Raw genomic sequence first — 115,196 nt, forward strand, 5'->3', positions numbered from 1 at the left:
ATGCCTGTAATCCCAGCACTTTGGGAGGCCAAGATGGGCAGATCACTAGAGGTCAGGAGTTCAAGACCAGCCTGGCCAACATGGTGAAACCCCGTCTCTACTAAAAATAAAAAAAATTAGCTAGGTGTGGTGGCATGTGTCTTTAACCCTAGCTACTCGGGAGGCTGAGGCATGAGAATCACTTGAGCCTGGGAGGTGGAGGTTGCAGTGAGCCAAGATCATGCCACTGCACTCCATCCTGGGTGATAGAACAAGACTATCTCAAAAAAAAGAAAAGAAAAGAAGAACTTTTGCCTCCTGTTGCTCCCTGGAGCCTCTCTTCTAATGTGTGGAGGATAATACACTTGTCCTTCATTCATGCATCTCTGTAGCAGCTAAAGACGCCTGGGAATTCCTCCATAGATTGTCAGGTCTGAGAGTCTAAATAATATATGGAAACAATTTCACAACATCAGATGATAAACTGTTAATATTACTATGACTACATTTACTTTGGAAGATAAAAGGACATTCCTGCACCTACGCCAGAAATCCACCACTACTCTGCTTTTATCTCCATCTCCCCCAGACTTTTTTCTCCCCTTTTCTCTCTCTGGCCATTTTCTTTCTCTAGCAAGTATGTTCTCTTGCCCAGCTCAGATCTACTCCCCTCAAAAAGCTTTCTCTCTCTTCCCAGTTGGAAGACAATCCTCTTCAAAAATTTAGTTCCCTCTAGAAGTTTGTCTCTTCTAATAACTACTCCTTTGCGTTTATCTTGCCTGCAATAAGAGAGCTGAAAATATTTAGAGTCTGCCCCACATGACAGAATACAGGTTCTTAATGAAGCATGCCCAGTTACTGCCTTTCTCTATTCAGCATGCTTTCCCCAAACTACTACTTAAAAACTCCATTCTCTTCAAACCTCAGAACTTCCAATATACTCCTTTGCTCTAGGCAGATGACATTGTCCCATATTTTGGCAATTTTTCAAACCTCTAAATCTACAAACTAAGGTATATTTTCAGTCATCCTCGCTCTTGCTTATTTCAGTTGAGGCAGTTCCCTTCTATTTGAAGCCAACCCTTTTACTTGGTCTCTGGCTTCTTCCTTCTAAGGAAGCTTTCTATAAATCCAGGATTCCCTTCTCTTGCTCTTATATTTTTAACCTCTTTCTACTAGCCCATTCCCATCAATAATAAACATGCCATGGTATCTTGCCATCATAGCCATCACCCTTTCCTTTCACAGATGGATATTCAGAACATTGTTTACAGTTGTCTGAACTTGACATAATCTATAATTGTATACATCTTGGAAATATTATTTCTTTAGTGACATTCTCTCCCACTATATTATAAGCATATTAGCTTTCACACTGCTATAAAGATGCTACCTGAGACTGAGTAATTTCTAAATAAAAGAGGTTTAATTGACTTACAGTTCCACAGGGCTAGGGAGGCCTCAGGAAACTTACAATCATGGAAGAAGGTGAAAGGGAAGCAAGGCATATCTCACACGGCAGCAGGAGAGAATGAGAGCATGCACGCAGGGGAACCTGCCACTTTTAAACCATCAGATCTTGTGAGAGCTCCTCACTATCATGAGAACAGCATGGAGAAAACTACCCCCACGATCCAATCACCTCCCACCAAGCCCCTCCCTCAACGCGTGGGGATTATAATTTGAGATGAGATTTGAGTGGGGACACAAAGACAAACCACATCAGTAAATTTTGTTAAGAGACAGACAATTTATTCACCTTTCCATTCTCAGAAACTAGCATGATATTGGCTAATGTAGATGCTCAATAAATATATGCTGAATGAATGAATAATGAATGTTAAGTAATAAGAGCTTATTAGGTAACAGTTGTCCTTTGGTATTGGTAGGGGATTGGTTCTAGGGCCCCCAATAAATAACAAAATCTAAGGATGCTCCAGTCCCTGATATAAAATAGCATTGTATTTGCATATAACCTATACACATCCTGTCATACACTTTAAATCATCTCTCAATTACTTATAATATCTAATACAATGGAAATCCTATGTAAATAGTTGGTATACTGTATTGCTTTTACTTCCATTATTTTTTATTGTTGTTTTATTATCTTTGGGTTTTTTCCCTAATACTTTAAACCCGAGGTTGGTTGAATCCATAGTTTTGGAACCTGTGGATCCAGAGGGCCAGCTGTACATATTACGCTTGTAACAATACATATCAATGAATGATTACAATTTGTATATAACTCTGGAGGTACAGGAAAGTTCTGAAATGCACACTAAAATCGTGATAGATCATAGCTCTATAGGATGTATTCAGTAAATATTTGTTAGGTGAATTAATGAAATTATCTGTCGCATCATAGAACAGGCGATTTTCATCTTGTTTATATTTTTATGTACATCTGAATTTTTTACAATGATTTTACATTACTTTTATTTCTTTTTTATATGAGAAGTTCATAAAGGCATTCTTTTAAAAATATTCAAATAACACAGATATATTCATAACTCTGGTAACTTTTTGTAGTGCCTATCATTGCTTTTCTAGACTATACACACACATACACACATATGTATAGTTTATGTTATTATTATTTTTTTTTTTTATCTTGCTCCATTACTCAGGCTGGAGTGCAGCAGCACCATCATGGCTCACTGTAGCCTTGACGTGCTGGGCTCAGGTGATCCACATCAGCATTTTGAGTAGCTTAAACTACAGGTACGCGCCAACACATCCAGCTAATTTTGTGTGTGTATGTGTTTTCTAGGGCAGAGTTTTGCCATGTTGCCCATGCTGGTCTCGAACTGTTGAACTCAAACAGTTCACCCATCTTGGCCTCTCAAAGTGCTAGGAGTTACAGGTGTAAGCCACCATGACTTTTATGAGACTTTTATGAGACTTTTTAAACTCTATTTTTAGATAATTGTAGATTCTCCTGGGAATCTACAATTATCTAAACCTACAAATATTTAAAATCTACAATTATTTAAAAACGCGATTATTTAAAAATAATTATAAATATTTTATAATTATAAATGATCATTTATAATTATAAATATTTTATAATTATAAATGATCATTTATAATTATAAATACTTACATTACTTTATAATTATAATTTTTAATTATTATAAACTTCTGCAAAAAGAAAAGTCATTTGTACCCTTCACTCAGTTTTTCCCAGTGAATTACATCTTACATAACTATAGTACATCAAAACCAGGAAATTGACATTGATGCAATGAGTGTACATATAGCTCTATGCCATTTTATCACATGCAGATTCATGTAATTACCACTATGATCAACACAAAGAACTATTCCATCACCACAAACATAGCACTTGTGTTACCTCTTTGTACTCACATCCATCCACATTCCTCGGACCACTCCTAATCACTGGCCACTAATCTGTTTTCCACCTCTATAATTGTGTCATTTCCAGAATGTTATGTAAATGGAATCATACAGTGTAAGTGTTTTGAGATCAGCCTCTTCATTTATCATAAGACCCTTGAGATCCAGTCAAGCTATTTTGTGTATCAATAGTTCATTTCTTTTTATGGCTGAGTAGGATTCCCTGTGTGGATGTACGACAGTTTGTCTAGCCATTCACTTATTGGGCATTCTAGTTGTTTCTGAGTTTTGCCTTTTAGAAATAAAGTAGACTATTTGTTTATAAGGTAATTCGTAATCTGTTGAGACTTAAGTCTTCCAACCCATATTTTGTTTTCTGTTTGTTGCTTCTATTTTTAGTTTTTCTATTTTTTTCTTGTTTTTTTATTGATTTCTTGAATATTATTTTAGAATTCCATTTTGATTTGTCTGCAATGTTTTTGAGTGTATCTCTTTGTATAATTTTTTTTTAGTTTATCTCTGTGTAAATTTTGTAGTGGTTGCTCTAGGTATTACATTATATTTACATAACTTAAAACAGTCAATTAGCGATAACGTTACTAGTTCAAGTGAAGTGTAAGGCGATTTATTAGAAGGATTGGCTCACACAATTGTGGAGGCTGAGAAATCCCTCGACAGGTTGTCTGCAAACTGGAGGCTCTGGGGTCTAAGTGTGGTGGGGTCTAAGCTCCAAGGCTGCAGAACCAGGGAAGTCAGTGATGTAACTCCTAGTCCAAGGACAAGGTCTGAGAACCCAGTTGGTTGGGGAGGGAGGGTGACTCCGGTGTAAGTCCTAGAGTTCAAAGGCTGGGGAGCCTGGAGTTGTTTTCCTAGGACAAGAAAGGAAAAGGTGCATCCCAGTTCTGGCAGATAGAGCGACACATTCACCTTTTCTGTTTTTGTTCTTTCTGAACCCCTAGCAGATTGGATGGTGCCTGCCAACATTGCGGGTGGATCTCCCCCAGCTAGTCCACTCAGACCCACACACTAATCTTTGCTGGAAGCATCTTCACAGACACACCCAAAACTAATGCTTTACCAGGTTTCTAGGTATTCCTTAATCAAGTCAGATTGACATCTAAAATTAACCATCACAGTAGGTCTGCTAGCAACAAAAGCCTCAGTCTTCCTTCATTTGAGAATGTCTTGATTTCCGCTTTATTCCTGAAGCATATTTTCACTGCATACAGAATTCTGGGCTGGCTGTTCTTTTCTTTTGGCACTTGAAAAATGTGCTTCTTTCTTCTAGCCTCCAATGTCTTAGATGAGAAATCCTGTGACTTTCTAAGTGTTTTCTACTCTACTCATAAGCCATTGTTTCCCTTTTGCTGCTTTCAATATTTTTGGCTTTTGTCTTTAGTTTACAAAGGTTTTACTAATGATGTGTCATGGTGGGGATTTATTTGTGTTTATCTTGTTTGGGGTTCACTCAGCTTCTTTAACCTGTAAGCTTATGTCTTTAGCCAAATTTGGGCAATTTTCAAACATGAATTCTTTAAACACTTTTTGAGGTCTACCCTCTTTCTCCTCTCCTTCCAGGGCTCTGACAGTGCAAATGTTAGATATTTTGCTATAGTCTACAGGTCCCTGAACCTCAGTTCATTTTTTTCAGTCCATTTTTTTCTCCACTGTTCAGATTAGATAACGTCTCTTGTTCTATCTTCAGGCTCATTCTTTCTTCTGTCCCCTCCATTCTTCCATCCACTGATTTTTTTTTGATATTGTATTTTTCAGTTCTAAAATCTCCGTCTATTTTTCTTTATACCCGATGTTGTATTTTTCAGTTCTAAAATCTCCATCTATTTTTCTTTATACCTTCTATTCCTTTGCTAACACTTTTTATTCATTTTGAGCATATTCTTAGTTTTTCATTGAAGCATTTTTATGATGACTGCTTTAAAATCCTTATCATGTAGGCTAGGATAACATCATTCCAACATCTGTATTATCTTGGTGCTGAATCTTATTTAAATTTTCTGTTTCAGCAGGCCTCCTCTGACACTGAATTGTTAGGAGAAGGGAGATGCCACCTCCAACCTCTCTGACTGGGGAGAGAGTCAAAGCTCTCCATCAGGCCTCCTTTGACAACCTAGGTTGGTGGGGAAGGTATCTCATTACTGCTGGGCAGGGTTGGGAGTTCAGGCTCCCCACTAGGCCTCCACTGATACCAACCTGGTTGGGAGGGAGAGGGATGCGTCATTACTGCCCCATGTAACTGAACCTAGGTTCAGCTGCTCACTGCTTGAAAGCCAGACATGAAAAATGATGGTTGGTGGAAGGAAAAGCAGATTTATTCAGATAGCCAGCTAACTGAGAAGATGGTGGACCATCATTCTAAAGTACCATCTTAAGTCAAGACGAATTTTAGGCTCTTTTTGTGTTATGGGTAAGGGGACGAGGAGGGAGTTGAGATCAAGAGATGACCAATAACCACAGATATCTGGGCACCAGTGAGGGTCCAAAGTGGTTGGGAACTTCTTTGTCTTTGTCATGTGAAAATGTTCCTATAAATCTTTAACAAATTATAGTTAGCTGTTTACATACTTCTCCTTTAATCCTAGAGTTCATTTTTAAAACTACATGATTGCTGTTTTTGCATATTATCTCAGTGTTCTAAAATTATCCTAGCCTACATGCAGGAATGAGTAAAGGCCCCTAAAAAAATGGATTAGTTATGTTAGTTCTTTTGCTGTTTCACTGTTACATCCTCATGTGGCCTCCAATGACACTTCGGTGGCTGTGTGGGGGACTCATTACCACTGGAAGATGGTGAAAGTTGGGCTTCCCACCCAGCCTTCTCTGAAACCAGCCTGGTGGGGGTTTAGGGGACCCTATAGTCCATCAAGGGTGAAAGTCTAGGCTTCCCAGTCAGCTACTACTGATTGGTGGGGGTGGGAACACTCCTTTTTCTGTGATATTTGGTTGGAGTATGGCAGTACGTCAGAGGTCTCCAAGAACACTCCCAGGTTCAGCATTTCACTAGGAGGACTCACAGGACTCAGTGTATAGTTCCTGTCACAGATAAAATGAGCAAAAGGAATAGCCTCATGGAATGAAGTCTGGAGGAAACCAGGCACAAGATTCTAAGGATTCTCTCCCAGGGAAATTATACAGAGCAGACATAATTTTGTTAACGGGGAACTGTGACACCAGGCATGAATTGTGTCTACAAAGGAATATTATTAGAGAATCAGTGCCCTAGGTTTTGGGAACAGTTGATTATTGTATTAGTCCCTTTCACTGCTGCTATAAAGAACTGCCCAAGACTGGGTAGTTTATAAAGGAAAGAGGTGTAATTGACTCACAGTTCCACATGTCTGGTTTGGCCTCGGGAAACTTACAATCATGGCGGAAGGTGAAGGGCAAGCAAAGACTTTCTTTACATGGCAGCAGGAGAGTATGTGCAAGCAGGAGAAATTCAGACACTTAGAAAATCATCAGATCTCATGAGAACTCACTCACTATCACGAGAACAGCATGGGGGAAACCACTCCGATGATCCAATCACCTCCTACCAGGACCCTCCCTTGATATGTGGGAATTATGGGAATTACAGTTCAAGATAAGATTTGGATGGGGACACAGACAAACTATGTCAATCATGTAGATACCCACTGCCTTGCACCTATCAAAACTGCAGACTCTCAGAAGGAAAGCAGCTGTGCAGCAGAAGCTACATTGTTTGCCAACGGTCTAGTCTCAGTGAGCCATTCTTATCATTTGGGGAAAGTTTCATATCTGTGTAGGAACTGTAGGATATTCCCAGATGCCAGCCAAAGACCAATATTGCAAGCAAGAATTTCTAAGGATAGCAGGCTCAGGCCTCCCATGGTAACTTTTCTGCACATGTGGTTATTAACTAAATGTTTTCTGCCTTACCAGGCTGTTCCTTTCCTGGTCCTTTGTCTAGAGACAGCAGGCTTGGGGTAGGGATGGGGGGGGCATTACATGAACCCCCTGGCATTTCTAGGTTGCCTGTATTGCCAGTACGTAGTCTGGGATATATGAAACAAAAAGAAATCCCAAGGAATTTGCTAGCATGTCTTTTAAGGTAAATAGCCAATCTGCCTTATTTCTACCTTCCAGAGTCCCCTTATATTTATTTTACATATACCATCCAGGGTTTTTAGCTATACTTAGCAGAAGAATAGGGAGATGTGCAACTGCAACTGTCTTGGAACTGGAAATCTCTGTATTACTTTTACAATGAGAAAAAAAGGCATTTTTTTGTTTTCGTTTTGAAAACAAAACATATCTATATATGATACAGCAAACAAAACAAAACAAAATAAAATAAATAAATAAATATGATATAGCAAGCTTAACCTAAATATAGGGTTGAAAAGTTACCAATAGGAGTGAAAAACATTATCATGACTTGATTCCACTTATTCTAACAGTAAAATACATTTTCTCTCATTTATAAAAATAACATGTACTCGGCTGGGTGCGGTGGCTCACACCTGTAATCCCAGCACTTTGGGAGTCTGAGGTGGGTGGATCACCTGAGGTCAGGAATTTGAGACCAGCCTGGCCAACGTGGTGAACCCCGTCTCTACTAAAAATACAAAAAATTAGCTGGGCGTGGTGGCAGGCACCTGTAATCCCAGCTACTCGGGAGGCTGAGGCAGGAGAATAGCTTGAACCCAGGAGGGAGAGGTTGCAGTGAGCCAAGATTGCGCCATTGCACTACAGCCTGGGCAACAAAAGCGAAACTCCGTCTCAAAAATACAAAATAATAATAATAATAATATGTACTCATTATAAAAAACTGATTCTACTTTTCTTTGACACAGGTTAATATATTAGTTTTCTTTATTTAGTAAACAAAATGAAAATTTCAAAGTTAGTAAAGATTGCAGGGTGGCAGAATATCTACATTCATTTAATTTCATTATCATTTATAGAGAAGAATACAGAGTAGAAATTTTCCCACAGTCGAAAGGTGGAACAGACCTTCCATAGATGTCCCATGCACAGTTTTAAGAGGAACAATAAAATGTATGCTTCTCTTTTATATCCAAAATCATGTGCATTAGAGATAGTATCTTCTTACTTATGGAATAATAATTACAATGTCCCAACCCACAAATTCTAGACTAATGAAACTATTTCTGAAATGAAAATTTTAGCATACTATATTGCTGCCTAATCAACATTCACTTTGAAATCTTAAAAAAGAACATCAAATTGTTATGTTGTAGTATTTAACATTATGAGGTAATTTCATTTATTCATTTTTTTACATCCACAGTGACTCATAAGTGAATAAATTAATATCTCCTATGCTTCAAAAAATATTAATGAAATGTTTAGACAGTTACAATCTAAACATTTACAACCCAACAAGGCAAGCTTTGATTACCAATAAGCTATCTGTAATGACTAGGCTACCTTGTTTTATTCATTATGCTTCCAATCTTCAGGAGACATTTCTTTAGCAATGTGTTTATTTCCAAAGAGCATTAGACAGTGTTCTAGAAGCAGCCTTGCCTAAAATTACCCTCCTGACCTTGAGGCAATCAATTTCCCCTGACCTCAATTCTCATTTGTAAAAATGAGTTTATTGAATAGCCAAAAGACGAAAAGATAAATATGTTCTGTATTTCAGAGCCTCTATGGTTTAATAGTTCTCAAACAACAGCCTATAGGCCCGGGCTAGATTTTGGCAGTTTCCATCAATCTTCCGTTTGCAAAATGAGAAACATAAGAATCACGTAATCCATAAAACCAAATGGAAAAATCATGTTCTTCCCCTTTATTGATAGCTATTATTACTTCCCTGATATCTGCATATATCTCTCCTGGAATTTTCAGAGCTTCATCATTCATACTTAAATAAATTTTATAGAAAATTTACATTTAGTATGTAGAATTTTATTGAAAACATCAAAGCAGTAATTTTTTTCTTGATACTGTACAAATATTACCTCAAGTGACTTGTTTTGAAATATTATTTATGGTTTTAAATAACAGAAACTTAAACATGCTAGCTTGAGCCTAAAGGGAGTTGGGGAGAGGAAGCAGGAGAGCAGTATTAGAAAGAGCACAGTACCAGACACAGTTATGCCTGTTGTTGAACCAGGAGTCAAGGTGAGTTCAAGATCCTCAACAATAAATTCTAGATCCATAGACCGTCTCTCAAGAACACTGCCATTCATATGACTCTGACTCCTAGTTTCTGTATTGCTCAGCTCTAAATTCCAAAATCCTGAGATAGAATCTTATTGGCCTCACTTAGGCCACATGTCCTTCTCTGAACCAATCAGTTCTGCCTAAGGGATCAGGTTCTGCCTGAGCTTGCCCCTGTGTACTGGGGAGGGTTCTCAGGGATGAGACCCTTTCTGTAGGCCTATTAGCCACTCCTGAAGTGAAGTTATTCTACACTGACAGTTAACAGTGTTATTTTCCTAACAAGTCTCAACATTACTTTTCCTTATCTCAATATTCTAGTTAATTTATTATTCATTCACCCACTCTATTTTTTTAATGATAGTCACATTTTATCCATAAGAAAATCACTCATTTTCTTCCTCTCCATTCATATCTTAGCTCTTTGGATTTACATTAATTTTAAATTCTACCACCTGGAAACGTATTTTCTGCTGTCACTGCTACTAGCAAATGTAAAAAGTATTAAATAGTTCCAAATTAGTTTATGACTCTCCAATCTTGAAATGCTCCATATTTTAAATCAACAGTGATTTCTACATTAATTTTTTTCTTAAAATTACTCTTTCTGAGGTTGGGTGTGGTGGCTTACTCCTGGAATTCCAGCACTTTGGGAGGCTAAGACAGAAGGATCACTTCAGGCCAGGAGTTCAAGACCAGCCTGGCCAACAAAGTGAGACCCTGTCTCTATTAAAAATGGAAAAACTTAGGAGTGATGGCACATGTCTGTAGTCCCAGCTACTCAGGAGACTGAGATGTGAGAATCACTTGAGCCCAGGAGTTCAAGGCTGCAGTGAGCCATAAGCATGCCACTGCACTCCAGCCTGGGTGACAGAATGGGACCCTGACTCTAAGAAAAAATTAATCTCTCTGAATCTGATTATATTTTAATAATTCCAATTTTGATGTAATTCACAATTATTATTATTTTTATTTTAAGACGGAGTCTCACTCTGTTGCCAGGCTGGAGTACAGTGGCGAGATCTTGGGTCACTGCAACTTTCGCCTCCTAGGTTCAAGAGATTCTCCTGTCTCAGCTTCCCAAGTGGCTGGGACTACAGGTGCGCGCCACCATGCCCAGCTAATTTTTTGTATTTTTAGTACAGACGGAGTTTCATCTTTTTTGGCCAGGCTGGTCTCAATCTCCTGACCTCGTGATCCACCCACGTGGGCCTTCCCAAATACGCCCAGCCGTATTATTATTATTTTAAACATGGTGAATCTAAACTATAACTTTTTATCCTCATGACTTTCCCATAATAATATTCCCAATTAACATTTTAATAATAAAAGCTACTATTAATGCATGTAAATATAATAGACGTGATATTTTATTTAATTCTCACAACCTTATGGGTATAAAATTAAAATTTTTTGCCTCAAAACAAAAAATGGGCAAACTATAGATTCTGTGTTTTACTTATGGTTTGAGAAAATCACTGGCAGCAATCTGTTTAAAATCAGATTTTGTTGCTCGGTGCTCTGCCTCTGATGTTGGCTTAACTCAGTTTCTGCATCCTCAACAAGGCTGGGGGATGAAAGCCTAAGACTCCAGTTAACAGCTACAGATGTATCATTGTCCCTGCTTTGTAGATGTATTTATTTTTATTTTCAGTCAATGGTCAGCATACCTGAAATCTGGTACTATTTCCTCCAGATTTCCTCTGTAACAACTGATATAGGAATGATGCTTTTATGACCCTGGAAAATGTAACTTTAAACATTAACTAGCTACCTGCTTGCTTTGTATTGTTTTTGTTTGTGTTTGTTTTAATAAACCACTCTAGTGATTCTTCCATTTTTCAACCGTATCCCACTTCCAGTTATGTTCTGTCTCTGTATAGGCTCACTCTTTGATCATTTTGCTGGTATCCTTGCTATTATTACTGAACACTGGCACTTGCCAACATCGGTATGTCTAAGAAATGCTCTTAACCCTTTAAAGCAGAGGTCCCCAACCACTGGGCCACAGAAGGGAAGTGGGCCACACAGCAGGAGGTGAGCATGGCGCAGGAGCATTACCAACTGAGCTCTGCCCCATCTCAGATCAGTGGTGGCATTAGATTCTCATAGGAGCGGGAACAGGAACCCTATTGTGAACTGCGCATGTGAGGGATCTAGATTGGGTACTCCTTATGAGAATCTGAGATGGAACAATTTCATCCCGAAACCATCCCCCTACCCCCACTCCCATTCTGAGGAAAAATTGTCTTCCAAGAAACGTGATCCCTGGTGCCAAAAAGGTTGGAGACCGCTGCTTTAAAGTATTGTCTTTAAGCCCATTGTGCAGATAAGGAAACTGAGACATGGCGATGTTAACTGTTAAAGGTCACACCTCAGGTTTGTGGAGGATTTAACACCCAGGCAGGTTGATTCTAGAGCAACATTGTCTGAGAGAAAGATAATACCAGCCACATATGTGTAATTTTAAATTTTCTAATAACCACAAAAAAAGTAAGAAAAGGAGAGATTGTTTAATAATATTTGGGTGATAATGATATGTCAGTATAAGTTCATTGCTTGTAACAAACGTACCACTCTAATGGGGGATGTTGGTAGTAGGGGAGGCTGTTCCTGAATGGGGTAGTGGGTATATGGGAAATCTCTGTATCTTCTTTTTTTCTGGAGAGGGAGTTTCACTGTGTCACCCAGGCTGGGGTGCAGTGGTGCAATCTCGGCTCACTGTAACCTCCCCCTCCCTGGGTTTAAGCAATTCTCCTGCCTCAGCCTCCCAAGTAGCTGGGATTACAAGCACATGCCACTATCGCCCACCTAATTTTTGTATTTTTAGTAGAGAGGGAGTTTTGCCATGTTGGCCAAGCCGGTCTCGAACTCCTGGACTCAAGTGATGTGCCTGCCTCCGCCTCCCAAAGTGCTGGGATTACAGGTGTGAGCCACTGCACCCAGCCATCTATGTACCTTTCAGTTTTGCTGTGAACCTAAAACTGCTCTAAAAAAATAATAGTCTGTAACAAGTGCTATCTCAGTCTCTGTTTCTAGAATTCCTAAAAACACCTAGTGCTTAAGAATATTTTTTCATAATATTCTGTGGGTTTTTGTGCTTGCCTGGGGCTAACAGTTGAACAGATGATTTATCTTAACAGCTGATTCATTCTCCACTCTGCCCACCCTCCCACAATCAGCAGTTTGCCTATATTTGCAAGTGTTTGACCTGATGGCATATATACATAGAATTGTGATGGGGAGAACGAGAACTGAATCCTCACCATCACCATGCAGGAATTATTTTTTGTGATCTAGAGTACTCTACAGTTCCTTCAGTCATCATAGTCTTTTTTAGATATCAACAAATCACTCTTTGATTCTGTCTTCTAATTGTTGACTAGATTGAGTGAAGGGAGAGAGGGAGAAAAGTTTGAAGGATGACGTCAATTGGCCAACCAGTCCGTCTGAGTTTTAATATGATGTACACAAGATAAAATCAGGACATATGCTTACATTTGAAATTATCTTCCCTAGCTGAAAGAGAATTAATGAAGAACCATTTATGGGTACAAATCAGCTCCCCCACTTCTTGGCATATTTCTTTGGACGAGTTACTTCACCTCTTTTTGATTCATTTCTCATATTAGTAAAATAGGCATAATGGTATTTCTCTCACAAGGTCATTGCCCAGAACGTGGTAATTGCTCAATAAATGACTTTTAGAGTCTGTATTTTACACTTGTGATTTACAAAACAACCCATGGGCCTACTACTAATTGAATCTAATACATAGATTATTATGTTTCTGAAAAACAAATGCCTGGCAAGGTAATTAAGTTTGCTCAAATCGAACTTAACCTATTCTCGAAAAATTCTTGAAAAAAGGGAATAATTTCCAATAATCACATGACATTGCACTGATCCAGCAAAACCCCTCCAGGCAGTCATAATCTGGAGTCATTCAAAACATAGTGTTTGATACATTGTGCCCAGTACCTTCTGTTTCTTCCATTCTTTTTTCCTGGAAAAGAAAAGATTACTGCTCTTGTTGATCATGTTGATTTTTAGATCTTGCTTAACATCCTCTCTTGTAGTGCTTGGGTTCAGTTCTTACCTACGTGACTGCTCTTAATGTGCCAGTATTCAAAGGATGAGGCATCCCCTGCCTGTCTGAATGCAAAAGTAGAGTTCTGATGAGGGAAAACAGAAAGAGAGAGATTTTACAGACTTTTCTTTATACTAAATCATGTTAAATTCATTGTGTACTTTATACTCACAATGCATCTCAGTCCATGCTAGGCATATTTCAAATGCTCAATAGCCACATGTGGCTAGTGGCTGCTGTACTGGACAGCTCTGGAATCTGTACTTTTAACCCTTTATTCTGTCTCCCTTTTATTCTTCTATGTTGTATATTTCTTCATTATAATTTTTATAAAATTTCTTTTCAATTTCTCCAAATTTTGTATCACATTGGATTGAAATAATCCAAAACGTGGCCACGGGAAATTTTAAAAATCAAGCCACCCCCTGAAATATAGTTTTAAGCACCCACTCCAAACTTTCTGAAAACTATTTTATTCATTGTTTGTAGAGAAATATATAGTCATTGGTCCTTTTTCATCTTTAAAACATCACTTAAAATAAGTTTAATTAGTATCTCTGGGTTCAAAATGAAATTTAATTCACTCAACATTTCTTGGGCACCTGCAGGGACACAAACTGTAGTAGTTGCTAACATTAAGACAAAGATGCCTTAAAAGAAGGCACGTATATGTGAGAAGCAGACCGTGAATGTGAAAAAAAATTGTTACCTGCTTTTTTCTATTGCCCTCCATAGTGAAATCTCAATCTTAGCTATCAGTGTGCAATACTACCTCAAAGAAGACTTAAAGTAGATTGGCCGGGCGCGGTGGCTCACGCTTGTAATCCCAGCACTTTGGGAGGCCGAGGCGGGCGGATCACGAGGTCAGGAGATCGAGACCACGGTGAAACCCCGTCTCTACTAAAAATACAAAAAATTAGCTGGGCGTGGTGGCGGGCGCCTGTAGTCCCAGCTACTCGGAGAGGCTGAGGCAGGAGAATGGCGTGAACCTGGGAGGCGGAGCTTGCAGTGAGCCGAGATTGCGCCACTGCACTCCAGCCTGGGCGACAGAGCGAGACTCTGTCTCGGGAAAAAAAAAAAAAAAAAGAAGACTTAAAGTAGATTATAGGCAGATTTTCCCCCCTTTATTTTAAAGGTATGTTTTGCCTTTTTTTTTTTTTTTTTAATTTGATACAGGGTCTTGCTCTGTTACCCACAGGCTGGAGTGCGGTGGCAAAATTATAGCTCATTGTAGCCTCGACATTCAGGGCTCAAGCAATACTCCTTCCTCAGCCTCCTGAGTAGATGGGATCACAGGCACGCATCACTACACTCAGCTAATATTTTGGATTTTTTGTAGAGACAGGGTCTCACTTTGTTGCCCAGGGTGGTCTTGAACTCCTGAGCTCAAACAATCTTTCCGCCTTGGCCTCCCAAAGTGCTGAGATTACAGGCATGAGCCACCATGCCCAGCCATGTTTTGCCTTTAATAGGTGTAAGATTTTGATCCCTAAAAGAAAACCCAGGTCCCGAAGGATCCATAGCGTGGCTGACAGAAGAAAAGAATGTAGTTTTCTCCTAGATTGCCTCTTTTAAGTCACCCAGGAAAGGAAATTATTTTAAGACAGCTCTTTTTAAACTGACATTTGTTTAGATAAGTATATTAATTATTTAGAGTAAATTCAGCCCCTGTTATACAGAAATAAACTGAATTTCAAATGTCTCCATGTGTTCACACAACTGCTCTTACTACAACTACAGTTTGAGTTACTGGGGACTTGTTAAACATCTGCAACTGAAAAGCTGTCTTCGTACTATCTAGAGATTGAAGAAAATAAAATTCACTTGAAAATAAACTCATAAATACTATCTTAAAAATGATAGTTCTATTGAGCTTCCGTTTGAGCAATTGTGTAATCACATAACCACTACAGAGAAACTAAAGAAGAGAAATTGAAAAATACTTTAGAAGATAAAACTATTGCTGTTTTTCTGGACTAACAGAAGAGACTTGTTAAATAACAACGTTGAAAAGAATGTACTTTATGCAGAAATCAAATAAAATGGAGGCAATTTACTAACAAAACTTCCATTTAAATGATGTGTGTTTGTAAAACACTCTCCTGAGAATTATAATTCTATCATGTTTCCATTTGAGTACTTATATAATCACTTAAGAGCAATAAAACTAAAAGAGAAAATATTCAAAAATATCTTAGAAGACAAAGTTTTTGCTGTGCTTCTGAATTATTTTAGTGGACTTAACAACAAAAATAGTATAATTACATACAAATAGAATAAAATGGAAACAATTTGCTTAAAAATTCACATATGGGTAATCTACAGTTATAAAACAGTATCATAAGAATTGTAATTCTCTCTAGCTTTCATTTGAAGCAAGGAATGATCACTTAATAGCAATGAAACTGACAAAATATCAAAATTGCTTATGAAGGCAGCAAAAATGCATTTTATGATTCTGATCTTTAGAAGTAGGCTTCTTGGGAGGCAGGATCAATTCTGAAGGTGCATTGCTTCTGTTTTGAAGTTGTGTGAACAGAAGACAAAATCCAGCACTTGTGAAGACATGTTTCTTGTGGCCAGAGAAGGATGTGCTAGGCCATGGCCATCCCCAAGGATTCTTTCCATGATGGCTTTCCAGAGAAGAGAGCATGGCAGAAGATTTGCTTCTCAGGAACATTCCCCTGGGACACATCTGTGCCCTCTGACAGGATGATGAGGTAGAAGAACAGAGCCTGGGCAGCTGCTTCTTGTCCAGGTGGAAGGGTTGAATCTGGTGTAATTAAATGACCAAGATCATGTGCATTGTCTTTCCTATTGGTCTCCACTTCTGAAGGTGCATGTCTCTCAACATCATCAAAAGAAGGTCTTGAGCATTGAATATCATTGAAAGAAGGCAGCAACGGAGCACCAGGAGAAACTCTCCCTGTTGTTGTGGAGGAATTTATGTGTCCTGATGGAGTTGGCCTGATGGAGGAATCTGGTCCACAGTAGGCACAGATCCTGGATCCCTGAGCCATTCCAACCTAATGCTCCGCTGTCTTGGTATCAGGGGATCCTAGTATCTCCCATGCATCTGCCAAATTTTCCTTTTGGAATATCAGGGACATAGAGATACTTTATAAAAAGCTGAAACTTATGTTGTTCATAAATCATTATTTCCCTGAGGTATGGATTTTATTTTCTTGAGTTATCAAAGTTTTTCTCAGCCAACAGAGCTCTCAACCAACTATAAAGAGCTTTTTTTCCTCGTGATAATTGACAGGATCCAATGGCTTTTTCTAATTTTTCTAGAAGAATTTTAATTTGGGTTGGGTGTGGTAGCTCACACCTATAATCCCAACACTTTGGGAGGCCAAGACAGGAGGATCTCTTGAGGCCAGGAGTTTGAGACCAGCCTGGGCAACACAAGGAGACCCTGTCTCCACAAAAAATAATTTTAAAAAATATTAGCTATGTATAGTGGTGCATGCTTGTGGTCCCAGCTACTTGGAAGGCTGAGGTGGGAGGATCATTTGAGCCCAGGAGGTTGAGGCTGCATTGAGCTGTGATCATGCCACTGCACTCCAGCCTGAGCAACAGAGAGAGAGAGGCCCTGCTCAAAAAGAGAGAGAGACAGAGAGAGAGAGAGAATTTTGGCTAGGATTCTGAAGATGTCTAGCACTTCAGATGCATGACTGATTTTTTCATCTGCTTTGGAAAGATTCTTCTCTTTCCATAGTAAATCACTTTAAATTGAATCTTGCATAATCATTTTATTTTATTGATGCAGTTTAGTAATGACTAAGTTTCTGCTGAAGCTCTGAAATCTCACTTTCAAACTGGATTTTTCAGACTGCAATGAAGCTAATACATTTTCAAGACTTTTAACATTATCCATAAGTGCATTTGTTATTTTGACTTCTTCAATAATTTAGTGTAGATTTTATTGCTTTTTCCTTCAAGAGTTTTTAAAGATACATTTGCCATAGCCATATAAATCCAGCTTCTTCAGAACTTCATTGTAATAACATAGATGTTAATCTTCATGACCTTGGATTAGGCAGTGGTTTCTTAAATACTACACTAGAGGCACAAGAAAAGAAAAAGAAAAACTTGGACTTCTTCAAATGTAAAAACTTTTGTGCATCAAAGGACACAATCAAGAAAGTGAAAAGACAACCCACAGAATGGGAGAACATATCTGCAAATCAGAAATCTAATAAAGGTTTATTTAGTACCCAGAATATATAAAGAACTCTTACAACAACATAAAGACAACCCAATTAAAAATGAATAAAGGAGATGAATGCACATTTATCCAAAGAAAATATAAAAATAGCCAATAAGCACATAAAAAGATGCTCAACATCATCAGTTGTTAGGGAAATGCAAATCCAACCACAGTGAGATACCACCTCACATCCTCTATGATGGCTGTAACAATAATTTTGTTTTTAATGCGAAATAAGTATTGGCAAGGAAACCTCAAACTTAAACCCTCAAAACCTGCTGATGGGAATGTAAAATAGTCTAGTTGTAAAAAAAAACAACAACATTTCCTAAAAAAGTTTCAGAGTTACTACAGTATATGACCCAGAAATTACCCACCCGGGAATATATCAAGAGAATCGAACCATATGTTCAAATAAAATCTTATACACGAATGTTCGTAGTAGGCATAGTTTATAATGGGCAAAAAGTGGAAACAAGCTACATGTCCATGAGTGGATAAATGGTATGAACAAAATATGGTAGACCCATACATTGGAATGTCATTCAGCCATAAAATGGAATGAAGTGCTGATACTTGCTACAATATGGATGAAACTTGAAAACACTATGCTAAGTTAAAGAACCCACACAAAAGGCCACATAATGTTTCAATTTATATAAAATGTCTACAGTAGGCAAATGTATAGAGGCAAAACATAGATTAGTGGTTATCAGGTGGAAGTGGGGGCAGGAATTGGGAGTGACTGCTTAATGTGTATGGAGTTTCTTTTTGGGGTGACAAAAATCTTCTGAAGTTAGTAGTGATGGTTGCAGAACATTGTGAATGTACTAAAAGCCACTGGTTTGTATACTTCAAAGTGTTTTTAAATGTATTTTATCTCAATAAAAAACTTTATTAATCCTCAACACAATCTCCATTATCTGAGGCATTAATTATTAATATCTCCAATTCCCAGATCTCATTGTCCTATATAAGAACAGCAGCTCAATCTCTCATCTTCTGTAAGTTTTTTTCAGTTTATTCACTTTACTCACTCTTTTTTATCTTAGCTTCTTGTGAAAGCAGATTTATGCTTTTATGAAAATATGCTTTCATCCAGGCCATCTTTTATTGCCACCTTAAGTTTTTTTTTTAATTTATCTGATATATTTTAAAGGATGCTTTCGTTGCAGCTACTTGAACTTGGATGTTCAATGCATTTTCTAAAGACCAGGTCTCTCTCATAATCTCTTTTAACCCAGAGTAAAGATGGATATTTCCAGATTTTTTGCTTATAGCCACCAGTTTTTGTATATATTATCATTTGTTCTCAAGTCTGGCTTCCATTAAAGTAGATTGAAATCTTTCAAATTCTATTCGAATGAGGCTAAGCTTGAAAAAAAAATTATGTTTTTCCTCCAGGAAGGCAGAAAATCCAATAGTCCTTTATGTTTACTTGCATAAAGTTCTATTTTAATAATTAAAAATCTGACTATGACTGAAAATACCTTTATATCCCATAGCAATTGGTGGGGGTCTGTGCTAAGGTTTGAGAAGCACTGCTCTGAACTGTTTCTCATGCTTCAGGTATCAGCTGACGTGCACTTTCTCAGGAAGGCTTTTGTAATCCACAGTCTTGAGTCAGGCCCTTAATTATGAACTTCAGATAAGCTCCATCCTTTCCTTCAAATATTTATCATAGTTTATCATCACATGCTCACTTCCACCCAGAGGTAGCTATTATCCTAAATTTTGTGTTAAGCCTATGTTTTCCTTAGACCTTACCACACATGTAGGTAGCTCTAAACAAACTATTATTTGATTTTGTCTGTTTTTTAAACTATGTCTATTAAGTCACATCATATGTGACTTTCTGTGACTTACTACTTGGCTTTCACTCTGTGTTGTGAAATTCATCCATTTATTATGTGTAGTTGTAGTGTATTCATTTTCACTGCTGTATAAAATTCCATGATATGGATAGATGACAATTTTGTAATCCATTTTAATGTCAATAGAAATTTCAATTGTGTCGATGTTTTTTGCTATTAGGAACAATTATGGGCTATTGTGCAATGGAGTTTCTTATTGTGTCTCTTGCTTCACACGTACAAAGAATTTTTTTTTAGTTTAACCTTAGGGGTAGAATTGCTTGGTATATGACACATGCTTACTTGACTTTACTAGGTGATGATAAATTGCTTTTCAAAGTTGTTGTAGCAAATCACACCCCCACCAGGAGTATGTGAGTTTACAATGCTCTACATTCTTGTCAGAACTTGATATTGTCTTATTTTTATGTTTATGCCAGGCTGGTGGATTTAAACAGTTTCTCATTGTGGTTTTAATTTGCATTTATCTGATTACTAATGAGATTGAATCTTGTTTCCTGTGTTTCTCAGCATTTGGATTTCCTCTTCTGCGAAGAGCCTTTTGCTCATTTTCTACCGAGTCATTTGTCTTTTTCCTTATTGATTTGTAGGAATCATTCATAGACTCTAGATACTGATTTTTGTGCACTATATATAACTATCTTCTCCCAGTTATGGCTTCTCTTTTCATTCTTTTTACCATGTCTTTTATTGAAAAGAAGTTGTTAATTCTTATGATTTATTACGTTTTGCTTTACAGATGGTTCTTCTTGTACCCTGTATAAGAAAACCTTTCCTAACCTAAGGTCATAAAGATATTCCAGCCGGGCATGGTGGCTCACACCTGTAATCCCAACACTTTGAGAGGCTGAGGCGGGCAGATCACCTGAGGTGAGGAGTTCGAGACCAGCCTGGCCAACATGGTGAAACCCCGTCTCTACTAAAAATACAAAAAAATTAGCTCACGTTGTGGCAGACACCTGTAATCCCAGCTACTTGGGAGGCTGAGGCAGGAGAATCGCTTGAACCCAGGAGGCGGAGGTTGCAGTGAGCCGAGATTGTGCTGTTGCACTGCAGCCTGGGCAACAAGAGTGAAACTCCATCTCAAAATAAATAAAAAAATTTTTTTCATATTTTCTCCTGAAAATCTTAAGGTTTACATTTGGAACTTCAGTGTTTGATCCATACGAAATTGAATTTTGAATATGGTGTGAGGCAGGAATTCATTTTCATATGAGTCTTTTCTGGTGTGTAAGCGATTCAACCATTCTACTCTGTGGTATATTTTCTAGAAAGACACTCTTGGGCAGATGAAGCAGGAGAAATGTATGAACAAGTTCATGGAAACATTACTCATAATAGCAAAACACTGGAAATGCCCCCAAATGTCCATGAATAATACAGCTGACAAATATTGGGTTGGTGCAAAAGTAATTATGGTATTTGCCATTACTTTCAATAATAATAATAATAATAATAAATTGGTATATGTGCCTACAATGCAATACCATACAGCACTAAAAATGAAAGATCTATAGCCACACATAGCAAAATAAATCCTTCCAAAACACCTAATTTTGAGTAAATAACCAGATTGTAGAAGAACTCATAAAGCAAGATTCCATGTATGTAACATTTAAAAATAGAAAAAATTGAACAACACAGTAGAGATATGTATGTGCATAAACTATAAAGAAAAGCAAGAGATTGGTTAATAAAAACTTAAGAGCAGTGATTGCCAATGGCTGGGAGGGAGGTGCCTGAAGTCAGGAATGGACACACAGGGTGCTTCAGAGCTAGGAGATGGGACATGTCTCCTCTTTCTTTCTAATTCCAACTATTCCATAATATCGCTCCCAGTGCTGACTTCCTGAAGCCCAGGTCTAATTATGCCACATTAGTGACCTTCTTACCCTCCAATCATCCTGTAAGTATCGGAGTTCCTAGAATTCTTTCCTTGGCTCTCTTTTTATCTCATGTTACAGGGTGATCTTAGTGGGTGATTTCATCCATCCCCATGACTGTCAACTGCCACTGAAGTGGCAATGACTCACACATTTGTCTTTCCTAAACTCCAGACCTATATATATAGCTACTGAGTAGATATTTCCATTTGCATGTTCCATAGTGTCTCAGATTCAGTATGCCTGGTGTTCTTACAAAAAGGGGAAATTTGGACACAGAGATGCACACATAGGGAGAAGACCATGTGGAGATGTAGGCGGAGATTAGGTGATGCAGCAGAAGCCAAGGAGCACCTAGAGAGCCAGCAAACCACCAGAGCTTGCGGACAGGCCTTCAGAAGGAACCAATCCTGCTGACACCTTGATCTTGAACTTTTAGCCTCCAGAGCTGTGAGGCCATACATTCCTGTTGTTTAAGCTCCCCAGTTTGTGGTACTGTGTTCCAGCAGCCCTAGAAAGTGAATGCTATATGCACGCTTGCCATCCCAATTTTCACACCCAGTAATTGATCCTATAAAAATAATTGCACAAGTGAGCAAAGGAGTTATCATAAGGATATTGACAACAGTAGTGTTTATCATTTACAACAGAGAAAACAACCTAAATGTCTTACAGTGAAAGAAAAGTTCATAAATTATAGTACATTCACACAATGGAAACTCATGTAGCTTTTCGAAATGATGTTGTCAGTATAAAGCTTGAGAGGGAAAGACATTTGCAATAAGTTGCTTAAAGAGGACTACAAAAGAGTATGTATATATATACTATTGGCCATTTTTTGCAACTTATATATATATATATGCGTGTGTGTGTGTGTGTGTGTGTGTTATAAATGCATAGGAAAAAGTCTGAAAGTGTGTCAACATATTTACAGTGGTAGAATTTCAGGTAATTTACATTTTCCTCTCTTTGCTTCTCCATATTTGCTTAAGAGATGTGGTTTAAAAATTAGCCTGTGAGGGTTCCTTGTTTTCCCTCTCCCCATTGCCCCTTTTAAGATTGACTGAGTAGATCACAATCCTTCCATACCTTGGGAAGGAGGAAGGAAGAATAGGAAAAAAGGGGAAAGGACAGGAGAAAAGGAAACATAAATTATCTATTAAAGAACTAGGGGATAAAAAAAATTATTTGTTTGTTTGCTTATAAGAGATGGGGTCTTGCTCTATCACCCACGCAGTGGCACCTTCTTAGCTCACTGCAGCTTTGAACTCCTGTGCTCAAATGATCCTCTCACCTCAGCCTTCCAAATAGCTAGGACTGTAGTGGTGCCCCATCATGCCTGGCTAATTTTTTTTTGTAGTGGTGGGGTCTTGCTATGTTGGCCAAGCTAGTCTGGAACTCCTGGCCTCAAGGGATCCTCTTGCCTCAACTTCCGAAAGTATTGGGAATACAGGCCAGGGTTCCCAGCCAGATTCATGAATTTAGGAAGCAAAATATAGTGTGAACTGTAGGAGAAAAAGGTTTGGGGAGGTAGAGTTGTGAATGAGATGCTCTAAAGCAATATAGGGTGTGAGAGAATTGTGGAAGAGAGAAGAGAGCACAGGAAGAGTATTCTCAGGGGTTACAAATGGGATCCTTTTAAACAATTTCCAAGCAATGCTCATGAAAGCTCAGAATTTCATGTTTTATCATTTTTAGCTGTTGGGATTATACTTCTTCGAATGCAGCATCAACATCATACAGAGAAAGGATTCAATGAGTCCAGGATTTATAGTCACTTTTCTACAATTAGCATATGGGTTCCAGTTTGCAAACTGAAGTACACAAGAAATATTACTTTATTTTTCTCTATCTTCATTTTTATTTATTGTTATTGTTCCTCCCAGTGGCAGAAACTTGGCCTCAGGCAACTAAGTTTTCTGCTTGAGATAATATTCAAGTGGAGGTTGGGGTGGGCAGAAGCTTAGGTAATGAGGTTCATGTGGAATGCATCCGGGCCAGAGGTCTTAGGACAATGGTGTCTTTTAAGATGGCTGTCATCCTAGCTGACCTTAAGATCTGCATGATCCCATCTGTCAACCCAAGTCCCTGTCTTTTCTGGTCTGGTGAGTCTCTTTGCTGGGCCAATTCTGTTTTTGAGGCAAGGGAAACAGTCACTAAGCCCCTCAGCCATGCTGGGCCATGACTACCATATTCCTCACCACACTGTGCTGTGGGAAAACTCTGGGGTCTTGTCACCTGCAGGGCTGAATATGTGACTTAGGTAGGGGCCCATGGATCCACTTACACCATCAGATGGTTAACATTGTCAAATTGATTGGATTGAAGGTTGCAAAGTATTCTTTTTGGGTGTCTGTGAGTGTATTGCCAAAGGAGATTAACATTTGACTCAATGGACTGGGAGAGGCAGACCCATCCTCAATGTGGGTGGGCACCATCTAATCAACTGCCAACTTGGCTAGAATAAAGCAGGCAGAAGAAGGTGGGAGAAGCTGACTTGCCTTCATCTTTCTCCAGTGCTGGATGCTTCCTGACCTTGAACAACAGACTCTAAGTTCTTTGGCTTTTGGACTCTTGGATTTACACTAGCAGTTTGCCAAGGGGATCTCTGGCCTTTGGCCACAGACTGAAGGCTGCACTGTTGGCTTCCCTACTTTTGAGGTTTTGGGTCTCGGGCTGATCCACTACTGGCTTCCTTGCTCCTCAACTTGCAGACAGCCTATTGTGGGACTTTACCTTGTGATCGTGTGAGTCAATTCTTCTTAATAAACTGCCTTTCATATATACATATATCCTATTAGTTCTGTCCTTCTAGAGAACACTGACTAATACAGATTTTGTTCCTGGAGTGGTTCAAGAATTTTAAGGATAGAGTTCTTTAGTTGGTTTCAGGGTTTCTGGAATTGGCTGCTTAATCTGATTAGACCCAAAAATGCTAAGGCCTCTACTTTGAATAGTATGGAAAACACTGATAGTCCTCGGTGTGAACTGTTTAGAGTTATGCAAAATAAATGCATTTGATACTCCTGATTCACTGCTCTGCAGAGGCAAGGAGTTTAGCGACTCTATACATAATACCTTTGACCATATGTGGAGAATCAAGAAATGTCATAAAGTTGTTTGGTTGCTCCTAAGTTTGCTGGACAAAGTGATGAAAGAAAACGATAAACTCAGGGATTCTAACTCCTGGCTCCAGAAGGAGATACTGAGCCCCAAATCTTCTAAGACTGCCCTAACAGAGAGTTTTGTCTCCTGTACAGAAAGAGCTGAAATTGTGGAAAAACAGACACAAGCTCTTATCATGTGAGTGGCTGACTTGCAATAAAAGGTGAATGCACATCCTTGCCAGGTGTCTACTGTTAAAAGTGAGGGCATTGACTGGAAAAGAATGGGACCCTGCAATTAGGAATGGGGATGTAGGAGGTCCCTGATGAGGCTTGGGACACTGAGCTTCTAAATTCTGATGAGCCTTTTTTGCCAGAGGAAACAGCCTTCCCATCTGCAGTGGTAGCAACATCTCCCCCCACCACCCATGCTGCCATTAGCCTTTCCACCTTTGTCTGAGGAGATTAAGCCTGCACTGCCTGAGGCAACAGTGATGGCCTCCCCTGAGGCAGTTGCCAGGTAAGAGAATGCTGCTTTTCCTCAGGACCCACCCCCAACACCCCTGTTTGCTTCCAGACCTATAACTAGACTCAAGTCCCAGCAGGCTCTAGAGGTAAGGTTCAGAGTGTGACCAATGAGGAGGTGCGCTACACTCCAAAAGAACTGAGTTTTCTAATTTATAAAGCAGAAATCTGGAGAACAGTTATGGGGATGGACTCTAAGGGCATGGGATAATGGTGGAAAGAACATAAAGTTGGATCAGGCTGAATTTACTGATATGGGCCCACTAAGCAGGGATTCTGCATTTAATGTTGCAGATCAGGGAGTTAAAAAAGGTTCTAATAATTTATTTGCTTGGTTAGCTGAAATATGGATCAAAAGATGGCCTACTTGGCTAGGCGTGGTGGCTCATGCCTGTAATCCCAGCACTTTGGGAGGCCAAGGTGGGCAGATCACTTGAGGTCAGGAGTTTGAGACCAGCCTGGTCAACATGGCAAAACCCAGTCTCTACTAAAAATACAAAAATTAGCCCGCTTGGCGGCACATTCCTGTAATTCCAGCTACTCAGGAGGCTGAGGCAGGAGAATTGCTTAGATCCAGGAGGTGGAGGGTGCAGTGAGCTGAGATCATGCCACTGCATTCCAGCCTGGGTGACACAGTGAGACTCTGTCTCTAAAATAAATAAAATAAAATAAAATAAAATATAAAATAAAATAAAATAAAATAAAGCCTACTATGAGCAGGCTGGAAATGCCTGATCTCCCCTGGTTTAATGTAGAGGAAGGGATCCAAAAGCTTAGGGAGATTGGAATGTTGGAGTGGATTAGTCACTTTAGACCTACTCATCCCAGCTGGGAGGGTCCAGAAGATATACCCTTCACCAATAGTTTGCGAAATAGATTTGTGAGGGGAGCATTTACATCCTGGAAGAGCTCTGTGATTGCTCCTCTTTGTATGCCAGATCTTACATTGGGAACTGCAGTCACTCAATTAGAAATGTTAAATGCAATGGAAATAATTGGATCCCAAAGTGGCAGGGGCCAAGTTGAGGCACTCAACCATCAAAGGCAAGGTGGATGTAGTTACTATAATGGACAGCAGAGGCAAAGCAGCAATCAGAATAGTCTGATTTATGTAGAGCTCTGGCTTTGGCTAATTAATCACAGTGTTCCTAGAAGTGAAATGATACGAAGCCTACTGCATGCTTACTTAATTTATATAAGCAGAAAACTTTCAGGCTGCATGGACAAAAGACTAATTTGAATTATAAAAATAGAGAATCATGGCCTGTCAATCAATTTCCAGACTGGAACCAGTTTACAGACCCAGAAACCCTTGAATGAAAGGGAGGCCAGTTCTCCTTGAGGAAGAACCTCACTATACTACCAACAATTTATGCAGTTAATCTTTATCCCATCCTTCCCTAAGGAGACCTCTGGCCTTTTACCAGGGTAGCTGTGCACTGGGGAAAGGGGAATGATCAGACCTTTCGGGGACTACTGGACATTGGCTCTGAGCTGACATTGATTTCAGAGGACCCAAAACATCATTGTGGTCCTCCAGTTAAAGCTTGGTTAGCTGAAATATGGATCTTATAGGGCTTATGGAGATAAGGTAATTAATGACGTTTTAGCTCTGGTCTGACTTATGGCAGGTCCAGTGGGTCCCCAGACTCATCGTGTGGTCATTTCCCCAGTGCCAGAATGCATAATTGGCATAGACATACTTAGCAGCTGGCAGAATCCCTTTTTGGCTCCGTGACTGGTAGGGTGAGGGCTATCACGGTGGAAAAGGCCAAATGGAAGCCATTAGAGCTGCCTCTACCTAGAAAAATAGTAAGTCAAAAACAATATCACATCCCTGGAGGGATTGCAGAGATTAGTGCCACCATCAAGGACTTGAAAGATGCAGGGGTGGTGATTCCCACCACATCCCCATTAAACTTTCCTATTTGGCCTGTGCAAAAGACAGATGGATCTTGGAGAATGATAGTGGATTACTGTAAGCTTAACCAAGTGGTGACCCCAACTGCAGCTGCTGTACCAGATGTGGTTTCATTGCTTGAGCAAATTAACACATATCCTTGTACCTGGTATACAGCCATTGATTCAACAAATGCCTTTTTCTCCATTCCTGTCCATAAGGCCCACCAAAAGCAATTTGCCTTCAGCTTGCAAAGTCAGCAATATACCTTCACTGTCCTGCCTCAGGGGTATATCAAGTCTCCAGCTTTGTGTCATAATTTTGTTCACAGAGATCTTGATCACTTTTCTCTTCCACAAGATATCACACTGGCCTATTTTACTGATGACATTATGCGGATTGGACCCAGTGAGTGAGAAGTAGCAAACACAGTGGACTTATTAGTGAGACATTTGCATGCCAGGGGATGGGAAATAAATTCGGCTAAAATTCAGAGAACTTCTACTTCAGTGAAATTTATAGGAGTCCAGTGGTGTGGGCCTATTGAGATATTTCTTCTAAGGTGAAGGATAAATTACCTCATTTGGCCCCTCCTACAACCAAGAAAGAGGCACAACACCTAGTTGGCCTATTTAGATTTTGGAGGCAACACATTCCTTATTTGGGTGTGTTACTCCAGCCCATTTATCAAACGACTCAAAAGGTTGTCAGTTTTGAGTGGGGTCCAGAACAGGAAAATGCTCTGCAACAGGTCCAGGCTGCTGTGCAAGCTACTCTGTCACTTGGGCCATATGACCCAGCAGATCCAATAGTGCTGGAGGTGTCAGTAGCAGATGGGATGCTGTTCGAAGCCTTCGGCCAGCCCCCATAGGTGAATCACAGCAGAGGCCTCTAGGATTTTGGAGCAAGGCCCTGCCATCTTCTGCAGATACCTACTCTCCTTTTGAGAGACAAGTTTTGGCTTGATACTGGGCTTCGGTAGAAACTGAAGGTTTGATTATGGGTCATCAAGTCACCATGCGACCTGAGCTGCTTAGAAGGCACAAGTAAGTTACATAAGGAAATGGCTCAAATGCCCATGGTCTCCACTCCTGCCACCATGTCTTCTCTCCCCAAGCCTGCACCGATGGCCTCATGGGGAATTCCCTACGATCAGTCTACACAGGAAGAGAAGACTAGGGCCTGGTTTACAGGTGGTTCTGCATGATATGCAGGTACCACCCAAAAGTGGACAGGTGCAGCACTATAGTCCCTTTCTAGGATATCCCTGAAGGACAGTGGCAAAGGGAAATCTTCCCAGTGGGCAGACCTACCCTCAATGTGGGTGAGCACCATCCAATCATCTGCCAACTTGGCTAGAATAAAGCAGGCAGAAGGTGGTGGGAGAAGCCGACTTGCTGAGTCTTCCAGCTTTCATCTTTCTCCAGTGCTGGATGCTTCCTGCCCTTGAACATCAGACTCCAAGTTCTTCGGCTCTTGGACTTACAATAGTGGTTTGCCAAGGGTCTCTCGAGCCTTTGGTCACGGCTTCCCTACTTTTGAGGTTTGGGGACTCGGACTGATCCACTACTGACTTCCTTGCTCCTCAACTTGCAGAATGCCTATCGTGGGACTTTACCTGTGACTGTGTGAGTCAATTCTTCTTAATAAACTCCCTTTCACATAGACATATTTCCTATTAGTTTTGTCCCTCTGGAGAATCCTAGATGGGATTCTGTCATTCCCAGATTTTTCCAGGGTTTCCACCATTGCTTCCCCATTTTCTCACCAACTTCCTTTCAACACACATGACATGGGTTTGACTTCTTTCTCATAGACACTTACTGATATTTTAGTTTTCTGCATTATCTCCAGTTCTTTCTCTTCTTTTGGTCCTGGAAAATCTTGCCACAACTCTGTGTTGTCCAGATTCTTCTTAGGCCTCTGAGCATTTCTTCATTGTCTGTTTTTTTGGATATTTGTTCCATCATCTGTCCACCAAATATTCAGCTTCTAGCATTCCACTTTTGGCCCACTGTCTTTCTCAGTTTTTCCCAGGTTACCTCATCCACTCCCAAGGATTTAACTGCCACTTCTATGCTAATGACTTTTGAACCTACAGCTTTAGTCCAAAATCCATGTCTTGTTGCTGTATATCTGTCCTTGATCTCCCACAAGCCAATAAAACTCAACTTGTCCCAAATTCTATATATCTTCTGAAAACCTGTATTTTTCTCTTGCATTCTTTCTCTTCAGTGGTGGATATAATTACAAACTGCTTGGTTATTAAGGAAAAATGCTCAGTGCTTTGAGGATGTTTAGTAGAGGCACTCTCTATCTGTCTAGGATGGGGAGGGGGATGCAAGAAAAAGTTCTCTCACTTAGATATTATTGAGGCTGACATCTCCAGATCTGCACAGCTCAGGAGTCTGACTGCATCACTTCCTTGCCCCAGACCTTCAAGAAAAACATGCAGTGGTGTACCCAGGGGGTAGCCACCTTGATAGAGAGGAGCGTGTTATCATTGTTTAGCATCGTTGGCAATGTGGTCAGTTTTATTATTGTTTTCTGATACTCAACAGACAGTCTACCCACTTTTTGCCTGCACCCAGCATGATCCACTCAAATTGCCCTACTCCTTGGTACTCCACTGAAAACTTGGAGGCCTCCACCCTCCTCTCCTTATCCCCATCTGCCCTTCAGCCAAGGCTCTAAGGCCAAATCACTCTGTTGTTCCTCATTTCTGTGTCTTCTCTCATGCTCTTCCCTCTGCCTGGAATTCCCTCTACTCCATACACACACTGTAACTGGTTTACCCCTACACTTTAAGATTCAACTTAAATATCGCTTGCCCCAGGAAGCTGTCCCTGCTCACCCAAGGCTGAGTCACATGCCCTTCGTTGGGCTTCCGTGGTATCTTCTAAATACTAAATTTCTGCATTGGCCACATTGTACTCTAATTAATCTGTTCATGATTTTGTCTCTCCCAATTACTGTGTGCCAAATGAAGTAGCCGTATTCACTTTTTTATTCACTGAGATCCGAGGAAACACTACATTATTCATTTTCATATCTCCGGGATCTAGGAAAATACTTGTCACAATATTGATGAGAAAGGTGTTTACATCGTGTTTGTGACATAAGGTTTAAATTCTGCCGAACACTTATTTTCATGGGAAAAATAATATTTGGAGTATGCCCTTAGGGTCTCCCTCCACTTCCTTTCCTGGTACCCTTTAGAAACCCTTATGTGAACCTTTCACATATATATGGAAGGCTCAGGTTGGTCTTCAACACCACTGCCTTGATACTACAAATTTACAAAGTGGAAGACATTTTTCAGTTTTAAAGCATGCTCTTCTCCAGCTCTCTGCAGAGCTTCTGTTTCTGCAAGACAGTGACTGAGAGTCTGGTATTCAATTATTATTTTATTCATTTAACTGCACCAGTAAATAGTGATAGAATTCAGAACTCAGAGCTACCACAATATGGAATTTTTAAAAGGCACTTGAAATCCTTGACAGCAGAAGCAGGGACATTTAAAATACAGAGGACAGGCAACCAAATTGTGAAATGTTCTCTCTGTAATCTTCATCAAAGATATATGCTTTGAAATGATTCCTATTCCAGGGAAGAAAATACAGTCTGCTCCTCTCTTCCCATTACCACTATTTACAAAGCACCACCAAGTCTTACAGATATTTTCTTCCCAGTGTCTCTCATAACCATTCCTTTCTTAAGGTTTCATAAGACCCATATGAATGTTCTTTGACATCATATCATATTATATGCAGTGATTCTTTAAATAGTATTCCAGTGTTGAGATAGTGAAAAGCACTGGAAGCACTGGTGTGCTGGTAAATGTTTCACAATCAGCTCTCTGGGGAAAGAGGCTCTATTGGTAGTGTTTGCCAATCTCCATGGTGTAAATACTCCCACCAAGGCAGATTTCAAGCTATCAACTTGATGTCACTGAATGAGGAGCTGGGGAAAGGTGGAACCCATTGTCTCTACTGAACCAATACAAGCTGCTGTATATCAGCTCTAGCACATTTCTGGATGGACGATTAATTTTTCTCAAGCACCATTTAAGACAGGTTATTCTCAGATTCAGAAATCTACCCAGACTTCTACTGTCTGCCATGGAAATAGAAAAAAAAACCAGTCTGTCCACTTTTCCCTATCACCACAAATACTGTGTTGGGCTACTTGATTGGTGTCTGCATTAGCTAGTTAAATGATCTCCTTGGTTCCACTATTACCTCTACAGTTCTTCTCCCTACAGCAACCAGAGTAATTGGTTAACACTAATTTGATTGTGTTACCTGCCCGGAGGCAATATTGCATCACACCAGGAACTATGCCACTGGTGCAACATGGAGTTGTGCAATACCCAGGCTATTCAACCATACTCAGCACCCTGACCTCTGCTTAAAATCCTCAGAGGTTTTCCATTACATTTAGGGATTTGTATAATATTTGTATTTATATAACATATGGTTTAACCTGGTCTCCAAAGGCCTGCATGATCTGACTGCAGCTTCCTCTTCTGTCCCATCCATGCCACTCTCCCTCTGACTTACTTGGTTCCAGCTTCTCTGAACTTCCCAAATTCCTTCAATTCCTCTGCCATACTAAGCTCTCTCTAGGATCCCACCTGGACCGCTCTTCTTTTTGATTTTCCTCTGGTTAAACTTTCTTTCTGAAGTCTCTGCTCACAAGGCACTTTCCAGAGAGATCTTCTTTGAATCTAAATTAAGCCCCTTCAATTAGTCTCTTTCAAGGCACGTTATTTTTTCACTTCTAAGCATTATAGTGGGTACTGTCATTATGAGTGTTTTGGTGTCAATGATGGCAGGCTTTTTTTTTTTTTTTTAAATTTTCACCAGGGATGTAGAACCTCCAAATTTACTGTGAGGGGCACAGCCACAGCCCTGCAAAGGTGACAAGATGTGCTTGCTGTTTGCATCTGTTTAAATCATCACTATAAGAAAGTGATTCTTGGGTTTAGGTATGAGTGATAGCAGTTTTTATGACCAGAAAAGATTATTTATGATGAGTTTGGTTTTTAGAAATTAATATTCCATTTAAGGTTATAAGATCAAAAGACTATTTGTCCTTAAGCTTTAAAATTCAAAATAAAAATCACATTGTTCTATTAATGAATAAATAAGACTTTAACAGTCACTTTTAAGGGGGCCTTTGATTAATGTGTGACCCCTTTTACAAACTTTATTTTAATTCTGTTTTTTTTTTCTTCTTTTGAGACGGAGTCTCGCTCTTTTGCCCAGGGTGGAGTGCAGTGGCACAATCTCGGCTCACTGTGACTGCAACCTCCGCCTCTCGGGTTCAAATGATTCCTCTGCCTCAGCTGCCCAAGTAGCTGGGACTACAGGCACGCAGCACCACCCAGCTAATTTTTGTATTTGTAGTAGAGATGGGGTTTCACCATATTGGCCAGGCTGGTCTCAAACTCCTGACTTTGTGATCCGCCCGCCTTGGCCTTCCAAAGTACTGGGATTACAGTGAGCCACCATGCTGGCCAATTTTAATTCTTAAACATTAAAAAATTACATTCATACATTTAATGTACTTGTTTTCATTTTAAGTCATTCAACTGTGTAACAAAAATAATTTAAGTAACTCTAACATAAGAAACATAAATATGGTGAATATTAGGTTCTTCTGAATGTTCCAATAGTATCTTTAAATTTAGTAAAGTTTTCTTATACATTGAACTTAAAGTCAGAAGTTAATCAATTATTTAATTAAATATTATATATTAAATTATAAAGCAATTCTGTTTGATTCGCTCATCTGCTATTAATAAATTCTCCAAATAATTACACATATTCCAAATAGCAAGTGCACAAGGTGTTCCTCAACTTAGCATGAATATATGAATACAATGGGTTTGGCTTAATCAGTTTTCATAATTCACTCTTTTATTTTCAATTACAGATCCTCCTAGAATTAAAATGGGCAGATGAAGCAAACAGTTATACCCCACCAAACATTTGGTGTAGTTTTCAGGAGGAGGTCACTGAGGATACAAATTGACCCTGGATTTGGCTGGGACTCAGGGTTTTGTGTTCTCCCAACATACTGAGGCCCAGTTATGAGGCCTAGTTATAGGAATTTCATAGCCAGAAAGGGTCCCATGTTCACGTCCCTAATTCTAGTGAAATCTGGGTCTGCAACCCTTCTCCTAGGTTCTTACACTTTGAGATTGGATTGATTTACTCTTTGAATGGCTTTATTCTATTCTAAATTATCTTCTTATTCTTCCGAGCAGGCCAGGCTCAGCTCTTATTGATATATAAATAGAATCCAGTTGAAATTCCGTAAATCTCTTTGTAGTTTTGTATAGCTCTATTTACAATGGTAAGATTAGTCTTAATGACAGGAATGGATCTCAATCTACAAACACAGTTCTGCAAAAACTCTTATTTTCTAAATATGTGACTCACCATTAATTTAATTAATTTTTCTAGGTGAACACAAGGCATGGGATTGTTACTTGCTACAAGGCAAGACATACAGGAAAGGGCTGGCAGTGACTCATGGTGTTAAGGTACCAGGGCCAAGTTACCCATCCTACTGGAATTTTTTGTTCTGGGGGCTCACTTTCTGGGATCTAGGGGAGTTGCAGCAGTAGCTGCAGCAACAGTGGATGATAATGAGCAACAGCAAGAACAACACGGTGCTGACGAAGGTGAGGAAGATAATGTAGGCAGCAGTGTCCCACTTGGACTGAAAGGGCTGATCCCTGTCAGCTGTTGGTCTCCCCACACTTCCAGAGCCATTACCCCCAGCTCCTCCATGAACGACAGATCCATTTTAGCAGAAGCGCCCTGGTGTCACCTTTTAAAAATATACTAGACAAGCACTGTGAAACACATGGGCACTCAGCCACTGTTGACTTTGTGAACAAAAGAAAGAAAGAGAGGCCGGGCGTGGTGACTCATGCCTGTAATCCCAGCACTTTGGGAGGCCTAGGCGGGCGGATCATGAGGTCAGGAGATGGAGATCATCCTGGCCAACATGGTGAAACCCCATCTCTACTAAAATATAAAAAATTAGCCAGATGTGGTGGCGTGTGCCTGTAGTCCCAGCTACTCGGGAGGCTGAGGCAGGGAATTGCTTGAATCTGGGAGGTGGAGGTTGCTGTGAGCCGAGATCACGCCATCGCACTCCAGCCTGGGTGACAGGGCGAGACTCTATCTCAAAAAAAAAAAAAGAGAGAAAGAAAAAGAAAGAAAGAAAGAAAGAAAGAAAGAAAGAAAGAAAGAAAGAAAGAAAGAAAGAAAGAAGGGAGAGAAGAAGCAAGGGAGGGAGAGAGGAAAGAAGGGAGGGAGGGAGGGAAAGGAAGAGTAGGTTTTAATTTATAATTTGAACCCTTATTCAACAGGAATTGAAAATGATATAGAGTCAGTACTCACCCTTCCCTTTCCTCCTGAGATTTCATCTGGGTTCCAGGTGAACTCAGTGACATCAAGTTGGACAGCTTGAGACTTGCCTTGGGTGGAGTAGTTATGCAGGGAACAAGGGTTTCCAAACCTTTAGAATTTCCTAATAGGACTGTCTTTTGTAATTCATAACATGCCTCTTTGAATCATACCTGACCGGATGCTAATGAGAGAATTCTTAACCTCTAGAGAGCTTCAGGATAGAGCTGATCACCAGGCGACTTTCAGCCCCATCCCCTAACCCCTAACCGTGGGGAGGGGAAGAGGGTCTGGAGATTGAGTTCAATCACCAATGCCCAATCAATCACACCTACATAATGAAACTTCAGTAAAATCTCTTGCACAACAAGGTTTAGGGATCTTCTGAGTTTGTGAACATATTGATGTGCTGGGCGGGTGGATGCCCAGATTGGGCATGGGCTTTCTGTCCACCTTCTACTCCCTTCCTAACTCTATGCATCTCTTCCATTTGGCTGTTTCTGAATCGTATTCTTTATAATAAAACTGCTGTAGTAAGTATAGTGCTTTCCTGTGTCCTGTGAGTCTTTCTAGTGAATTATCAAACCTGGTGGAGGGTGGGGAGTGATATGGTTTGGCTGTGTCCCCACCCAAATCTCATCTTGAATTGCTATGTGTTGTAGGAGGAACCTGGTGGGAGATAATTGAATCAGGGGCTCAGTTCTTTTCCGTGCTGTTCTTTATCAGCATGATATGTCTTTATCAGCAGCGTGAAAATGAGCTAATACAGGGAGGTTCATGGGAATCCCCAAATTTGTAGTTGATTGAGCAGAGGTTCAGTTAGCTTGGAGCCCCATATCCAGCTAACATGTGAAGTGGAGGCATTGTTATGCAACTGAGCCCATAACTTGTGAGGTCTGCACTGACTCCAAGTAATTGGTGTCAGAGTTGAATTGAATTATTGGACACCCAGTTGGTATCAAAGAATTGGAGAATTGGTGGTCCTTGGAAAACGACAGATTTGCTGTCAGAAAAACAATGCTGTGCTTCATTGGAGCACTACTCCTGTGTGCCTAGAGATCACTTTGCTCTTCTGCACCAAAGAGAAGCACAGGCAGAATCTGTAAGGTTTCAAAGTCCAAGTGCAAAGGCTTCTACAAAGCCATTTCTACTCAATGTTGGTCAACTTGCTGGGCTGGGCCTGGAGAATGTGAGCACCAGTCTCCTCTGCTCTTATGAAGTCCAAACTAATCTTGAATTTGTCATCCCCTGGAGCTTGGCCTGGGCAATGAGATGGGGTGGAGGCTCCATTTTGCCAAGATCCAACACCACCTAAGTTCTAATCACTTCCCTCTGACTCTCCTCCATACTGGGGAAAAGTTGCCAGTCTCTGGGCCAGAATAGCCTTGCTCTGATTCATTGAGTATCTTCTCAAATTACTATTCATGACAGAAGTTATATTCTATGTCTACTGAAAACTGGGATTTTGGAACTCAAGAGCTAGGACAAGGTTTTTGTTAGTTATATATTGGATTCTGCAATTCATCTATATTCTGCATCATTACATGCAGAATACTGAGCTGATTGAATGGGTAAGAGCCAAAGGAGAACAAATAATGCTGGGAACAAAACACACAATGAGTAATTTTCCAAAATATTAACTCAGCACACACTTTGACCATTTGTATTAATGCTTATGGAATAGTATTTGATGTCAGTTTTCCACTAGACTGTAAATACCATGAGGACAGGGATTATATCTTGCTTGTTCATTATTGTACAAAAAGTAGCTAGAATAGTACCTGCATCCAAAAGAAAATCAATAAAGATTTGTTGAAGTCATTAATGAATTTAAACTCCTTAGTTTGACATTCAATATCTAAGTGATGACTCCCTGCTCTCATAAGATAATTTTATTCCTGTAGTCACCAACTTTCTATATCACCTGAATTAATACAGTTATCAGCTTCTATCTGTCACTTAAGATCAGATCATTTATTTGAATATATTGTTTTCTTTGCTAAAAATGTCCTTTCTCCACTATAATAAAACATCTTCCCCTCTTTCAAACTATGCCTTAAAACTGATCCACAAACAACCTTCCATGATTGACCTCACTTGTCTGTACACTCAGTTTCATTCACTCATCCCTTTAAAAATATATATTGAGTAATTAGTCTGTATTGGACACCATTCTAGGCACTGGGGATAGAAATGTAAATGAAAAGCTCTCTGTCCAAATAAATAAAACACAAATGAGGTATTTTTAAATAGTGATAAAGGCTATTAAAATACAAACAGGCCAGGCGCGGCAGCTCACACCTGTAATCCCAGCACTTTGGGAAGCCAAGGTGGGTGGACCACTTGAGGTCAGGAGTTCGAGACCAGCTTGGCCAACATGGCAAAACCCGTCTCTACTAAAAATACAAAAATTAGCCGAGCATGGTGGCAGGTGCCTTAATCCCAGCTGCTCGGAAGGCTGAGGCAGGAGAATTGCTTGAACCCAGGAGGTGGAGGTTGCAGTGAGCCGAGATCATGGAATTGCACTCAAGGCTGGGCAACAGAGTGAGACCCAGTCTCCAAGGAAAAACAAACAAAAAACGTAGGGCAGTGTGTGAGAGAAAGTGATCAGGGTACAACAGAACAACATTAGATAGTGATTCAGGAAGGCCCTAGGCTGGGTGCTGTGGCTCACGCCTGTAATCCCAGCACTTTGGGAGGCTGAGTTGGGCGGATCACCTGAGGGCAGGAGTTCAAGACCAGCCTGGACAACATGGTGAAACCCTCTTTTCTAAAAATACAAAAATTAGCCAGGAATGGTGGGACACACCTGTAATCCCAGCTACTTGGTAGGCTGAGGCAGGAGAATCCTTGAACCCAAGAGGCAGAGGTTGCAGTGAGCCAAGATGGTGCCACTGCACTCCAGTCTGGGTGACAGAGTGAGAGCCTGTCTTGGAAAAAAAAAAAAAAGTCGTGATTCAGAAAAGTCCTGTCTGAGCATGTGATGTTTGAGCCAAGGTCTGAATGAAGGGAAGATGTGAGGATGGAGCATTTCTGCTACCATTTTTGTCAGGAGAGTGAACAGGTGCAGAGGGCCTGATGCAAGCATGGGTTGGGGTTCCTGGAAAAGCATAAGTGAGGGCGTGACTCAAGCTGGAGAACTAAGGAGGAGAGTGGTAAGAGATGAGAGCAGAGAGGCAAAGGTGCCAGGTCAGGCTACGCCCTGTGGGCAAGGAACAGGAGTATGCATTTTGAACATAAGGGACACCTGCAAGGCTCTGAAACTGGGCCATGTCGTGGTCTGATTATCTTTCAGAAATGTATCTAGCCACTGGGTTAGGGCTAGACTACAAAGGTGAAAGCAAAAAGACTAGGTAGAATTTAATTGCAGTAACATGAAATGATAGCTCAGCATGAACTAGGATGGTAGTGAAAATGGAGAGAAGTGGACAGATTGGAGACCTATGCTTGAGGTCAAGCCAGTAGGGCTTGCTGATGGATTGGCCGGGCACGGGAATGAAGACTAGGGTAAATGGGGAAACAGGAGAATCAAATTTGAACTTGACTTCTAGATCTGGGTTGGTGGTGTCATACGCTCAGATGTGGAACCAGGGAAGGAAAGATCAAGGTGGAGGTAAGGGGCAGGAGTCCAACGTTCTATTTAATTCACCTCCAACATGCCTATTAGACATCTAGGTGCAGATGTCGAGTATGTGTTGGGACATATAAGCATGGATCCCAGAGGAAAGGCAGAACAGGTGGTGGTGAAGAGAGCAGACTCTGAACTCAGCTTAGCCAGTTTCAAACCCTGGCTCCTACCTATGTAGGCTTGAACAATTTACTTAAACTCTTTGTGCCTCAGTTTCTTCATCTATGAATTGGGGATAAAAACAGTACTTACCCCGTAAATTTGTTGTGAGGATTAAATGAGTTAATACATATAAAGACCTTAAGACAGGGTCTGGTATGTAGGGAGTGTCCAATAAGTGTTAACTACTATCATCAATAAGAGGCTGGGATTTGGACACAGCTGAGGGTACAGCTGAGGGCTGGAACACAAATTTGGGAGTCATTAGTGGAATTTTAAAACCATGGGAGTGGATGATATCCCCTCAGGATCTAGTGTGTTTACAGAAGGCGAAAGGGCCCTGAGCCAAGCCTTGGGTCACTCCAACATTTACAGCTAAGGCAAAGTAGCCCTCAAATGAGAGTGAGAAAGAACAGCTAATGAGGTAGAAGAAAAACTGGGAAGGCATGCAGTCACAGAAACTGTGGTAGGTTAAACAGTATTCTCCCCAGAATTCATGCCCATCTGGAATTTCAGAATGTAACCCTATTTGAAAATAGGGTCTTTACAGACTTAATTAGTTAGATCTAATAAGTTCAGATGAGGTCATACTGATTACAGTGGGTCCTGAATCCAATGACTGGTGTCCTTACAGAAAGGCCATGTGATGACAGAAGCAGAGACTGGAGTGAGGCAGCTACAAGCCAAGGAACACCAAGGACTGGCAGGAGTGAGCAGAGGTTAGGAATAGTCAAGAAAGATTCTTCCCTAAAGACTTCAGAGAGAGCATGGCCTTGCTGACACCTTGATTTTGAACTTATAGCCTCCAAAACTGTAAGGGAATAAATTTCTTTTATCTTAAGCCATTCAATTTGTAGTCATTTGTTACAGCAGCCTTAGGCATCTAATGAAAAAATCAGGAGGAGAAAGTGTTTTTAAAAGGGGGAGATAATTGGCTAGGTGTGGTGGCTTACACCTATAATCCCAGCACTTTGGGAGGCTAAGGCAGGTGGATCACGTGAGGTCAGGAGTTCAAGACCAGCCTGGTCAACATGGTGAAACCCCATCTCTACTAAAAATACAAAAATTAGCCAGGCGTGGTGGCGCATGCCTATAATCCTAGCTACTTGGGAGGCTGAGGCATGAGAATCGCTTGAACCCGAGAGGCGGAGGTTGCAATGAGCCGGGATTGTGCCACTACACTCCAGCCTGGACCACAAGAGCAAAACTTCATCTCAAACAAAACAAAACAAACAAGTAAACAAACAAACAAAAAAACAGGTGGGGAGATGGTCAACTCTTTGAAATGGCTGGTGACAAGTAGAATAAGATCAGTACTGACAAGGGACCACTGGATTTGGTGAGGAAGTCTTTCATGATCTTGCTAGAAAACTTTCAGTGAAATATTTGGGGTTGAATTCTGATTGGAATGGATTAAGGGGAGAATAAAAGGTAGGAAGTTGAGGCAGTTGTGATAGACAACTTTTCAGGATATTTTTTGTAGTGAAGTGGAGGTGAGGGTTGTGAGGCATGAAATTCAAGGGGGGGATTTTTTTTTTTTATTTATTTTTTATTTTTAAGGGACAGGATCTCACTCCCACCCAGGCAGGATGCAGTGGCACAATCATAGCTCACTGCAGCCTTGAACTCCTGGGCTCAATCGGTCCTCCTGCCTCAGCCTCCCCAAAGGTTAGCACTAAAGGTGTGTGCCACCATGCTTAGCTAATTTAAAAATTTTTTTTGTAGAGATAGGATCTTACAAGGTTTCCCAGACCAGTGTCAAACTGCTGGCCTCACGCAATCTTCCTGCCTTGGTCTCCCAAAGTGTTGGGATTGCAGGTGCAAGCCACCGTGTTTGGACACATTTTTTAAACAACCGCCATTCTAATCATGTTTGTATGCTAGCGGAAATGACCCAGTAGAGAGGGGACTTGATGGTATGAGAAAGAAAGGGATTTATTTCAGATTCTAAATGCTGGAAAAAAAACAAAAGGCTGAGATTCAGATTGCTAGTGGAAAATCTGATCTTTGGTTGAAGCCGGGGAACCTCTACCAGGGTACAAGAAAGAAGGCCTAAAATATCGCTATGGTCTGGTCATTTCATGGTAGATAGACATGGGATTTGATGGATCACCTCGATTTTCTTTCTTTTTTTTTTTTTTTTTTTTTTGAGACGGAGTCTTGCTCTGTCGCCCAGGCTGGAGTGCAGTGGCGCAGTCTCGACTCACTGCAAGCTCTGCCTCCCGGGTTCACGCCATTCTCCTGCCTCAGCCTCTCCGAGTAGCTGGGACTACAGGCACCCGCCACCACACCCGGCTAATTTTTTGTATTTTTAGTAGAGAAGGGGTTTCACCGTGGTCTCGATCTCCTGACCTCGTGATCTGCCCGCCTCAGCCTCCCAAAGTGCTGGGATTACAAGCGTGAGCCACCGCGCCCGGCCAGATCACTTCGATTTTCTCAGCTACTCACTCAGCTGAAAATAGTGGAAGAGAGAGGATGGGTGGTGTGGAAGGTTTGAGAAGAAAGCAGAGCATGCCCCTCTGGGAGTGGGAAACAAATGTACCAGGACAATGCAGTGGGATTGTGGAGTGGGCCTGAAGGCTCAGATTTGAGATTTGTGATTGGTTGTGTGATTTATCCAGCAATATCAGCCACTCAGGTGCAGGTGCAGAGCAGACAGAGAGCCAAGAATCCTTGTAAGTGGCACATTTAAATGACACACCATAGAACCTATGGGGGGTGAAGAGAGATGGCAGGACATAAGGAGAAGATGTAAAGAGCTGGTAGGGTCAGTGGATTGGAAGCTTGATGCCAAGAAGAACACTTGAGTAAAGACACTATTGGCCGAGCGCGGTGGCTCACGCTTGTAATCTCAGCACTTTAGGAGGCCGAGGCGGGCGGATCACGAGGTCAGGAGATTGAGACCATCCTGGCTAACACGGTGAAACCCCATCTCTACTAAAAATACAAAAATTAGCCGGGCGTGGTGGTGGGCGCCTGTGGCCCCAGCTACTCGAGAGGGTGAGGCAGGAGAATGGCGCAAAATGCGGGAGGCGGAGCTTGCAGTGAGCCGAGATTGTGCCACTGCACTCCAGCCTGGGTGACAGAGCAAGACTCCATCTCAAAAAAAAAAAAAAGACACTATGGAAAAAGGACCAGAACCTTAATAGGAGTGGTCAGCAGGAAAGATTATTGAAAATAAGGTTTTTGCAGCCAGGTGCAGTGCCTCACGCCTGTAATCCCAGCAGTTTGAGAGGCTTAGTAGGCAGGCGGATCACCTGAGGTCAGGAGTTTGAGACCAGCCTGGACAACATGGTGAAACCTCACCTCTACTAAAAATATAGAAATTAGTTGAGCACGGTGGCGGGTACCTGTAATCCTAGCTACTCAGGAGGCTGAGACAGGAGAATTGTTTGAGCCTGGGAGGTGGAGGTTGCAGTGAGCCGAGATCATGCCTGCACTCCAGCCTGGGTGACAAAGCAAGACTATCTTGAAAAAAAAAAAAAAGGAAAAAAAGAAAATGAGTTTTTTGGAAGTTGATGACAAATTAGCTGAAGACATACTATAGACGATCTCCTAAGTGGAAGAGAGAAGGAGTTAGGGATTCAAAAAGAAATAAACCGTGGCTCATGCCAGAAAGAGTTTATAATCAATTAAGGGATAAAATATGTACCAAGCAGCTTTATAACATGGCAGCATACGTAGGTCCATCTATCTAACTGGGTCATAAGAGGCTTGAAGGCAGAAATTATGTTACGGTTCATTTACATCACACTTAGCATCTGCAGGAATCGTGTGTTCTAATTCACTTATATGGCACCTAGCATCTAACAGATGCTATGAATATGTGCTCAGTAAATATTGACTGATAGTATCTTTAGTATCTTGGAATAGCGAAGGTATAAGCATGATAAGCCAAAAATAATAATAATAACAATGATGATAGTAAGTGCTTATCTTCATTTGGGCTGCTATAACAACATATCTTAGATCAGGTAATTTATAAACAATATAAATGTATTGCTCACAGTTCTAGATGTTGGCAAGTCTAAGATCAAGGCAGCAACAGTTGTCTGGTGACAGCGTGTTCCTGGTGATAGTGCTTTCTACGTGTCCTCACATGGCAGAAGGCGCGAACCAGCTCCCTCAAGCCTCTAATTCCATTTATGAGAACAGAGCCCTCATGACCTAATCACCTCCCAGGGACCCCATCTCTTAATACTATTGCAGTGGATAATAGATTTTAACATATGAATTTTGGGGGAACATAAACTTTCAGACCATAGCAATGCTGCTTTCCTTGTGTGAGACATTGTTCTAAGTACTTTATATGTATAATGACACATCTAACCACAAAATCCTGTGAGGTAGGTGTTATTAAATAGTTAATTAGCCAAAGAAAAGTTGAGTACCTTGGCCAAGGTCACACAGCTGGTAAGAGGCAGAACCAGGCTTCGAACCCAGCTAGAGTAACTCTAGTCTGCACTCTCCTAACCGCCACCTCCATTTCCTATTTAGAAAGAGTAATTAATTAGCCACACTCTACTCAGAAGTCTGTGACCCGAAGCAAACGTTCTTATTTTGTGAAACAATGTGGAGACATTGTATTAGTTTGTTCTCATGCTGCTAATAAAGACATACCCGAGACTGGGTAATTTATAAAGAAAAGGAGGTTTAATGGACTCACAGTTCCACATAGCTGGGGGAGCCTCACAATCATGGCAGAAGGTGAAGGAGGAGCAAAGGCATGTCTTACATTGCAGCAGTCAAGAGCACGTGTACAGAGGAACTGCCCTTTATAAAACCGTCAGATCTCGTGAGACTTATTCACTATCACGAGAACAGCATGGGAAAAACCTGCCCCCATGATTCAATTACCTCCCACTTGGGAATTATGGGAGCTACAACTCAAGATGAGATTTGGGTGGGCACACAGCCAAACCATATCAGACATCAAAGAAAACTCACGGGGGCCTGGTGCAGTGGCCCACGCCTGTAATCCCAACACTTTGGGAGGCTGAGGCGGGTGGATCACCTGAGGTCAGGAGTTCAAGACCAGCCTGGCTGACATGGTGAAACCCCATCTCTACTAAAAATACAAAAATTAGCTGGGAGTGGTGGTGCACGCCTGTAGTTCCAGCTACTCGGGAGGCTGAGGCAGAATCGCTTGAACCCGGGAGGCAGAAGTTGCAATGAGCCGAGATGACGGCACTCCACTCCAGCTAGGGCAACAAAGTGAGCCTTTGTCTCAAAAAACAAAAACAAAGAAAACTCACAGGGAAGATTCCTGAAGTGTGATTGTCTTTTGTTTATATAGTCATTTCAGGTAAAATAATCATTCATTCATTACTAAGGAGACACCAGTGGGGCTTGAGTTCTACACTCTGTGAACAAACTCATCACCTATCCTGGCATTATCAGTGGGACAGGAAGCAGGTGCAGCATAATGGGGGATATACACATAGAACCCTGACAAGTCTGGGTTGTATCTGAGTTCTGCTGCTGCTAGCTGTGTTACTCCGGACAAGTTACTTGACCCCTCTATGCCTCAGTTCTCTCATTTTTAGAATGGCAATAATTATACTATCTACTTCATAGGTTTTTCATGATAATTAAATGTGATAATTCATGTAAACTACCTAGTACAGGACCTAAAACATAGTAAATGCCCTAAATGTTACTCTTCTAAGTCAACTCCTCAGCATTTCCCTGATTTCCGTGTTAAAGTCCAAACTCCTTTGCATGGCATGAAAAGTCCCTCCTTAACTCCTGGACTGGCCCCAGCTTACCTCATCTTTCCCTCCATTCCCTCTGTAAATCTGAGATCCAATCATAATTGTTTTGTGTATCATTTCTTATATGAACTTTACACTCTGGAAGTAACTCGCAAGATTCGTGATGCAATCAAAATGCAATCTGATTTTATCACTCACTGTCCCTTTAAGTATTCAGAAGGAGTAATTTTTTTCTGCCTTCCAATGGAAACTTGGACAGATATCAAGAATTCTTAATTAGTGGGCAGTCCTACTCACTTTAAGTAAAAAATCAGTCTGGCTTTGGTAATTAGAAATGTGTCAAGATATTAATTAAATGCCTCAATCTCCATTCAAAAAGTGAGAGTTCTGTGCACCTGTGAGGGCCTGTGGTCACCTTATGCTCTCTCTCCCCTACTTAAATCCTCCCCAGGCACCAGCAGCTGCATCAGACCCCACCTGGACAGAAGCCAGCTGAGGCACTGCAGGTTGCTGGTGGTCTTCAGGTTGTCTGCATCTGGCAGGTGCCTAAACTTGATTCTTTCTCTTCAGGGTGCACATCTTTTTTTTTAAATATATAGCAGTTTATTAAAAAGAATATATGGATATGCAGCAGTAAGTGACATAATTGATAAAAGAGGACCCACAATATCACTGATTCTTCTATTACTCCATGAAACTACTCCATGCAGTGATTTAGAAGGGACCCTGGTTTGTAGGGTGCACAGGTTGCTTCACATTATGGAATATATAACACATAGGAGTTGTAATTTCATAGAATCCGAACAGTCAGCACCACTGCTACTGATATCTTAACTGGTAGAAGCTAGCTGGCTTTTTATAACTGATCAACTATTGTGAGAAGCTGTTGTCTCTCCATGGGTTGTTTGAAGATTTTTTTTTTCTTTTTTTGAGACTGGGTCTGGCTTTTTTGTCCAGGCTGGAATGCAGTGGCGTGATCTCAGCTCATTGCAACCTCCGCCTCCTGGGCTCAAGCCATCGTCCCATCTCAGACTCCTGAGTAGTTGGGAGGGACTACAGGTGCATGCGACCACACCCGGCTAATATTTGTATTTTTTTTTTTTTTAGTAGAGATGGGCTTTCGCCATGTTGGTCAGGCTGGTCTCAAACTCCTGACCTCAGGTGATCCACCCGCCTCGGCCCCCCAAAGTGCTAGGATTACAGGCGTGAGCCACCATGCCCGGCCACGCCCAGCTCATTTTTGTATTTTCAGTAGAGACATGGTTTCACTATGGTGGTCAGGCTGGTCTTGAACTCCTGACCTCAGGTGATCCACCCACCTTGACCTCCCAAAGTGCTGGGATTACAGGTGTGAATCAGCACCCGGTCAGCTGACTCCTATGTATTTTTCAACACTCAGAATGTCTCTCCCCACCACCTCAAGAACCCACAAATGGGCTAATCCCACCCACTTCACACTATTTACATTTTCATGGTAACCTTTTCTCACCTCTATCACAACTAACCCACACCACTTTGTATATCTGTGATAACCAACCTACATCATTTGTGTCTGCCCCCACTCTAAGACATTGGAAGGTCTTGGGGTCAGAGACTCTTGAGATTTACTGTTACATCCTCAAAACCTAACATACAATAAAATGCAAATTTCCGGCCTATGTGGTGGCTCACACTTGTAATCCCAGCACTTTGGGAGGCTGAGATGGGCAGATCATTTGAGGTCAGGAGTTTGAGACCAGCCTGGATAACATGGTGAAACCCCATCTCTGCAATACAAAAATTAGCTGGGCATGGCAGTGGGCAACTGTAATCCCAGCTACTTGGGAGGCTGAGGCAGGAGAATCGCTTGAACCTGGGAGGCGGAGGTTATGGTGAGCCAAGATTGTGCCACTGCGCTCTAGCCTGGGTGAAAGAGGGAGACTGCTCTTCAAAAAGAAAAACAAAAAAAAGTAAATTACCATTAGCAATAGCATAAGGCATGGAGGAATTAATGTAATAAGAGATATGTAAGATCTCTATGTGGAAGCTAAAAACTTCAGCAGGATCTTAGGAAACTCAACAAGCTGATTCCAAAATTGATATGGAAATGCAAAGAGCCAAGATCCTCCCGAAAACAAAACAAAACAAAGAAAACCAAGTGGGAAGATGTGCTTTACCACATATCAACTTCTTAGAGTCACTGGAACAGTTTGGTGTTAGCACAAGGATAAACAAAGAAACCAGTGGGATAGAATAGAAAGTTCAGAAACAGATCTGTTCAGATATGCGCACTCAATTTATGACAGACATGGTGCTGTGGAGCACAGAAAAAACAGGTTTAAAACAAGCATTACACATAAAAAATATTAAATTTAAACTAAAAATTTATCTTCCTCAAAAGACATCATTTTGAGACTAAAAAGGGAAGCTACATAACAGAACATTTTGCTTGACATATAATTGACAAAGGACTTGCGTTCATAATATGCAAAGAATTACAAAAGAAAACAACAAGCAAAGGACAACGTAAGGGAAAACTAGGTAAAAGATTTGAGCAATTCATCAAAAAGGAAATCTAAAAAGGCCCCCAAAATATGAAAAAGTGCTCAACTTTATTGGCAATTAGGGAAATGCAAGTTAAAAACCCCACTAGAATGGTTAAAATTAAAAGGTCTGACAATACCAATCATAGGCTGGGAGACAGGGCAACAGGAACCAGATTGCTATTAGGCAAGCAAGGCGCTGCAATCCCCTTGAAAAACAGTTTGGAGTTACCTAAGAAAGTTGAAGATACGTAGCCCTGTGGCCCAGCAATTCAAGGGAAATGTGTACATGTGGTCACCAGGAAGGCAAGTGCAAAAATGTTGACAGCAGCATGATTCACCATACCAATAGCTCCAAACTGAAACTTTAATGTTCATAAATTCAATGTTCATAAGTACTAGGATGATTAAATCACATTCTATTCATATGACAATTCTATACTACAATGAAAACGAAATAACTGTAGCCTCACGAGAACATAATTGAATCTCACAATGTTAAGCAGAAAAAGCTAGTCGCAAAAGAATATCTAGGCTGGGCATGGTGGCTCATGCCTGTAATCCCAGCACTTTGGGATGCTGAGGTGGATGGGTCATTTGAGGCCAGGGGTCCGAGGCCACCAACATGGTGAAACCCTGTCTCTACTAAAAACACAAAAATTAGCTGGGCATGGTGGTGCACGCCTGTAATCCCGGCTACTCAGGAAGCTGAGGCAGAAGAATCGTGCGAACCCAGTAGGCAGAGGTTGCAGTGAGCCAAGATTGCACCACTGCACTCAAGCCTGGGTGACAGAGAGAGGCTCTATCTCAGAAAAGAAAAGAAAAAAAAAGAAAAAAAAAATCTAATACTTGATTATTTTATGCAATTTATATAGCATTCAAGAACAGGCAGAACTAGACTACAGTTTTTAGGAATTCATAGGTGGTCAAAGAAAGAAAAGAAAGTGACTACATTAAAGTCAGGAAAATGATTACCTTTGGGGCTAGTGAGACAGCTGTGAATGAAAGGGCATGTGAGGGTCTTCTGGGGTGTAAATGAAAGGGCATGTGAGGGTCTTCTGGGGTGTGGACAAGCTTATATTTCTGGATAGTGGTTAAATGGTTGTATTTCATAATAGTATGTGGAGCTGTACAATTGCGTTTTTATGTACTTAATATTATTATTATTAGTTACCTCCTTATGTTCATAGCAGCATATTATACTCAGGGATGGGTGACAAGCAAATTATAAGGATTGAATTCCTTGGGACTCTTAACTGTAAAAATAGAAAACACAACCCAAACTGGCTTAAGCCAAAAAAGGTAATCTATTGGGTAATATAAATTAAAGGGTGAGGAGGTCGGCATGCTGGCTTCAGATAAGGCTTAGAGCTCTTACACCGTGACCATGTCCTGGTTTCTTTTTTGTCTCAGGTTCTCTTTCTTCTGTTGGCTAAATCTTCAGTTGGTTCTTTCCTTTTGTATCCCAGATAGCTGCCAGTAAATTCCTGGGATTACAGCTTTCCTTTTTTAGGTCTAGCAGGAAAGAGAAACTTTGCTCTTCCCATAGCTCAGTCAAAACCTCTGATGTTTAGTCTTACCTCTGATTGGCCCAGTGTGGCTCATGGGTCCTTCCCTGGACTAAGCACTAAGGGAGAAAGGATAAAGTGGTGGAGCCCATTCCTGGCCAATGGCCAACAGACCACCTGTTTATTCAAGGTTCAAGTTGGTATTAGAAAGAAGAAGAGGAGAAGAATAGTGAGGAGGTAGCTAACAAATGTCTATGACAATCAATGTCCATTTTATTTAGTTGAATATCATCACACATAAACAACAACACACAGTTTTGCACTACTCTCTACCTCAGGCTTAATCAGAACCAAGGCAAAGAAAGTAGCTGGGTAGAACAGAGGTGCCAGTTGAGCTAATATCTGAAAACAACAGCAAAAATACAATTTTTTTTCTGCTGATGTTAGTAATTCTAAACAGTCACAAGTGCTCAGATTGATGAAAAGCAAAGCTGGCTTGTCAGATTGGATCTTCTTTAGAGATATTTTGAGGTGAACTGAGAAAATCTAAGTATTGACTGGGCAGTAGAGGATTTAGAGAACTATACTCCATTTTCTTAGGTGCGGTAATGGTAATTGGTAAAATTTTTAGAAGCAGCAGGTTGGAGTATTTAGGAGTGAAGTGTGTTGATGTCTGTAGTTCTCTAAAATAGCTTAGCAAAAGACACACACACATAGATAAAGCAAACATGCAAAAATTACCAATTGTTGAATTTAGATGGTATGCATATGGGTGATCATTAGAATATTCTTTTAATTCTATATGTTTGAAACTCTTAAAATGTGGAGAAATAAAAAATGTTTTCAGAAAAATCTGAAAATTCCAAACAAACAAAAAAGCTGACTTATTTCTATGCTTTCTCTTCTTATAGTCTCAGGTATTAGTTCCATACCAGGGAGAATGAAATACATTTACTTTGGTGTTAAAACAATATAAGTTCTATTGCTGTTTTCAATTACCCACGAAAAGTGTTTATTCAGCACCAGCTACGCGTATGAATCACTTAGTGTTAATGTAAAGTTACAATTTCATCTTTATCTCCCTATTAGAGAATAAAAGTTGACAACCAAATACTACAGACAGAAGGAAGGGAACTAGGCCAGGTGCTGTGGCTCATGCCTGTAATCCCAGCACTTTGGGAGGCCGAGGTGTGTGGATCACTTGAGCCCAGATCAGCCTGGGCAACATGGCAATACCTTGTCTCAACACAAAAATTAGCTGATGCGGTGGCATACGCCTGTAGTCCTAGCTGCTCAGGAGGCTGAGGTGGGAGGACTGCTTGACCCTGTCTCGAAGAAAAAAAAAAAAAAAAGAAGGAGGGGGAACTATTGAGGACTTTGTACCAAGAATATTAGCATACATCATTTCATTTATTTTTCACAACAACCCTACGAAGTAGATACTATCACTATCCCTATTTTATAGACAATAAATGGAGGTGTTCTTAAGTTACGTACACTTGGCACAGGGTCCCATAGCTAACAGATAGGAGGCATCTGAATAGAAGAGTAAATCTCTCCTCATATACTGCTGGTGGGAATGTAAAATGATGCAGCCACTTTGGAAGACTATTTGGCAGTTCCTCAAGAAGTGAAACCATAGAGTTACCATATGACCCAGCAATTCTACTGAGACAAATGAAAATGTGTCCACACAACTTGTACATGAATGTTCATAACAACATTATTCATAAATGCCAAAAAGTGGAAATAACTCAAGTGTCTATCACCTGATGAATGAATACACAAAACACGGTATATCTATCTATACAATGGAATTTTTATCTGGCAAGAAAAGAAAATTAAGTACCAATATAAGCTACATATGCATGGACCTCAAAAATGTTATGTTAAGTAAAATAAGCCAGACACAAAATGCTACATATTGTATGATCCTCTTTATATGACATGTCCAGAACATGCAAATCTGACAGAAAGATTAGTGATTGCAGAATAATTAATGATCGCTTAGGGCTTGGACAAGAAGGTAAGTAACTGCTAATGGATATGGGTTTTTTTTTCCCCGGCGGGAGGTTATGATGAAATGTTCTGAAATTGATTGTGGTGATGGTTATACAACTCTGTGGATATACTAAAAACCACTGAGTTGTACACTTTAAAACAGGTGGATTATATGTCAATTAAGCTGTTTTATATATATATATATCTATATAGATATATTTCATAGATCTATATATAGATCTATATATAGATCTATATATATATATCTATGAAAAAAAGAGTGAACCTCCCTTTACTGAATAGTCTTGCCTAACAGAACTATAGTTTTCCTTGTAGAGTTGGCTCTCAAAATCAAACCATGAGGGTAGCCAGGTTGAATGGATTCTATATATTATCTAGACTCTTCTAATTAGGGAGTTGATTATTGAACTGGATATCTTTGAATATCTGGTTGTTTGAATTGGATAAAGAAAACCTCAAAGTGCCCAGAAAACATTAGGAACAAGAAAGTGCGTGAACAAACAAAGGCATGAAAATTCTCCCTCATATGCCCAATGCTGGCTATCCAAGGTTCTTTGGATTTTGGCCCCATCATGTGAAATCCGTTATATGATTTTCTCTAGATTTTGAAGGCAGTGCATAATAAAGTGGCCATCAGTTGTCTGCGGATTTGCAACAAAAGACTATTTCTATGTGACTATTAGCAATAGTTGGCTCTATCAGGAATTCAGGAACGAGTCTTTTGGAAAGGCTAGAACTGGAACATACATGCACTCTTTCAAACTTTGTGCTGACTTCCTCCTCAATGTTGGATGCATTTAGACAGTAAGGAAGATAACCTTTCGAATCCTGAATGGTCTGCCATTGGGCAGTCATAAACATACCACTTCTTTCCTTCCAGCACCCTGGGCAAGTTCCTTTTATGACCAAGCTGTGGCATTTAGACATTTCCTTACGTTTCTTCCAGGTACTTAACGACAAATTTAGCTCTTGGCTTTTCCTGATTTGGGTGGGTTTCTGTGCCTCTAGAAAGCACTTCCTCTACACTTGAGTGAGCTCTTTTATTTGAGCTGCCCTCTCTTCACCCGCCCCACCCCCACTTCTCTTTTCTTTTGCGTTTCTTTTTAGTTCTGTTTGATTACCTGCTTCTGGCAATGTGGAGCTTTCCCATAACTGGATTAGCAGCACTATAATACCAGTAACCCTTTCATTACTAGAGTAATTTTCTTTACTTGTTTTGAACTTCAGCATTTACAGGCAGCTGCTATTAAGTTAAAAGGTAAAAAGACATGTGACTTTTTCCTGCTTTTACAAGTCCAGAATACTTACAGTGAGGGTTACAGGGCTTTGAAGCCATTTCCCCCACTTTAAAAAAAGGAAAGGTAAGAGCTGAAGTAGGTCTCTCCTCCATTTAAAACACAAATCCAGTTAGAGACCAGCCTGACCAACATGGAGAAACCCGGTCTCTACTAAAAATACAAAATTAGCCAGGCGTGGTGGCGCATGCCTGTAATCCCAGCTACGTGGGAGGCTGAGGCAGGAGAATTGCTCAAACCCAGGAGGCGGAAGTTGCGGTAAGCCAAGATCACGCCACTGCACTCCAGCCTGGGCAACAAGAGTGAAACTCCGTCTCAAACAAACAAACAAACAAACAAAACCACGCAAATCCAGCAACCATACTTCCTTTTAGAATCACATTTTCAGGATTCTGCCATTTATCCAAGAATAATAAATAAATCAAGTTAGAATTTAGTGTTACGTTCATTTTGACTTCTTTGTAATCTGTTTCTGGCCTTAGGTTTTCTTGACTCAGTCAGATGTAAAGTTGTTAAAACAGGGAGGGGATCAAGGGATAAGGCCTTGCTATCTTGGTCCATTTCCTATTCCAGTCATTATTCATGTGGCCTCTGTAATTTTTTTTACTTACCAGGCTAGACAAAGAGACTCGTGAACTGCCTCCCTGGGATGTGACAGGATTTATGACTCTGGTGAAGTAGTCTAAGGCACCTGCATGAAAGGTGGTTATAGTGAGTTATGTACACAATTCCCACACATTTTTAACACTTGATTCCTACAGAGCTATCAAACTAATGGAAGGCAAGTTACTCGGAGTTTGGTTGACTGATACCTCCAGGGATCGCATTTTCTAAATACAGAGCTTGCTTTCACAATTTTAGCAGGATACAAGAGTGTTCAGAATTGGGGGTTTACCCTTCAAAGAGCAGAGGCCAGAGACTTGAATTTTCAAGGAGGGTCCTCAACACAGACATCGAGATTACAGTACATTAATTTCTTTTGCACATGAAGAAGTTGAGGCTTCACAATTTCAGCATGACCCAGTATAGTTGCAACATCTTACCCGTCACTGGGTGTGTATCTTCTGTGTACACTGGCCCTTTCGACATCTAAGGCCAGGCTAGATGTTCATAGCACCTGGCTCCCCAGGAACTAACGAAAGAGAAAGCAAGAAACAGTGGAGGGGTTTTGGTGGTGGTGGAAGACAGGGGAGATAGAAGTGGGGGTTGCAGAAGGTCGTGGTGAGGCAGAGTGGTAGACAAACGAGGAATGAGAAGTCTTGCCAAGCCCAGAAGACTATCGTTGTGTAAACACACAATATGCTTCAGGCTATGTATTGTGGGGAACAGTTCCTGCCCTAAAAGGTGTGGACATTTAAATTAGGGTAGGACTGCGCATCTGTGATAGAGACTGGCACAGAGACAGAACAAATGAACTCCTCTACGTTGGGGAGGGGAAAATATACATTAGCCTGTTTTGAACCTTAGGCCAAGACAAGACAAAAACACAAACACCATTTAATTTCACACTGCAATAAAATTCTTTGTACCAAACCATGGGATCAAAATTTTTTCTTTTCTTTTTTTTTTTTTTTGAGACGGAGTCTCGCTCTGTCGCCCAGGCTGGAGTGCAGTGGCGCGATCTCGGCTCACTGCAAGCTCCGCCTCCCGGGTTCACGCCATTCTCCTGCCTCAGCCTCCCAAGTAGCTGGGACTACAGGCGCCCGCCACCACGCCCGGCTAATTTTTCTGTATTTTTAGTAGAGACGCGGTTTCACCGTGTTAGCCAGGGTGGTCTCGATCTCCTGACCACGTGATCCGCCCGCCTCGGCCTCCCAAAGTGCTGGGATTACAGGCTTGAGCCACCGCGCCCGGCCTCAAAATTGTTACAGATACTCAGTGAACAGTTCCAATGCATTCATTCATCCAGTCACTTACTCCACAGGGGTTTGAGTGCCTGCACTCGGTGCTGGGCACGGCTGAGCCATCCCAGACGCCAGGGAGTTTACAGTCTAGTCCAGTCAGTGACGAGGTTAAAACGAATTCACGTATCATTCCTACTGCGAATGCACCGGGACAGGATCAGCCCTTCAAATTCTCCCACGTGGTCCCTGCAGGTGAGTGTGGGTGTGAGCGCTTGCGGCCCGTGGTGTTTGGGAGAGAGCACGTGTGTCAGAATGGCGCGTGTCACAGTGCGCGTACAGGTGTCTCCGCGGTACGCCTCTCCATAGCCGCCGGAACCGGGCTGTATAGGCTTGGCTAGCCTTATGTCTCCCGCCCACGCACTGGAGGCGGTGCGGAAAGCACTCCGCGGGCCCGATTGTGAGTGAGCGCGGGCGCGCGCCGGGGGGCGGGGGAGGGGCGCGCCGAGCTGGCTGGGCCGCGCGCAGGCGCAGAGTGCGGAAGTCGGGCCGCGGCCGCCGCAGAGCGCCGGGGGCGGGAGGAGCGAAGGCAGGAGGCCATGGCCGCCGCCGCCGGCGCCGGCTGCTGAGGGGCTCGGCCCGCGAGCGCCTGCTGCCGCGGACGATGGTGACCGTACGGGCCGGGCCGCTGCCGCTGCCGCTGCCTCCGCCTCCCCAGAAGCAGCATCCGAGGCCCGGCGCAGAAGAGCCGCCGCTGTGAGCCGCGCCGTCCCGGCCCCCGCCGCCGCCGCCCGAGGAGAACGGGAGGGCGGGCGAGAGAGCCGGGGAGTTGCGGAGCCCGCCCGCCGGCATCGCCGCTCCCCAGGGAGGGAGTCCGCAGCCTGAGGTGACCACGCCGCCCGCCCGGCCCCTTCCCATCCCCGCGCCCCCCGGCCGCTTCCCACGGCCTCCCTCCCCTCCCCCATCGCGTCGCAGGCTCCTTCCTCTTCTCCCTGTTCGCCCTTTTCCTTTTATCTCGCTTCACCTCCCTCTTCTACCTAGCCTTGGAGGAGTCCACATCCCCTCTTCACCCGCAGCACCCCTCCCTCCCATCCTCCAGCTCCTCCCGCGGTGCTCGCCTCCCTCCGACCGTGCTCTCCCCTCCTGGGCCCCACGCAAAGCCCCCTCTGCTCCAGCTCCCGGGTCTCGGCTGCCGCCTCCCCGCCCTCCCATCCCTTCCTCTTCCCAGGGCCTGGAGCGGTCCCTTACATTCCTGAAATGCCCTTCCTCGGGGCTCTCTCCCTTTGCCTCCCCAGCATCCCATTTCTAGGCCTTTTTCAAGACCCTTCCAGAGCGGCCCCTTTCCAGCTCCCTTTCTCGTTTCCATTTCCAACTTTGCCTCTTCGGCCTCTTTGTTCACTTTGCTTCCAAGCTCCCCTCCCTCTTTCCCTTCGTCTTACCCTTCTTTGATCTACGCAGCCCCAAACTCAGGCTCCCCGCTTTCAGGTGGTGCGAGCTTGTTTGGGGGTGCGGAAGGGCCTGCCAGTCCATTTTTCGAGGGGGGGCCCATTGCTCTGCATCCCGTCCGTCAGTCCCTTTTTATAGTAAGAGGGCTCCTCATCCCTTCCTTTTTGTCCCCGTGGTTTCCTCTCTCTTGCCATCTCTTCTGTCTTCTCCCTCCAATTCTGCTTTCCCCACCCAAGGACCCTCAGACCCGTGAACCCCCCTTCTGGAATGAGTTCCCTTTCTGTTCGGGGATGCTGAACTTCGCCCGCGTTTTTCTTCGCGAGCCTTTTGGTACGTGGCATGGCGCGACAGAGTCAGCACCCTTGGCGAGATAGGAGGGGAGCTCCCGAGCCTCTTTCCTGGCAGAGTTTTTGCTGAACGTAATCTCTTAGCCCCGCGGCGGCGGCCCGGTTGCTGCTGCTACTGCTGCTGCGCTGCCTGCTTGCCGCGAGCTAGGTTGGGGTTACTGTAGTTCAAACGCATCTGAGATCATCAGGCATTGTGGGAGGAGGTGCGGGGAGAGAGGAAGGGGCCTGTGCAGTGAGCAGGCATCAAAGATTAATGGATGGCCTTGCGTCGCAGTCTGCAGTAAACAGGAAACTAGTCTGAAAGGGAAGGAGAGGACTGTGTGTCTTTTTATTTTTTAAAATACGGAGTGTGCAGTTTTACTGAATCTTGAATCATGCCCAAAAGAATGAGCTGTCGGTGCTGCAGTCGTGACCCAGGCTGAGCGCCCGATGGCAGAGGTGGCAGTTTTATTTCCTCTCTCTGTTCCTTAAGTTGAAAGATGGCCTTTGTATTCAGAGTAGACTCCCTGTCTTTGCGGTTTTGGAGATGATGAGAAACCACAGAATTGCTAGTAGTTTATGTGGAGATCAGGTACATACAAAGTTAGCTAGCAACGAGTGGGAGTGGGGAGGACCAGCTATATTTAAAACATGTGCCATTGCTTATGTAAGAAATGCGTTCTCTTTCCTGGTATCTCAGTTCTGGGCTTTTACTTAGAATTTTAGGCTCCAGCTTTGTGCTCTTAACATTTTCGGTGAGGCCTACCATCTAACAGATGGACAGCCCGAAAATTTACTTTTCTTAAGATCAGTTTCAGTTGATGGTAGAATTTTTTTTTTTTTTAACTGGTTGGGAGAAAGAAAGGAGATAATGGTGAATGATGATTTTTGTTTTTCTTTTTTAGGGGGAAGGTGTAGAAGTATTGTACTGAATAGTTTTAAGTTGAGTCATGTGTCATTCTTGTTTTTTGTCTTTTTAAAAAAAGAGTTTAGGAGGTGTGAGTACTTTTTTTTTTTTGAAGAACTATGTCAAATAAGAGAAATGAAAAAATCACATTTTTCATTTCTCTTATTTGACATAGTTCTTCAGAGATTAGGTGTGACTTTAAAAACCTACGTTTTTCTCATTCAGGACGATTTGTTTGGTTTCTTCATATTCAAAACTAAAATCCCATATTTTCAGGAAAGTGTAGAATGAAGCTGTGTTTTCTAACCCACAAATTTGAATGGTAAACTGTACAGCATTACATTTCTACAAGACATTACTGCTTTCATAATTACCGATTGCTGCTTCTAAGCCTGAGAAAGTCATTTAATGAACTCATTGAGGTCTCCTTTTTGGTTAGCATTTGTTGCACCTCTCTTGTGGTTTTTGGAAAGAAATGCCTTTTTTTTTTTTTGGTTTGTTTTTAGCTGTTTTACTGTGTAAAACATCTTTAAGTTTGAGTCACATTTAGTTTGTTACCTGCAGAGACATCATGTTGGAGTATTACTTTCCCAGTTCTTTTCAAAGTTCAAGGAGGACATTATAAAACCTTGCATGGAAGATAAAACAGTATAGGAAGATTATATATTTGGCTTTGGGTGTGTTAAACCTTTCGGTTTTTTCTGCTTTCAGCTCTCCTGCTTATTTTCTAGGATTATTTGGTATTATTTTGTTTTCAAGAGAATATTGAGCTCCCCTGTACTTTAGAATATGCTGATTAGCCCTGTCTGACGATAAATCTGGAACAGGATAAATTAGGCAACATTATAAAGGTATTCTCTAGATCAGGAGAGAAGGCTCCATTTTACTTCGTGTTTGTATGATAAAGTGATTTGGCAGGTGTGAGTAATTGCAAGTACTTGCAAAGAAGATGAATATTTTAAAGTTTTGTTTTGATGTTGGTTTAGTGTGTGGTGCTAAAGTGTAGTGTAAAGTACCTATTTGTGATGGTAACTATCATGTGCTCTTTTACTTTAGGAAGGTTCAAAGTGATAAGGTTTTGAAATTTTTTTCTCTTTGATTTTCCATGTATTAAATTTGTTTCCTCAGTGCCTTTATACATGACCAGCTTGCCACTGACTTGCTAAAATAACATTCACGTATAGAAATAAATGAAACATTTAGTTTCGTTTATTTGGGCATATTTAATTCTATCCAAAGTCCTTGTTAAAAACATTTCAGTCTCGAGTTGACTATGTAGTAGAGTTGGGGATCTTGGATATTGTTTTTTATTGACAGCTTTCGGGACCCAGTATTTTCTCTTTATAGAAATAGAAATATGTCCTGTTTTCTGTTTCTTATTATATTTGTTAGGCAGGAGTGGTGGGTGGAAATAAAGAGGGAACATGTACCATTCTGCTAATGGGCTTTTGTAATAGAGATGATCCTCTGTACGGATTAGGGAGTTTTTCTTCCCTAGCAGATCTTGATTTCTAAAGCAGGATTAGTTATTTGTTTAGTTTAAATTTTCTTCTTTACCCGTTTAGGAGCCACAATAAATGGTGAAAATGGGCACATTTTAAAATAGCAAAGCATTGAAAAAAGAGAAAGGTTACAAATCAAATGAAATAAATATGGGCTACAAGTGTTAAATCAGTAATAGCTCCTCCCTCTCTTGTTACTTATAAAAACAGAGGTAATGATTTATATTGGATTCCAGAATATAGAAAAATAGTTACTTTTCGATTGCAGCATAAAGACTGTCAGTAATACTGTCATCTCAGTACGTGGTGATTTTCAAATATGGTGGCTGGTGGTTTGTGAGAAAATCTATTCATATTACTTTGAAATAAATTCCCAAGAGGGTATTGGGTTATCAGTTTACTCACCAAAGTAAGTATTTCCAATGTAATTCCTGAAGTTATCTAGATGGCTTATACGTATTAAAATGCATTAAACTCTTTACCAACAATTTCTGTGAATATTTTGGTGTATTTTTTCCTGGGATTAGAAAAAATAATAATATCATGGGCTTTGAGAAATTTAGATTCTTCAGTGGTTGGTTTGCAATAAATATTAAAAGTTAGAGATTTTATTTTTCAGTGCATTTTTCCCCCTTAGGACATGATATTTAGTTCTGATTTTCACAATAATATTTTTCTTATGTAGGAAAATATGAAAATGATCTTGTTCATGTGAAATAATCAGAATTGCAGTACTTATCTATAAAAATGTTAAGTCTATATTATTGGTAGGCTATATATATATAAAACATTTGGGTTATGGGAATGGTTGATATATGGTTATTGAAAAGCTTTTATTAATAGTGTGCCAAGTTGGGTTGCCTTTAGCTTTTTAACTATCTGAACTAGGAAGCTATGAAAATTGGAGGGTAAGATGGAAATACTTGACAAATATTTAACCATAGCATAGCAATCTGTCACTATAATTTTCTACAGAAATAAATGTTTTCGTTTGTCCTGTAATGTCTGAAATTACTGCCAAAGCTGGAAATGTGTTTAGCTTTCTCAGCAAAATTCTTAAAAGGATATTGTCAGAGCCAACAATCCAGAATTATCTTTACTCTTTAAATTGTTCTTTACCCACTTTTGTTTGCGTTTTTTTTTTTTTGTTTTTTTTTTGAGACGGAGTCTAGCTCAGTTGCCTAGGCTGGAGTGCAGTATCGTGATCTCTGCTCACTGCAACCTCCGCATCCCAGGTTCAAGCAATTCTTCTGCCCCAGCCTCCCGAGTAGCTGGGACTACAGGTGTGCGCCACCATGCCTGGCTAATTTTTGTATTTTTAGTAGAGATGGGGTTTCACCGTATTGACTAGGCTGATCTGGAACTTGTGACCTCATGATTTGCCTGCTTCGGCTTCCTAAAGTGCTGGGATTATAGGCGTGCGCCACTGTGCCTGGCCTTGTTTGCCCTATTTTATTTTTTTTTGGATTAATTTGAAGTTCTACCATATAAAGCAGTATAGCGTTGAATTGTCCCTTTAAATAGTAAATTGTCCTGATAACTGCCTTTCATTTCCTCCACCGCCCCCCCCAACCCCCTCACTACTTATCATGGTCTATGCAGAGACAGGGGCTACAGACTCAATGCCTGGCTTCTTCCATGTGCCTGCTTATCTGTGTATCAAGGGAAGAATTTGATGAACACTTGAAGGCAGATTATGGGAATTTTAGACCATATTTAACTTTAAAGATTCAAGGAAATGATATTGTAAATAATGTTTCCTCTACCTGTATCTACATCATGAGTTCTCTGGATTGTAAATTTAGCACTTCAATTTTGATTGTAAGTGAATAAGGAAAAGCATAGAGTACAAGATGCTACAAACCAAACGTGCAGTTATCAAGTTTTTATTGAGTTGCTTAGGCTTTTTCATAGAGTAAATATTCAAAATTCACCCTCTTATGAGCTACATAAATCGCAGTTTTATTGGAGTGAGTGAATTTTTCAAGTTAATTTCATACAAGTTACAGTAGTCTTATAGAGTGTTTTGTTCCTAGATTTGGAGTTAGTGGCCTTTTAAAAAATTAGTTTTGAGGCCAGAACATTTAATCAGAATTATAAGGTTGGACAGAACTGAATGGGTCAATGTGAAAACACAATACAGAGGTTATTTCATGAATATCTAAAAATAGTAGATGTGGCTGAGAAGTAGTATTATGCATTCTCACATAGTTTTGTACCGTGTGTGACAACCTATTAGATTCGTGAAAGGATATCTAAAAGCGATTTGTATTGACTTTTTATATATTGTGTCTTCTGAATTTTAGGTCTTCTCCAAGAAAAAAAAAAAGAAAAAAAAAAACCAACATGGCTGCAAAGGAGAAACTGGAGGCAGTGTTAAATGTGGCCCTGAGGGTGCCAAGCATCATGCTGTTGGATGTCCTGTACAGATGGGATGTCAGCTCCTTTTTCCAGCAGATCCAAAGAAGTAGCCTTAGTAATAACCCTCTTTTCCAGTATAAGTATTTGGCTCTTAATATGCATTATGTAGGTGAGTGTCTACATCACATTTTCTAATCTTCTAGTGAGCATTCTGATTTATGTCTTAGTATCTTTTTTGAATTTGGGTAAAGTGAAGTTCATTTTCATTAAGATGATAGTGATATAGTTATTGATGAGTATTTATGAATCTTGATAGTTTTGTCTTATCATTGCACAGGAATTATTAACGCTACAAGAAAGTAGGCAGTATTGGATTTATTTTACTGGATAAAACTGGAAGGCAGAAGAAAACATTCTAGATTTTAATATGATGAAATATAAACAATGAGAAATACTTTTAGAGACATTTGGCCCCTTCTAATTTGTCCTCGTTTTGTGGTTTAGTAGTAATTCGGAAAGTAAGCTTTTTAAAATGCAACATTCTTTGTTGTTCCCTGAGACAAACGAAAACATTAACATCAGCTGAAGATAAAGTGTTCAGTTAAATGAAATGTGGGAAATGATACTATAATATTTTGTTCCACAAAAAAAAATCCTCCTGGAACTATAATTTTTTTTTTTTTTTTGCTTGAATCCCCTTTCAAGAAAAATGGAACTATCATTGATACGCTATGGGGTTAGTGGTAAAAATAATGATGAGAGATTGAAGAAATTAAAGTCAAGAAATACAAGCATGAAACAGATAAAATTTATCTAGAATAAAAGTCATGATCCTTACTTTTTAGGTTAAGTTTTGGTTTATTTGTAATGTATATAGCAATATATTTTATTAATGTTGTGATTGCAGAGTTCCAGACATGGTTTGAATGGTACTATAGTGGTTTTGCTAATATTCTATTATTAGAGTTGCCCGTCACAAAATGTATCTTTTATAAAGTCATGAAGAGTTGTCCTGTCTCTCTGAGATTTATTTTTATCTATAAAAGGACTTTCTGGGTTCTAAAACTTAGCCCTGAGAACATTCCCCTTACATCCCTGAGAGGTAAGCTGTTGTGGAAAGAAGTATGATGTAGTAGAAAAGATGGTGCACTAGAAACAAAATGTTTCGGTTCAGTAAACTCATCTTTTGTGGATGGCACTACCTTGGGAACGTCTCTGAAATGAGAAAGTTCCTTTATGTTGCAAAACACTGTAATTCTCAGCCTTTTATGAAAGGCTTTGTATGTTAGCCAATTTATGGAAAGTAATTCCCGTCAGTTGTAGAACAGTTGGGTACTTGGCTTAGATTTTTAGATTAATCAGCAAAGTCATACATACTGTGGTTTTAAAAATGTGCTTATATATTATTTCTGAATAGGTTGAAATATTTATTATGAAAACAGCTGCCTGATAACCAGAATTAATTTTAGAAATTGAATGTTTTTGAGTACAATTGAAGTTCATAATCTGTTTTATAATTTTGGAAAGTCAGTTGAGCCATCTTAAATATGCGCACTCCATGCCAAAGTAGAGTAAGCTCAGTGGTTGCATGAACAGATATTTTCAGCTTGAACAATGTTTTAGTTGGAGTTACCTTTGTCAAAATGTTACATAGTGTTTATGTAATGCTCCTGTTTACAGAATTTCACCCTCAAATACAAATCAAATTTCACCCTAATAAAATAATGTATTTATATTCAGAAATAAAAAAACATAAAAAGTATTTAATGAAAAGTATCTCCCTCCTATCTCTGTTACTCATTCACTGAGTTCTCACTCTGAACACCACGTAGCTTTTATTTCTTTCTGTATAATTCTAGAGATATTTTTATGTATATATAAGTAAATATAAAAAATATATATTTCCCCCCTTTTTATACAGATGTTAGCATGGTATACATGGTTTTGAATCATGGTTTTTGTTTGTGATGTATGTGGAGCCATAACTACTGCTTTTAGATATTTATGAAATAGAGTCTTGTGCTCTTTTCTTAGGATGACAGTCTGCCGGATCTTAAAGACTCTGAGTAGATGTTGAGGCCTCATTTCTGCTCTTCCCGATTGCATTTTACATTGGCATAGTATCCTCGTATGGATATACCATAATTTATTGAACTAATTACTCCATTGGTGGACATTTTAGATAGCCTGCCTTCTGCTATTTTGTACAGTGTTGTGCTAAATAACTTTGTATAGCTATAATTTCAACAAGTACAAATATAACCTGGGTCTAAGGGGTTACTAGAAGCGAAGTTGCTGGGTTAAAGAGTACAGTGGTCCATCGGTATATGCTGGAAATTGCTTCCAGGATGCCCATGTATACCAAAATCTGCGCATACTCAGGTCCCTCAAGTGACCCTGTGGAACTGTGTATGCAGAAGGTTGGCCCTCTGTATATGTGGGTTTTGCATGTTGCAAATACTGTATTTTCCATAAGAGTTTGGTTGTAAAAAAATCTACATGTAAATGGACCCTCACAGTTCCAACCTATGTTGTTCAAGGGTTTTCTTATATATATTTGTAGTGTTGACAGATAGTACTTTCCATAGGGTTTTACTATTTTTTACCTCCAAAAACCGTGGTTGAGAGTTCCTACAATCCTATATTCTTATCAAAACAGCCTGTTACCACACATATTTTGGCTATTCCAATAGGTAGAAAAATTGATTTTTTTAACTCAGTGTAGTTTTAGTTTGCATTTCTATTATGAATGAATTGAACATACACATACTGAAGAAAAACCTGTATTTTCTCTTCTGAGAGTTGTCAGTTTATATACCCTGCCCACTTTTCTGTGAGATTCTTTTTTTACCAATTTGTGGGAATTTGGTATACATTAGGGAAATTAATCCTTTGTGATAAATTGAAAATAGTTTTTCCAGTTTCAACTCAGTGATTTTGCTTATGATTTTTTACATTTAGAAGGTTTTTAAGCTTTAGTATTTTGAGTCAATTAGAAAAGCCTTCTTTATTCTTGAGTTTATAAAGAATTCTGTTGTGTTTTATCTTACTATTTTTGTGGTTTTATTTTTACATTTAAATCTTTGCTTCATTTATCTGTATGAATAGTGTTATAGGTATAATTTTATTTTTTCTAGATAACCACACAGTCGTCCTCACCTATTTGTTTAGTCCATTTTTTTCTCATATACTGAATTCTCACATATATTTTGTTTCATTTTTGAACTTCTCTTCCTTTAGTCTGTCTGTTTGTGAACTATTAACATGCTGTCTTGTTTGTTGAGGGTTTAGATTATATTTTACTATCTGATAGGGTTAGTCCCTTCAGTTTTCTTTATTTCCTCCTCTGAGCTTTTTTTTTATGGTTAGTTTTCTATGTGAATTTAAGAATTGTCTCAAAATTGTCTAGGTCTCATTCCAAAAACAAAGCAACCCATTTGATTTTTTTTAAATTTAGATTGCATTATTACTAATTTCGGGGGGCGGGTGGGGAGGATGGGTTCTTGCTGTGTTGCCTAGGCTGGCCTGAAACTCCTGGGCTCAAGTGATCCTCCTGCCGCAGCCCCCTGACATTTATTGTTTCTAGGTATTTTATCCTTTTTATTGCTATTGTAAGTGGGAGTTTTTCCCCCTTTATATCTTCTAATTGTTTGTAATTAAGGAGCTTAAAAATTAAGGGAGGGAGCAATAAAGTTTGTATTTAATGGAATGTAATTGTGTCTTCAAACTTAGAAGCTTTCCAGGGTGGGTTCTGCTGAAAGAGAAGTGACTGTCCACTGTTTTTTGGAGTGTAGGATAGGAAAAGATAAATAGAAGTAATATTGGTAAGGTAGAATAGGGCTTTTGTGAAGAATCCTGAATACATAACAGTAGATATTGTGTTTAATTCTATAGGTCGTGGTGGGTCAGTGGGGATTTTAGAGCAGATGAGCTGCATTTTAAGATTGATTAGGCAGCGTTTTATAGGATGATGGATTGGGGAGGGGAGAAACTGGAGGTAAGAAGACCAGTTGGGATTTTAGGCAAGAGGTAATGAGAGCCAGAACTGACAAGGTAGAAATTAGAAAGGAAGCAATGGATGTGAAAATCCTATTGAAACTACCATCACTAAAATCATTAGTGAATTAAAATGTAAAATTCAAGCCTCATTTATGTCCTAATTCTACAGACTTTTCTATGTTTATGGAGCTGTTTGCTACTTCCTCTTTCTTGAAAGTGTTTTTTTTTTTCCTAATTTTTCTCCTAACTCCCTGACCATTGCTTCTGATTCTTTTGATTTGTTTTCTTTAGACTTCTCAACTGTTGATATTGCTCACAATTTGTGTTTAATTTTAATCTTTTGTTGTTTGGGTGACTCCACGTAGTTTGGGCTGTAAATCTCTGTCTCCACTTTACACTTTTTTGACCACTGTAGTCTGGAGTTGATGTTCTTCCTCTGTGATTCCATGGAACCAGTTCACATCTTACCATAGCAATTATTATGCTGCATTCTAAGGGTCCATATGCTTATCTATTTTCCCAACTGTTAATAGATTGTGAGCTCCTTTAAGGTAAGAAGGGGGTTGTTTATTATCTCAGTATTCCCAGCACCTAGCTGGTGTCCAATAATGAATGAATTTTATATATATGTATGTATGTACGTGACAGGGTCTCACTCTTGCCCAAATTGGAGTGTAGTGGTGTGATTATGGCTCACTGCAGTCTCAGACTCCTGGGCTCAAGTAACCCTTAGCTGCTGTAGTAGCTGGTACTACAGGCATATACCAAGGTCTTGTTTTGTTACCCAGACTAGTCTCAAACTCCTGGTCTAGAGTGATCCTCCTGCCTCAGCCTCCCAGAATGCTAGGATTACAGATATTAGCCACTGTGACCAGCCCTGAATGAATGAATTTTGAATTACTTCTTAGACATTTCGACCTAAATAGCCTATGGACATTTCAGCTTGTTGTCAATCACTGAACTCTTTTTCTCACCTCAGAAGTCTTTCTCCTGCTGTGTTTCCTGTCTTAATAGCAGAGCTGTCTTCTTGATTACCCAAGCTAGAAACGTCAGATCTTCACTTCCTTGTTCTCAACTACTCACCCATAGATAACCACTAAGACCTATTTAAATATGTATCTCATGGCTGACTGGCAGCTCCATACCCAAAGCCACTGTTACAATCCAGGCTGTCATCTTACCTCTGGTCCTGCTGTTTACCCTACAACTACCATAATGTTTAAATAGCAGAAATTATTAGATTCATCAGTGTTGTTTTAAGCAAGTCATCATTTTTATTTTTTATTCTTTTTTCTGTTCTCAGAGTCTGTTCCCATAGGTCATTATTTCTTTTATTTATTTATTTAGAGATAGGGTCTCACTGTCGCCCAGATTGGAGTGCAGTGGTACGATCGTAGCTCACTGCAGCATCAACCTTCTGGGCTCGTGTGATCCTCCCACCTCAGCCTCCTCAGTAGGTGGGACCACAGTTGTGTGCCACCACACCTGACTAATTTTTTGTATTTTTTTGTAGAGACAGGAATTTGCCGTGTTACCCAGGCTGGTCTCGAACTCCTAAGCTCAAGTGATCTTCTGCTTTGGCCTCCTAAAGTGCTGGGATTACAGATGTGAGCCAACACATCCAACCCTTATTTTTTATAGAGACAGGGTCATGCTCTGTCACCCAGACTGGCATGTAGTAGTGCAATCATAACCTCACTGTAACCTTGAATTCCTGGGCTCAAGTGATCCTCCCACCCCAGCCTCCCGAGTAGCTGGGATTATAGGTGTGCACCACTACACCTGGCCTAGGTCATCATTTTTAAATTCTACTGGTCTTGCTTTTTAATTAAAAATTGCTGTGTATAATTTAAAAACTAACAGCTTTGCCATTATCAACTTAGTTTGTTATGGATCGTTTGGTTAATGCTGTAGAGTGAGTTGTGATGCATGTTTGTGTCAATAGTATTTTTGGCTTGCATTTTTTAAATTGTTAGATTATATATACATCGTAGTTCAGATGGTTCATTCATACTGCTCTCATAGTTAGTATTCATCATCTCTCAAAGTTTTCTTACGCAAATATTTTGTTATCACAGTTATTTTTCCACTGGAATATGAAAATGGGGTATAGATGAGCAATGGTGCTTTTGTTGTTTTGGTTTCTGTTCTCTTACCTCACCTAAATAGATGTTGAAGAATTTGAGAACCATTAGCTAAGTCTAAACTCTTGATTATTGTATTTAGGCTTTATATTGAGGCTTTAGCTGCTAGTTCTTTCAGCATCCTCTCCCAATCTTTCTGTTAACATCAAATTCTAGTCCAACCTACAGAATTTACTGTCCCCTGAAAATTATGCTTTTATGGTTTTCATGCTTGCTGTTCTCTTTTCCTAGAATGTTTGCTTTTCTTCTTAGTCTGGTAAAGAACCATTCAGCTTTTGAGATGCAAGTCAAGCTTAATCACTTAACCATAGCCCTTCTAATGTTCATTTATTATAGCATCAATTTTGTCTAATAATTACTTTTGTCCATGCTTATCTTTTCACTAGATTATTATTCACATTAATTTTGGATCTTCCATGTCTAGGAATGCAAGTGGGTCATACTTTACACATAATAATCTTGATTGAATGACTGGATAATTGAAGGAATGGATGAAATGAATATGTTTGATCTAGAAGATTTGGCCGCTGATTTTATATGCGATATATAGGAGAAAGAAAAGACAAGATCGTTCTGGAAAGGAAAATGACAGTTTCGTTAAAAGAGAGTTTAAGGAGAAGTTTCATGTAATAGACATTAGAAAATCCTTCAGCTACAATCAGTGGAAATGCTTAGTAACTATATTACATATCCTTTAAAATACCTCTAAAGTCATTTGAAATAGGGGTTAACAAAATTGGAGAAATTATTTTAAGAAATAAAGAGTAAATAAAAATACTTATCTCTGGCTTTTGATGGACTGTCCTTGCAGTTAGGACGTGTAGGAAATCCTCAGTTCTATTTCTTTAGTCCCAAACATGCTCATGTTTTCTTAGCTTTTGGCATGATTGATTCAGCATGAGAGAGGCAATAGGGGATAAGTAGGAGTACCTGTGCCTTAATAAAGATTCGTAAATTAAGTGGAGGATGGTTATAGAAGAGTAGACTGGGTCCAGATTGTGTAAGACTAGAATGTCAGGTTCATAACTTTTAGAGCAGGAGAATTGTCAAGTAAAAGTGATGGTGTTAGGAATATTACCCTGGTGATTAAGTATATCAGGGGTGTCCAGTCTTTTGGCTTCCCTGGACCACATTAGAAAAAGAATTGTCTTGGGCCACACATAAAATATGCTAACACTAGTGATAGCTGGTGAGCTTAAAATTGCAAAAAAAAAAAAAAAAAACTCATAATATTTTAAGAAAGTTTATGAATTTGTGTTGGGCTACATTCAAAGCCATCCTGGGCCACATGCAGCCCATGGGCTGTGGGTTGGACAAGCTTGAAGTATAGGGTATACAAAAATAGAGACTGAAAGAAGGATGGTAGTATACTGTGCATTGCAGAGCAGATTAGGATATGAGACATAGAGATTGGAATGGAAGGGTAACACATGAGAGGAATTTATCAAGGAAGGCTCAGCAGGACTTGATGATAAGAGAGAAAAGATGACAGGTTTTGAGTCACTTTGAGTTACTTTGTTGAGGGAGGAGGTGGGGAGCACAGTTTGTACTTGTTGAATATGAGAACATTTAAGTGGAATATAAGGTGTCATGAGATGGGATGTCTACTTAGACTAAGAAATGAGGATATGTTTTTGCATGTATAATAAGTTATCAGTAACTTTGTTGATAACATTTCTAGAAGAGATGCTGATATTTGAAGTTACAAAATATGTTGTTTGCACTAGGTACTTTATATATAGAGAAAAACAGTTGTTTAGGAACCAAATTTCCAGTGTTTATTGGAAAGGGTGAAAAGAAATGAAGGGGAGAAGTTAGAGGGTAAGAGGAAATCCATATCAACAAACCCAAAGAGTAACAACGTTTTGATGGTAGTTGCCTGGATATTGGGGATCAAAAATAAGCAGGGTGTCTTAGATATGATAAGTAGGCAATTGTTGACTTCCAACTTTCTTTAGAGCAAACAAGGGGGTTTGTAAAGGGATTGTAGATGGTAAAGGGAAGAATAGATGCTTAGAAAATAGAGGCATTGGGTATAGATCTTTTCAAACATTTGACAGTGGAATGAGAAAAATAGTTAATAGGAAAAAAATCGCTGTGAAAAGAAGTTTTTTTTTTTTTTCTCAAGATGGGTAAAAGCCCTGCACATTCTTTGAAACAAAGGTAAGGAGTGATGTCAGGGGGAACGACTGAAAGTATAGAAGATAGAGAGTCTTCACGGGTTGGAGAAATAAGGTCTTGAATCACATGGAAGGGGCAGCCTTGGAAAGAGACATTAAGACACCCGGTTTTTCCTCTGGTACTAGAAAGAAAGAGAGAATTGGCATAAAACAAGTAAGTTGATATCAAGGAAAGTTAGATGATGAAAGGAGTTGTGTTACACATTTGTGTGATATATTTGATTATTAGAGAAATCTACAAAAGAAGTGAAAAACACAATATGTTTTCAACAACAAAAAATCCATAGTGGTGTCACTATGCTAAACTTACTTTGGTAAGTACAATAAAAAACCTCAGAAAGTACTGAAACCTATTTGGAAAATTATTTATCTCAAGCCCTTTCTTTTATTGTAATTAATTGGGAAACTAAATTAAAATTGTATTTTATTTATCTTTCTGCTACAGGTTATATCTTAAGTGTGGTGCTGCTAACATTGCCCAGGCAGCATCTGGTTCAGCTTTATCTATATTTTTTGACGGCTGTGCTCCTCTATGCTGGACATCAAATTTCCAGGTAAGAATATGACCCCATTTTTGAAATGTATGACTGAATTTAAAGTTTTCTTTTGCCAATAAAATACTTTTCATGAACACTGTTAAGTAAAGCTAAGGCTTTGGTAGGTCCAAAACTGGTTTGATACTCATTTTCCAAATCTTACACAGGATTAATAGCTGGTTTATGCTGACATTTTATTTCTGCTTTTAAAAACAAGCTTAACATGAAACAAGCCTTAAGGTTATGTTTATAAAGATATCCTTGAACTGGCTGGGCGTGGTGGCTCAGGCCTATAATCCCAGCGCTTTGGGAAGCGGGTGGATCACCTGAGGTCAGGAGTTCTGGACCAGCCTGGCCAACATGGTGAAACCTGGTCTCTACTAAAAATACAAAAATTAGCCGGGCGTGGTGGCGGGCACTTGTAGTCCCATCTACTTGAGAGGATATCCTTGAACTTTCCTGTATTGCCTGATAAAAGAACTTCTAAAAGTAGGGTGTAGGAGCATTTTAACAATTATAGACTTCATTACTTTAGGAAATCAATTTATGATGTATAAGAATCAGCATAAGATGCAGCCATGTGGAGTGAATGATTGATATACATTATCTTGTGAGGTTGATTGTATAGCTAAACTTCTATCTCTTTAGCCATATTGTCTGTGTACCTAAGTCTGCTAGATCTAAATTTTAAGACTTGGGTCTGCCAATGAATATGAACTTCCTACTTTGAAACAGAATGTTAAAATATAGGTGGACCAAAAGTTACACTATAAAGCAGTGGGTTGGAATATATTTTGGAGGTATAATTTCTTTTGAAACTTAAATTTTATAATTTTTGATAGAAAGGTATTTACCATATTAAAATATATTCCCAATTCTAAGAGGAGTGACCTTGCATATAGTACAAGCCATAATAAGAGTCTGAAACAGATTTTGGGGTAGTCAAAATTTAATCTTAGAGGTAGCATTTTTACATTATTAGAATTACGTTGTTGAGTTTTTAAAAACATTAACTTTTTCTGATTGTAAAATTATGGTGCTCACTATAGACAATTTTTGGAAAATACAGAAAATGTAAAGGCATTTAATAATCGTCTGAAATTATACCACCCAGAGATAGATGTGTTAATATTCTGGTACTTTCAGTTTTTAAAATACTGTTCAATTCTCACCACCTCTGTGGATATGAAAGGATGAGAATAACTAAAATCACTGGGTTTTTCGCCTCTCTTGTTGAAACAGGACCACCAGTTCTCTTTAATGTTTTGTCTAATTCTCAAAGTCCCAGGGTGTTTCCCAGAAGCTTACTCTTCTTGCATTTTCCTCCTTTATTCCTTCCTGGTTGATTTTCTATGCTCAAAATGGTGCCTGGAGGATGCTGTCTTACTCTTTAACTTCTGCCACCATCCTGCCCAGGCTAGGTCCTGTGATGTCAAAGTTGCAAAATCTGGAGCTGGCAGAGTAGTGTTGCATTTCTTGCAATTCTCACAATGTTTAAATCAAGCTGTGTTCCCTTCAAGAATGGAGACAGTGACATTCCCCATTTTGCATGACAGAAGTATGTCACTGTGTCTTAGACTCCTTCATGAAAACAACTTAGACCTTGTCCTGTGGCATCCCTCTCCATAGAGCCAAACTAGGAGTCCAAGCACCAATACTGACACAGACATGATGGGTTTGTCATCCTAGTACCACCAGCCCCCACACCTCACACAGTCTGTTCCTGTGGCCTTACCCCGATACCTCTGAGTCTCAGCTCAGGCTGAGGATGGAGACACTTTCCCATCTTTGCTTACTCTTTTGTAAACAAAAATTGTATCTCTAGAGTGTAATGCAGTCATTAGGGTATACTGAGCTCTGGAGTAACTGTTCTGTTTTGTAAATGAGTGCCTGGGCACTTATTTTTCGATAGATGGGTGGTTTGGATAGGTTCAAATTCCAGGTTTCTTATTTACTGCTCCATAACCTTGGGGGTCATTTCCCAGAAGGATAAGCCTTAGTTTTTTCACCTTAAAGTGGTAATAATATCTTAAGGGGCTGTTGTAAGATCAAATAAGATAAGGTGTATAAAGCTCTTATCACAGTTTCTGACATAGTAAGTGCTTGGTGAATTCTTTTGTCTTGTTTTTATCACATAGCAATGTTTTGTGAGCATTTTCTCGTTGTTAATCTTTAAAAAATGATTTTTAAATGGTATTTTATGTATAGCCATATAATATCTTTCTAGAGTTGATAGGATTTTGTTGATTAATTAAGAAAATATCAAAGTTGAAGGTAGACCTATTAATATTGTTGCTTTTATTATAGCTACAATTCTGGGTAAAAAACTGTGAGCCTGCCCTTTCTCATGGTTTTTCCATTTCCATTTGCATTTGTGGTGTAGTGATGGCTAAAACCATGTAGTTCTGTTTTTATCTACAGTGCTATGCTCCCGTGGTATCATGAGAGTTTGATTCTAGGACCTCCTGAGGATACCAAAATCTGTGGATGCTCAAATACTGATAGTATTTGCATGCAACTTTTGTACACTCCCTTCCATGTACTTTAATTCATCTCTGGATTATTATAATACCTAATACAATGCAAATGCTATGTAAATGATTTTTTATACAGTTTTTATACTGTATTCTTCAGGGAAAAATGACAAAAAAAAGTCTGTACATGTTTACTCCAATTGCAGTTTTTTTTTTTCTGAATATTTTCGATTCTTAGTTGGTTGAATCTACAGATGTGGAACCCAGTGAATATGGAAGGCTGACTGTATTACCAATCCAGGCATTTCTAGAGAGGTCAGGATTCTGGTATATAAGGAAAAAGGGGACCTAAGTTGTTTCAGAGGTAAAGAAAGGATTTTTTCTGACCACTCTTGTGGCTTTTTGAGCTTTTTAGTTTCAGTTTATGAAAATGACTTTTTCTAATGTTTCAAGTTTATTTTCATTACTAGGAAATTAAAGCTTATTTTAAATAATAGAATTTTATTTTATTTATTTTTATTTTATCTCAGCTCACTGCAACCTCTGCCTCCCAGGCTCAAGTGATTCTCCTGCCTCAGCGTCCTGAGTAGCTGGGACTACAGGCATGTGCCACCGTGCCCAGCTAATTTTTTGTATTTTTAGTAGAGATGGGATGGGGTTTTACCATGTTGGCCAGGCTGGTCTTGAACTCCTGACCTTGTGATCTTCCCACCTTGGCCTCCCAAAGTGCTGGGATTACAGGCACGAACCATCGTGTCCAGCCTCAATAATAGGATTTTATTGTTTTAATAAAATTTTATAGTAGGCAAAAATACTTCCTATTCTTATTTCATTTTGATTTTTTTAACGTTCCTTTGGGATTTACAGATGGAAAAAAAGGAAGTAGGCAAACAGCTAGGAAGGGACAATCCCAGACTTTAACTTGAATCCATGTTTTCACAATCTAGTTCATTCCACTTAGGTAGGCAGCATGGTTAGTGGAAAGGAAAATTAATTTTAGAATCAGACTTGATACATAATGTTTCCTTACCTAGTAAATATGTTACCTCAGCAAGTTACTTCTTTGAAATTGTAGACTAAGCTTGTCCAACTCCTGGGCTGCATGTGGCCCAGGATGGCTTTGAATGCAGGCCAACACAAATTCGTGAACTTTCTTAAAACATGAGATTTTTTTGCTTTTTTTTTTTTTTTGCTCATCAGCTATTGTGTGTTTTACGTGTGGCCCAAGACAGTTCTTCTTCCATTTAGGCTCAAGGAAACCGAAAGATTGGATACCCCTTTGTAGACAATGCCATCTTGTGGAGTTTGTTTTGATATAAAATGAATGAATTTCAAGATACGGCATATTTTAGTATTAATATTTTCCTCTTAGTATAATTTATACTATATGATAGTGTCTTACAAAAGGCTAGTAAAGATGTGTTATCCTTGAATTATTCATAACATATCACAGTTAATAAATACCAAGGTTTGAACATGTAACATTTGTAAGACATTGAGGTTGAAGGTTTTAGTTTAAAAAAAATAATGGTTCAGATTTCTGTGGAACTTCATAACCAAGTATCTTTTTTTTTTTTTTTTTTTTTTTTGAGATGGGTGTCACTGTGTCACCAAGGTTGCAGTGGAGTGGTGCAGTCATTGCTCACTGTAGCCTTGAACTCAAGCACCTCAGCCTCTTGAATAGCTGGGACTACAGGTATATGCCACCATGCCTAGCTAATAAAAAAATATTTTTTTGTGGAGATGGGTTTCTTGCTGTGTTGCCCAGGCTGGTCTTGAACTCCTGCCCTCAAGATAATCCTCCTGCCTCAGCCTCCCAAAGCTTTGGGATTACAGGTATGAGTCACTGTGCCTGGCCCCAGGTATTTTTTTTTAAGTAACAACTTTATCGAGATATTCACATACCTGATTAAAGTATATAGCTCAAGGGCCTTGTATGGTGGCTCACACCTGTAATCCCAGCATTTTGGGAGGCCAAGGCAGGCGGATTGCTTGAGCTCAAGAGTTGGAGACCAGCCTGGGCAACATGGTGAAACCCCTTCTCTACAAAAAATTAACTGGGTGTGGTGGCATGCACTTTTAGTCCCAGCTACTTGGGAGGCTGAGGTGGAGGATCGATTGAGCCTGGGAGGTTGAGACTACAGTGAGCTGGGATTGTGCCGCTGTGCTCCAGCCTGGTGACAGAACAAGACCCTGTTTCAGAAAATATATATGTATACAGCTCAGTGGTTTGTAGTACATTCACAGAGTTGTGCAAAACATCATCAAAATTCATTTTAGATTTTCATCACCCCAGAAAGAAACTTCATATCCATTAGCAGTCATTCTCTATTTCCCACCACCCTCCCTGCCCCTAGCCCTTGGCAACTGTCAGTCTGTGATCTGTCTTTTTTTATTGACCTTTTCTGGATATTTTATATGCACTGAATTTCACTTAGCATGTCTTCAAGGTTCATGCATGTTGCAGCATGTGTTGGTACTTATTTTCTTTTCCTGTCCGTATTCCATTGTATGGATGTATGTCACATTTTGTTTATACATCCAATTATCCATTGATGGACACTTGGATTGTTTCTATGTTTTAGCTATTATGAATAATGTTATGACAATTCATGTACAGGTTTTTGTGTAGACAAATGTTTTTATTTTCCTTGGACAAAGACCTCGGAGTGGAATTGCTGAATCATGTGGTGCCTATATTTAACCTTTTGAGAAACTGCTAGACTGTTAAAATGGCTGCAGTGTTTCACATTTCTACCAGCAGTGTATGAGGCTTCCAATTTCTCTACATTCTTGCCAGCACCCATTGTTGTCCTTTTTAGTGGAGCCATTACAGTGAGTGTGAAGAGGTACTTCATTGTGCTTTAGATTTGCATTTCCCTGATGGCTAATGAAGTTGAACATCTTTACATGTGTTCATTGACCATGTGTAAATATTGGAAAAATGTTTTCACATCCTTTGCTCAGTATTTAATTGGGTTATTTGTCTTTTTCTTGCTAAGTTGTAGGAGTTCTTTATATATTCTAGATACAAGTCCCTTATCAGATCTATGATTTGCAAATATATACAAGTCCCTTATCAGATCTATGATTTGCAAATATATACAAGTCCCTTATCAGATGTATGATTTGCAAATATATGCAAGTCCCTTATCAGATCTATGACTTGCAAATATATACAAGTCCCTTATCAGATCTATGATTTACAAATACATTCTTCCATTCACTGCAATCTGGTTATATCAAGGCATAGTTTATTATGCTCCTGAGAAGGAGAATCAGCACTTATAATAATTTTAACAATTAATTTGGTACTTAAAAAACTGGCTATATCCAGCCTCATTGGAAACAAGAAAAAAAAAAAAACCAGCTTATAGAAAAAGACATTAGCAAAAATTAATTTTCTAAATTGAAAATTTCATAAACTTTTGAAAAGTTGGGTTTCTGTTTTCCCTTATGTGTATTTACGTAATGAAGCTTATTATCCTGAAATGACTAAAAACTTGTTTAGAATATGTCTAGAATGGATATAGCTTGCAGTTCGGAAGAATTAAATGTCAGAGATTCATGGGTTCAGTCAATGTCATATAAATATTTAATATTAATATTCTAATTGAACTTAATAGAATTTGGTAAATGTCAGTTTACCAACTAGATAAATTGTTTTTTGTTTGTTTGTTTTTTGAGACGGAGTTTTGCTCTTGTTACCCAGGCTGGAGTGCAATGGCATGATCTCGGCTCACTGCAACCTCCACCTCCTGGGTTCAAGTGATTCTCCTGCCTCAGCCTCCCAAGTAGCTGGGATTACAGGTGCCCACCACCACGCCTGGCTAATTTTTTGTATTTTTAGTAGAGACGGGCTTTCACCATGTTGGCCAGGCTGTTCTTGAACTCAGGTGATCCACCCACCTTGGCCTCCCAAAGTGCTGGGATTACAGGCATGAGCTACCACGCCTGTTTTGTTTTTGTTTTGAGACGGAGTCTTGCTCTGTTGCCCAGGCTGGATTGCAATGGCGCAATCTTGGCTCACTGCAACCTCCACCTCCAGGGCTCAAGTGATTCTCCTGCCTCAGCCTCCCAAGTAGCTTGGATTGTTAAAATGAGTATTACCGTTTATATTTTAAACTTAATTTTGACAGGAATAAAAGTGACCAGTTTCACTGTGTGACATGTTTTCTGCTTTTGAACATTATCAAATACAGGCACTCAATATCTAGGAGGCCAGAAAGAAGCTAAAGAAAGGGTGTCAACAGTTTAAATAAACTGGGTAAATGAATTATTCAACTGCTAGCACAGTGCTGAGGGTATGGTAGGTATGTTTGTGTGCGTGTATGTGTGTTTAGTAGGCATATAAGGAAATACAGGTATTTGAACATCTGAGATTTCTTGTACCAAGTGGTGCTTCTTGTTGCCCATATTGCAAAAGATAACTTGGCACACCTCTTTGTTTTGTGTGAAAACAAGTTAGGTTTCTTTGGAATTAACGTTCTTTAAAAGCTTTAAGTAAATAGCCAGAATGTACAAGTTGTTCCTAGGTTGTCCAGTGTCTGAGTCAGATTGCTGAAGAGACTGTTACAATAAAGGTCTTTAATTAGCTGAAATGGTAAGCTACTAGGTTTTGTTCTTGGTACCCATTTATTTTTTGTAACATGTATACTTCTCTTTATAAGCAAGAATTTTTCTAATTGCAAGCTCTGAGGCCCTTTTCTTTTTCTTTCTTTCTTTTTTTTTGAGACAGGGTCTCACTCTGACCCAGGCTGGAGTACAGTGGTGCAATCTTGGCTCACTGCAACCCCTGCCCCTACCAGGTCCACACAATTCTCCCACCTCAGCCTCCCAAGTAGCCGGGACTGTAGGCATCAACACGCCCAGCTAATTGTTGCATTTTTTTTTTTTTTTGTAGAGACGGAGTTTCACCATGTTGTCCAGGCTGCTCTCCTGGGCTCAAGTGAGCCGCCTGCCTCGGCCTCCCAAAGTGCTGGGATTACAGGCTTGAGCTACTGTGCCCGGAGGCCCTTTTCATAGATCTTGTACATTCCTCGTGGCCCTTGTTTGAGTTAAAAGAGGGGAGGCTATTATACAGGACTAGGGAAGTAGATTTTTCAGTTTATTAGTGCCTTGGGGTGATTATCAGCCTTCCACAAGTGAAAAAACATTTAAGAAGGAAAATATTTTATTCAGTTATAAGTAGATTGGCAGGAATTCTTGTTTCTGAAGATCTTAAAACATTCTACCTTTTAAGTCTTCTGAAATGAAAAATTGTAATGCTTCTCTTGAATAACTCACCTGAGTCTTAAGAGAATCATATGATGTTGTTAAAAGTTAGAATTTTATGACTTTTGCCTTGAACTAATTTTTCACCTAAAATGACTCATGGAATTTTGGATAATTCTCACTTTGGATCCTTCTTATTTAGGCTTACTGTCTTGTTTTTCTTATGTTGTGAATGACCATCCCTCTTAGGACTGATTTACCAAGAATTCTCAATGCCAGCATGAGATAACCTGGAATTTGTGCATAAGTTAGATATAGAGATTTTTGTTAACACTGATTCTTATTTCAGTTCTTCTCTACAGTTTGGGATGGGATGCCCAGATCCTCCTTTTAGAAGTGACAGCTCCATGGTGGTTATGTGGCATACTAGGTAGTTTAGCTGTCACCAAAACCATTGTCTTGACTCTGGCACGCTAAGCTAAGCTGGCCTAAAGAGAGAGTCTGCAGGCTTTCTAGGCCTGGCTGTTTTTACTGAGGTGGGGCTTTTTCGTGAGTCAGCCAAATGGAGGATTTTGGAGGACTGTATTGAAAGAGAGGAATTGAGCAAAGGGGAAAGGTTCTAAGGGGCCTAGGGATGATATTAATTTTGAGGCTATGATGAATGATACAAAGACTCAAGTTGAACAGGAATGTGGGGGGCAGTACAGTACTGGAGAGCTAATCCTAGGATCCTGGAGGAGGACAAAGTAAGGAGAGCAAGTGGGAGGAAACCACTTAACATCAGGGCTGTCATTGTGGCCTAAAGGTTGATTATTTATTCTTCTGGAATGCGGACCTCCCTTAGTGTCCTATAATCACAGCAAATCGCAAAGTAATGAGTATAGAGAAAGCAAAAATAATTAAAAAGAAAATAATGGAAAGGATTACAAAGTTAAGACAAGGCTTAAGAAAGGAATGAAATATAGGGTTGGATAAAAGAAAATGAAATAGTTAAAACCTTTTGTAATAACCATATGAAATAGGAGAAGTAAAATAAGTAGTATTTAAGGTAAAAAAGTAAAAGGCAGATAGAAATATTATTAGTTAAATGAAAAAGTTAGAACCTAGAAATAGAGAATAAAAGATGTAATTTTTAAATATGCTGTGAATTTAAAATCTTTTTATGTATCAATAAAAAAGACTTTAAAATCCTCACAGCATTCTATATTTTTTCTTACAGCACTGATCATCATCATAATTAAATAATTATAGGACTAAGTATTTATCGCCCCTCCCTGTTTGTAAGTTGCATGCTAGCGTGGACTGTGCAGTATTAGCTGAGTCTAGCAGAGTGCCAGCATTTATGTATTCAGTAATTTCTTTTTGAGTTAAAAAGCAACAGAGAATGTTCGTTATCCCTAGAAATTTTGTCGTATGAAATTAGAATTTAAGGTAAGAAACTCTAAAGAAAGACAAAGAAGTTTTTAAAAAGAGGATAAACTAATGTAGGCTATGAAAAAATGCAGAACAATTAACAAATGTCTCAGCAATCAGAAATTCTAGCATGATGTTTAGTTTGCTGAGCTTTATTATAAAATCTCAATAATATGTGACAAAACCAAACAGTGGAAAGAAAACATGGTAGGGACCTCAATTCTTCTGTCTTTTCTTGTCCCTCACGAAGAGATACTTGGGACTGAGGCCGTTCTAGGGCACTTTGTGGCTTTCTCCTTGGGGATAGTGCTCTTGGAGCTGACCTCTCTCGCTTTTCTAATGTAAAATTCCTATAAAATTAATCGTTTTAAAGTGAGCGGTTCAGTGGCATATAGTACATTCATAATGTTGTGCAGCTGTCACCTTTATCTGATTCTAAAACATTTTCATCACCCCAAAACAAAACTCAGTACTCATTAAGCAATTACTCTCATCTCCCCTTCTCCCCAGCCCCTGGCAACCACCAATCTGTGTTTTGTCTATATGGATTTTCCCTGGCCCCTGTTTAAATTGTATCTGTTGGAGAGAGATATGCTATGACCAAGAAGAAATTATTGGGCTTTAAAGGTCTGGATAGTACTGACACTCAGAGTTGTATCTCTTTTAGGTATAAATTTATTTTTCAAATAGCATTTTAAAATACTTTGTATTAATAGTACTTATATATGCATTTTATTCTAATTTCATAATTCTTTTAATTTTTTAGTTTTCTAACTATATAATTCCATTGATGGTTACCTATAGTAATCAGATATTTATGTGTTATTTGCATTTGTGTCTTTCTACATGAAAACAAGGTTACTCAATATTGCACAGTTGACATTTTGGACTGGATAGTTTTTTGTTCTAGGGGCTAGCCTTTGCATTGAGGAATATTTAGCAGCATCTTTGGCCTTTACACACTAGGTGCTAGTAATACCTCTCCCCAATTGTGGCAACCAAAAATATTTCCAGACGTTGTAGAATATCCCCTCAGGAGCAAAATTGCCCCTTGGTTGACAACCACTGCATTACAATAATTCTTCTTGAGAATTTGGCTTTCTCTTTCAGTAGAAAGAGACAATTAATACATTACGTGTTAGAAACCATCATCTAAGAATGATAAAGGAGAATTGCTAGATCACCCATATAACTTAGTCATACATTTTTATAATCTCAGAAACTGTTTTAATTCTTTTAACAATTTTTAGTTTTAAGTTTTGATTCTTTTTTGGAAATACCCTTCCGGCTGATTGTGTAAGGGTCTTTCCTTGTTTGGCTATGCATTGCTAATGGAATTCCACTTGATTGCCTAATGGGAAGTCATTTCATGGAAAAAGTAAATACAGCCATATGAGTTTGTTTGGAAATACTTGAAATGTTCTCTTTTAAATACAATGAATAAAGCATTAAAAGTTGAAAAAAAAAGGGAAGAATTTTTTTACACAAACTTGCCTTCTTTGATGCCAAAAATACTTTAGACAAACTGTCTTCTAGTACTACCATTTAACTTACTGATAATAAACTAAATTCTCCCTGGTTGTGCTTCCCGCCTGTTTTCTGAGTGTGTAAAGGGTCTTTGGTTATTACTTAAAGCTTACTATTTCTCAGTAGTCACACGTTAAATGAGTTAAATTTTAAAAGGAATATTTTGTTTGATCTAAAATTTGCTTCAAAGTATGTAGCCTACTTAAATATTATAATTATCATCTTAGATTTCATATAGGGTTGAAAATGATAATTTTTAAGGATTGTACTCCTATCCCCCAGTTTTCTAACTAGTTTGTGGTTCTACTTGGGACTAATAAAATACAACTGGGGCCAAAACTTTGAGGGAAATAAGATGAGGGTGGGGTGATGGTGGTGGAAGATAGCCAAAAGAGGAGATATTTAGTGTAATATCACTAGATATCATTGGTTAGTGTAGTAGAGTTGAGAGAGATCACCTCTCAATTGGGTTTTTACAGGGCATAAAATATTTAATAAGGCCATGAGAAGAAAGAAAATTTCATAATGTGGAGCTTTGGCAGCTTTCTCTGTATGGTAAAATTCCATTTCCGTAAGTTGTGTCTGTTTCTAGTGCACAGAAAACAGATGAAGGCCATTTATATGTAATTCTTCATATCTAAATTTTTCCTTAGGTATGGAAAGGGGTATCATTAACATAATATGCTTTTATAAGCATATTGTGATTCTGCTAGGAATGTATCTAATATATACATTCTTACCAATTTTCTTATTTAGGGACTATGTGCGGAGTGAACTGGAGTTTGCCTATGAGGGACCAATGTATTTAGAACCTCTCTCCATGAATCGGTTTACCACAGCCTTAATAGGTAAGTATTATAAAAGAAAGTGTAGGTAGGAACCGACCAGTCTTACTAACTTATAAAATTCGTGCATGCTCATTTGTTTTTAAAACGGAATTCTCAAAAGTGATTCATGGTGACTTTTCCCACATATAACGATTGTTTAGTGGTTTTTTTTTAAAGTCTTCTTTTCCCCATGTATAGATTATGTATTTATAGTCATATTGTACATAGTGCACAATTGCTTGTGTTTTTTTTAAGGGTTTTTTAAGTATTTGAGAAGATTAATTTTTAAATAGAGCTGATTATTACTTTGAAAGATTAAAATGAAACACGTAATATCTTAAATTTACTTATTGCTGTTGAAAGCCATGACCTTATTGTCAAAAATAAATGTCCAGAAACATCAACAACTTGAGATGTGATTGAAATATTCAGGTAGCAGAATGTTAAAAATAGAAGTGTTGGCTAAGGCCTAAAAACAATATAGATACAATTTAAAGTGAAGTACCAGACCCCTGCTACCAGAGTGTACCATGCCAAAATGCAAAAAAGGAAGTGAGAGAAAACCTGTTTTGTGACTTTGAAACTCACCCATGTAGAAGGTGTTAAAAGGCCTAATATTAGAAATTAGAGGAGGATTTCTTCAGAGAGAACTCTTTTTTTCTGAAATACTTCGCCAGCCCTTTACACTAGAGGATTCACTGGGGGACCATTTCGGGAGTTATGTGCCTTGTGTGGTGAAGGGGGGAATGCTGTGGTGTTTGGTTACATGGATAAGTTCTTTAGCAGTGATTTCTGAGATTTTGGTGCATCCATCACCTGAGGAGTGTACACTGTACCCAATGTGCAGTCTTTTATCCTTCACCCACCTCTCACCTTTCCAGGAGGCCAGAATTCCACTATATCATTCTTGTGCCTTTTCAGCCTGCAAAATCTAAAACTACATTGTCCAAAACTAGCCACATGTGGCTGGTAAGCACTTGCAGTGTGGTGAATTGAGATTAAGGTGTGCTGTACGTGTAAAGCACATACTCAATTTCGAAGACTTGGTACAAACCAGGTTAACTTTTAATATGTCTTGTTAACTTTTAATATAGATTGAATGTCGTCTATATGATGATGTTTAGGATATGTTAGGTTATATAAAATATATTGTTGATTTCACTTGTTTCTTTTTACTTTTTGAAATGACACGAATAGAAAATTTAAAATTATATTTGGCTTACATTATAATTCTAATCTGATATAAAGGACTAGCAATAGGCTAGTTGCTTGTTGAGTGTTTTGACTGTGGAATGAAAATGACTTACAGGGTTTTCCTGTATCTTCTGATACAGGAAATTGTAGAGCAAAGGATATAAGTTTCTTGTGAACTAGACAAGGGCCCCAAAAGTCTGTGTAGGATTTTCTTAGGTCCTGTTCAAGAAGGCCTTTTAGAGGGATGAGAAGACCTCAACAGGGATTGACCTTCCAGATTCCCAGGAGCTGAGAAAAGAGCCAAAAATGGCCAGTTGAGGGTGTATACCAAGCACCAACGGTACTGCTGCAGGCGAGAGAGCCACAGTGGTAGGAACGGTTTCAGAAGAACCCATAAAAGTGTCCAGGGGAAAATAAATCAGTTTTAGATACCTCAAGTCTAGGAAGCACCAGTAACAACCACATCATTATAAGAGTCCAGTTAAGTAGGAACCTGCCTACTTCCCTCCCTCTCCTTCTTCTCTACCCACTTCAATCCTGGGTGGGTCAGAGAGAGGGGGAGAAGTGCTAGGTCAAAAGAGAGAAAGAAGCCAGCCACAGCCTGTCCATCTCCTCTCCCAATTGCAGGTTTTCTATCTTAAAGCATAAAGGTCAAAATTAATGCTTTCCCTAGAATGCCTGAACTCTAGAGTAAGGGATAAGTCTCAACTTTAAATCTGTTTGGAAGTTTCAGTTATTATTAAATTGAGAGAGTAACCTAAGCTAGAGTAGAGAAGTTATGGGACTTGCCTTGGATTTTATCTAGGGGCAGGAAAATCACTAATCTCCACAGAGTGGATTTTAAAAGACAGCAGAGGACAAAAATAATGTTGCTTTATAACTATCGTTATGAGTTGGCATATTTATTAACGGTAACATTCAATAATGAAAATATTTGCTAAGTTAGAAAGCTTGTAAAGTTTTACTTTATGATGGATATACTTGTATTATAAATATGAAGCATATTTCTTAAAACTCTTCTTATCAGTGGCCATGGTCTTCTGTTTACTTAAGATTCAACTTTCCAAAGTCCATAAACTATTAAGGAGCATGTTTTCTTCCAACTTAGATTTTAAAATAATTTTCTGGTGTTTTTCTTCATTTCAGTAACAAACTTTTTTGAAAAACTAGGTAATTTTAATATGCCATGATTTCTTAGGGTTGCCAACTTCTTGGAGATATTTCTAATAGTGGAATCCTGAAATCTAAAGAGTACATTGGGATTTTGGTTTATGCAGAGTTTAAAGTTGAAATAGGCAAATCAGAAGACAAACAACTTATTCTTTTGGAACTTCAGGGGAAATTCCACTAACAATATGACTCCTTCCTTCTTTTACCTCAGCAGGAGTAGTCTTCTCTTAAATATGCCATATGAGTCATATTCTTCTATGAAAGAAGATAAAGGGAGCCTGTAACCCCAGCACTGAGGACCACATGTGCTGGCATAGACTTAAGGGAATTTTCAGAGCTTGGAGGAAGTTTACATTGTGCTCAACAAGGACATTTAAGTTTCATAGCTATGAACACAGTGGAAGCCAGATCATTTGGTGGCCTCTTGTTTTCTATATAATTAGGAGTTTTTCTTTTCTTTCTGCCTTTATGATTATTTTTCACATTACTTTAGTATCAGTTTTTTAAAGGCCAAAATTAATGCTTTGTGAGATAAAATACCGTATGTATTTATGACATAGTAGATTGTTATAAGTGTTTGGTCTTATGTAAAAATGGTTGACATTTTTGTATTTGTCTAACACAGATTGAATTTTCCTTATTCAAAATGCTTGGGACCATAAATGTTTTGGATTTCTGATTTTTTTTTTACATTTTGGAATATCTGCGTTATATTGCTGTTTGGAAATCCTGAATCCCAAAATCTGAAATCCAGAATGCTCCAATGAGCATTTTCTTGGAGCATCATGTTAGATTTTAGGGCATTTTGGATTTTAGATTTTTGGATTAGGAATATTCAACATGTATATGGATAGAATACAAACAAGTCCCAAATTTTCATTTTGGTTTTCATTGACAAGAAGTGAGAGAATATGACTAATGATTCTAAATTAATCTGGAAAATAACATTCAGTAATCTCCAAGAAATTCTGAAAGGAGCAATGAGAGAGGACTTGTCCAATCAGTATGATGGAACAGGGTGGTACCATCATTAGAATAGATCACTGAAAACAAAAAGTAACAAGTTCTTATATAGACCTAAATGTGTAAAAGAGTTTGGAGTTTACTACAGTGGCATTTCAAATTAATGAGAAAGGAATGGATGATTCCAGTAGCCAGTTTTGAGATAACCAACTAAACACGTACAAAAAACAAACTTAGATCTTTATTTTCTTATTCCACAATAAATCAAATGTATTAATTTTTAAGTTAAAATTAAAAATTAGCTAAAAATTACTAAAAGAAAATACAGCTATTTGTATAATCTTGAGTGGGGTAGCCATGTAATAAGCCATGGCACTAAAGGTGGGTACCATTAAGAAAAAAAATGGTTTGACTATTTTCAATATATACTTTCATAAGAGAATAAAGTTATTTAAAATATTAAGACAAGGGACATATTAGAAAAATGCAATCGTGACTAAGGATTACTATTTCGATCAGGCGGTAGGATACATATTCTAGTAAAAAAAAAAAAAATGGGCAAAGAATGTGAACATTTCACCAAATAGTTGCAAATGTTTTTATATACTTATTGATAATGTTCAGTGCTGCTAGTAACCAACAAAATGCCAATTTAAAAAATTTGGGAAATATTCCCTGTTCTTCCCCTCTCTAAATTATACTCACTATGGCAAGTTAATAGAAAAATGGCCACATTATACACTGGTAAATTGTTGCTGGAGGGCAGTCTGACAGTGTGTCAAAGTCTTTAAAAATGTTTTTTTTTCTGATTCAGTAATTCCTAGCCTAAGAGAATATTAGGAAATGTGTTCCAAGTAGTTTATACAAGGATGCCATAATGTAAAAGCTTATTCACACAAAGCATTTTATAATTATGGAATATTTGGAAAAGGCTAAATGCAAATATCATGTCACATACATTCAGTGTACCCCAGGGTGTTCTTAGGGCTACCTTTGGGTTGTGGGATTTTAAGAAACTGAGAGTTTCCCATTTTGTTTCTCTGTATTTCTGAGTTTAATCTAATGATCATGCGTAATCCCTAGTAAGAAGAATTTATTTAGTTTTGAGTTTTAACTTATGATTTAGTTATTTGGGGCAGTTTACGTGGCCCTCCAAAAATAAAGATTAAAAAATTATCAGAACAAATATTGTTGCAGTATGATCTTGAACAAGTAATTATATCTTTTGGATTTTATGCTTTCACCTATAGACCAGAACAGTTAAATACTGAGTACCTTTGGAAAAGAAGCTATGTATAAACAGTAGCAACTGAATTGTCACAATACTGAATTAGACATTGTTTAAAGTTTTCTTCATATTATACATGCCATCACAGACAACCAGTGGAGATTTATGCTGCTCTTTCCAGATCAGCCCTATGGAATTAGTATTCAAAATTCACAGAACATGTGAATATGTAATTATAGTCAGATGAAGTTAAAGTTTCATTTAAAATATTATCTACGAGATTTTAGTTAGATTTCTTCAAAAGTTGTGTTATTATCCTTATCAACAGTGTTTTTTGTTTGTTTTTATTTTGTGGATGCCAAATGCTCAAGATTAAATGTATTCTATTCCCTATTTTAGGTCAGTTGGTGGTGTGTACTTTATGCTCCTGTGTCATGAAAACAAAGCAGATTTGGCTGTTTTCAGCTCACATGCTTCCTCTGCTAGCACGACTCTGCCTTGTTCCTTTGGAGACGATTGTTATCATCAATAAATTTGCTATGATTTTTACTGGATTGGAAGTTCTCTATTTTCTTGGGTCTAATCTTTTGGTACCTTATAACCTTGCTAAATCTGCGTACAGAGAACTGGTTCAGGTAAGACTGACAACCACAAACAGGTAGATAAAATTCTACATAAATGTTAAGTACATTAAAGTTACAGTTCATTTTTATTTCACAGTTACGGTACCATTCGTTTTTGCAGTTTCAAAACAGCAGCTATTTTCAGCCCAATTAGGAGCATCTGAAAGATTCTTGATTATGTTCTGTTGAGAAGGCAGTAAAGTGAAGTGGTTCTCTTGAAGCAGATTTATCTGAGATCATACCCTGATGCTGCTGTTCACTAGCTGTGTAACCTTGTGATAATTGCGTTACTTTGTGTAAAACGGAGCTAATAATGAAAGCTGTGCTTTCCTCATAGAGTTCTGTGAGATTTAAATGAGTTTAGTACCAGGCAGACAATGTTCCATATGTGTTAGCTATTGTAATGAAGACAAAAATAATAAAGAATTGAATACCTGTAAGTCAAATCCTGCTTTTTCCTTCTGATTATAGTCTACTGTGACTATAGTTTCTTCCCTTTGTGTGCCTAATTTAAACAGGAAAGTTAAATAGTTCTGGGTTATAATATGATAGATTTCATTTAGACTCAGTACTTGAATTGACTTTGCCAACATAACATGCTTTTTGTAAAAGTTTCTCCCCTACTTTTTTCAGCCTTTGCTCTAAGATAAATTACTCCCAGATACAAACGATACACATTTGGGAAATAAATGTTTCTGTTTGGTTTAATTGATAGTTTGTAACATATAAAATAGATTTTAACCTGACATTGGTATAAAAAGAGAGTGTTAAAATGTCACTGTCTTCCACCTCTTGACTGTGTCCTTAAGGTACAGGAAGCTCTCAGATAGAACAAACTGATACAGCTAAGTGAGGTATTCTCTTGTGGCCCCAGGGGCAGATCTTTGAGAATACTTTCTCTAAGCTTTTGGCCTTAGCCTGATTCTATCTTCGTCTTACACAGTGATTAACTTGGGCAGTTTTCCCAGGAGTAGATCTTCCAGAAAAGGGATTATTTCTATAGTCATTGAAGAATGGCTTCATGGGGAAGCAGGGTTATAGTTGTATTCAGGGTAAGAATGACAAATTTAAGATACATATTTTTTTCTTTGAATTCAGTCTTATGAGGGTTATCTTAGTTTGTAATAAATAATGAATATTCAGTAAATACTTACTGAATATTAAATATTTATTGAATAACCTCAGCCTTCATTTTTTAATGTCATGTTTAGTTGGTTGCCGTAAGATTCATACATCAACTAGATGTAGTTGTCGGAAATATAGGGTATAAAATGTGTGACCAGGAAAGAATTAGATAAGCAAGAAATGGAAACAGACAGGTTTTTTTAGTGGTCTGTTTTTTGAATGGAAAAGAAGAAAAGTATTCTCTGCCTCTTAATGATGAGTTTGCCTGATAATAATTTCGCAGCTAGTTGGGCAGTTTCCTTTTTCTTTTAAGTCACTGGGGAAAATAGAAGTTAATAGACTGGGTTGTAGAAAAAGCCTTTGCTTTACTGATCAAAGAATTTTAAATTTAGAATAATCTGCAAGTCAATTTATTTTAACTTAATACTTAAAGATCTTTATACCTTATTGAAATATTTCCGGTATCACACTGAGAGATTCCAGCAAGACCAGTTGACTGCTAGATTTTGGTTTTGTAAGCTGCCGGGCAGAATTCCTGCTGTGCCACCAGGGTCTGGTCCGTGACATAGCAACTCTAGAAACTTGGTTACACCTATGCTCTTAGATTGAATCAGATTCTGTGATTGATTTTTCCTAATCGGTTTCATAAGAAGAGTGTTTTATAAACTAGAAAACTAATTTAGTGAGTTGCAGATTATTAAGCCCCCTTTTTTTAAAAAAGATATATCCTTTTCCTAGTGTTACACTTGGCAAACCAAATGGAAAAACATAGCTTGATAAAAACACAGTAGGAGGAAGGGGAATTGATGTTATGGGAGAAAAAGACTTGCTAACTATCTTTGCTCTATAAAAATTTTTTCCAGTGATTAAGTACTCTTCTTCCATTGAACTATTTCTCATTTGTGACATTTCTGAATAAACCCTGGAAGTTTTTACTTTTACATTTTTTTTCCTAGTGCCTCAAGCAGTGTTGTATCGATTCATGCTAGTCCTGATTATTTTGATTAGGCATGAGTGTTTACCAAGTCTCCTCAAACTACCTTTTAAGGTTATTTTGTACTGAATATGACCTTATTTTGACCTTATCCCTGAACTATTAGGGCAATTTACTGTTGCTATCAGATAAGTGTGTGTCAAGTGTTAATAATAATGCAAAATTAGTAAGTTTTAAAAAACATACTATTTATTAACTATATAGGCTAACTTTAAAGGAATTTAGCTGAAACAGTCTTGTAATAAAAGAAAAGCTATTTAATATTGTACTTCTGATTTGACTCTTAAGTGTTTAAAGTGCTTATTGATGGTGATGCAGGAAGTTTTCCTATCTTATGTTTTTATTTAGGTAGTGGAGGTATATGGCCTTCTCGCCTTGGGAATGTCCCTGTGGAATCAACTGGTAGTCCCTGTTCTTTTCATGGTTTTCTGGCTCGTCTTATTTGCTCTTCAGATTTACTCCTATTTCAGTACTCGAGATCAGCCTGCATCACGTGAGAGGCTTCTTTTCCTTTTTCTGACAAGGTAATTAATAAGAGCCTATGATACTATATATAACCTTAGAAAGAGAAAACTTTGATCTAGGAATAGTAAGTTTTGCAGATTACTTTTATCGTTCATGTTACACAACTTCGTATTTTGTTAAGATAGGATTTTCATTCACAGGATACCGAGGTTTGGCATTGCAGGGAGGTGCTAATATAATAATGTGGTTTATTTGGCTGCACTTGGACCAGAGTGTAGCAAATGATTTGTGGAAAGGTACATAGCAAATTGTAAAAGTATTTTTTCAATTTCAAGTTAAAATTATTGGGTCAATCAGAAAAAAGTATATTATAAAAATAACATTTATTGAGTATTTAAAATGTACCATACCATTAAACACTTTGCCTCACATTAATCTTTACAGCAACCCTAAGAGATAGGTGCCTTTATTATAATTATCATTTTATAGCTGAAGAAACTGTACCAGGAATAACTTGCCCCAGGTAACACTGCCAAAAGAAGCAGAACTGGCACTCAGACCCACCTGAGTTCGAAGCCTGTGACTTACTCTGTATACTTTGTCTACGTCACTGTTGCCTTCAGTATTGAGATACAGTCCGGTAATTGGTGAAATGGGTAGATAATAGTACTTTACTGTCTAACCCAGGGGTATTCAATCTTGGCTTTCCTGGGCCACATTGGAAGAAGAATTGTCTTGGGCCATACGTAAAATACACGAGCGCTAACAATAGCTGATGAGCTTTAAAAAAAAAACTCGTAAAAAAAAATCTCATAGTGTTTTAAGAAAGTTTACAAATTTGTGTTGGGCTGCATTCAAAGCTGTCCTGGGCTGCAGGTTAGTCAAGCTTGGTCTAACCCAAAATGATGCTAAGACTCAGTTTTTAATATTTAGGGGTTTTTGTTTTGTTTTGTCTTTTTAAATCTCATGTCATTTGAGTCATTTTCCCATTTTATTGTGAGCTTATGCTAGATCCACATTTGTTATTTTTTCCACTCTTGAGTTTGAATCTTACATCCTCAGAATCTAGTACATGAATATACATCTTGGTTCCCCCGCTCATTGTCACTTTAAAAAGTAGGGATGAAAATTTGTCCTCCTATAAAGTAAATATAGGTAGATAACAGTTTTAAGTTCTAGTTAATAGTCATTGTTTCTCAGCCATCCAGTATGATGGAAGACTGTACTAAGTGGTGTAGGCTATGAGAAATTTAAGACAAGTTTACTATCCTTAAGGAGCATGTTACTAGGAAAGCATTAACACAAATGTAAATATCATTAAAAATATACGGGACAAAAACCTGTTTTAACAAATAAGTGGGATAAACTTATATTGGTACTGAATTAGATTTTGAACTTTCTAAAAATGAATAACAATTATAAGTAGCTTCTATAAACATGCAGTAAGTTGATGTCAAAGTCAAATACATTTTAATGATTAATTTAGTGTTAAGTAAATTTGACTGCTATTTGTTTTTGATGTAAGTATTATGGAGGTTTTATGCAGACTTTTTTTTTTTTGAGATGGAGTCTGGCTCTGTCACCCAGGCTGGAGTACAGTGGCACAATCTCGGCTCACTGCAACCTCCGCCTCCCAGGTTCCAGCAATTCTCCTGCCTCAGCCTCCCAAGTAGTTGGGATTACAGGCATGCGCCACCACACCTGGCTAATTTTTATATTATTAGTAGAGACCATGTTGGCCAGGCTGGTCTTGAACTCCTGACCTCAGGTGATCCACCCACCTCGGCCTCTCAAAGTCCTGGGATTACAGGTGTGAACCACCGCGCCCGGCCTGAAGACTTTTAAAATGACCCCAAAAGTAACTGAATTTAAAGAGAGAGAGACAGTTCTGTGGTTAGGATAATAACCTCAGCGTGAGACTGAATTGGTGGTGCTTTAAACCAGATTGTTACCTGCTGCAAAGCACAGTAAGATGAGATATAGCATAGTGCAATAGGCTTAACAATTTACTAAGCCATGAATGCATTTGGACTTATTTACAAAGTAAGAAAATAATATTCGGATATTCTATGAAGTTTAGATACCTTGCTAACATAATTTTTTTCTCTTCATCTTCTATGCATAGCCAGGATAGATTGCCTTTTTCATGATAAGAATGTTGTAATTTGCTTTGAGAAGTTCCCATATTGGTTCTTTTGTTAATTTATATCTCTGTAAGAGTTATTCTCTGTTCTTATTTATGCTTTTGTGTGCCGGGTAATGTTTATGTTTCTTTGCCAGAAAACAACTTATTTAGAAAAAGAGATTGGGAGCTTACCAGAATACCCTAACTAAACAAACACACCAACCAACAATAAAGCACACAAGATCAAACTGCAACTCAACAAAAAGGTTTTTTTTGCAGCCAGAAAATAGAAATTAAGATTTAATAAAAATGAGTTACTGAATGAAGAGAGAGCAAAGAAAAATTTTATAAATTTTCCAAACTCTTTCACTTCCCCAAAGCTAGGTCGAAACCTTTGGTATTTAGTATGCTCTCTTTTGAAAAATAGCACCACACTTTTTTTTCTAAAATAAGAGAAAAAGAAAGTGCTCTATTTGAATACATAACTAAATCATATTGTCTGGGTGTAAAAAATTTCTCTAAATATGGAGAAATGTCCGTAAAAATAGAGAAATAGTATGGACCTTTGGTTAAATTTTCAGCCTTTTTCAGTAACAATGAAGTAAAATTTTAGTTGGTTTTCAGCCATGATTCTCATGTTGTAAAATTATACACAATTTGTTTAAAATTGTTACTAATGATTTCAGTGTGAAAATGCCAAACATTTCAGAAATTAAATTTGTGGGAATGTCATAAAATTAATTATTTTTTTCTAGTTATTAGCCACCATGATTGGTAGATATTTTGGTTCCTAACAGAAAACCAGACTTTTTTTCTCATTATAATGTACATGGGTACCATGTAAAATTAGATGCTTTCACATAAAAACCAACTAATAAGCAATTGTGTAGGAAAGATAACTATATAGAAGCATGGAGCTGCATAGTAAAGGACAAGCATTGATTGCCTGAATGAATTCCTCACACATATAAGTGAAATTCTTCTTTGAAATTTAAAGCTTAAGATGTAGATACTATATAAGGGCTGGGAGCGTTAGCTCAAGCCTGTAATCCCAATACTTTGGGAGGCCAAGATGGGAGGATCGCTTGAGGCAGAAAGTTTTAGCCCAGTTTGGGCAACATAGCAAGACCTTGTCTGTATAAAGAATAAATTAGCCAGGCACAGTGGCACGTTCTTACAGTCTTAGCTACTTGGGAGGCTGAAGGGAGAGGATTGCTTTTGCCCGGAAGTTCAAGGCTGCAGTGAGCTATGATTGTACCACTGCTCTCCAGCCTAGCAACAGAGCAAGACCCTGTCTCAAATAAATATATGTATATATAAGATAGATATTGTGTAAATGCTAAATCCATCTCAGTACATAATAGTACATGTATTTATAAAATACATATAAGTTAGTATCTAAGAAGTTCAATGAAAATATTTCCAAGTTCTAATGTAATGTCTTCCAGTTATCCTTATGAATAGTATCATAGCAAACTTTTATGTTAAAAATTAATATTAAAATTATTTTTAAATAGTCTTGAATCAAATTCTTGGGCATGCTTTTGAAGTAACTCCTTTTTTAAAAAATGCCTTTGTCTCAACCTAAATTTTAAAATACCAGTAGTATGTAAGATACTGATGGAGTAGGAGGAGTGATACACCCTGCTCCATAGCAGTTTGGTCAAATAAGGAGTTGCAGCAAGTATTCATATTATAATGTAGCGCAGTGAACAATTTGAACAGCCAACATTTTTCAGGAAGAACAGTGGGCAACTGTACAAGCTTCTTTTGAATACTTGTCAGCATGCTAATTATATATTTCTTAAGATGTGAAGATTTAGGCTCTTTGAATTTTACTATATTTGAAGATGATAGATAATAAAATAAGACCTTGTTTCAGATCTGGTGCTATGTACTGCATATTTGCCAATGAGCTAGAAAAATGTGGGTTTGAAGATGAATAAGATGGTTAAATTATTAATGGAGTAATTGGGTGATTTCACCTCAAATTTTGGTTTAGGATGTTTTAATTAATGAGGATCAAATCAAGCTTGGTGATTATTTAAAGGCCTTAAATGTTTTTACTCCAAATGGAAAGTTTATGTCTGTTATTTCCCCCTCTTTTTTTCCAGTATTGCGGAATGCTGTAGCACTCCTTACTCTCTTTTGGGTTTGGTCTTCACTGTTTCTTTTGTTGCCTTGGGTGTTCTCACACTCTGCAAGTTTTACTTGCAGGGTTATCGAGCTTTCATGAATGATCCTGCCATGAATCGGTAAGTTCTTCCTTGATTATGTCTAGAAATGTAAATACTATAGATAACTTGAGGAAGTAATGATGAATTTCTTTGGCTGATGAATTTTAGAAGAAATGGGATTGGAGAGTTTTTTTTGAATGGTTGCAACATTTGGGTTAAAAAATACATTTCCATGTTAAAGATGTATTTGTATTGTATGTATTAATACATTATGGTGAATATTGGACACCTTCCTTTCCTAGATTTCTTTAAGAGATTTTCAGAAGCTTGCTTTTTCCCATTTGAAGTTTAGCCCTGTTAAAATCTGATTTCTATACAGTATTTGATATTAATATCTGGCTCATTTACAAAGTCTGGTTGGAAAACTTCTATTTGTCTTAGACGTTATTATTTTTGCCCTCATCGTGTGGTAAAATAATAGCTATTATGCCTTTGCACATGTAGTGATATATATGACTATTTCATTAATGTTATAAAGTTAATATACTGATCAGGTTTTTAGTCTGGATTAAGTCAGAATAGATTTTAAAATATGTAACAAGAGTCTAAGCCTTTGGATTATTTTTCTCTTTGAATTAAATGAGATTCAGATTATTTTATGTTTTCTGAAAATGTATGCTTTTTTTAGGGGCATGACAGAAGGAGTAACGCTGTTAATCTTGGCAGTGCAGACTGGGCTGATAGAACTGCAGGTTGTTCATCGGGCATTCCTGCTCAGTATTATCCTTTTCATTGTCGTAGCTTCTATCCTACAGTCTATGTTAGAAATTGCAGATCCTATTGTTTTGGCACTGGGAGCATCTAGAGACAAGTAAGAAACCTCTTAATATTCTTTAAATTAACTCATGTAATATTCTTTACATGCATTTGTTGTCTAAATATTTAGGGAATATTTAGAGACAGAAAATGGATATGGGTAATTGGTATTAGCTTAGGTTAATTCAACAAGTTTATGTTTTTATTTTTCCTATATGAGCTGTTTGACTTACTTGACTTTTGTTTTTTTCTCTCAAGATTTTTTACTTAAAAATCACATCAAAGGCCATGTAATTATAAGTTAACTTTTTCTGCTTCAGATGAATTTAATACTTTTTATATTTGTCCAGTTTTAAAATTAAGAACATAGAGCATAAAATTTAGTCTAGCATAATAAATGTAATAAATAATATGTAATTTTATTCTGTGTAAATTAGTTAAAGGAGAGAAAGCATTAAGTGAAATGCAAATGAAGGAGAGGAAAAATAGAGGCTCTCAGGTAATCATAAAATAGACATTTATGGAAAAACAGCCTCATTTGATGGAGTTTTAGACAATTTCAACTGACTGGATTATAAGGATTCTTGACAATTTATAGGACCAAATGAAATTAATAGTTGGATTCATGTACATCTTGCATTATAGTAAAATTTTAAACTCTGTATATTTTATTGATACATAGTATATATTTTTGAGGTTCGTGTGATATTTTGAGAGCTGTATACATTGTATAATGATTAAATCAGGATAATTGAGGTATCCAGAAATTTTTATGAGGGATAAAAGCCAAACTATTATTTAGTTCCTTAAGGATACAGTCTTTTTATTGTAGTTTATACAAGGAAATTCTGTAAGGAATTTCTTAAAATTCGGTGTCACTGTTTTTTTTCTAGTGCTCTATCCGCATTCTGATTATTGATTATAGAAATACATCTGAATTTATTGCCTCTTTGGTAGCCTTTTATAGTAAGGGAACAGCTAATCTCTTGGGAGGTAGAATTGTATCAGCTGATTTCTAAAACATTCCAAATTAGCATTTTAATTGTAGTACATCAGATTCATCTTTGTATCCCCATAACACACATTGCCAAACATTCTATATAATTTTCTCAAGTGGTAGGATGGCTGAAAAGTCAATTTAAATAAGCTCAAACTCTTAGACATGTTTCAGATTTTCTTAATCATCATAATTGATTGTAGTTATTTCACATTTGTTTGTGAGGTTTAAGGTTTCTTGACTGAAGCATTTAAAATGTTGAACTCAAGGGTGAGCGCAATTAAATAGCCACTTAGTAGATCTGAAAAGTAGATTTGTTTGACCTAAGTACAATTAGTATTTTGTCATCTCTGTCAATGTAATTTGTTATTAATTACACTAATTTAGTATATATTGATAAAACTAATATTTAGAAAAGAGATATAATATGTTGTTCCACTACTATAAGAATCAGTAGATGCTGTTGTGGGTCTTCCCGGGATATTGAACTATCCTCACTACTGGCTTTCTCCAAAATTAGATGCAGAGGAGATTGAGAGAAAAAGGAGCAAACTGAGAAGCGTTGTATGTGGGTCTGGGGTACTTTGAACTGGTATCTGTGTTATTCCTTGTGGCTGCAGCTGCATTAACCTGAGGCAGGATCTCCGGCTGCCCTCTTGGCTGTGGGAAGAAAAATAGACATGAACTGTTCTGTTGTGTTCTTCCTCCCACCATTGCCTACAGTAATAAGAGACTAACCATCAGCTACATGCCAGTACTTTTTAAAACAAATGAAATAAAGTTAAGAGAAAAATGCCACTTACCACAACTGACTCAAGAACTAAAAAGTTGAATAGTTATAACAGTTAAAGAAATTAAAGCAGTTGGCAAACTTCTTGAGCCAGATGATATTACAGGCAAGTTCTACCAAATTCCAAAGGACAGTTATCCCTATTTTATTTATTTATTTATGTTTAGAGATGGAATCTCGCTATGTTGCCCAGGTTGGACTTGAACTCCTGGGCTCAAGCAGTCCTCCTGCCTCAGCCTTCTGTGGAGCTGGGACACATGTGCACACAACCACACTTGGCAGATTATTTAAAACAAATACTTTCAAACTATAAGAGGAATACGCCCCAGTTCACTCTGTGAAGTCATTGTAATCCCAATATTGAAATAAATGAGGCAATTTTTAAAGTATTTCACTCATGGCAGGAGATATTGTGAGACATTTGTAATGTTGGCTTAAGGTAGACCAGTGGAATAGAGACCCCAGACTGACCCACATATGGGTGGAACTCTGGTGTATGACAGAAGTGGCATGCCAGATGAGTGGAGACAGGTGCTACTCTATAATGAAGCTAGAAAAACACTGGATTCCTATCTCGCATTATAAACAAAATAACTCCAGTATGTTAGGGACTTAAATGTCGAAAACAGAAAGTTAAAATTCCACTGAGATTAGTATATTTTTGAGTAGGAAAAGATTTCTTAAACTGACAGAACTGACTATGGAAGACTGAGATTGACTGTGACTATGAAAGAAAAGATTAATACATTTAATGATTAATATTAGAATTAATAGCAGTTTTTAAGTTAGAAATGGTCATTACAAACTGGGAGAAAATATTTCTAGTATGCACTCCTAATCAAGAATCGCTCCTACACATCAGTCAGAGAAATGGACAAAAAACTTGATGAAGCATTTAGGAAAAGAGAAAAATGCAGACATGAAGAGAAGTTCAGCATCATTCATGATAAGGGAAATGTGAAGGCTACAGTGAGATACTGTTTTACACACAATCAAAAGGAAGGAGATAGAAAGGGGAGGGAAAAAATCTGCCAATATCTATGATGGGGGAAGTTGCAGCTCCACAGGATATCCCATGGTACTGATGAGAGTGTAAAGTGGTGTAGTCACTTTGGAAGAGAGTTTGGCATGATCTCCTCATAGGTATATATTCAAAGACTTTTGCATGTGTACAGTAGGAGACATGTAGAAGAATGTTCGTAGAACAGTTCACCTCACCAGAAGCCTGGGAACAACCCAGATGCCAATGCAACAAGAAAGTAGATGATAAAATGTGATAATAGTCACAGTGCTATGTTAAAAATAGTGACCCACAAATCAGTATGAATGATCATAGCAGCACGAGGTAAAAAAGTAAATCCAAAAAGATCATAATGTAGGATATTATTTTTATGTTAAAAACAAAATTTTAAAATTTGTAGTACTTAGAAATACATATAGATAAAACCAAACTATAAAAAGGGAAGCAGGCAAGAGAATGAAGCACACAGGATTCAAGATAGCGGTTTCGTGGGGCAGAGGGGCGAGGACGTGGTATATGTAGGCAGGCCTGCCCCTGTCATTAGATGTGGTTTATTGTCCAGGCCTTCGCCTGTATGTGGGAAGTGGGTTCATAAATGCTTGTTACATTATTGACAATAGTTAATTAGATTACTGACTAAGTAAAAGGAGGGACATGCACAGACCAATGATGATAGTACATCGTCAATCAAGGATTGTGATGAATTCAATTCATTGTGCTGGGAATTAAAGAAGGAAAGGAAAAGCATCCTAATTCTCAAGTTAGAGGACAATTAAGAGATGATACTACTAGTTCATGAAACAATTTTTCTATTAATGAAATAGTTGTTAAGGGGAAAATCTTCATAAATATGTCTTTGGAGTTGCTTGAACTGTAGGTAATTTCCACGTTTAGCTTAGGAGGATGCGTGAGTTAGTTTTAGCCATAGAAAGAATTGGTTATTTTATCTGTAAATTTTATTGCAGTTTTTAACAAGGAATATTAGAACTATAGTCTACTTATTCAAATTATGTAGCAAATTTTCAAAAGGCAAATACTTTAGGAAATGGGTTGTCATTTTTATAGTGCTTAACCTATTAATTGCACAAGGTTTCAATGTAACTTTCCCTTATTCTTTTTATATTTTATTTGAAATTTGCCTTTATTTAATTTTAACTATTTAGATAAGGACATATATGTGTGTCTATATATATGTTTGTGTGTATATATCCACCTGTATTAAAATTAGACATAAATGTAAAACTCTTGACATAACATTGTATATACATTTCTGTGTGTGTGCTTAAATATATGCATGTGTTTATAAATATGTACATATTTCATATAAATCATAGCTGGCTTGATTTAAAAAAATATATTTAAGGTTTTAAGGCATATTGCCCTATTAGATCTATAATTCATCATCTAACACAGTACAGCTACTGCCTTTCTTTAAAAAGTTAAAATTGCTGAATCTCAAAGCAAAGCTACTGACAAGTTTACATTTGTTCCTTAATTTCTGATTATTATTATTATTAGTATTATTAGTTTTTGGCAAGAAAAAATGTAAAACACTTTCCAAAGTATGCGGCTTTAATTTTCACCATAGTAATTAACTTTCTTCTCTGAATTACTGATTATGATAGGACTACACTGTATAGCATTTGACCTTGTGTGTGGTAATTTTTATTTCCTGACTATATTATAATTAAAGGTAGGAAAGATGATTTACGTTATTTGTGTCTCTTTGAGATGCTTTACCTGGATTTGAGAACATATTACAGATGTTGATGTTTAATTAAAACAGCTTAAATTTTTTTGTAGCCATGAGCTTTATTTCAATTGAAAGCCAAAGTTGTTTAGCTTGAACTAGCCTAAAGGGTTTAGAGAAATGGAGAGCATGATGGAGGAATTTCTAGTGGGACGTAAGAGTGCTTGTGTTTTGCTGAGAGGGCAGTTAGTTAACCAGCTTGGTTTATGAGGAACAGATTTGACAAGCTTGGATGGAAAAATTAGGAGTGGAGGACCTCAAATGCCAGACTCAAGAATTTAGAGACAGTGTTGAAAATATTACGATAGTAGAGCTTTAGGAAGATTAGTCTGGCTGGTAGTGTCCTGTATAGACAGGGCCGGAGGAGGGAGGAAAACCAGCTAGTAGATCTTACACTACAGTTGCTCTCAGTCACGTCTCCCACTTACCCTGACCACAACAGATGTGAGGATGAGTATACCTGCTCATTGGAGAGTCATTCCTATTAGTCACACTGCACTCTCTGTAGCAGAGATTCTCATCACAAGTGGAATGAGTGGGAAGAAGGTGTCATAAGATTTGAAAAAGACCACAGATTATTCTAATACTCCCTCCCTGTCTTAACCAGGAAAAATTATTGAAATTGTTAAGGTTTAAGGCTACAAAAGCCTGAAATAATTTGAAATTGCTAGGAGTAGCAATTGAAAGCAAACTATTGAGGAACAAAAGAAAATCAGCTGTACTTTGCAATTGACTGAGTGTGGTGGCTTTGACATGCCAAGCCTGTGTGACTTGGTCTGAACTCTAGTACAGTGACTGGTATGGAGAAGGGTGTTCAGTGGGAATTTGTGAAATTTGATCATGGCACCAGAGATGTTAGCTGCTGATGTGAGTGGTTGTGCTACTAGGTGGCAGGCATTTAAAAAGAATAATTTTGTCTTTCTCCAGGAGCTTGTGGAAACACTTCCGTGCTGTAAGCCTTTGTTTATTTTTATTGGTATTCCCTGCTTATATGGCTTATATGATTTGCCAGTTTTTCCACATGGATTTTTGGCTTCTTATCATTATTTCCAGCAGCATTCTTACCTCTCTTCAGGTAAGCCTATGATTAATTAACACTGTATAATAACTGATTTTGTTATTTTTCCTCCCAGAAAAGGAATTAAATTTTTTCAAGATGAATGATTGTAAGTGGACTATTCAGGTGATAACTTCTCTCTCTCTTTACTAGAACACATTACATTTATTTGAGCATAGGAGTTAGATGGCAGGTTATGAAAATATTACATAAACCTATTCATGTCACTGTATTTTTTATGAAGGTAATTAAGCCTTTCAGTTTCTCTTTTTCAAAATGGTATGATACAGAGATGTCATATAAATCTTAAATTGATAAGTAACTAAAATATTAAAAGTTTTTAGAGCTTGTGTTAGAGCTTATTTGGAGTGTGTTTTTTAAATTAAATTCCACTCAAAAATACCAATAGTTTCATGACGTATATAAATATATATGTATATGATGTGTATTACACACATACAGACATGATACATGTTTCACAGACATGCACACACAAAATATTGCCCTAGAAATGATAAGCTTATTGTAACTTGAAGATCTTTGCTACCTAAGTTAAGAAGTAAAAGAAAACATAACACAGTGAAGAGTTATTCGTTATTTTTTGCAGAAGTAAAACTTCTTTGAGAGTTGTAGAACAGGAATGACTATGGTATGAGGAAAATTAAGATGGAGTTGATAAGGTTTGGTGACCTAAGGAATAAGGGAAAAAGATGAATCAAAAAATTGATTACTCATCAGAATCATTTTAGGAAAGTCATGTCTGATGGTGTGGCTTTTTGTTATCTATGCCTGGATTACTAAGATCACCCACATTTTAATTACATCAGTGTCTTCTCTTTAGAGTTGATTTTTTATTTATTAAAACATTTTTTTCCCTGGATACTCTTCTGTATATTTGAAATATTGCATCCTAAAAACACCAAGAATGTGTTATTGTTTAAAGCCTATGAAAAAAGTATCTTAGTGATCATATTTCAAGATAACGTACATTTTTTCTTTCAGGTTCTAGGAACACTTTTTATTTATGTCTTATTTATGGTTGAGGAATTCAGAAAAGAGCCAGTGGAAAACATGGATGATGTCATCTACTATGTGAATGGCACTTACCGCCTGCTGGAGTTTCTTGTGGCCCTCTGTGTGGTGGCCTATGGCGTCTCAGAGACCATCTTTGGAGAATGGACAGTGATGGGCTCAATGATCATCTTCATTCATTCCTACTATAACGTGTGGCTTCGGGCCCAGCTGGGGTGGAAGAGCTTTCTTCTCCGCAGGGATGCTGTGAATAAGATTAAATCGTTACCCATTGCTACGAAAGAGCAACTTGAGAAACACAATGATATTTGTGCCATCTGTTATCAGGTAACTCCTTCAATAAGAATCTGTTTGGGTAAGTCATACAGTGTATCCCTTGGGACTGTAACCATATTAACCAAATTCAACTTAAATTTCTAGGCAAAATTATCTTCTGGATTAAAAAAATGGACCTCAGAAATTATATTATAGACCTGATAAAATATTTCCATTTTATTTCTAAATTAAGTTTTAAATTTAGTCCCTTGGGTTCTAATGTATTGTTGTTTTCAACATTATTGCTCACCCATAAATAAAGGAAAAACAGGTCAGGTGCATTTTATATTTACTCCTGAATACACACTCACACGGACTATTGAATATACTATCCATGAGGGGTCAGCAACTCCTGAAAAGTGGTGTGCCAAAATTCTGACTCTTTTCTCTCTAGTATTCCCAGAGTGGGGAAGAAATATTCATGTACCTAGCATAGGTAGAGAGAATATATGCCCACCTGTGGGTTGCTAAGTATCCAAGGGTACAAGCATTTGGTGGGAGTGGGTGAATGTGGTAAAGGCTACCAAATTGATATAAAATTGAAGTTGGCCTACCTGTAGTCTTTAGCACATGCACCATAAAGAGCCTGGTGATTGCCTTCTATTACAAATTAAAGGTAGTACTTAAATCACTTTGTAAATAAAACAACAACAAAAAGACCTAGAGTTTAATCATCAGTCACCTGTGCAAGAGGCTGCACTGTTGGAAATAATGGACAGAGATGATGGCCAACAGCAGAAACTATGTCCCATTTTTAAAGTCACTCTCAAAGAGTGTAGGCTGGTAGAATAAAACTATAGACAGTGTCAGTAATATACAGGGGATATTCTTACTTCAGGATTGCTTTTGTAGTTTAGGCGGGGTATGTATGTATTTGTGTATATTTAACTTTGTGCATATTTAAATAATTTTTTTCTAATAGTAAAATACAACTATCAATTTTTTATTGTGATTAGAACCTACTTTTTGATCCTAGCTAAACAATGTTCTCCAGGTGGTTTTGCATTTGAGGGGTCTGAGGAGTAATGTAGGGTTCCTGCCTCCCTTCAAAGTAGCCATTCTCTTAGTTTGTTATTAAAGTGAACCCTAGCTCTTTTGTGCTAGGTAGCCTCATAGTACTCAGGACAAAGCACATCAAAAACAGAGTCGGAGCACCTCAGCTTCAGCCGCTGATGTCTGAATATTCCATCTCGGGGATTCAAGAGTCCTGTTTGTATTTCCTGTTGTCACATCACTTTTTTTGAGGTGCTAGAACTACCTGTTGATATCACATCGAAAATGAGAATAAAACTGCTTATCTTCCCAGCTGGCTGCTTTTCCTTGGATGGCTTGCTGCTTAAAAGTTGACTCCCAGGTGTTACCAGTTCTTGGCAAGGAATTTCTGGGATATCCACACCTGCTTGTTTTGGGACTTTAAACAAAATTAATGGTTGATTCACGAAACGTATGTCTTTATAACTTTAACTTCATGTTTTCAGGCTTCTCGCTTCATATATATCTTATGCAAGGAATATTAATGCAAAGTACACCACTCCTTATTCCAGTGGTTATCAAATGTGAGTGTATAAAAGTCACACAGGTGGCTTGTTGTAACTATAGATTTTACGAATCCCGTCGTTACATATCCCACTTCAGTAGGTCTTGGGTGGCCCAAGACTATGTGTTAACAAATGGTTCTTATGCAAGTTGAGAAACACTGGCTTGTATAGACCAAATCTTGAAAACTGGGTATATACATTGTCCCTAATGAGAGATTGCCACTTCCTTGCCAATACCCTGGTATTATATGGCCGATTTTGTCTCCTTGCCAATAATTTCATCATAATCTGTTCAGCTGTGTTGAAGCAAAACTGTAGAAAAAGTTCTGTCTTCATCAGATTTTCTGAGGTTGTAATTATACTCTTGTCATACCAGTGGAGACCCAGTAATCATACTGCAAAAATTGTGTAACACTTGCATTTCATACTAAGGCAAAACCCAGTTATAAAGGTAGCTTCTTCCTCATTTTTGGTTTTTCCTTCGCTTTTAGAAAGTACTTAGCCAGTACTTCTTGCGTTGTTTGTATAAGGGGGATCTGTGATGGCAGCAGGATTATTACTGATATATAAAGTAAGTTTTATTCTAAGATCTATGTTACAAATTTTCTGTTGTGGGAAAGAAATGTTAGAACCAGAACTTTGGGGATAGCACCAAAGATTCTAGAAAACAGACATTTATAACGTATCTTTTTCCCCCCACTTTTAGGACATGAAATCTGCTGTGATCACGCCTTGCAGTCATTTTTTCCATGCAGGCTGTCTTAAGAAATGGCTGTATGTCCAGGAGACCTGCCCTCTGTGCCACTGCCACCTGAAAAACTCCTCCCAGCTTCCAGGATTAGGAACTGAGCCAGTTCTACAGCCTCATGCTGGAGCTGAGCAAAACGTCATGTTTCAGGAAGGTACTGAACCCCCAGGCCAAGAGCATACTCCAGGGACCAGGATACAGGAAGGTTCTAGGGACAATAATGAGCGCATCACCAGACGACCAGATAACCAGGAAGGGGCTTTTGACCCCAAAGAATATCCTCACAGCGCAAAAGATGAAGCACATCCTGTTGAATCAGCCTAGAGGAGAAGCAGCAGGAATGATGCTTTGATACTCTGGAGGAGAAGTTAACTCAAGATGGAATTCATGTTCTGATTTGAGGAATGAAAATGAGATGATCAGGCAGGAAACTGACATTCCAAGGATCTAATCCAGGAAGTACTCTCAGTGGGGACCACCTACTTTCATCCCCTGACATTGTGGGAGAAATTTTGCAATGTATGCTAATCAAAATGTATTCGTATGTTCTATGCTGATGTTTTATAGAGGTTTGTGAAGAAAATTCAACCTCAACAACTTCAGAAACTGCCCCTGATATGTGTGAGAGAGAAATAAAATCATTTTGAGTGTTGAAGGGACTGAGGAAGTGAGGATAAAGAGCATGAGGACAGCATGGAAAGAAGGAGGCAGAAGTGGAACTGAACTTTCACTCTCCATGGGACAGATCACTCTCATTATCAAGTCTGAATCGCAACCAGCCCTCATCTCCACCCCGTTTCTCCTCAGTTGATTGGAGCTCAGTCAGGTGATTATTGAGTCTTGTACAGCACTGAAATGAAATCAAAGATGAAGAAGCATTGATTGTATTCAAAGATTGAAGCACGCTCATACTTTATATGTGCTTTAGGGAAGGGGTGGGTGGGCACTTGGGCCTTGCGGGTGCATTCATGTAATCTGAGACTCTTGAACTTTATGACGGAGTCTTCAATATTTTGATGTATATGAAACTTTTGTTAATATGTTGTATACTTCGCTGGCTGTGTGAAGTAAACTAAAACTCTAATGAACACTTTGGAGTCCGCTTTAGTGAAGGAGACCAAAGTGGGAAGGGCTTTAGGGCACTGATGGAGGCCCTGGGTGTACTTTTCAATCCTGTGTAATGTTTAATTCTTGCAACTGAATCAAGACAGTGTTAAATTATGGCAATATTTGCACTTTGGGAATGAGTACATAACTGTATGATCACACTCTGCAAATGCCACTTTTAAAGCTGTTAATAGACTTTGCACCTTTTCTTTGACAAGGATATGTCATATTTAAATTTTTACATTCATCATGGCTACAGGTAGAACTGGGGAGGGGGGAATGTAATTTTTTATGGGAATTTTGATATGAAAAGAAACTAGTCATTTATTTATACAATAGGCTTGGCTCAAAAAGTGTTTTTCAGACCTCGGTATTCCTAATGTGGGATGTGACTTTATTTTATTTTTAGTAGCAAATTTGGATGTAGACTGACAGACATAGCTGAATGTCTTAATAAATTTAAATTTGAAGATAATTATGTTTTGTTCCTGTGGTTTGTTGTCATTATAAAGTGCTTTTTTTTGAAATTCTGTTCTTAGGAGGTTCTGTTTTTAATTTAGTTGGACTTACATGTTGATCCTTGTCAGAAATGCCCTGTAGATGACAAAACTCTTTGATTGAAAAGGACCATTTCTTTTGAAATCTTCTACACCCAGTGTTAGCAAACTTAGCTGTGCTTCAGAAGTGTTTGGGGAGCTTTTTATTTTAAAAAAGTATACATTTCTGAACCTTACTTCTGATTCAGATTGAATCAGCCTTTTGGGGTGCCTGAGCATTTCAGAGCTTCTATCCAGCTAGCCTAACACTAAGGCAGTATGACTTGTTTGGCGGGGGGGGAAGTATCTAGGCTAGAATTCATTTCTCCCCTAGATTCATTTCTCCCCAGGTGTAGCTGGAAGTTTATCATCTTTTTGGTGCTCCGTGTTAGGCAGAAGACAAAGCAGATAGCTCCCTCTAGTGGTAGGAAGGCTGCTATCCAAAGACCTAGCAGTAATGATCTGGGATTTTAATAAAAGTAGAGTTCTTTGGAATCACTTTCACATTATAATACACTTTTTACTTCTTAATAGCAAATAGATCCCAGCTGTACATACCAAATTAGATGAGTGTGTTAGTAGCCTTTTGGACAAGTGTCACTGTGTGTATTTCAGGAGGAATATATTATGTGGTTGTAACAGAAAAACCTCAAAATTACAGTGGCTTTAAAACCACAAAGATTTATGTCATGCATGTACACTACAAGGATACGCTGGTTGGTGCAGACACTCAGGGATGTAGGCTGGTGGAACAGCCACTATTGAACTTTCTGGATGGTCATGCCAAAGGGAAGACTGCAAGGCTGTACACCAGCAATTACACGTTTCTCCCTGGTATGGACATGTCACTTCCACTCACTCCCTTGGCCAGAACTACCGGTATGTAGTTCTGGTATGGCCCCACCAGCCACAACAGCACAGAAGCTGTCTTCCACGTCCTAGAAAGAGAGCATATCAGTGACCAGCACTCTGGTGGAGAAAGACTTCATTTTACAGATTATTCGAAATTTGGGAGCACACCTGTGAGTGGTTCCAAATATACCAGTTGGGAACCTCTGACTTAATTTGTTATTTGTCCTTACCCACTGGACAGTAGCATTGTATAATACCATCCATATTCAAAATCTAGCCATTTTGTAATAGCTTCCAACTCACTGCAGAGTTTTTGACTTGGGAAGACAAAGTTTAACCAGCTGGTTTGTTCTACTGAAGAGAAAATGAGAAAATTAGATTCAGTTCCTCTTGTAGTATGCTTGATCAAATTGAGAGAATCATCAGTTCTCTTATGAGTCCTTTTTAGGTCACTTTACTTAATGGTTTCAGTGTTTTCAGACAGTGCATACCTATTTTCAAGCATCAGTATTCCCTTAAAAACTTTGTAATAAGGTCTGTCACCTTACGCACTTTGCCATCAGAATTAGTACTGTGACAATCTTTTATCCTCTTGGATTTAGGGAAATGGGCAGCACAGAGGGATAAAAGGGGCTTGCACTAAGGGCAGGAGCTCTGGGTTATAATTTTAAGTCCTCTGTGATCTTTGATTAGCCTTTGTTTTTCTGGGCATCAGCCTCATCTGAAAAAAAATCATCACTGAAGTGTCATTCTGTTTCAGGCTTTGCCCATCTGTATTTGTAATCCTCACCACTGACTGAGTAATGAGCTTCATGTTTTTTAACAGTTTTAAACTAGAGACAGATGCTTCATATTTTTTTTGATGTGCTGTGCTACATATTAAACTTACCTAAGATTTGGTTCACCACTGTGTTCCCAGTGTCTGGTATAGGGCGCAGGAGCACTCTAAATATCTACAGAATGAACAAATGAACTTAGCAGGTGGCTCCTCATATCCACCCTGTAGTGGATTTAAAAATAGCAGAGAATTCTATTCTTTCCAGAGGCAGAGAGTATAATATTGCATGGCAACTAAATGAAGTCATTTCTGTGAGTGGGTTTTGATCATCTTAACTGATCAGATCCTGAACTCAGTTTCTACAGCAGAAATTACAAATTTGGGGCCTTCTGGGGGAAATCTGGGCTGATAAATTTTGCTTTGTTTTGTTGTTTGGCCTCAACGATACATTTATTTTACTTTATTTTTTTGAAATGGAGTCTTGCTCTGTCACCCAGGCTGGAGTGCAGTGTCACAATCTCAGCTCACTGCAACCTCCGTTTCCTGGGTTCAAGTGATTCTCCTGCCTCAGTCTCCTGAGTAGCTGGGATTAAAGACATGCGCCACCACACCCAGCTAATTTTTGTATTTTAATAGAGACAGGGTTTCACCAGGTTGGCCAGACTGGTCTCGAACTCCTGGCTTCAACTGATCCACCCGCCTCGGCTTCCCAAAGTGTTGGAATTACAGGCATGAGCCACCATGCCCAGCCTCAATGGTACATTTTTAAATGATATTTTAAAAAATATTTGAATCAGTTGCCAACCATTTAAAAATTGCAAGATTGTATATGACAAACTCAATTTATATCTTCTTGTGAAAAATTGGAAGTGCTGGCTGCATAGGCCACTCATCCTTGCTTGGCAACAGTCAGCACTGGGGTGGGCTGAGTTTCTAATTCACCCCTGTTCTCTCCACCACAGCTTGCTCTAGCAAATTAGATTGCTGTCATCAGACTCTTCTGTTTGCTTACTAGATGCCGTAAGTGAACACTGGGCAAGTTCGACATCTCATTTAATCACAGTCAAATCCTATATGAATATGTATCGTGCAGATTTTCAGTATTGATTAAAGTGAAAAGATTAAAAACCAGAAGCAATGTGTATAAATTTGACATTCATTTATGGAAGTATAGAACCTGTTTTTCCTTAATGACAGGAGTGCAGTAAAAGAAAAAAAAATCAATGAGCAAGTGTTTTATTTGAAGATATTTTCAATTTGGATCTATGCTAGAATTTTGCATTTTGATATCACCAAGTTGTTCCATGACCAGTGTTTCTCAACCTTTGATGGGCATTGGAAGCAGGTTGGGAAGCTTGTGAAAAATACAATGCCGGCTGGGCACAGTGCCTCACGCCTGTAATCCTAGCACTTAGGGAGGCTGAGGCGGGTGGATCACCTGAGGTCAGGAGTTCAAGACCAGCCTGACCAACATGGTGAAACCCCGTCTCTACTAAAAATACAAAATTGGCCAGGCGTGGTGGCACATGCTTGTAATCCCAGCTGCTTGGGAGGCTGAGGCAGGAGAATCACTTGAACCTGGGAGGTGGAGGTTGCAGTGAGCCAAGATCGTGCCACTGCACTCCAGCCTGGGCAACAGAGTGAGACTCCATCTCAAAAAAAAGAAAAATACGATGCCTAGACCCAGTCCCATAGATTCTGACTGTGGTTTGGGATGGAGCCTGGTATCTTACCTTTTCCAATTTTTCAGATGATTCTGGTTCTGTAGAAATGTGAGTACCTTTCATTTAAATATTCCTGCTATTTCAGTGAGAGGGTGCTCCTTGTTCTTGGATCTACCGTTTTTATGGAAGAAGATTCTTAGAGAAGAAATACACATGAGGTTTGCCTCTGGGAAACACTGGTGGTTAAGGATTTCAGCAAACATTACAACCGATGGGGTTTCTGCAGTGAAGCAGCAAAGCCTGGCTGACACATTATGCAGGTGTGCATGTGCCATCTGGCCTAATCTACCAACTTTTTTGATTGGTTGACCACCCAAAAGTGTCTCAAGCTATTTATATTTGAAGGTAAAACACTGTTAGCACCTCCTCCACCTCCCCTTTCCCAAGCATATAGAATTAAAGAATCACAGAATTTTGGAAGCAAACCAGCCTTCAGAGATCTAGATCAGTGGTCCTACTTTACAAGAGAGCCAATTATCGATGTGCCCAAGGCCACACAATTGATGGCAAAGCGGGGAAGGGTGCTCAGGTCTCCTGAATCCAGTCCAATGCTCTTTCTGTTACACCTTCTCACCTCAAAAAGATCCAAACACCCATGTGTATTTTGTTGCATTCAATAAAATTTATATTAACTTTAAAGATGTTACACGGGAGATGTGAAAATCTGAAACAATTTCTGAGATATTATAATATTTAAAATTATCAATTTGAGATCAAACGTCTGGCAAATTATGTAAAAAGGGAAAACAAACAGTAAAAAAAATATGGGATGTAGAATAAATCTTAGTATATGGCAAGCCACAACCCATCAAGATTTGGAGTTGGAAACTGTTGGCTACAAAATACCCTCGTACCATTTAATATAAAAATGCCTTCTGCATATTAGTTAAAACCACAGATCCGTGCAGACCGTGTAATCACACTATTTGCAGGAACAGATGGGCTGTGTTTAAAACAGGAGTCAAGCCTTAGTTTAGAGAATTTTAAAATATAAAACTGCTTCCGTCCCAAGATAAGTATTAAATCGTCCTAAGAAACACATGTGAGGGATAGATAGACATAAACATTGTAAATTCCCATTTTCTTCTCTAGTTGATTAATAAATCTTTTCTGAAGTCGTCTTCCCAAAATTACCTTGAAACTCATCCCCTACCCCTAAAAAGAAAGCCCAAGTTTTAAGGGGGCAGTTATGTTTATTTTTGTAATTATGAGCTACATTGTGCAACTCAAACAAATAAACTTGCGAGATGTTCACCTCTGTATGTGTTTTGGTGCTAGTGCTGTTGCTGGTGGGGGACTGATATCACAAAGGCCATGTATGTTAGAAAAGTATGTTCACAAGAGAAGGAAGCCAATTCGCTGAGCTAACTTGTATCATAACATTTTAGACTTTCAACCTGTATCTCACAGGCTTACAGCCTGCCTCCATGCCATTGCCATTTATCTTTTGTTATGGGTTTAGGTTTTTTAGTTTCTTCTACATTTAAGAAGAAAAAAAAAACAAATATAGCTTGAACAAATGACACCTGATAAATGAATATGCTCAGCTGGATGAGGTGGTTCAGACCTGTAATCCCAGCACTTTGGGAGGCTGAGGAGGGAAGATATTTTGAGCCCAGGAGATTGAGATCAGCCTGGGCAACATAGGGAGAACCTGCCTCTACAAAAAATTAAAAATCAGCCAGGCATGGTGGCATGTGCCTGTAATCCCAGCTGCTCGGGAGGCTGAGGCAGGAGGATTGCCAAGCTGGGGGGGTCAAGGCTGCAGTGGCTGTGATCATGCCACCGCACTCCAGCCAGGGTGACAGAGCGAGACTCTGTCTCAAAATAATAATAGTAATAATAATAATAATAAAAGGAAAAGAAATGCTGCCACCAAAGTGTACTTGTTATTTCAAGGGAAAGGAAAAAACAACTTTCTTTTTAAAAAGATGAGACGCGACAAACAGTTGCAAGATGGCCGAATAGGAACAGCTCCCGTCTCCAGCTCCCAGCCCCAGCGACACAGAAGACGGGTGATTTCTGCATTTCTGTTTGAGGTACGGGTTTCATCTCACTAGGGAGTGCCAAACAGTGGGTGCAGGACAGTCGGTGAAGCGCACTGTGCGCGAGCCGAAGCAGGGTGAGGCATTGCCTCACTCGGGAAGCGCAAGGGGTCAGGGAGTTCCCTTTCCTAGTCAAAGAAAGGGGAAACAGACGGCACCTGGAATATCGGGTCAGTCCCATCCTAATACTGCGCTTTTCCAACGGGCCTGGAAAATGGCACCCTAGGAGATTGTGTCCCGCACCTGGCTCGGAGGGTTCTATGCCCACGGAGTCTCGCTGATTGCTAGCACAGCAGTCTGAGATCAAGCTGCAAGGCGGCAGCGAGGCTGGGGGAGGGGCGCCCGCCATTGCCCAGGCTTGCTTAGGTAAACAAAGCAGCCAGGAAGCTCGAACTGGGTGGAGCCCACCACAGCTCAAGGAGGCCTGCCTGCCTCTGTAGGCTCCACCTCTGGGGGCAGGGCACAGACAAACAAAAACTCAGCAAGAACCTCCACAGACTTAAATGTCCCTGTCTGACTGACAGCTTTGAAGAGAGTAGTGGTTCCCCCAGCATGCAGCTGGAGATCTGAGAACGGACAGACTGCCTCCTAAAGTGGGTCCCTCACCCCTGAGCAGCCTAACTGGGAGGCACCCCCCCAGTAGGGACAGACTGACACCTCATTCAACCGGGTACTCCTCTGAGACAAAACTTTCAGAGGAACTATCAGACAGCTGAATTTGTGGTCTCACGAAAATCCGCTGCTCTGCAGCCACTGCTGCTGACACCCAGCCAAACAGGGTCTGGAGTGGACCTCTAGTAAACTCCAACAGACCTGCAGCTGAGGGTCCTGTCTGGTAGAAGGAAAACTAACAAACAGAAAGGACATCCACACCAAAAACCCATCTGTACATCACCATCATCAAAGACAAAAAGTAGATAAAACCACAAAGATGGGGAAAAAACAGAGCACAAAAACTGGAAACTCTAAAAAACAGAGCACCTCTCGTCCTCCAAAAGAACGCAGTTCCTCACCAGCAATGGAACAAAGCTGGATGGAGGATGACTTTGATGAGTTGAGAGAAGAAGGCTTCAGACGATCAAACTACTCTGAGCTACGAGAGGAAATTCAAAACAATAGCAAAGAAGTTAAAAACTTTGAAAAAAAATTAGAAGAATGGATAACTAGAATAACCAATGGAGAGAAGGGCTTCAAGGAGCTGATGGAGCTGAAAGCCAAGTTTCGAGAACTACGCGAAGATTGCAGAAGCCTCAGTAGCAGATGCGATCAACTGGAAGAAAGGGTATCGCTGATGGAAGATGAAATGAATGAAATGAAGAGAGAAGGGAAGTTTAGAGAAAAAAGAATAAAAAGAAATGAACAAAGCCTCCAAGAAATTTGGGACTATGTGAAAAGACCAAACCTACGTCTGATTGGTGTACCTGAAAATGATGGGGAGAATGGAACCAAGTTGGAAAACACTCTGCAAGATATTATCCAGGAGAACTTCCCCAATCTAGCAAGGCAGGCCAGCATTCAGATTCAGGAAATACAGAGAACGCCACAAAGATACTCCTCGAGAAGAGCAACTCCAAGACACATAATTGTCAGATTCACCAAAGTTGAAATGAAGGAAAAAATGTTAAGGGCAGCCAGAGAGAAAGGTCGGGTTACCCACAAAGGGAAGCCCATCAGACTAACAGCTGATCTCTCAGCAGAAACTCTACAAGCCAGAAGAGAGTGGGGGCCGATATTCACCATTCTTAAAGAAAAGAATTTTCAACCCAGAATCTCCTATCCCGCCAAACTAAGCTTCATAAGTGAAGGAGAAATAAAATACTTTACAGACAAGCAAACACTGAGTGATTTTGTTACCACCAGGCCTGCCCTAAAAGAGCTCCTGAAGGAAGCACTAAACATGGAAAGGAACAACCGGTACCAGCCACTGCAAAAACATGCCAAATTGTAAAGACCATCGAGGCTAGGAAGAAACTATAGCAACTAACGAGCAAAATAACCAACTAACATCATAATGACAGGATCAGATTCACACATAACAATATTAAAGTTAAATGTAAATGGGCTAAATGCTCCAATCAAAAGACACAGACTGGCAAACTGGATAAGGAGTCAGGACCCATCAGTGTGCTGTATTCAGGAAACCCATCTCACGTGCAGAGACACACATAGACTCAAAATAAAGGGATGGAGGAAGATCTATCAAGCAACTGGAAATCAAAAAAAGGCAGGGGTTGCAATCCTAGTCTCTGATAAAATAGACTTTAAACCAACAAAGATCAAAAGAGACAAAGAAGGCCATTACATAATGGTAAAGGGATCAATTCAACAAGAAGAGCTAACTATCCTAAATATATATGCACCCAACACAGGAGCACCCAGATTCATAAAGCAAGTCCTCAGTGACCTACAAAGGGACTTAAACTCCCACACAATAATAATGGGAGATTTTAACACCCCACTGTCAGCATTAGACAGATCAACGAGACAGAAAGTTAACAAGGATGTCCAGGAATTGAACTCAACTCTACATAAAGTGGACCTAATAGACATCTACAGAACTCTCCACCCCAAGTCAACAGAATATACATTTTTTTCAGCACCACACCACACCTATTCCAAAATTGACCACATAGTTGGAAGTAAAGCTCTCCTCAGCAAATGTAAAAGAACAGAAATTATAACAAACTGTCTCTCAGACCACAGTGCAATCAAACTAGAACTCAGGATTAAGAAACTCACTCAAAACCGCTCATCTACATGGAAACTGAACAACCTGCTCCTGAATGACTATTGGGTACATAATGAAATGAAGGCAGAAATAAAGACGTTCTTTGAAACCAACGAGAACAAAGACACAACATACCAGAATCTCTGGGACACGTTCAAAGCAGTGTGTAGAGGGAAATTTATAGCACTAAATGCCCACAAGAGAAAGCAGGAAAGATCCAAAATTGACACCCTAACATCACAATTAAAAGAACTAGAAAAGCAAGAGCAAACACATTCAAAAGCTAGCAGAAGGCTAGAAATAACTAAAATCAGAGCAGAACTCAAAGAAATAGAGACACAAAAAACCCTTCAAAAAATTAATGAATCCAGGAGCTGGTTTTTTGAAAAGATCAACAAAATTGATGGACCGCTAGCAAGACTAGTAAAGAAGAAAAGAGAGAAGAATCAAATAGATGCAATAAAAAACGAAAAAGGGGATATCACCACCGATCCCACAGAAATACAATCTACCATCAGAGAATACTACAAACACCTCTATGCAAATAAACTAGAAAATCTAGAAGAAATGGATAAATTCCTCGACAAATACACCCTCCCAAGACTAAACCAGGAAGAAGTTGAATCTCTGAATAGACCAATAACAGGTTCTGAAATTGTGGCAATAATCAATAGCTTACCAACCAAAAAGAGTCCAGGACCTGATGGATTCACAGCTGAATTCTACCAGAGGTACAAGGAGGAACTGGTACCATTCCTTCTGAAACTATTCCAATCCATAGAAAAAGAGGGAATCCTCCCTAACACATTTTACGAAGCCAGCATCGTCCTGATACCAAAACCTGGCAGAGACTTAACCAAAAAAGAGAATTTCAGACCAATATCCTTGATGAACATTGATGCAAAAATCCTCAATAAAATACTGGCAAACCGAATCCAGCAGCACATCAAAAAGCTTATCCACCATGATCAAGTGGGCTTCATCCCTGGGATGCAAGGCTGGTTCAACATACGCAAATCAATAAATGTAATCCAGCATATAAACAGAACCAAAGACAAAAACCACATGATTATCTCAATAGATGCAGAAAAGGCCTTTGACAAAATTCAACAACCCTTCATGCTAAAAACTCTCAATAAATTAGGTATTGATGGGACATATCTCAAAATAATAACAGCTATCTATGACAAACCCACAGCCAATATCATACTGAATGGGCAAAAACTGGAAGCATTCCCTCTGAAAACTGGCACAAGACAGGGATGCCCTCTCTCACCGCTCCTATTCAACATAGTGCTGGAAGTTCTGGCCAGAGCAATCAGGCAGGAGAAGGAAATAAAGGGTATTCAATTAGGAAAAGAGGAAGTCAAATTGTCCCTGTTTGCAGATGACATGATTGTATATCTAGAAAACCCCACTGTCTCAGCCCAAAATCTCCTTAAGCTGATTAGCAACTTCAGCAAAGTCTCAGGATACAAAATTAATGTACAAAAATCACAAGTATTCTTGTACACCAATAACAGACAAACAGAGAGCCAAATCATGAGTGAACTCCCATTCACAATTGCTTCAAAGAGAATAAAATACCTAGGAATCCAACTTACAAGGGATGTGAAAGACCTCTTCAAGGAGAACTACAAACCACTGCTCAATGAAATAAAAGAGGATACAAACAAATGGAAGAACATTCCATGCTCATGGGTTGGAAGAATCAATATCGTGAAAATGGCCATACTGCCCAAGGTAATTTATAGATTCAATGCCATCCCCATCAAGCTACCAGTGACTTTCTTCACAGAATTGGAAAAAACTACTTTAAAGTTCATATGGAACCAAAAAAGAGCCCGCATCGCCAAGTCAATCCTAAGCCAAAAGAACAAAGCTGGAGGCATCACTCTACCTGACTTTAAACTCTACTACAAGGCTACAGTAACCAAAACAGCATGGTACTGGTACCACAACAGAGACATAGATCAATGGAACAGAACAGAGCCCTCAGAAATGATGCCGCATAGCTACAACTATCTGATCTTTGACAAACCTGACAAAAACAAGAAATGGGGAAAGGATTCCCTATTTAATAAATGGTGCTGGGAAAACTGGCTAGCCATATGTAGAAAGCTGCAACTGGATCCCTTCCTTACACCTTATACAAAAATTAATTCAAGATGGATTAAAGACTTATATGTTAGACCTAAAACCATTAAAATCCTACAAGAAAACCTAGGCAATACCATTCAGGACATAGGCATGGGCAAGGACTTCATGTCTAAAACACCAAACGCAATGGCAACAAAAGCCAAAATCGACAAATGGGATCTCATTAAACTAAAGAGCTTCTGCACAGCAAAAGAAACTATCATCAGAGTGAACAGGCAACCTACAGAATGGGAGAAAATTTTTGCAACCTACTCATCTGACAAAGGGCTAATATCCAGAATCTACAATGAACTCAAACAAATTTACAAGAAAAAAACAAACAACCCCATCAAAAAGTGGGCAGAGGACATGAACAGACACTTCTCAAAAGAAGACATTTATGCAGCCAAAAAACACATGAAGAAATGCTCATCATCACTGGCCATCAGAGAAATGCAAATCAAAACCACAGTGAGATACCATCTCACACCGGTTAGAATAGCCATCATTAAAAAATCAGGAAACAACAGGTGCTGGAGAGGATGTGGAGAAATAGGAACACTTTTACACTGTTGGTGGGACTGTAAACTAGTTCAACCATTGTGGAAGTCAGTGTGGCGATTCCTCAGGGATCTCGAACTAGAAATACCATTTGACCCAGCCATCCCATTACTGGGTATACACCCAAAGGACTATAAATCATGCTGCTATAAAGACACATGCACACGTATGTTTATTGCGGCACTATTCACAATAGCAAAGAGTTGGAACCAACCCAAATGTCCAACAACGATAGACTGGATTAAGAAAATGTGGCACATATACACCATGGAATACTATGCAACCATAAAAAATGATGAGTTCGTGTCCTTTGTAGGGACATGGATAAAACTGGAAAACATCATTCTCAGTAAACTATCGCAAGGACAAAAAACCAAACACCGCATGTTCTCACTCATAGGTGGGAATTGAACAATGAGAACTCATGGACACAGGAAGGGGAACATCACACTCCGGGGACTGTTGTGGGGTGGGGGGAGGGGGGAGGGACAGCATTAGGAGATACACCTAATGCTAAATGACGA

The 115,196-nt window shown here is 38.9% G+C and overlaps 2 protein-coding genes and 1 non-coding gene across 11 annotated transcripts; 1 reads left to right on the forward strand and 2 right to left on the reverse strand.

The window, feature by feature from the left end:
• Window positions 1-12,896: 12,896 nt before the first annotated feature.
• Window positions 12,897-54,070, reverse strand: LOC134737199 (WAS/WASL-interacting protein family member 1-like). Of its 6 annotated transcripts, XM_063643146.1 has the most exons (5): window positions 53,295-54,070; window positions 51,989-52,068; window positions 49,297-49,385; window positions 13,613-13,688; window positions 12,897-13,519 (listed from the first exon to the last, which is right to left on the reverse strand). In XM_063643146.1, the coding sequence occupies exon 1, from the start codon at window positions 54,068-54,070 to the stop codon at window positions 53,447-53,449; it is 624 nt and encodes a 207-aa protein (XP_063499216.1). In that variant the 3' UTR covers window positions 12,897-13,519; window positions 13,613-13,688; window positions 49,297-49,385; window positions 51,989-52,068; window positions 53,295-53,446. The 6 variants fall into 6 exon arrangements, with proteins under 6 accessions (XP_063499216.1, XP_063499215.1, XP_063499217.1 ...); XM_063643145.1 differs by lacking the exon at window positions 49,297-49,385 and having other exon boundaries at window positions 12,901-13,519; XM_063643149.1 differs by lacking the exons at window positions 12,897-13,519; window positions 13,613-13,688 and adding an exon at window positions 52,421-52,509 and having other exon boundaries at window positions 46,490-49,385.
• On the reverse strand, window positions 31,971-32,099 carry LOC129487074 (small nucleolar RNA SNORA68). The gene has a single exon (XR_008659200.1). It is a non-coding gene; the product is annotated as a small nucleolar RNA SNORA68 (small nucleolar RNA).
• On the forward strand, window positions 53,423-103,784 carry RNF145 (ring finger protein 145). Of its 4 annotated transcripts, XM_055285424.1 has the most exons (12): window positions 53,423-53,473; window positions 56,492-56,502; window positions 59,718-59,929; window positions 68,529-68,637; window positions 80,004-80,095; window positions 85,029-85,264; window positions 87,720-87,895; window positions 92,076-92,216; window positions 92,827-93,009; window positions 98,440-98,587; window positions 99,572-99,928; window positions 102,161-103,784. In XM_055285424.1, exons 1-12 carry the CDS (start codon window positions 53,423-53,425, stop codon window positions 102,524-102,526), a joined length of 2,082 nt encoding a protein of 693 aa, XP_055141399.1. In that variant the 3' UTR covers window positions 102,527-103,784. The 4 variants fall into 4 exon arrangements, with proteins under 4 accessions (XP_055141399.1, XP_055141400.1, XP_055141398.1 ...); XM_055285425.2 differs by lacking the exons at window positions 53,423-53,473; window positions 56,492-56,502 and adding an exon at window positions 53,916-54,104 and having other exon boundaries at window positions 59,706-59,929; XM_055285423.1 differs by lacking the exons at window positions 53,423-53,473; window positions 56,492-56,502 and adding an exon at window positions 55,523-55,593.
• Window positions 103,785-115,196: the final 11,412 nt, after the last annotated feature.

This window comes from Symphalangus syndactylus, chromosome 7, assembly GCF_028878055.3.
Source record: "Symphalangus syndactylus isolate Jambi chromosome 7, NHGRI_mSymSyn1-v2.1_pri, whole genome shotgun sequence".
In the NCBI taxonomy this organism is placed as follows: Eukaryota; Metazoa; Chordata; class Mammalia; order Primates; family Hylobatidae; genus Symphalangus; species Symphalangus syndactylus.

What these genes read in the sequence shown, in the direction of transcription:
- LOC134737199 (XM_063643146.1), bottom strand. Translation starts at nt 54,070, where the DNA reads ATGCCGGCGGGCGGGCTCCGCAACTCCCCGGCTCTCTCGCCCGCCCTC.
- RNF145 (XM_055285424.1), top strand. Translation starts at nt 53,423, where the DNA reads ATGCACCGGGACAGGATCAGCCCTTCAAATTCTCCCACGTGGTCCCTG. An exon ending in TCTTAATATGCATTATGTAG is followed by an intron (nt 59,930 to 68,528) that starts GTGAGTGTCTAC and finishes TTTCTGCTACAG; the next exon opens with GTTATATCTTAAGTGTGGTG. An exon ending in AATGATCCTGCCATGAATCG is followed by an intron (nt 92,217 to 92,826) that starts GTAAGTTCTTCC and finishes TGCTTTTTTTAG; the next exon opens with GGGCATGACAGAAGGAGTAA.